The sequence below is a fragment of the Melanotaenia boesemani genome, chromosome 4, assembly GCF_017639745.1.
Source record: "Melanotaenia boesemani isolate fMelBoe1 chromosome 4, fMelBoe1.pri, whole genome shotgun sequence".
In the NCBI taxonomy this organism is placed as follows: Eukaryota; Metazoa; Chordata; class Actinopteri; order Atheriniformes; family Melanotaeniidae; genus Melanotaenia; species Melanotaenia boesemani.
Window position 1 is genome coordinate 22,854,727 of NC_055685.1, and position 141,433 is coordinate 22,996,159.

Sequence of the window (141,433 nt, forward strand, 5' to 3'; positions counted from 1 at the left end):
AATAACAGTCTTGACGCATCGCTGTCAGTGATATTTTGTTATACATATACAGTTAAATATTTTGGGAGTGTTGAGCCATTTCATGACAGCGACACAATGTCGCCAAGTTAGGTAAAATAGCCTACAAAACCATTTTCAATCCCTAACGGAAATCACGATACATAAAATACATAACTACATAATAAATATAGAATGGTGATAACCCAAGTGGCCTAGTTTTCCTTAACATAGTCCTCAGTTTAAACAAAGTTTTTTTTTCTTTGTCAATTAAAAAACTGCAGCATTTAACAAAGTGGAATCCGGCAAAACACAAGAAAGGAACATTTTAAGAGACGCAATTGATAATCTTGGTGTCATCCAGGGAATAGCAGAAAAATAAAGAGAATATGCATGGGTAGCACAATGAAATAATGCATTAACAAGGACTTCTAACATTTATTACAAAAGACGTGCCTGAAATTATTCATGAATAAAGGTAGGAATTGTAAGTCATCGTGAAAATTTGACACGGGATTATACAAATATACAATATAGACTGACTTATATTGGGCTATTACGAATCCCATATAGAAATTCATCAGATTAAAACAAACCATCATTTTAACAATTACTACACAACTTTTTCCACGTATATTATATCATTACTTTACATCGAGGTCCGATCGTGTGCCGTAGAAAATCATCATCTGAGTTTGTACAGATTAATGTCGTGACAGCGTGTCGCTGGATCAGGTCACTGGGCTGCGCATTGCTCGTTCACAGTGACGTGAAGCATGATGGGAGGTGACACTACTGCGCATGCTCTATGGGCCCAATATGCGGAAGTAACCCGGAAGCCTGAGAACTTTTTCGGCGTATGCGCTGGGTGAGCAACTTCCATAGAAATGAATGGGCCGCCATTTTCAGTCCGTTATCCAGTTCTATAATACATCCATGGAGTCGACGCACAACGTGAGGTCAAAGTTGAATTATGACGTACGCACACTAAACCAGCTGCAGTGGAAGTAGTAATGATAGTAACATTTTGTGAAGTTTTCTTTGTTTTTTTTCTTCTAAATTTCGTTTCTAAGTACTACAGATATCTAAACTGAAAGGACTCTAATACGACTGCTAGCCGTTCCCACTAAACGTTAGTAAGGTAGCATGTGAGCTAGCTAGCAGCGTTAGCGCACTCAGTAGCAAGCCATGGATCCCCTGAGCATAGTGGAGGATGAAGTGGCATTGGAAGGATTGGACGGAATAACTATCCCTACTCTATGGATACGACTAGAGGATAGACAGTCCAAGTTTCCTCTCAAACTTGACGACTCTACCAAAGGGTTTATCTGGAGATCACTTGTTAACAGCAGCGACCTGAGATTCTATGAGATGCCACGTGAGAGGGAAGACGTGGAGTTGTTTGACAGGTGACTACATTATTCTGGCAGTCATTGTGGAAAAACTCAATTGAAATCGCATACCTCCCATTTGCTATTGGTACATTGTTCGGTTCATTTCAAGATAGTCCAGGGACCACCCTGTCAGTACTTTAAATGTGAAGAAAGCCTGCAGTAAAACCTTCCTTCCCGAAATTCAAAATGTTTTGTTTTAACTGTTTTTATGAAAACAGTTTTGTAGGTGTAGTGATTTAATCTTCATTTCACTCAGAGGCCGTAGTTTGATGTGCTCTTTATTGATGGAACTCGTATATATGTGTGTATGGATGGATGGATGGATGCATGCGATGTTTATTTTTCAATAATCAAGTTTTACCCATCCCTTTTAGAGTAGCATAAAAAATACAAGCTTTATCTTCAAAAGCGCTCTTTGTAATTCTGTTTGTAATTATTTCAAGCTAAAAAAAACTCATGTCACTAGATCTTGGCTGGGTTCTTACATTGAGGAAACACAAAACTCTAGGAACGTATGAACAAAGTGTTTTTCATTAATTGTGAGGTCTGTTTTAAAGTTTAAGATAATCATTTAATCATCTTAACCTGTGGTCTTTTGTGTGGTGTATTTACAGGTTTAGGGACATTGACCCAGAGACGGCCATTGAAGTTAAAGAGAGGTGTTTGGACGAACACAGAGACGTCTATCCTGTTCATGTCATTCCGGAGAACAAGGATGGGATACAGGGCTCATGTGCAGTCTTCAAAGAGAGGAAGGATGTCACAAAGCAGATCCGCTCCAAGTCCCTTACCCCGTTGGTTAACGTGGAGGAGGCTATGGAAAAGTTGGTAGTGATCGTTTAAAACAGCAGACAATGTATCTAGATAAGAGTGTTTTTAAAACACCCACTAGCTATAAATAAAACTAGACTGGATCTTTTAACCATTACTGTTCTTTTTTAGATACAAGTTTTATATTTGCATACCATACCATACCATTTTATTTCTAAAGCACTTTAAAAACAACATACCAGCTGTACAATAAATTAAAAAGAAAAAAAACATCAAAACAGCACAAATAATAAACAAGGATAAAAAAAGCAAATAATGTTTAATAGAACATTTAAACAACTATAAATGACCACATAGGAGCTATAAGAAATTTAAAATAACACAAGTACATACATTAAAAAATGTATAATGTTTGTATTTATAATAGTGTTTATGTAAAGCAGTGTTATGATCATTATAAAGGGCTCTTTATTGAGATATTACAAAAAGTAGGTTGTGTGAACTGTAAAAATACATCAGTTAAATGTATATGCTGTCATTTTCTTGATTAATAATAACAGTCAGTGGGTTTGACTTGAGTTTTGATTGATTGTTACTGAACAAAAAGTATAATTTTAGTTTAATACATGTCGTTTTCTTCTTGTTTGATCTTTTTTTTTTTTTTTTTTTTTAACCCACATTCTCCTAGATATGGGCGGAAACTTGTTGTTGTGGCATCCCAGGCTCAGCGATTTCGGGCTCTGATTGGCATTGAGAGTGACCCTGATTTAAAGCTCAGCAGTGACTCTTACTGCGTGTTGGAAAGGGTGGGCCGTGCACGATGGCAAGGAGAGCTACAGAGGGATCTGCACGGAGGCCCTTTCAAGTAGGAGACTAGTTCAGTGTCATTTTGCACAGTTATGTAGCTTTATGTGTTTACCATGAGTTACATGCAGTGTTGGGATGCTCACAGTTAACAGGTGGTCTTGTGTTTGAGCAGGGCAGATGCTCGAAAATTTCACTACTTGAGGAAGTCTCTTGTCAAACATGAACTAGTCACCATGCAGCCTTGTGTCAAACCATCAAGAAACGGACAGCAGCAGCACTCCATTCTTCTTCTGCTGAAACGCTTCCATGTAAACAGGTCTGTAGGATTTTTGTCATTGTCAACACTGTTTTTACCCCTACTGTTGTTTGTTGTGAACATACTGACATCAGATCATTTATATCAAACGTGTAATTTCCAACTGACCCCTTGAGATAATGAAACACTGTTTAAGGATTACTCCAAATTATTTCCACCAGGCATTTTCCCGCCAAATTGGTGGTTTTAGCTTTGTGCAGCAGGCCGCTTTTTAGACTCTAAGTAAAATTAATTTTACTTAGAGTCTAAAGTGCTATATAAATAAAGGAGTTGGAGCACTTCACGCCCCTTTTTTGCATAAAAACTTACAGATAAGTCCCAGTACAGTGTTTTTAGGGGTTTGTTGGGTGAACTGAAATATAATATCCAATAATGTTAATGAAAGATGGTAAAAGAAAAAACAAGTTGGCAATTGTGTTTTAATGAGATTTTGGTAATGTCTTAGTTTACTCCTACTTGCTTGCAAGGAAAAGGTGAGATGAGGAGTTTTCAGATGATTACAATCTACAACTTAGCTGCTATGTGTCACTAAGTCCTACAGACTTCAATGAACCCTCTAATAATCTGTTTCAATTTTAGATGACAGTTTTTATTAAATCAGGTGTTCTTAAATAGTTCATTATTATTTGCCAGACATTTTCCTTAAGGGGACTTTGCAATCTATAGAATATAATAAAATCTTGAGTTAAGAAAAGTCCCAGTTTCTTTGTATGTGGATGATTTATTTAAATATGCAGGGCTTAAAGTATTTGGCACCATGCTGGATCTCTGGCGTGCAGTTTTTCCATCAAAAAACAAAGAAAAAAAGAAGATAATTTAATAACTTGATGTGTGTGTTAATTTGGATTATTGTCAAGTTGAGTCCATCTACCACTGGTATGAGAGGAACGCTGCTGTGCTCTCAAACGCATTACTAACCAATCAAAAGTTGAGCAGATCCTTGGAAAAGGTAAAGTTTAGATCCAGCTGCAGTTTAGATCTTTGCTATCGGCTCTTTAGATGCGATGGAGCAGAGATGCTGGTGAGTACTGTAGCTGTAAACATCAGTACCTCAGTTTTGTTGGTGGGGTGGAGGGTAAGCTTGTCAAGCCTGATTAACTGGTATTTATAACGCATATTTTTGGATAGGTGCTCTGTCCGCTGGTGGTTGTGTGTGCACCTGCGTGAGCGTGCACACCAGTCTTTGCACATCAGGGCGGAGGAGAATTGTGAGCGCAGGACCATGTATTCAGTCTGAAACGACATGCCGCCATTTAAATAAGATAAATAACATCAGGTTGTTTAGTTTTTCCAGCTCTGTGAGCGTGGATGGAAGAAATGTTATGACGTTGATGAAGTTAGCTTCTGATCTGTGATATACAGAAAGGGCGAATCCACTGCTTTTTGGGGACCCAAACCACATTAGACCAGGTCCTGCTGAAGAACTACTGTTCTAATCTGGACTGAATCATTCAACAGAGCATGAACATCCATTAACACACAGTTCACTTTATAAATGTGAAACCTTTTAATTCTCTTGATAAAAATGCAAATTAAGGGTAGTTGTATGTTATTTTTGGTTTGGTTTTTTTGGTTTTTTTTGGCATGCATTAGACTAGGTCCTGCTGAAAAAAAGACTTTGGATGTTTATATCTTGACTGAATTTTTGAGGCTTACTCTGGATACAAATTGAAATTCAGTATAAGTGAACGTTATCCTGTTAATGACCTGGCTTTTCACATCCAAAATGACAATCTGTCGTTTCAGACGTCTAAAAATGGCTTTAAAAGCTTCATCATTAATAAGACAAGATACATGCAGCAACTTTACCAAGAAAACTTCTGTCTGATATCTGAAAAACTAAATGAGGCTAAATTAGACCTGAATAAAATGGAAACTACTCACCTACTCTTAGTAGGGGAAGGAAAATCTATCAAAATGAAAGTGCTCCCCAAATTTCTTTACCTGTTTCAGTGTATCCCACTTTACCTCCCTAGTTCTTTCTTTACATCTCAAGTCATTTGGAAAGAGGCCTAGAAATGGATCAGAATTGTTACAGATGTCTAAAAATCAAGGTGCCTTAGCTTTTCCAAATTATTATTATTATTATTATTATTATAATTATTATTATTATTATTATTATTATTATTATTATTATTATTATTATTATTATTATTATTATTATTATTGGGACCTCTCTTAGAGCCCTGGTCACCTCCAGCCTGCCACTCTCTATCTTGAGATACATTAACAATCCAGTAGTTATCGATACCCTCAAAATATGGTTTCAGCTTAGATTAAACTTTAGATTAGAAAATCTTTGTTTCCCACTGACCAGGTAGTGATTTGTGGGGGTTCCCTGGTGCAGGTGAGGGAATTGAGTGTCGTGGTGGTTGCTGGAGTTGGTCATTGGGCTGTAATCCAAAGTGTGTGCAGCAGGTGGCATTCAAACACACACTTTCTGAGGTGCCATAATAAATCATAATAAATATACACCTGTATGCGTATCTATTGTTCTTCATAATCACTTGCTGAGACTATTTTAAAGTTATAAGAAACATTTGAAGTTATTCAGCTCAATCATAATTCTTTAAAGTAAGTTCTCTAAGAAAAGCGAGAACTAATCTGTTTCCACCTCACCTCTCTTTCTCTGTGTGTGTGTGTGTGTGTGCGCGAGCATGAATTATGGGGAGAAAGAGTGCTATGAATGAACAGAAAGATTTTTTTTAGAGCTGTCAAATTATTTAAAATTTTAATCAAACTAATCATAGCGTACAAAGCAATTATTCACGATTAATCACCATTTGTGACTATGACTGAAATTTGCCTGTTTTTACTGTATTGTATAAACCAAAAGAGCCAGTGCTTACAAATATTTAGTGTTAACGGACCTTCCCTTAGGTAAACATCAGATGTCCAAGGGTCAGTAAATGCAGCATGTAATATACTTCTATATGTTGTTCTGCATCATCTCTACCATGTTTTGGAATATAATGCAGAATTCATACAGCATCATCTCACCAACCGTGGTGATAATCTGTCATAAAACAACCAGATGTGACAACTGAAGTTCTGATGAAGAACCTCTGATAAAACCGATGATCTGGCTAAAAAGGCTGAAAACATATTTTTCTTTTTATCATTGAAGTGTAAGTCTTTGTGCAGCAATGATAAAAGTTAAACAACGCATCATCACCCAAAGTAAATAACTGTTGATAAAAACCACAGATTGAAGACACTCTACAGCAAGGAAGGAGAATTATAAAAGCATAGTGCTTGCACATAAAAGGATATTATTACCCTGGAAGTGAAATAATCCACCCACAGTGTTGCTATGTTTTAGTGACCTAATGCAATTCAAACCAGTTAGAGAACATAAAGTGCAAATGCAGTTGTGATTTAGTTGTCCATGTGAACCATATGACCTGTGTTGTGCACAGCCTTAGTGGTGGCAAGCCTGCGTATATACTTCTTTTCTTACGTTTTCTTGATTTATGCAGATTTAATTTGTTTTTGTTTTGTTCTTTTAATTCTGGATGGATGTCCCACATGTTCCCGGTGGCTTGGAGGTGGGAGGATGTTATTGTTAGAAAATACTGATATGAGAATTGTTGCAAGGATGCTTTTACTTTGCATTTGTGTATATGTCCATGCCCTCTACTACTGGTGTTCAATAAAAATACATAAAAAAAAACAAAAGAGAAAGAAAAAGAAAAGTCCCAGTTTGAGTTGTCAGCTACTGACATGCTGCTCAAGTTTCTGCATAAAAGTTTTCTGGTCTGTGGGGGTCTTCCTCCCTCTTTCTGTTATTGCCTGTAATCTTGACAAAGTGCGCTTTCCTGTTCTGCCCTCTCAGACGGCCCCTTTATGACATGATGACGGAGTACGTGTCCAATTTTCTTCAGCAGCAACCTCGTCAGCTCACCACTCTGGCGACAATCAAAGACCATCTTGTGAGTATTTCGTATAGTGTGATGGTATTTTTATTATGAATATTTGTCTTTGTTTGCGGTGATTAATTTTTTAATTATTTTTTTTTTCTTAGAACTTGAATGGTGTTCTTTTTAGACGTTTATTTAAATACATCCGAGTAGCCGGGCTTACAGAGTTTTGCCACTACCCTTTGGAGGACTTGGATCCCTCTGCTGAACCCTGCACCACTAAAAATGGTAAGTGCAACACATTCACAGATAAACATTAAATGCGGAACATATATGAACTAATTTGTAAAATATTTTGAATTCCATCATCACAATTAGAAGTTATAACTGGAGCCAAACCATTCATGGTAACTTTATACACCTTATACATTTTAGTGGTCATTTTTGAAGTTGTGATGTTTTGCAAGATTTACTTAGTTTAGCTTTTTTATATATTGAATCAGTATTAATGGTGAGTATATTTTTAATCATCTTATACAGTGGTCCCTCTCTATAATGCAGTTCACCTTTCACGGCCTCGCAGTTTTGCAGATTTTTTTTTGTTTTTTTTTGGTGCAATTTTGCATGCTTTATTCTTTTTTTTAAGCGCATGTGTGTTCTGTGTCCTGATTGGCTGTAGATCATTGTCAGTCAATCTCCGTGCAATGTCTCCTGTACAGTACAAAATGTGTTCAGCATGAAAAATTTACATAAATCTGACTCTGAAGTGCTTTAAGGGTGTTTAAACATGAGAGAAAAGTGTGAGATTGTTACGCCTGTCTGAGAAAAGTGTATAAAGTGTGTAGTGAGGGGTTTAACAGCCTTAAAACATATATGATAATTGTAAAAAATAAAGCTGACTACTTCGCGGATTTCGCCTATAGCGGTTACTTTTAGAACGTAACTCCTGCGATTAACGAGGGACCACTGTAATTGTCAAATTATTATAATATTTTGAAAACTGCATTATTTTAAAATCACGGTTTCAGAACATCTCAAAAAAATTTATTAAAAAAAAAAAACATTCCCCAACCAGTCTCATCAGTTTATTCATTCATTTTTCAGTAAGTCATGAGAACAATAAAGTAAGAAAATTTGTTGTCTACATTACGGTTCACAGATTCATAAAACCTAATGTGGTATATTTAGATTGTTAATAGCCATTTTCAGAAAAAGAAAATAATAAGGGCAAATTTGTTTGGTGGTTAAGTGGCTGTTTGACAACAAGAAAGAAAATACATTTTTTTATTTTGATTATTAAATGTTGTTTGCAGTTTAGGGCAAAACTGAACAAATAAGGATTAAAGTAAGTCCAGTAGATATGCCTGTCTTCACCAGAGCAGCGTGAGATCTAACAAACAAGACTGAAAGGGAGCTCAGCTTTGTTTAAAGCCACACAGAGTAGGTTGGAAATCAGTGCCAATGTCTACTATAAGATATGATCTGGCAAAAAACCTGAGTTACTGAATAGAGAAAAATATCTTAAGAGAGTAGAAGACTTTAAAAGGTTTATATATCTATATATAAAGATATATCTAATGTCTAACAAGTAATTTCTGTTATTTTACTTGTGCTCTAGGCAATAAAGTGCGTGTGCGCTGTTTGAAACTAATAAAGCCATATGTAAAGAAGGGCGTGATGGATGATGATGACGACGACGAAGATGAAGACAATAATTCTGGAGCAATCGGTCTTCTTCCTTCAGATGGACGAATCATGGAGAAAGATCTAATTTCACAGGCCTATCACATCAGTAAGTTTGACCACTTTCTGTATCACAGAAAACTGAACTAAATCCAACCAATTCATTTGTCGAGGAATCGTCTTATCAGGTGGTCGAAACGTCTCCGTAAACAGACCAGAACAACATTTAAAAATCACTCTGAACCAGGGCTGGGCGATATGAACCAAAATTCATATTTCATTATGTTTTACCTGAATCACGATAAACAAAAGCAATGTTGAAATAATTTGTTCAGTCAGGTAACCAAATAATCTGTTATTCCCTTATTCTGTATTGCATTTGATAAAGTTTCTATATATTTGAAAATCCTCATATACTGCCTAGCCCTACTCTAAGCTATAAATCACTGCACTGTGTCCTAACCTTTCGCCCCTAAGGATGTTGGAGGAGAAAAAGGTTAGAGAGTCCGTGAACAAGAAAGCAGTTGTTCCCATCCTCTAAGCATCTTATAGTTAAATGTTTTGATTTTTTCCCCCTCATAGTGTAGCTCAGAGGAAGCGAAAGAGCAAAGACTGAGAGTCACAGTTCAAAGTTATCTTTGCAGCTGAACTCTAAGATGCTGAGAATCAGATCTAATAATGTGAAGGAGAATCATGTTGTTTTTTTTAGGCTTCGGTGTTTTCAGTTTAAAATCTATCACTTATGAAGTCTGTGAGGAAACTAAACATATTTATCATTATCAGTTTCTTTTCTCAATTTTCTTCTGTTCTCCATCAAATTTAGTCACCTGTTGTCCCTTAAGTCCAAATATTTTGTGTCCTGTCTGTCAGAGATCTGTGTCGCTTAATTATGTTTTTGTTTACATGGTGCAAAGTGAGCTTCCCTCAAAACTGCACTTTAAATCCTTTAAAGATAAGACAGTAACATCCAAACAGTTGACATTGACTGTTATCTTTTAATCAGAGTTAATCGTTGCTTAAGTACGTTTTTTTTTCTTTATTCAGTACTATCCTCTGGTACGAAGGGAATCCCACAGAGATCTGTCGCATTAAAAATGAACATCAGTAAACTGGAGTCTCGTACGATCTTGCGAAAGCTAGAGAGGGATGGTTTTATTAAGGTAAGCATCTATCTCTATATTTCTTTTCCTATTTTGCCACAAAAATCATGTCCCTCCCAAAAAATCTTTTTTGTGTTCTTTTCTTGCTTCAAACCCCACTTGCAAAGTTATTTTATCATAAAACAAAGTATTAAGACTTGAATTTCCATACTTCACACTGTAGCAGTATCTGTAAAGTGTCACTGACATCTGCGGCTTCGTTCTCTGCATTATTGCCACATACTTGACTGCTGTGGAACAGTCCTTTGTATAATTGTACTGATAAATGTGTTTATTCAGCTTATATGTTTTTATATTATTGTGTTCAGTTGTATCAAAAATAATGGAATGAGGTGGACAGCAATTTTAAAAAGTATTTGAAATTTGTATTTTGCTTGATTTTGTAATAACACACTGTGTAAGTTATTCTGTTTTTCATTTTATCATCATTCATCCTGCAGGGATTTATGGAGGACGAGGGTCGGCAGAGGACTACAAAATATATCAGCCACAAGTTCGTATCTACAAATGAGCATCAATTCTAAATCGTTATGTAGCGCCTCATAAAATCATAAGATATAGAAACAATTTTTCTGCTCCTATATCTTTAACAGGTGTGTTGGTGTCAGCGATCAACTCCAGCTGTTTGCTAAAGAGCAGGAACGGAACAAGCTACTTTACCCTTCACCACAAGTGTCAGGCGCTGACCCTTCCACCTCTAAAACACCTGCATCCTCAAAGCTGCCAGCAAATAAAAACAGCAAAACTTCTGCTGCCAAGAAGCAAAAGAGAAAGAAAGATGCAGAGGTGGAACAAAAGATGTGTGATGATGGAGGCGAGGATGTTGAGGATGAAGGGTTGGGTGGAAAGAAAGGTAAAGGAAGAGGAAAGATGGGAAGAAGACACAAGATGTCAGCGAATGAAGACGACGAGACAACAAATCAAATACAGACGGACATTCCTATCATACAACCTACACCAGCTGAAAGTGAGCATTCAGAGCTTTTCGCATAACTTAGACAAGTTGTAAAGTACTGGTTCAGCTCTTTATGTTGTGCAGCTTTTTGAATTTCTGTCTTCTCTCAGGTGAAACTCCAGCCTGCAGCGGATCAGTGACCAGTTTAACTCCTGACTCTGTGTCCATACCTGCAGCAGGTAGTTCCCCGAAAATAACCTCAACAAAAACACTTTAGCAGCGCCTGTTAAATGATGAAAGGAAGTAATATTTTCCATTTGATGTCATTCAGCAGAAGGAAGATGAGATTGAGATTATTCAATTGACTCTTTGAAAAATATATAGTTTATTTACACATCTATGAAATGTGAAGCAACGTGATTATTCATTAGAAGATATTTCATGTCTAACTAATGAATGCACGTTCAATTTTTACTCTTCTATCAACGTTTTTTTTTTTTTTTTTTTAACATAAGTATTTTATCATACTCTTAAATTCAGCATCAGCAGCTAATAAGAAACTGTTTGGAAATGGGCCATAACATGACAGAGTTGAGCACTGATATTTAACCAAAGGAGTATTAATTTGGGTTACAATTAGTGACTTTCTGCCCCATCTCTTTTCTGTTATTGTCATGACAAAATCATGTTATTGAGCTCACATTTAGTGATGTGAAATGTATTAAATAAAAAGCCAAGTCATTTTGAATACATTTTCCCATTTTAAGGTCTGTTTTGTAATCTTGACTAATTTTAATTATTTCTATTAGACCAAGCTTCAGTTAAAGAAGGAGAACAGTCTAACTCAGCCAGTGACAGCACATTGCCTCAAAGCGAGGTTTTAAGCACAGCTGATAACCCAGCAAACAACGTTGTGGTTGTTGATAGTGCTTTAAAGCCACAGGTGAGTCTGAAGGGCTGATGTCTGGGGTTTGGTTTTTCCTCTGACTGGAATAATTCCAAACTGACCTCTTCTTCCTTTACATGCAGCAGAGGATTCATGAGACGTACCGCCTGTTGAAGAGGAAGAATCTGATTGTCGAGGCCGTCCAAAAAATGCAAATTATAGAGGGTCTCTTCCCGTCAGTTCTTTTTTTTTTTTTTTTTAATTTGTTTATTGTTGTAAAGCTTTTATTTCTGCATTAAAATAAGGGAAAATCTCTCTTTCTAGGCTGCTGAAGATAATCAGTGATGAAGAAAAGCAGGATGGTTTCAGTTCGAAGTGCTGCAAGAAGACTGTTTTACGTCTCGTCCAAAGTCTGTCAAGAGAAGGCTTGCTTAAGCTTTACACAACCACTGTTATACAGGATGGGCTCACCAAGAAGGTATGTGTGAAAATGCAAGGGAAGGTTGGAGAGCTCTGCTATTTCTCATGTCTGTATTTACCCAGAAATGAAGAACCACTTCTGCAAATTGATGTACAAAGTGAATGAAACAAAATAACTAAATGCAACCAGTGAAGCAGAAATGATATTATGCAGATATCTTTTTGGACATTAGTTGACTTAGATTGGTGTAATGAGTATTAAAAGCGAGTAAGAAATTACTTTTTTAAATTAACCTCAAGTTTTTCACAAACCTTTTAATTTCCAAACACTCTTAAGGTTTTTTCTCTTTTGTTTGATTTGCCTACCTGATTTTGTTCCACATGTAGATTGACATGGTTGTCCATCCATCCATTCAACCCAATGATGAAAGAGTTAGCCAACTCATTGAGCAGGTCCGGTTCAGAATCTCCAGTTCTTACTCAGCTGTACGGTGAGCAGAAACAAAAGAACTATCGTTAATCTGGCAACAAAATAACATGGACTACGCTCGTTCACAAAGTTCAATCTGACATGCAGAGCTTACAAAGCCAGAGGTTAGAAAGGAGTTTGATCCAAGTGTAAATATGTTCTCCAGATATTTAACTTGTTCATACGTTCTTAAAAAATTACAACTGCTTTTTTTTAAGGTTAAATGAATTGATCATGTAATATCATGTAATGCAAACCCAAATCAAGTAACAACACTGTTGTAACCATACTAAAATGTACTGCGCAGTCAAGGAGCACAGTTCTTGAGCACGTCTTCTTTAATGTTTCTTTACTAATCCTCTCTTCCACTCTCTGCTGTGCTCTGGTTTTCCTTATCTGTCTTTCAGGCAGCACAATGCTGAAGAGAAAGCCAAAGAAAAACAGAAAAGATCCAAGAGTCTGAACACTTTAATGACTGAAGGTGGTGAAGATGACGCAGACTTCAAGCCCTCAAAAGGTTTTTAATGATTATTTTTGTCATTTTTTTTAATAATATTTTAATATTCTTGCCGTATGTTTATTTTAAGTTGCAAAGATAAAGCAGACTTTGACTCTTCATACCAATATGTCTGTCATAGCAACAATGATGTCTATTGGTCTGTAGCAGAGTTAAAACCTATTAAAAACCTATATTTCCTCTTGATCTAAATTTTTTTTTTTTTGTAAAATGTTAATAATATTTAAATGTTTACTATTATACTAATTTCCCAGAATCCAAATGTATGTACAGGAAAGTCAATTAAAAAGATGATGATTGCCATCATATATGACAAAGATTAGAACAGTTAAGTACATTTCCTGAGATTAAACCAGGTCCTAAATGTTTGTCCTCTGTGATCTATTACTTTTCTCTGTCTATTTTTACAGTACGAGGGCTGGGTAAGACTTTTGGCTTTCAACCAAAGATGCTTCGTCTGAGTGTTATACATAACTTCCTCTGGTATCTTATTTATGGGCACTCACTCCGAGGCAACTCTGCTGTCACTGGCTCACCCAGTGAAACACCAACAGACCGAGACAGCTCGAATCCTGATGCCAAACAGCCAGACAACCAGGCACAGCAGCATCTGAAAGAAAAAGAAAGCCCTGGTGTATCGAACTTGGATGTGGCATCAGGTGATGAAGAGGAGCTGTCGAATGATAAATCAAAACCTAATCACTCTGAATCTAACTTGAAAGGTGAGAGAACATGAAAATGAGAAAATGAAAGAACAGCTTTAATTTTCATTTCTGTATGTGTGTGAAATTCATGACTTATCACTGCATGTTGGGAATCATTGCTCCCCACTCAAAATTTTGACATGCAGAAATGATAATTTTTCTATAATATTCTGTCTTTCTCTGATAGTATATGCCGATGAAGACTCATGGAGGAGATTTGTCCCTCCTGTCCGTCAACATAAGGATTTTACCAGCGGCTGGGCGATGGTTGGCGACCTGCTCCTCTGCTTGCCTCTCTCCACTTTCATGCAGGTCATACAGATCTCTTATAAGGTGAGAATAAAGTTGTTTTTGTTTTTGTTTTTTTTTGTTTTTTGTTTTTTTTTAAAGAGTGTAGTCGATTTCGCCAACCAGAAATGGAAAACAAAAAGGAAATTCTTCTTGTGGTTGTATAATACTCAGGTTCCCTGTATGGTTTCATTTGGTATCATGTCTATATGGGAACTTGTTTGTTTTAGTCAAGTAAAACTGTGCAATTTTCATTTCAACTGTAAGTGTAAATATGAAATTAAGACACTGATCTGTATTATTTTCTTTTTACATAAAAAAATAATATGGCTGTTACCATAGCAACCCATGATACGTCACACGGTTATTCATATAACAACTAACAAACTTAGCCAAAATGCAAAAATAAGGTGAGAAAATGCTGCTAATCAAGTTCATTAATGGATCACCTGCAGGTGTGAGCATTTCTATGAAAGCAGTGGTCGGATCTTATAAGAGCTGTGCATAAACAAATACCCATAAACCTCCCTTACTTTAGGACTTGATAAGGACCAAAGGATTTTTTTCTGATACATCCAATGAAGGACATGTACAAAACATCAATGAAATAAGTCAACTTAATAAGTGGGAACTGAATGTAAATCATTGTATTCTTTTTTAAATAATAACATTATTTATACCTTTTCTTTATTCAATAAATAATGAAATATTAATGTAGCATATTGTAATTCATGAGAAAGAGCGGAGCCCCAAAGAGCACATAACAATAACTAACTTGTGTTGGCAGGTGGATGGACTGGAGGAATACCTCAATGACCCGGTGAAGCAGCACTATCTGGTCAGAGCTCTGCCTGCAAAAATAAAGAGACAGCTTCTTTATAAACGGTGACTTTCTTTCTCTCCTGCTCACTTTTACATTTACATTTTATTCTCAGCAGCACATCATTTCTGTAATTGGAATATGAGAATTTGTGTTTTCTTTGTAGGAAATACATCCACTCATTTCATGAGAACCTTCAGAGGTTGACCTACATGGGTTTGCTGCAGTTTGGTGTTGCAGAGCGGTTCAAGGACAAAGACCAGGTATCGAGCAACATCTTCATATTAAGTCTGTTAGTGCAAATGCAAACAGAATCACTACAGAAAATGTGCTTATCATTCAGCTGCTGCTTTTATCTCCTCACCAAGTACAGAAAATGTTTAAGTGAGAAAGACACAAAGAAAAACACACCAGCAGTTTCATCAGGGATAACAACAATAAAAAGAGCATCATCATCATCACTGACCAGTATAAATTGTTAGTGAAAATTCAAGCCAAACTTGTATTATTCTTTATCTCCTTTCAGGTTTGCGTGTACCTGAAACGCAATGCCACTATTGTTGACACCACCAACACTGAACCTCACTATTGGCTGGTCACAGAGTCACCTGACAACCCATTCGAAAGGCGCCGGTACACATTTAACACTGCGGAGGATGTGGAAAGCTACTGGTTTGACCTGATGTGTGTCTGCCTCAATACACCACTGGGTACATACACAGCCATGACGGCATTCTTCAACCCTCGTAAAATAATACTTTTAACTATTTGTATATGTGACTGCTGTTTCTTGGCTCTTAATATTTTTAAAGGGATAATTCGCAGCAAGAAAAATGCCACAGAGGATGAAGCTCCTTCATTTGTGCCAGAGCGCTATGTGTTCGTAGGATTGTCGTACCTGTTAAAGTAAGTGCAGTTTTGGTTATTTAAGGTTTTGAGGGAAAAACACTGTCGTATGAAAACCATAAAAGAAGCTTAGATTTATATTACTTTGTGTAAATGCCTATTTATAGTTTATTTACATGCAACTTCAAAGGTTTAATATATGAATTTTCCAGCTGCGTGTGAGTCACGTGATTGTATTTGCATCACTTTAGATGAAACTTGCTTTATAATGCAGAATCAGCTGTTATCATGAAAGCATTTAACTTGCTCTTCGTGTTCCTAAAAATACTCTAAAATTGAGGGTTAAGCATTACAGATACATTTAGTTACACAGTCATACTGATGAATATGACTCTCTATACACACAAACCCTCAGGGGCAGTCATGAGGTGTGTGATGATGGGTCAATACCAGGAGACGGTAAAGGAGCAGGAGGTCTGGACTCTGAATTCTTTGGTCATCTTAAACGCAACTGGCTGTGGACCAATCACCTTCTTGCTTGTAAAAAGGTATTCACTCAGAACTCAAGCACGTAACTATCCATATGCACATCTGATAAACAGACTTAAAGTACGTTTTTGTTTGTATGATTATTTTAAGCGTCCCAGTGGTTCAGAGACACCTCAGGGCCAGGTCAGACTGAGGAGCCTCCTGGGTAAAAATGCTTCCAGAATTGCTCTTCAAGCTGGTGAGTTACCTGGAACGTGAGGAGTTTCGTTTCAGCCGTTTTCTGTATTTAAACCCTGCATAGCTCTTTGTGGAGATCAGTTTGCGTTTAACATTGTGACTTATTTAACAACGATGTTCTGTGTAACAGCAGGAACAACTTCACCTCGTTATTTGACCATGAAGCAACCTCGTGTGGCAAAAAATGTGGAGGTAGGAAGTTTTATTTTTTCTCTTTTTTTTTTTATATTGTTGCCTTCAGTGTCTTTTGTAAAGTTGAGATAAATTTGACAGGCATGATTTGATAAGCTGCTGAACTTTATTCTGCTATTCTAAGAGGTACATCTCTTACTTACAGATACAGCACTGGTATTAATTGTACAGACAAATGAATAGAGATGCTTGTCCTTATCATAAAGTGCAGTCAAATAATTCAGACCACATCTATCATACTGGTAGAGTACAGAACAGCTAAAACAGTTTGGCAAAAACTGAGCATTATAATCTTCAGAAACGGGGGTTTTACTTTAGAACCTTTGGATGAAGCTCTATTATTTATATTTCAGTTTTCCTTAAAAAGAAAACAAAAAAAAACTTTTTCTTGCAACCATTTGTTTGCAAGAAAATACTCTGTTGGCCTCAGCAGGTATTTTCTATTTAGATCTGTCTGATATTAATGATGCTTAAATTGTTGGAGGCTGTCACCAACTTCTCAAATGCTTCACTGAAAGTTGAACAACAGACTCAAATTCAGACAATAAATAGTCATGACCACTCAGTAGCGTCAGCATTGTAAGATTTTTCTTGAATGCCTCGTAACCTTTCATGCACGATATTTTTTGTGGGGTCTTTGTATCCAGGTGGGCACAGAGCCGGCTTCCAGAAACCGGCAGGTGGTCGGAGGTAAGGGGCAGAGGAGGAAGAGAAGCAAAAAGGAAGTTGTCAAGGTCCCACGCAGGAAGAGGAAAGGTACAGTGTATAAAGTTTACCTTAAAATGGGCATATTTACCTTAAAATGTGCATGTGTTTGATAGAGTCGAGATGGAAAGCTGTGTGTTTATATGTGTGTCTTAAAGAACCAAAGAAACGCACCGCAGCCCATGATGAGGCAGACCACAGAGCTTTGAAAATGATGACCAAACAGAGGGTTTACTGGTCGGTACAGGAGGACTCGCTGATTATGCTCTGCTCTGTGGCCTCTTACCTGCTCAACACCAAGGTACACACACACAGATACATGTCTGTGGAGTCCACACAGTTCTGTTTGAGAAATTTTATGTGGCTTTATTACATATACGGTATAGAGCAAACCAGACCGGACAGGAGTCTCTGTTTGCTCTTAAATGCCATCTATCCATTCCATCCATTACCTGTACCGCTTCATCCATTAAGGGTCGCGGGAAAGCTGGAGCCTAACCCAGCATTTAGCAGGTGAGAGGCAGGTACACCTGGACAGGTCACCAGCTCTATAGTGCATACTTTGTAATTTAAGCAAAACAATGTTTTAGAAATATGTCTTAAATGTCTTATTTTAAAGGACTTCAAAGACAGTGTCCCCATTTTGCTTTTTGTTCCCTTATTTACACTTTAATCAAATATATTTGCATAAAATACAACACTGTTTTTTTAATATGTTGCAGTTAAAAAGGCCATTCATACCTTACTGTGTGGTGAGAGATCTGCTGCACGCAGAGTTTGAGATCTCAGTGGATAAAACATCCATCGCTGTGAGTCGTCGCACAAGATACATCCTCAAAAATCCTCATTCACTTCTTAATTACAGGTGGGTGCAGACAGTGAACTTAAACTTGTTTTTAGTTATTGGTGAAGTTTTAGTCACCCGATCTCTGCTGCAGGATCTGTGTGGTTGAGGTTTACCAAGATAAAACACTGATGAGACTTCTGGAGGAGGCGAAACCTGCTGACCCTAATAAACCAGAGGTATGTTTTTTTTGTTGCTGTTACTTTTTTGTCTGATTTTGAAGTTTAAAAGCGAACCTTCTGGCTTGGGAGTTAAATCTTGCCGTTTGTTTTGTTTTAGGATTGCGCCAAAGCATTCTCAGAGTACGTCAGGCTTCTCAGGCAGAAGTTCAGCTGTGTCATGAACGCTCATGATGTGGTCATCCCTGACTCTAAACAGCATCTCTTCTCAAAGTAAGAACAGAAAAATGTTTGATGTGCCGATTAAAAACTGTAGCTGAGACTGAAGTAACTCTGTGTTTTGCAGATTTAAGGTTTCAGCAATAGATGATGGAAAACAGTTCCCATGCAAAGACATCATCAACAGGTAAATAGTTATTTTTTTTCCACCCCATTGAATGATATTTTCATTTCTGGTTTCAGTTAACTTTCTGTTTGTGTTTCCACCACAGCAAAGGTGACATTCATGTCATTGTGTTGCATAATTTGATCCAGAGCACTCTGGCCATGACCAACAGTCAGATGAAGTCTTCCAGATCTTTTCAGGTACCATTTGTAGTTTTACAACTCTTGTCACAAAAGCTCACATGAAATAATGTGTTTCAAGAGGTCAATCTCAAAATATTTTAGTTAATATAATATCTTTATAATTGTTAAAGTTTCAGTATATTTCAGCCACGGCTAGTCAAGAGTGTAAAAGATAACAAAAAGTTAAAATAGTTTTCTTTTCTTCTTTTTACATCTGATATAAACTTAAAATATTACAAAACATCTGTAAAACTTTTCTAGCAGCTAAAAGTCTTGCAGTCTTTGTATTGTCCAGTTTTCTAATTTGTTCCTGCTTCTGTGAAACCTTCGGACAGCCTCACCTATTATATCTCATCGTTCTACCTTAAAAAGCTCTCATGTAGTTCGACACTTGCAGAGAGAAAAAAAAAACTTGTCTGATTAATGTCTTTTTTTCTCCTCTCAAAGACCTTCCACATGTACAGTAAGTTTGACCAGGAGCTGCTGTGCGAGGTGTTCATCCAATGCAGGAAGAGACGTCTGGTCAACCGCCGTCGTGTCAGTAATTCGTTTGGGCCAAAGAAAAACCGAGCACTGCCCATTTTACCCATGTCCTACCAGCTGTCGCAGTCTTACTACAGGTATACAATCATTTGGAAAAGCTGATGTTAATCATTACTGCTTTTCATTTTAAGAGTTTATTGTCCCTGTCTGACAATAAATTATTACTCTATTTCATTTCCTTAATGTTTTTAATGGAAGGTTTTTATATATATATATATATATATATATATATATATATATTTTAACCTTGGGGTTGACCTTTTGTTATCAATATGTTTTTAGAATTATTTGGCATGCCATAAAATGTTGAAGAAAAACTTGCATCTTATCACACTTGTGAGGTAGAAGCAGATCTATGTTGCATCAGCTCTGAAAGGGTTATGTTGTAAATGCTTATCCTGTTTTTGCTCCATGATCAACAGTCCATTTCCATAAGCAAAACTTATTTTTATGATTTTTTTTAACATATTCCATATGATTATTAGATTTATTACCTGTCTCATTGCAAAAACTCTGATCGCCTCTTCCCCTGTTTTCCTGACAGATGTTTTTCGTGGCGTTTTCCTCCGTCCTTGTGCACCGACTCCTTCTGCTTTTTAAGGAACTTAATCACCAGTGGGACCGGAGATGAAAGACCTGTCACTACTTTCTACCATGAAAGTGAGATCAGATCACAGAACGGCAAGGAGGTGTTGGAAAGGAAAGCAGATTCAGCAAGAAAAGAAAAGCAGAGTGGAGGAAAAGAAGACTGCAGACAACCGGAGGTTGTAGACATCGACTCAACCAAAGACAGCAGCCACCGTACGATGGAGGGAGAAGACAAGTTGATGGAGTCAGATGTGAACAATGAGAAAACTGAGGGGATGAGCAAACTAGAACAACATAAAAAGCCAGAATCTTCCCTCATTTCTGGATCTGTTGATGCTTCAGCAAGCAAAGAGCAGCCAGACAAACACCCACCAGACGTTTCAGAGAGTTCTCCAGATGTGTCGGACATGCTGCAGTTCTCCCTGAACTCTCCTGGTGGAGCCTGTGTAGTCTGTCTAGGCCTGATGACTCTGGGACTGCTGAATGTCCACTTGTCCATCCCTAAACAGATAGTGGTGGTGGACAGCAACCTGGTGGACAACGATGTCACTAAGAGGTGAGTTACTTTTCCTGTAAGTATGTCACAGGTACAATTACATTTTCTTTTTGTTACCTTTTTATATGTAGTACCAAAATATCAACAAAGAAGGTCACTCATGATGTTTAAATGATCACCATTTAACAAAATATAGGTTAAAATCCAATATAATCCAAATAGGTTTCCTTTAGAACAGTCGTTGACAACCTGGGGTCCTAAAGAGTACAGGGGGTCCCCAAGGCTTTGAGCTTTTGAGCATTGTCCCCATTTTAAGAGAATAAAAATGAAATGAGAAAAGAAAAGAAAAGAAAATAAGGCTATATGTTGTTATTATATTTAACTTTGGCTTTATGGAAGGAGATGGCTGAGCCAGAATACATTATTTATGGTGAGAATCTCACTTTTGAAAGCATAAATCCAAGCATGGTTTCAGTCCCGGGTGGGGCAGGGGTCCATGGCTTTTTAGTATTTGCGTGAAGGGGGTTCCCAAGGAAAATTGGTTGGGAACCACTGCACTAGAGTAACTGTCCTCATTCAGCAGCACAAATGACTTCTAAACATCTTGTTGTTTTAGTTGAGAAAAAAACATTTACAGAGTCAGAGGAGTTTTGTTATAGTTCAAAACTACATTGCACTTTTAAATGAGAGGTAGTGCTAATTGGTTAAAAATTAATAATTAAACAGCAGACTGTTATAATCGTTGTTCATAAAGACGGAGCAGAAGTGTCTGAAATAACAAGGGAGCAAAAAATGCCTTTAAAAGCTGCTTAATGACCTTCATTGTTTTTGTCACTGGTGTCAAATTCAGAAGCATTTATTCATTAAGTTTCTATGTTTTTATTATTTTATCATCAAGTGACCAAAAAAACTCTTAAGCCAGACTACTTCTAAAGAAAGAATCGTGATGAAAACAACTTTTGTTTTGTTTCCTCTCTTCAGTATGGCTGTACTGGAGGAAGATGATGATGAAGATGATGGTGAGGAGTGTGAGGGAAGAAAAAGGCCACGTGTGACATCACATCAAGCGTCACATACTAACTACCTGATGATGCGAGGGTACTGCTTACCTGGCATAGGTAACTCTGTAGTTTTTCTCAGATTAATGCTTTCTGCTTGTGTAAAGTGGGACATTTCACTTTTGTCAGGGAAGAGCTAAAATAAAAATGCTGACTCACATTAAAAACATTTAAATCTCCTTATACTGAGTTATTATACTGAGTTATTTATCATTTGACTTCATAGACTTTAAAAGTGCACATGGTTTTGTTTTATATGTAGATACCATTAGATAATGAAATAATTAAATATGCATGTAATCCATTTATATTTTTTAATACAATATGTTCACAAATAGCTCATTTACTGGAGCAAAACAAAGTAAGTTGAATGTAAAGTGAAGGCAGAAAAATCAAAACAGGATTCCGAGTAAGATAAGATAATACTGTATTGTCCACTTGCACAGAAAATTGTACTGCAGCACCAAGCCAACAATCATCACAGACAAGACTGCAGTCATACAAAAACCAAGTCTTTAAATATCCATTAAAAACAAAGCAAAAAAAAAGTGTTTTTTTTTTTTCATTGTGTATTTGAATATAGTCCTTAGATTTATTTTCAGTGCAACTCTTTGTAATGCAGTTATAAGATAAGACCAGTCTTCATGTCGTTGTTTTAAAAAATAAATAAATAAATTGAAGATGCAGGCAACTCTGTGTCAGGCATAAAAGATAAAAGGCAAGAAATAGAAGCATTGTGAGTAATGAAAATATGATAAATAGAAAAAAGACGTAAATAGTAAAAATACAAAAGTTGTGGCCTCAGGACGTGTTGCACATGGAAAAATGTTTAGGAGCTCTATTTTGAGTTCACTGCCATTGTTGCTTGTGTATAAACGCTGTTTTTTAACATGTTTGGCTCTCAGGTTTTTGTTTTCATTGCTCTGTAACTCCTGCCTGGTGGCTGAAGCTGGAGAAGACAATGTCCTGGGTTTGAGTCCTGTCTAATGTGTTGCTTTTTTTGCAAGAGGCACAGTGACAAACGAGGTTCATGTTGCTTCAAAGGAAACTAATTGCAGAAAATAATACCCAAGCTGAATGTGGAGCTATAATACAGCTGTAGGGGCCGTCCTCACGAAGCCGAATTGCAGTAAAACAGCATAAGTATTTTAGAAATCCACCCTTTCATCCCCACAAAACCAGGGATTAGCCTCCATGGTACAGATGATGTCTGAAACCAGGTACCAAGGTGGATAGGTTTGAAACCTCCACTGTCTGTGTTAAGTTAGGACAGTGTAGCCACACAACTGGAGGATATGACGTCAATGTAATGAACACGCATCCCCAATCCACGTCTTCCTCTTCTTTTTTTGTTTTGCTTTGTAGTCCATCGTTACTCGAAGTAGAAGCTCGACTTCTTCATTAGTCCAAACAAATGTTTCTCTTTTGCCTCGCAGTGAATCCTCAGCCATCTTCCCTTCATCCAATGTGAACTTCCTGCAACATGCAGTGAGCCTTTATCTGCGCATGCGCCACATCTTGTTCTAGCTTCGGAGTGTTACTCTTTAGCACCCCTCGCAGCCTTGTAGTATGTACTACAGCAGTTTCGTGGGGATGGTGAAACCTTTCTCCTAGTTTTTCCACCGGTTTCACACCTGAAGTTTCAGGTTATACAGGTCATAATGTCCGACTTAAATATTTGGACGACTCTTCAAATAACTATTATTTGTTTCCTAACAGGAAATTAAATCATAAGTTTATTTGTAAGGACCTTTTTTTTTTTGTTTGCAACCTAGCTCAGATTTGTATAATGTTTTAATCTTTGTTTTCCAGTCAAACTGCGAAACATTAACACCGGTGAAAACATCGTGGTGGAGTCGTGTATTATGAGCTTGCAGCTGCGCAACACGCCTGCTCACTGTTTGTTCAGCGAGGAAAGTAAGTATCAGTGCTGTCAAACTTGTACTGCCAAGTTTAATCTGCAGAAAGAACAAAAAAAGAGATTCTGTTATGTTTTTTCCCCTCATTCATATAAAGACTCTCCACCATTGGACTTGACTAAATGCGGCCCATCCCTGCTGCCCCCCATGCTTACCAGCTACATCCGTTCACCTTTGTCCTCTCCACCGAGTGTGGAGGAGTGTGACAGGCTCTTTCTTCAGCAGAGGGGATACACCACTCAGGACGTAGAAGCGTGTGCTCAGCTCAGAAGGAGCTTGGATGAAGCAGGGGAAAATGGTTTGGATGAAAGGGACTTCTTCAGGGCTCATGTACACCTGCAGGTACCGGAGTCTGGACGCACCCGAAGCCTGCTGCAGTATTTGAAGGTAAACACACACACTTTCCTCCCTTGGATATATCTGTAGATTCTTTAAGCCCCTAAATTCCCATAGTTACTCTCTTAAGAATGAAAACTGGAGAAAGTACAGTGCCTGGCTAAGACAGAAAGTTACCAAGATTGACAATAAATTCTTATTTTGGCTAAAAACAGTTATTCTAAAATGAACATTTTACACCATTTTTCTGCTTCAGGATTTGCAAGAAGAAGTCCAGGTTGTTAAAGTGGGGAGTTTGGGTGTTCGTTGGGTGCTTATGCAGCATGCTGAGCCATGGCTACTGACTATAAACTCCAAGCAATTATCTTGGCCACCCTTAACATCTGAGAGACGACCTTCTCTGAAGAGTCAGCACAGCATCCCTTTCTTACGCAAGAGATGCAGCCGAGAAGTGCATCTGGAGACAGAGGGACCACCTGCAAAGAAACCGGCTTTGGATGGAGGAAAAGGTCCTGACAGAGAAAGTGTGGATGGATCATCTTGTAGCTCAACAGACAAACCCAATGAGGAAGAACAGCAGAAAGAGAGGGCAGATGAAGGAAGTGGAGACAAATTGTTGAATGTGGAAGAGGAGGGGAGAGTCGAGACACTGTCTAAAGAGGAAGGAGAGGAAGTGGACGGACAGGTGGAAACTGTGAAAAGACATGATAAAAAGAGGGAGCTGAGGACCAGAAGGAGCAGTCTAAAGGATGAAAGACATGAGGATGAACACTCGCCACCTCTTGCATCAGCAGATGATGAGTAAGTATCACTTCTGAGCGATCGGCTTTAATCATCTTTTGGCAGAGGATTGTTCTTTTCCCTGAGTATTGCCTCTTCTTTCTGTATCCCACCAATTTCTACTCTACACACAGAGAAAACTCCAGCTTCATCAGCCGGCCGTGGCGCTTAGTTGATGGCAAGCTGAACCGGCCAGTGTGTAAAGGCATGCTGGAGGCCGTTCTTTTCCACATTATGTCTCAGCCAGGGCTCACACAGGAGTCGCTGGTGAAACATTACAAAGATGTTCTGCAGCCACTAGCAGTGATAGAGCTGGTGCAGGTGAGCAGAAATACTCTGGCATACAGCTGCATGTCTGTTACTGCCGTTCCTGTCTGTGATAATAATGTGCATATTAGTACGCTAAATGCTTTGTTTCTTTAGTACAATGTAATAACATCTTGTTAGCACATAAAAAAGGTTTTATTCTGTTTTAAACATTGCTTTTATTTGGCCAAAAATCTGAAAATTTCCAGTTCTTTTTTATTTAATGATATGAGGAATCAAACATGATAAAAAAAAAAAATGGACCAAATTAGGCTGCTAAAAGTTGTCTTTTGATATTTGATGCCACTTCCCTGTTTCTTTCACAGGCCCTTATAGACTTGGGATGTATAACTAAGAAAACTTTGGTTAAAGATCCTAAACCATCGTTGTTTGCTCGCTCTGTGCATCAGAGAAGAAGTGAAACAACGGTGAACGTTGAAGAACCAGACACAGTGTTTTATGAGCCCACCATCAGCTGCTGCCTGCGACTCTGTCGGGTGTTGCCCAACGAGCGACACTGGAACGATTGGGGGCCCTGAACATCTTCCTCATGCTCACCGTTCTCCACCTGGTGTTACTGTTTTTAAGTTTAAGCACCAAACAGTGAAAAGAAAAGATGTGGCAACAATCAGACCCATGAAGCATGAACAAGGCAACCTTACAAACATGTCATAAGGTTCTTTGTGTTTTTTTTTAACAGATTTTCTTTTTTTTTAGTTGAAAATGTTTGTGTTTTTCTTTTTTCCTTTTTTACTTTCTAACATCAAATTTTAAACAAAGTACATTCTTGACTTTTGCATTAAACTGATGTGGACAATTTTGATAAAATTGTGGCAAAGTAACAATCAGCATTTCTGTATTGTTGCGTGATATAACTGTATCAGTGTGTATCACTGTATCATATGTATCATTGTTCTCAAAACAACACAAGCCTCCTTCAAAAGTCTTAATACTTGATACAAGACTATTATCCAAGGTAAGGAAAGCTATCTGAACGTCTGAATTTGCAGTTATTTCAGAAGTTTCAAAATGACGAGGGGGATGTGGTGTCTTGCTTTTCGCTAATCAAGCTAAAGTGTGGAGCCTTAAAAGCATTACATTTAACCTCATAAAAGTATTTAGCTGTTATATTCCCTGACTTTTTTCTCAGTCTTTTGACTTATTTTCTCTTCTCCTGGTAAGCTCCAGTATGTACTGCATTATGTTATACATCATTGTTCATGGAAAAAAAGTATCTTTACGGTGTAACACAGAAAGCGTGGTCACATCTGTGTCCACAGTGCCCTTCTTTTTGTCTCAGGTGGGAGTTGTGACCACATCTACCAGAGGAAAACCATTCATGATGCACATCAGCTGTGTTCATGGAGCTTTCGATTTTACAAAAATCTGTCCAAGAAAGCCGAGAGTGTTAAGAGTGAAACCAAACCTTGAACACTGAGTAATTATGAGAATAATGTCAGGAAATGGATGAAGATCCTCTGGAAGTCAAGTAACACCCTGTGTTGCGATTTCTTCTTTGTCTATGAGCGGAGGGGGTGTGCAGGTTGTACTGCCAATATTGTTCTACTTGGGGGGGAAAAAAAAATATAAAGGAAAAACATGGACAGCTTCCTTCAAATTTCTTGATATAAAGGACATCACATGAGCAGGACGAGCTTTTATGCTTGTCGAACTTATCTACCACTGGTTTTAGAGATGGGATTTATGGCTCTTTGAAGGGAGCCGGATCTTGAGGAGCCATTCCTTTCAAAGAGCCATTAGAAAGACTGGCTCGTTCGTACAATATCTTACAAAATTTCACAATATATAAGAATGACAAACAATCAAAATATGTACTTATATAAAATCTACTACACATGATAAAAAAAATTATAGGAAAAACATAGATTAAAAAAAAGGTTAAACCTGTGCAGTCAGTGTAAATTCTAGTAAATGTTTTGGATAGAACTCACAGTATTTGTTTCCAAACAATACTCTCTGCCCATAGATGCTTCACATGAACGTAACGTGTTGGACATCTGACTCCTATGATGTCACAAATGTGATTAAGGTAGTGTGGGAAATTTGTATTTAAAAACAATGGCTCACAAAGAAACGGCTCACAACTGTGACTCGGTTTCCATCATTCATTCATAAGAGCCGTTCAAAAGAATCAATTCGCTCATGAACGTCACATTTCTATCTGGTTTATGTGGCGTACACGTTAAAGACTAATATTTATTTTATCCATTCTGTAAAGGCAGACGTGTGATATGTTGTTATTAAAACATTTAATTGTTTCTAGTTTTCACGGTGTTCCATGAGTTTTCAGAGAAGAAATAAACAGATTGTGGACATCAAATACAGGGAGCACACAACATATTTTAGGATGCATAAAAAACGATAGAAACAATAGACAGCTTTTTGTTTTCTTTAAATCCACAGCAATAGTTTCTACACATGGAGTGTACAATGTGCCACACTTCAATTAGCGGATGTGTGTTGTGCGTGGGGGGTGTTGCAGGTTGTACTGCCAACATTGTTCTACTTGGAAAAAAAAAAGATAAAGGAAAAACATGTACAGCTACCTTCAAATTTCTTGTCACTGCTGAGATTGATTTTTGGTGTTCAAAGAAGTTTGGTTTGTTGTTACTTTTGTGAGTTTTGTTTGCATCTACACGTCTATTTAAACTGTATTAATTAGCACATTAACTGCTTGTGTGGTCTCGGGTGCAGTTTTATTGAGCTAAATACAATAAACCATGTGGACCACACAGTGACGCCTCCAATATATTCAACCAACAGATTCACAATTTCATAATGCGTTTCATGCTTCTGTTCTCGTTTATCCAGACAGAACGTAGAAGAGTTTTTTTTTTTTTATTAGTCCATAACGTGTAATCAAAGAATGTGTTAAGATGGTGTGTAAAGTCTTTTTTTAATGAACATCTTACATTCTAAGTTAGTACAATTCATTTTCTAAATACACTTAAAATGCTTCTTTCTCAAACTGATCTGATCCTTTAGTTGTGAAATGTTGAAATGTTCTTTTTTTCCTTCTTTTTTCTGTGTAACATGAACACACTGCAACAACCGTTAATGTCAATAGACATGCCAGACATATCGATGTCCTGCTCCATTTTCCCTTTACTTGTGAACAAGACTACAACACACGTCCACTTGGTGAAGGGTTTCATACCTGACCTAGAAAGGACATTCTACCCTTGTCAGGCTGAAGACCACGACCTTGGATTTGGAAGTGCATGTGCTTATCCTCATCCCACTTGCTCCTCACCCAGTTGGGCCCTGTTCCATTAAGTGTTGATCAGTGATGAAGCAAACAGAACCACAGGTTGCCACTCACAGAGGGACACATGCCAAGGTAATACAAAACAAATTTATGTGGAGTTTATTTTCAAAACCTACCTGAACTGACCTCACTGCAGTTTGCAGCAGATACTTTTTAGGCACAATCTGACTGAGAGTCATGTGTTGATCCGGCTCTGTTTGGTACAACACCTCTATGTATAGGAAAGCTGCAGCTTAGTACTCTGTTTAAAATCATGTAGTAATTCCTCCATCTCTCCATACTGGCTCCATAAACCCTGAGTTTCACTGTTTGTTCACTCCTTTGTGTTTGTGTTGTGTTTAGCTGCTAATGTTACGAGCTGCTACTAACATGGAATATTTTTACCAAAGCTTGTGTTTCTGAAGATGTAGTGTAAGTGTAGTCTAAACCAAAAGCTTTTGACTGGAGAAAAATAGTAAACAGATGTAAACAGATTTAGGATTTTGAAATCAGGCTCCATGGAGATGAAGCATGTGCCTATTATGCAGGTTTAGAGGATGTTTTTTTTTGTCTGTGATATGCAGCTCCCTTTATGGTTTAGTTTAATTGACAGACCTCATATTGTAGCTCTGGATTCAGGCTCTGCCTTCTTATTACTCATACCTACTATTATTAAAATATCTGTTAGGGAGTTATGTGTCTAGAGCGTACCAGTTGGAGTCAGGAGGCCTGGAATAAACACATTATAAATAACTGGGCAGCAGCAAAGAATGCATGAATGTGACTGTAGAACATTTATGGAATATGGTGGAATGAAAGAAAGAAATACAAGGAACCAGCTAATAGTTCCTCAGTCTTAAGACATGATAACTGATCCTGTGCATAACAAAAGGGCTGCAGGAAGCAGATAAGGAAAATATGCCTCTGAAGCTTGTGATTACATTCTGTTCTGTTGCAGATGAGTGGTACATGGAAATGGGCTACACTTACTCAAGCACTGTATAAATTCAGTTTGTGATTTGTACTTTTTGCTTAAGTGTATCTGACAGATATTAACTTTGATTTAACTTAAAAAATATATACAACTTACTTATAATGGATGAAAGTTTGCCAAGCTGATCTTTTGTTATTTAGTCGTCACTGTGTGCAGTCATGATTACTTTTCATTTAGCACAAGATAAAAATATGAAAATTCTTCTGTTATACTTTCTTGAAAATATTTTACTTTAAAAGAAAATGAATAGCAAAACAGAATGGTTAATTTTATTTTAACTTAAAAGGATTTCTTACTTGATGTATAGGCTACTGATTCTTCAGTGGGAGAATAACTAGTAGATGTTTTCAGATGTGAGGTCTATGACTGGGTTCAGTGAGATCAAATTGCTACATCTGGCTAAATTGTCCCCCGTAGACATGGGTCATGAAGGCATCACTCATAATCTGTTTAGTTTTCCCACATTGGTGGGAGACTATATGAAATGTGTGCTGCACCTTCCTCTGCTCTGACTCTCTGAGACAACCAAAAAGGGTGTGGTGCATTTAAACTGTTTCTACTTTCATTTCCAGCCACTCTCTGTCCAGCATTGTGTGTGAGGATTTTAACCACCACCACTGCTAATTTTCCTGCAAAGCTAACAAGAGAAAAATGGATTTCCGTAACATGTTTTTGGTCATGATTTTTCTGAGTTTTCTCTCCGACCTGCAGGTGTCTGGCTGTAGTAAGTTTTCTGCTGTCTGATTGCTTGTTGGTCCAAGATATCATTTTTCTGTGTGCTGAAGATTAAGGTTACTGGTAACTTTTTCATAAGAGTCAATCAGCTTTTTCAGGGTTAATGAAGTTTTTAGTCTGAATATTGTAACATTGAAACCATGTATGTCTTAAAAATATTGACTTGTTATTGTAAGCCTTACACATCCTGCTCTGACAGCTGTGTACTGAAGTTACACAAATTCAAATTTGGAGCAAATTATAAAAGTATTTAAGATGTAGGATGATGGTACCTTAATGATATTTAAGCCAAAACTAGGAGGTAACTGTCTGATTTAAAATTTCACAGCATTTAGTAAACCAGTGGAAATCATACATAACTGTAGATCTTTACACAATTTACAAAGTTATTCAGTGGTTGCTTAGATTGAAAACAGATCTATTTTTAGAGAGAAAAATCATAAATTATTTTTCACATGAAAACTTTTTTAGACATTTTTACTGTACATGTACAAAAACTGTGTATTATATTGTTTATTACAAGTAGTATGAAAATTGTGTGAAAATATTCCTCTACCTCATCATGATATTTATTGTGTTTCTTACAGATTATACCTGTCAAGAACAACCCATATTCACTCCTTCCAAAGTGGTAGTGAAGTACGGTGATCCCATCTATGCCACATGTACAATGTGTAGGAGCTGCTCTTCTCCCACATTAGATTTGGAGTACAATGTGGGAAAGAAAGAACGAAATGGATTTGAGATTTCATGGATAGTTGATAAAATAACTGAATGGCGCCCATCTCCTACTTGTTATTACAGCACTATTAACGGTGTCCAGTGTTGTAAAGATCTGGATGTCATTGTCTACAGTAAGTAAAGAGACTCCTAAAACTTTAGTTAGTAAAGAATTTATTAATAATATTTAGAAAACACGTCATTTAATTTGTTCTGAATTAGAGTTACAAAGTTTATACTCAGCTCTGTGCTGTTGTTGTCAGCCTATCTTGCTTTGCTTAGCTCATCAATTTTTATTAATTTATTTATTTATTTTATATATTTATTTGCATCTTTGCTTTTTTCCTCTTCTTTACAGAGCTTCCTCATAATGTGTCCATCGGCTTTGTAAATCACACTGGACCAATAAAAAAGAATGACCTGCACACACTGCGGTGTGATGTACTGGATGTTGCCCCTGTTAACAACCTCATTGTGACCTTCTACAAAGGACAGACAGCATTGGTTCAGCTGAAATCCACTGATAACAAACCAGAACCAACAAATGCCGACTTCACTCTGAAGTTTAACTTTACTAAAGCAGATAATGGAGCAGAGTTCTGGTGTGAGGCCAAACTGGAAATGGGACCTGAAGGACCACAGCCTCCTCCAGTGGTGAAGTCAGGAAAACTCACTGCTACGGTCCACTGTGAGTCTAGATTGGTTTACAGTTTTTATTTATTTTTAAACAAAATGAATCCAGGACAAAAAAAGTAGCAAAAAGTAAAAGACTGGAATAAAAACAACAAAACAAACAAAAAAAAAATTAATATTAAATAAATGAATAACGATAAATAAATAAAGATGATTAGTAAATAATATAGAAAAAATATATAAATAAGGCTTAATAAAAACAAATACATAAATAAAATAGAATAACTAGGTATAAATAAAGCAAAAAATAAATAAATAAATAAATTGCCAGAAGTGGCAAATTAGTGACACCAAGCATTACAGGGTTAAACTAAAGTGCAAACTGGTCTTGTATTAAAGTGAGGGGGAAAATACTTAAATAAAACTGGACTCACACTTTGACTGAATGATTAATATTTTGTAAACACAAATCTTTGCACACAGTTAACTTAACGAAGTATGAAAACATTAACAGTAGCAGCAACAGCTAATCTAGTTCAGACCAAAAGTAACTACATCAACCTCCTAGCTCCTCATGTGAATAAAAATGCACATGATATAAAACAGGTAAATATGCCACCAGAATATTAAACTAACAGGTTTTTAGGTTCATAATGTGACTCACTCTTGTATTAATTCACAGCGGTCTGTGTTCTCAGGTCCAGAGTTACATTCCTCTACATGCAGTGGAGCAGATGAACCACACAATGATGCCACCAGCATCTTTAACCAACAGGTTCACAAGTTCATAATGTGTTTCATGCTTCTGGTGTCAGAGAAGTTTATCATGTCTGATGTTTTATTACAGAACCATGTCCTGTGATCACAAATGATGACAGAAAATGTTTGTACATGTTTTTTCCTAAACTGCTTACATGTAAAGTCAGTATGATTAATGTAATAGAAAATTACACTTAGTATAAGTTCATATAAGTCCATATCTTTATTTCAGAGTATATGTTGCTGTGCTTATGACATTTGGAAAAAGTTTGTGTTTGTGTAAAGAGTGATTTTGAAAGTTGTTTTTGTCACTGCAAGCTGAAAATTGCAGAAGTATGAAACATCTTTTAATAGACCTGTTTTTGCACGTCTCTTATGTGGGTTATTTTCACCGTATGCAAATGGCTGGGTGGACCAGTTTGAACCAAACTGCCAATAGTGTCCTCACTCAACTTTACTTGCGCAGAAGTGATAAAGGTCAACTTTATCCTGTCTTGCTTAACCACACCCTGTCTGCCTGCATGCAACCAGGGCTTTAACTATCTGTGTCTTAGAGTGTGACTTCAGACTCGCCCAGCCAAAGCTGTTAATTATACATCCTTGCTATATTCTCATCCAGTGTGTGATCCTTTGAAATTTCCACGACATTAACTTGCTAAATATTTTTAAAATGCTTCATTTTCAATTTGATATTTAACTACTAAATCGCATCAGTCCTGAAAGTGAGAAAAACTATTTATTTCTTCTCTGTAACATGAACATACTGTAACAACTGTCAACGTCTCCAAACCAGAGGTAGTTCAGCATGTTGACTTTCACAGTGTTCACTCATTTAATTTAGTTTGTTAATATTTTCAACACAAAGTCTCCTTAAGGCTGATGAGAATGACATTTATTACACAAGTGTCACTAAGAGTTGTAGACAGCTTGTTAAGTTGCTGTCTGAAGTCTTGTTCAACTCACACTTTTGAACTTTTCATTGGCTGCATCAAAGTAGATGCATGTCCTTTGCAATATGTGCATATATATCAAGACCTTCATGCAGTAACTTTTCCATTTATGGCTATGTACATTACAGTTAACTGAAACAAAATTCGACTGTAAATTAATTTAGCTTTCTTTAAACAAAATCACACAGTATTCAATGTGCATCAAAATTTCCTGGAACTGCTTGTAGAGCAAACTGAAGCTTCCACTTCATGAGACCTGCAAGTTTTGAAGAAGGAATTTGAAGAACCTGAAATACCCCACAAAAACACAGAAGCCATGATTTTGTTCCTGTGGATCTTTCTTCTAGTAGATCATTAATATAAAAATAGTACAAAACAGCAACATCCAGTTTACCATGGGTTAAATATGGAGCTGGATCCACCTGATTTACATTATTGTGGTTTCTCAAAAAATTAAAGTTGTTTAAACATGAACTCCACTGACCTTTTTAGGATTGTGGCTAATGGTTGCTTTCTTTTGACCTTGCTTGTACTTTGGTAGCTAAAGGAGAGAGACAGAGAGTGAGAGAGAGAGACTTGGGATGTATAACTAAGAAAACTTGGGTTAAAGATCCTAAACCATCATTGTTTGCTCGCTCTGTGCATCAGAGAAGAAGTGAAACAACGGTGAACATTGAAGAACCAGACACAGTGTTTTATGAGCCCACCATCAGCTGCTGCCTGCGACTCTGTCGGGTGTTGCCCAACGAGCGACACTGGAACGATTGGGTGCCCTGAACATCTTCCTCATGCTCACTGTTCTCCACCTGGTGTTATTGTTTTTAAGTTTAAGCACCAAACAGTGAAAAGAAAAGATGTGGCAACAATCAGACCCATGAAGCATGAACAAGGCAACCTTACAAACATGTCATAAGATTGTTTCTATGTTATTTTTTTCTTAAGTTTTCCTTTTTTTGGTTGAAAATGTTTTGTGTTTTACTTTTACAAAAGAGTATTAGGGCCACTAAAAAAAGAATTCTGACTTTTTTCCACAGAATTTTGACTTTAATCTCATAATTCTGAGATTAAAGTCAGAATTTTGACTTTTTCTCAGAATTCACATTGTTCCCTCAGTGGTCCTAATACTCTTCCATATATTTTTTTACTTTCTAACATCAAATTTTAAATAAAGTACATTCTTGACTTTTGCATTAAACTGATGTGGACAATTTTGATAAAATTGTGGCAAACACTGAGTAATTATGAGAATAATGTCAGGAAATGGATGAAGATCCTCTGGAAGTCAAGTAACACCCTGTGTTGCAATTTCTTCTTTGTCTATGAGCGGGAGGGTGTGCAGGTTGTACTGCCAACATTGTTCTACTTGGGGAAAAAAAGATAAAGGAAAAACATGTACGGCTTCCTTCACATTTCTTGATATAAAGGACATCACATGAGCAGGACAAACTTTTATGCTTATCGAACTTATCTACCATAGAACTTATCTAAAAAAATTATAGGAAAAACATAGATTAAAAAAAAGGTTAAACCTGAGCAGTCAGTGTAAATTCTAGTAAATGTTTTGGATAGAACTCACAGTATTTGTTTCCAAACAATACTCTCTGCCCATAGATGCTTCACATGAACGTAGCGTGTTGGACATCTGACTCCTATGATGTCACAAATGTGATGAAGGTAGTGTGGGAAATTTGTATTTAAAAACAATGGCTCACAAAGAAACGGCTCACAACTGTGACTCGGTTTCCATCGTTCATTCATAAGAGCCGTTCAAAAGAATCAATTCGCTCATGAACGTCACATTTCTAACTGGTTTATGTGGCGTACATGTTAAAGACTAATATTTATTTTATTCATTCTGTAAAGGCAGACGTGTGATATGTTGTTATTAAAACATTTAATTGTTTCTAGTTTTCACGGTGTTCCATGAGTTTTCAGAGAAGAAATAAACAGATTGTGGACATCAAATACAGGGAGCACACAACATATTTTAGGATGTGTGGCAAGATAGGTTGTCACCTCTCTCACTCACTGGAGTGTTTACCTTCCCTCCTCCGTTTTGCTGCGACAGGTGTGGCCTGTTGTGGTGATTGCTGGGTTGAGCACGCAGCCCTCTTATATGAGAGTAGGTTTCTGCTCTTCAGCATGCCTTCACTCATTCGGCTGTGTGTCAGCGGTTGGTTTGGCTGGTGTTGCCTTGGACCCTACTCTGGATCTGTTGTGGTCTGTTGGCTGTGGCCGGGTTGGTCTGTGTCTCATGTTCAGCTTAAGTGAGCTGATTTTGGTCTGAGCCCTGGACGTTATCATCTGGCTGTGTCTCCTTCCTCCCTGCGTGAGGGGGGGCTTGTCACCTGGACTAGAGGTTGACTGTGCGCTGCAGCGTGTTGTCTCCCCCTGCAGTGCTCCTGGCTGCGCTGCTGTCTTGTCTGGATTTGGGTTTCACTCACCATGAGTTTTATTCATCTTAATGACTGTTTTTAGGAACCGCCAGTTCCGTGCCTTCTCTCCCGGAAACCCAGCAATACGTCTGGTTCGCCAGCCGTGGGTCCAGGGGGGTGCACGTTCGGACCCCATCTACCTCTGGTGACTAAGGGCGAGATTGAGCTCGTTGGTCCCGCGGTACAGCCGGCTTGATGGACTTTTGTGTGACTTTATTTTGTTGGTTTGCTGTGGTTTAGTTTGAATTGTGTTAGATTAATTTTTGTCCATTTGTCAGGTTGTTCGCTGTTTACCTCATAGTTCTCCATCCCTTGGTACCAAGTGGTCGAACTCTTTTAACTGTTTTATTAGTTATTGTTAATAAACTTATTGCAAAGGTAAATCACATTTTGTTGTCTTGGTGCATCGGACCTGCGTGTCCTATTATTGGAGTGAAATTCTCCAGTTGGCGTTGTCAGGTTTAGAATAGTTTTAATTTCTTCTTATTCTGCTTTCCCCCCCCCCACAATGCCACACTTGGCGTTGTCGGCAGGATTGCACCTTTTGACAGATGTGATTTATTTATTTTTATTTTTTTCTGTGGATAACCATTGTATATTGTCATTGTAGGTTGAGTTAAGACAAGACAGCAGTAGTGGCCTGTTATAATTCCCCCCCCCTTTGGTTTCTGGGTCTTACTGAGGTTGGTGTAACTCATTCATCCCCCCCCCCCCCCCCTTGTTGCAGTTATGGAGGAGGAGATGCAACAGCTGAGAGATTTGGTAGCCCAGTTAAGGGCTGAAAATAAAAGACTGCTTGAGGGTGCTCCCCAGGCAGGTTCTAGTGAGACTGTTCAGGTTCCCCCGGCCGCAGCTGGTGGTGCCACGGCTGCGGGAGCTGCTCCCACTGAGCGTTTGGTGATTGTGCCTAGAGATCGTCGCTGCCCCATGTTTGATGGTAAGACTGGTATTGGTATCAGCGACTGGGTGGAGGAAGTCCAGGCATGCATGCGTGCCCGCCATCTGTCAACGGCTGATCAAGCTTTGTTTCCTTTTGATCACCTTGAAGGGGAGGCAAGGGAGGAAATAAAGTATCGCACCAGTGCGGAGAGGAGTGACCCAACCAGGGTTGTAGCCATCCTTAAAGAGCTGTACAGTTGCTCTAAGTCTTATGTAACCTTGCAGCAAGCCTTCTTCTCTAGGAAGCAGGAAGAGGGGGAAACGCTAATGGCATTTTCCCTGGCTTTAATGGCTCTTATGGAACGGGTTAAACTGACTGCACCAGATGGCTTGCTTAACGCAGATATTCTCCTGCGTGATCAATTTGTGGAACATGTGTTAGATAACACCCTCCGCCGGCATCTTAAGCAGTTTGTTCATTCTAAGTCTACTGCTACCCTTCTAGAGGTGCGTGGGGAGGCCATCCGGTGGGAGAGGGAAGGATTTTCGGGTGGTGCTAGGGAACGTAGCTATTCCTTGCCCTCTGTGCATGGTTTGCAATATGGGGTGCACGGTAGTCCTCGGTTAGCCCCATCTGCCTCCTCAGGCTCTGATCTTGATGAGCTGAAAGAGCTTTTGAAGCAGCAGCAAGAACAGCTTAGTCAGCTCACTAGGACCGTCACCACTTTGCAGATTTCTTTTCCACGGGCACATTCATCTGGCTCTGTGATTTGTCATCGTTGCCGAAAACCTGGTCATATTTCCAAGGATTGTGAGGGGGAGCGTGTTCGCCCTCGTGGTCCCCGGGTGGCTGGTCAGTCTTCTACGGTGGCCAGGCCTGTTGACATGGCTCAGTCGGAAAACTAGCACCCACTGAGCTGCGGAGCCAAAGCTCAGAGGGGGGAAAGGTGGGCTCTCACGTGGCAGATGCTGCTCGACTTATGGCATCGTGTCCAACCATAGATGTTACGGTGGGTGGTGTTCCTGTTACCTGTTTAGTGGACACCGGGTCTATGGTGTCCACTGTCACGGAAAGTTTCTTTCAGGAACATTTTGCCCCTTGGGGACACGATCGCCTGCAGTCATGTCATTGGTTACAGCTTCGGGCTGCCAATGGTCTTTTCATTCCATATATTGGATATATGGAGTTGGACATCAGTCTTTGTGATGAGGTAATTCCACGTTGTGGGATTCTGGTGGTAAAGGATCCAATAGGCCCGGAATCTTCTGTCCCCGGAATTCTCGGGATGAACGTCATTCGGCGTTGTTACCATCTGCTGTTTGGGGCCCATGGCTGTTCTCTTTTTAACTTACCTGCTGTGGCACAGTCTCCGGGTCCAGTCATTAGGGCCTTGCAGCAATGCCACCAGGCTGTTTCCAGGCAGCATGGCCCATCAGCTGGTACTGTTCGGGTTCAAGGCTCTCGAGGGGTGCAAATCCCTGGGGGCGTTATGAAACTGGTGGCTGCAACCTGCCCAGAACAATTTTCTGGTCAGGCTCCACTTTTTGAGCCCCCGGAGACTGGTCTCCCAGCTGAACTGCTGGCGTCACCCTGTTTGGTCGTGGTTGAAGGAGGTACCACCTACATTCCTGTCATTAATGTAGGTACCACAGATGTCGTCCTCTACCCACGAACCTGTCTTGGTGCATTAAGTTTGGCGGATGTGGTCAGTCTTCCCCCTGGGGTTACAAAGGTTAGATCCCCTGTCACAGTTTTTTCCCAGACAGCCTCTAATTCAGAGCCCAATGTGGCTAAGGCAGTCGATTTGTCCGCTCTGACGGAGTCTGAGCAGACACAGGCTGAGTCACTGTTGCAGAGGTTCGGCTCAGTTTTCTCAGTTCAAGAGGGCGATTTGGGGTGTACAAACCTGGTCTCCCACGACATTCCACTATTGGATGAGGTTCCGGTCCGGCAGAGGTACAGACGTATTCCACCGTCAGAGTATGAGGCCGTTAAGGCGCATATTAACCAGCTTCTGGAGACTCAAATCATACGGGAAAGTAGCAGTCCTTATGCTTCCCCGATAGTGCTTGTTAGGAAGAAGGATGGCAGCCTTCGTATGTGTGTCGATTACCGTCTTCTTAATAGTAAGACGAGGAAGGATGCCTTCCCTCTGCCTCGCATTGAGGAAAGCCTTGATGCTTTGGCAGGAGCTCGGTGGTTTTCCACTTTGGACTTGGCCAGTGGTTACAACCAGGTGCCGGTCTCAGAACATGACAAGCCAAAAACGGCATTCTGTACACCATTTGGTCTTTTTGAGTGGAACCGCATGCCATTTGGCCTGTGTAACGCGCCAAGTACTTTTCAGCGGTTGATGCAGAAGATGTTTGGGGCTCAACAGGGCCAATCTCTCCTTTTGTACCTGGATGACATCATTGTTTTCTCTTCTTCCGTCTCCCAGCAAATTCAGCGGCTGGAGGTGGTCCTAGACAGATTGCAGAAGGAGGGTTTGAAAGTGAAGCTAGAGAAATGCTCTTTCTTTCAGCGGGAGGTCAGCTATCTGGGCCACATTATCTCCGATAAAGGGGTGGCCACAGACCCTGCTAAGATCGATGCTGTGGCTAAATGGCCCCGCCCCTCTCATGTCTCGGAACTTCGTTCCTTTCTTGGCTTTGCCAGTTACTACAGGCGCTTCGTGGAGGCCTTTGCCAAGTTGGCTAGCCCTCTCCATAAGCTGGTGGCACAGTTGGTGGGTACAAAGTCTAAAAGGGGGTCTGGCCAGGCACTTCAAGACGCATGGACACCGGCCTGTGAAGAGAGCTTTGAGGCGCTGAAGTCAAAGTTGACCTCAGCTCCAGTGCTGGCTTATGCAGATTTTTCACGCCCCTTTATTCTCGAGACTGATGCTAGTCATGCGGGACTTGGTGCGGTGCTGTCGCAGGAAACGGAGGATGGGGTTAGGCCTGTTGCTTACGCCAGCCGAGGCCTTAGACCAACGGAGCGTAACATGGACAACTACAGCTCTATGAAGCTGGAGTTTTTGGCATTAAAGTGGGCCATGACTGAGAAATTTAGAGAATATCTCTTGGGGCATCAGTGTGTTGTCTATACAGATAATAACCCATTAAGCTATCTGGACACAGCCAAGCTAGGAGCAACTGAGCATCGGTGGGCAGCTCAACTCGCTGCATTTAACTTTACCATCAAATACCGATCTGGTCGTAGCAATACAAATGCTGATGAGCTGTCTCGTCAGCATTCATCAAGCGCCAGCCTGGCAGAGCGGATGTTGCTTGGCACCCCGGTACCTAATGCCCTTCAGTCAGCTCCCGGTCCAGCATCTGCAAGCCAGTCAGTGGTGACTGTTTGGCCATCCCACTCTTCCTTGGACCTGTGCGCCTTGCAAAAAGATGACCCCGTCCTGAAGGATGTGTTGGGGTATTGGAGGAGGCAGGTTCGCCCTACTCCAGAGGAAAGGCGGCAGCTTTCAAAACCTTCCTTGATTCTATTAAAACAACTGAGTCGTCTGGTGGACAAAAATGGGGTCGTGTATCGGCGAGTCCATCGTTCAGATGGGGGGGAGGAGATTCTGCAGCTCCTTTTGCCATCTGTCCTTAAGCAGGAAGTATTGACACAGCTGCATCAGGAACATGGACACCAAGGTGTTGAGCGCACCATGGAGTTGGTGCGCCGGCGCTGTTATTGGCCTGGGATGTCCACTGACGTTAAGGACTGGATTCAAACATGTCAGCGCTGCCAGGTTGCAAAAGACACAGGGTCTGTGCCTGCCAGCTTTATGGGTCATTTGTTGGCTTCGAGGCCAAATGAAATCATTGCTATGGATTTCACATTATTGGAGCCTTCAAAAAATGGCTGGGAGAATGTTCTGGTGATAACTGATGTATTTAGTAAATACACAGTTGCTGTCCCTACTCGGGACCAGCGGGCATATACAGTTGCCCAAGTCCTGCTGACAGAGTGGTTTTTTAGGTTTGGAGTTCCGAGCAGAATTCATTCAGACCAAGGTCGGAGTTTTGAAAGCACCCTGATTCAGCAGCTTTGTCAGTTAAATGGGGTGGTAAAATCCCGCACCACCCCATACCACCCAGCAGGGAATGGGCAATGTGAGAGATTCAATCGTACTCTCCATAACCTCCTGCGCACTTTACCAGTGTCACGGAAGCATGACTGGGCTTCTTGTCTCCCACAACTGCTGTTTAGCTATAATACCACCCCTCACCAAGGTACTGGTGAATCACCATTCTTGCTCATGTTTGGCAGGGAATCCCAACTTCCTGTGGATTTCTTGTTGGGTCGTGTCTCGGACCCTCTGCCAGGAAGGGTTGATGACTGGCTGGCTGAACATCAGGTCAGACTTAATGTGGCTTTTCGCCATGCTAGAGAGCGTTTGCTGGCAGCGGCAGAGCGCCGAAAGGAGCACCACGATCGGGGTGTTCGAGAAGTTCCGCTGCACGTGGGTCAGTTGGTGTACCTTCGTGACCATAGTGCAAGGGGGCGCCACAAAATCCAGGACCTTTGGAGCCCAGTGGTCCATCAGGTCCTGAGGGCCCCTTTGGGTGGAGGTGCAGTTTATACCATTGCCCCAAAGGATAATTTGCTAAACACCAGGAATGTGCATCGGGACATGTTGAAGGCTCAGGTGGGATCGGAGGTGGTGGCTTTACCTCTTCCACCTCCACTTTTACCACCTCCAGAAGCTGAGGATTCTCTAGAGGAGGAGGTGTGGTTGTTGGGTCCTGACACCTCTGCACCATCTACTTCTGGTGCTAGAAGACCCCTGGCTTCGGCCATGGCGGATACGCAGCCAGTCCCCCAAGCATCGGTGGTTATTCCTTCAGGGACGGATCCATCAACTGCTGGGGGAGTGGTTTTGCGCTGCACCACCCGCTCAAAAGCAGGTCAACATTCAAATTTGCATCATCTCCCCCAATCAGTGGGTTAGTTTTTTTAAGATCCTTGCAACCAGGTTGCCCTCCTTTGATTCGGGCATTAGTAGGGAACGTTCATTAGTCATCGTCGGGGCGCCGATGTAAAATCGGGGGGGTAGAATGTGGCAAGATAGGTTGTCACCTCTCTCACTCACTGGAGTGTTTACCTTCCCTCCTCCGTTTTGCTGCGACAGGTGTGGCCTGTTGTGGTGATTGCTGGGTTGAGCACGCAGCCCTCTTATATGAGAGTAGGTTTCTGCTCTTCAGCATGCCTTCACTCATTCGGCTGTGTGTCAGCGGTTGGTTTGGCTGGTGTTGCCTTGGACCCTACTCTGGATCTGTTGTGGTCTGTTGGCTGTGGCCGGGTTGGTCTGTGTCTCATGTTCAGCTTAAGTGAGCTGATTTTGGTCTGAGCCCTGGACGTTATCATCTGGCTGTGTCTCCTTCCTCCCTGCGTGAGGGGGGGCTTGTCACCTGGACTAGAGGTTGACTGTGCGCTGCAGCGTGTTGTCTCCCCCTGCAGTGCTCCTGGCTGCGCTGCTGTCTTGTCTGGATTTGGGTTTCACTCACCATGAGTTTTATTCATCTTAATGACTGTTTTTAGGAACCGCCAGTTCCGTGCCTTCTCTCCCGGAAACCCAGCAATACGTCTGGTTCGCCAGCCGTGGGTCCAGGGGGGTGCACGTTCGGACCCCATCTACCTCTGGTGACTAAGGGCGAGATTGAGCTCGTTGGTCCCGCGGTACAGCCGGCTTGATGGACTTTTGTGTGACTTTATTTTGTTGGTTTGCTGTGGTTTAGTTTGAATTGTGTTAGATTAATTTTTGTCCATTTGTCAGGTTGTTCGCTGTTTACCTCATAGTTCTCCATCCCTTGGTACCAAGTGGTCGAACTCTTTTAACTGTTTTATTAGTTATTGTTAATAAACTTATTGCAAAGGTAAATCACATTTTGTTGTCTTGGTGCATCGGACCTGCGTGTCCTATTATTGGAGTGAAATTCTCCAGTTGGCGTTGTCAGGTTTAGAATAGTTTTAATTTCTTCTTATTCTGCTTTCCCCCCCCCACAACGCCACAGATGCATAATAAACGATAGAAACAATAGACAGCTTTTTGTTTTCTTTAAATCCACAGCAATAGTTTCTACACATGGAGTGTACAATGTGCCACACTTCAATTAGCGGATGTGTGTTGTGCGTGGGGGGTGTTGCAGGTTGTACTGCCAACATTGTTCTACTTGGAAAAAAAAAAGATAAAGGAAAAACATGTACAGCTACCTTCAAATTTCTTGTCACTGCTGAGATTGATTTTTGGTGTTCAAAGAAGTTTGGTCTGTTGTTACTTTTGTGAGTTTTGTTTGCATCTACACGTCTATTTTAACTGTATTATTTAGCACATTAACTGCTTGTGTGGTCTCGGGTGCAGTTTTATTGAGCTAAATACAATAAACCATGTGGACCACACAGTGACGCCTCCAATATATTCAACCAACAGATTCACAATTTCATAATGCGTTTCATGCTTCTGTTCTCGTTTATCCAGACAGAACGTAGAAGAGTTTTTTTTTTTATTAGTCCATAACGTGTAATCAAAGAATGTGTTAAGATGGTGTGTAAAGTCTTTTTTTAATTAACATCTTACATTCTAAGTTAGTACAATTCATTTTCTAAATACACTTAAAATGCTTCTTTCTCAAACTGATCTGATCCTTTAGTTGTGAAATGTTGAAATGTTCTTTTTTTCCTTCTTTTTTCTGTGTAACATGAACACACTGCAACAACCGTTAATGTCAATAGACATGCCAGACATATCGATGTCCTGCTCCATTTTCCCTTTACTTGTGAACAAGACTACGACACACGTCCACTTGGTGAAGGGTTTCATACCTGACCTAGAAAGGACATTCTACCCTTGTCAGGCTGAAGACCACGACCTTGGATTTGGAAGTGCATGTGCTTATCCTCATCCCAGTTGCTCCTCACCCAGTTGGGCCATGTTCCATTAAGTGTTGATCAGTGATGAAGCAAACAGAACCACAGGTTGCCACTCACAGAGGGACACATGCCAAGGTAACACAAAACAAATTTATGTGGAGTTTATTTTCAAAACCTACCTGAACTGACCTCACTTCAGTTTGCAGCAGATACTTTTTAGGCACAATCTGACTGAGAGTCATGTGTTGATCCGGCTCTGTTTGGTACAACACCTCTATGTATAGGAAAGCTGCAGCTTAGTACTCTGTTTAAAATCATGTAGTAATTCCTCCATCTCTCCATACTGGCTCCATAAACCCTGAGTTTCACTGTTTGTTCACTCCTTTGTGTTTGTGTTGTGTTTAGCTGCTAATGTTACGAGCTGCTACTAACATGGAATATTTTTACCAAAGCTTGTGTTTCTGAAGATGTAGTGTAAGTGTAGTCTAAACCGTAAGCTTTTGACTGGAGAAAAATAGTAAACAGATGTAAACAGATTTAGGATTTTGAAATCAGGCTCCATGGAGATGAAGCATGTGCCTATTATGCAGGTTTAGAGGATGATCTTTTTTGTCTGTGACATGCAGCTCCCTTTATGGTTTAGTTTAATTGACAGACCTCATATTGTAGCTCTGGATTCAGGCTCTGCCTTCTTATTACTCATACCTACTATTATTAAAATATCTGTTAGGGAGTTATGTGTCTAGAGCGTACCAGTTGGAGTCAGGAGGCCTGGAATAAACACATTATAAATAACTGGGCAGCAGCAAAGAATGCATGAATGTGACTGTAGAACATTTATGGAATATGGTGGAATGAAAGAAAGAAATACAAGGAACCAGCTAATAGTTCCTCAGTCTTAAGACATGATAACTGATCCTGTGCATAACAAAAGGGCTGCAGGAAGCAGATAAGGAAAATATGCCTCTGAAGCTTGTGATTACATTCTGCTCTGTTGCAGATGAGTGGTACATGGAAATGGGCTACACTTACTCAAGCACTGTATAAATTCAGTTTGTGATTTGTACTTTTTGCTTAAGTGTATCTGACAGATATTAACTTTGATTTAACTTAAAAATATATACAACTTACTTATAATGGATGAAAGTTTGCCAAGCTGATCTTTTGTTATTTAGTCGTCACTGTGTGCAGTCATGATTACTTTTCATTTAGCACAAGATAAAACTATGAAAATTCTTCTGTTATACTTTCTTGAAAATATTTTACTTTAAAAGAAAATGAATAGCAAAACAGAATGGTTAATTTTATTTTAACTTAAAAGGATTTCTTACTTGATGTATAGGCTACTGGTTCTTCAGTGGGAGAATAACTACCAGGTGTTTTCAGATGTGAGGTCTATGACTGGGTTCAGTGAGATCAAATTGCTACATCTGGCTAAATTGTCCCCGTAGACATGGGTCATGAAGGCATCACTCATAATCTGTTTAGTTTTCCCACATTGGTGGGAGACTATATGAAATGTGTGCTGCACCTTCCTCTGCTCTGACTCTCTGAGACAACCAAAAAGGGTGTGGTGCATTTAAACTGTTTCTACTTTCATTTTCAGCCACTCTCTGTCCAGCATTGTGTGTGAGGATTTTAACCACCACCACTGCTAATTTTCCTGCAAAGCTAACAAGAGAAAAATGGATTTCCATAACATGTTTTTGGTCATGATTTTTCTGAGTTTTCTCTCCGACCTGCAGGTGTCTGGCTGTAGTAAGTTTTCTGCTGTCTGATTGCTTGTTGGTCCAAGAAATCATTTTTCTGTGTGCTGAAGATTAAGGTTACTGGTAACTTTTTCATAAGAGTCAATCAGCTTTTTCAGGGTTAATGAAGTTTTTAGTCTGAATATTGTAACATTGAAACCATGTATGTCTTAAAAATATTGACTTGTTATTGTAAGCCTTACACATCCTGCTCTGACAGCTGTGTACTGAAGTTACACAAATTCAAATTTGGAGCAAATTATAAAAGTATTTAAGATGTAGGATGATGGTACCTTAATGATATTTAAGCCAACACTAGGAGGTAACTGTCTGATTTAAAATTTCACAGCATTTAGTAAACCAGTGGAAATCATACATAACTGTAGATCTTTACACAATTTACAAAGTTATTCAGTGGTTGCTTAGATTGAAAACAGATCTATTTTTAGAGAGAAAAATCATAAATTATTTTTCACATGAAAACTTTTTTAGACATTTTTACTGTACATGTACAAAAACTGTGTATTATATTGTTTATTACAAGTAGTATGAAAATTGTGTGAAAATATTGTTATACCTCATCATGATATTTATTGTGTTTCTTACAGATTATACCTGTCAAGAACAACCCATATTCACTCCTTCCAAAGTGGTAGTGAAGTACGGTGATCCCATCTATGCCACATGTACAATGTGTAGGAGCTGCTCTTCTCCCACATTAGATTTGGAGTACAATGTGGGAAAGAAAGAACGAAATGGATTTGAGATTTCATGGATAGTTGATAAAATAACTGAATGGCGCCCATCTCCTACTTGTTATTACAGCACTATTAACGGTGTCCAGTGTTGTAAAGATCTGGATGTCATCGTCTACAGTAAGTAAAGAGACTCCTAAAACTTTAGTTAGTAAAGAATTTATTAATAATATTTAGAAAACACGTCATTTAATTTGTTCTGAATTAGATTAAGTTTATACTCAGCTGTGTGCTGTTGTTGTCAGAGTCTATCTTGTTTTGCTTAGCTCATCAATTTTTATTATTTATTTATTCATTTATTTCATATATTTATTTATTTTATATATTTATTTGCATCTTTGCTTTTTTCCTCTTCTTTACAGAGCCTCCTCATAATGTGTCCATCGGCTTTGTAAATCACACTGGACCAATAAAAAAGAATGACCTGCACACACTGCGGTGTGATGTACTGGATGTTGCCCCTGTTAACAACCTCATTGTGACCTTCTACAAAGGACAGACAGCATTGGTTCAGCTGAAATCCACTGATAACAAACCAGAACCAACGAATGCCGACTTCACTCTGAAGTTCAACTTTACTAAAGCAGATAATGGAGCAGAGTTCTGGTGTGAGGCCAAACTGGAAATGGGACCTGAAGGACCACAGCCTCCTCCAGTGGTGAAGTCAGGAAAAGTCACTGCTACGGTCCACTGTGAGTCTGACCCCATACCTATTTTACAAACTTTGGTTTTGGGCAAAATTGACATACATTCAGCAAGGCTTCATTTTTATCCCACTGTTGCTGGCTTTTGCTTGCTCAGTAAAAATCATTGATCATCATCAGTGTGTTTTCAAAGGGCATGTTGGCTATAAGAAATTATACTTAACTCTACAAGCTTTGCTGCTGTTAAGAAACAACTTTGTACACATCGTTCCATCTTTCTTCCAATGAAAAGATGTCCTCTGAAACATGAAGAGTGGAAGTAAATGTTTGTAGAAACTAAAAAGGCTCTCAAGAGCAGCACTGTGTGGTAACAGTTGGCTGCTCTTCTTTTTATACAACATAACAGCACAAGTAACCAAGTGAGAATGATTCATTTATCATTACTTGGTTACTTATAGCAGAACCAAGAGATGATGAGTTAATTGTCATCACTAACACACATCTTTAAGAATTTTAAAATATTTTCCATCTTGGTAAAATAACATGTTTTACTTCTACCTCTGAATCAACACACAGACGGGCCTGAGCTGGAGGGATCATCAGAGGTAAAAAAATATCTATATCAAAAGAGGTGAAACTTTACACCTGAACTGTTCGGCTGACGGAAACCCTCCTCCCTCCTACACCTGGATGATCCCACTTGATACCCTCCCCCACAATGACCGTGTTTTCACTGTAGAATCAGTAGATTTTCGGCATGGAGGGGAGTATATCTGTAATATCAGCAACAGCGTGGGTTTCACCGTTGTGAAATTTCACGTCACAGTGACATTTAAAGGTAAGTTCTGAAAAGCTCAGCCTTTAAAGTTCAAATGTTTTCAAGGAAGTAAGTCAGAGTATTTGTTCCAATATTTCAGCAGCAGCAGTTTTAGTTTAACTCATGACATCGTGAAGAAAAAATATTGGGGCTGTTTTGATGTTTTGTTTTCTCTGACTTATGATATTCTCTTTTTCTATTTTCTCTCCTCTTCTGCAGACATCATATTCATTATTCTTGGAGTAATAGTAGGGCTAGTTCTGATCTGCAGCGTGGCACTGATAGTATACAAGTCTTATAAACGCAACCGAATGGGACACTAGAGCCTGCTGGATGTTTTCCATTTGAGAAAACAACACACTCAAATGTGTTAAATAGAAATTTAACATAAAATTTGATGGGAACTAGAATGGAGCCAGAATGTTTTGCTTTATCTGCAGTGTTTGACTCACAAGGCCCCTTAAATACATTGAGAATCAAGGTTCAAGAAATTATTAATATTATTATCCCGTGAGGGTAATTTGCTGTATAGCCAGCAGTAAAAACAGTCAGTCAATCAGTCAGTCATTTACAAACACACAAATAACAATAAATATTTAAAAGGACTATGATAAAAACAAAGAGTATTTGTGTCTGTTAGTCCTGCATTTTAGTAGGATGTACCTGCGCCCCGATGGAAGCAGCAAAAATTCATGAGCCAGTGGGTGGCTTTGGGCTGCAAGGATTAAACGAGCCTTGTTTTGCACTCTGGTTTGATGCAGGACTGAAAGGTCATTCAGGGAGATCCCTGCAATTTTTCCACACAGTCTAACAATCCCCTGCAATCTGTTCTTGTTCTTGAGAGAAAGGGAGTCGTACCAACATTGAAGGTTAAAGGTGATTCAATAACACAAGAATTAAACATTTGCAAAAAAGTCCTGTCAACATTAAAACTACAAAGCTTAAAAATACATGCGCTGGCGAGCCTTCCTGCACACAGAGTGCACATAAAGGTCAAAGGTCAGCCTGTCATTCAAGTGGGTGCCCAGATATTTGTAAGTGTTAACCAGCTCTACTGCTCCTCCTGACAGGAGAGATGTTCGGAGGATTCTTCCGAAAGTCAATGCACACATTTTGTTTAACTGATGTTGATATTTAATGACCTGCACCAGTCGGTGAATTCCTTCAATACAGGTCCATGATCAGGGTCATCACTACTCAGCACAGACACAATAACTCATCTGCGTGTTGGCTGGGACACTCATTTGTGTGAGACCTGTTGGTGTGGGAATCAGCTGCAATGTCTCTAATCTGGATCTGGCTTGGGTCACAAGATTTTCTCCTTCATCCCTGTCATCTCTTTACTAATGCTATCAAAGAAGTTAGATAAATTTTATTTAAAAAAAAAAAACAGTGGCGAGGTGACCTCTGTACTAAATGGACCGGATCACTTACTTTTAGACTAACATATTTTAACTTTTGTAAAGAACTCACCAGAAGTCTGCATCTAAGCTTGAGGCTCAGATAAAAGATGCCTGCTGCTCAGACTGTTTTATTTTTTTCGTATTGAAGGTATGTCACAGAGTATTTAGTTAAAGGGGTAAATGCTCTATGTCAGTATTAAGCAAATGTGAAGATTGAAATCAACTATGACTATAGTCTATTGCTGTTGCAGCTGGATGCTAGTTTTTTAGGAATACCATGCTAACAATAGTCCTGTTTTCAGCTAGTGGCAGCAGAACTGTGGCCGCGAGACTCATTTGTCACAAAAGTATGAGGTCACAGTTGAACATGCATCACAGGGTTTTTTACAGTTAGCACAACAAATTTAAAAGTCAGGATCTCAGTATAACAAAGAAACCACCAGCAGTCTTTTAATTGTGTCTTTGTGGTGTGTTTTACTGACACATTATTCTGACTGGTGGTTTATGGTCCAGCTACATGTTCAAGTGGACTTGGTAACTTATTTCGCTTGGAATGAAATCTGCACATTTTATATAAGCGGAGCAAAAAAAAAGGTCAAATATTACCAGCTGTTTTATTGTGTTTGGCACAGTTATGTTGTCAGTAACATCAAAAAGAGTTTTTGCCTTTATTAACATTTCACAATCCCACTGTCCTGTTTGTATTTATCACATTGTATTTAAAACATTATTTTATTGAACATTTAAAAAGCTTGGTTGATAATCAGACATTGATTTTCAGTGTTTGAATTCAGACCTAATGTAAATTTATATGTGAGGCTAGAGGATGTTATCTATCAGCTAAAAGGTATGAGTAAGCAACTTTTACCAAGTATTGAAAACTGTTTTGTTTGAATGGCCTGCAAACTGAAATTAAAATAAATGAAAAATAAAAATGTAAATATTCAATAGAAGTTCTATTGTGTGTGTGTGTGTGTTTTTTTTTTTTTTTTTAACATGGAAAGAACTGACACTTTGCAAATATAATCAGATGCATCTCTTCCATTTAATCTTTTTATTCCCTTTAAAAATCTGGTTTGGCCCCACAATAAAACATGAAAATAATCAGAAATGCTCACAAGGTTGTTGCAGTAAAGGAAGTACCGTTCAGGGGCTGTAAACCAAAAAGGGTCCTGATAGAGCTAGGATCAATTAATGACACAATTCTTTGACCCCAGATTCCTTCTTAAGGTCTTTTGAGGCTCTTTGATTTGTAAAACTTTAACAGGAAACTCCATTGCTGAGCTTGTGTGTTGGGTGGGGTGAGTCAGTACATTTCTAGAAATCTTTTGCTCTTCTTACTCCCTTTACTCCCTTTCAGAAAGAAATGTACAGCAGATGAAGTATGAGGAGGGGGAAGTAGTGGCAGTTTAATTCATCACTAAATGTTTCCACGAATTCTGAATCATCCTCTGTTTAAATCAGGCTTCTTTAGACATCAAACCTCTTACTTGCAGTCTACCATACTAATCTCTGATCCCTGTACAAAACTATCTGAATCATGCTGGTTTATTACTGCTGGTTATTTGAGGCCTCTTCAGTGGAGGTTTTGTTGGTGTAGAGGACCGGCTTACTTTTCGCACTGACTATGCTGGCAGCAGACTGTCCACCTTATTTAGATGAATGTGTGTAAGTTTTGTTTCACAATGACAGAACATGCAGTGGGAAGCAGCGCATAGAGAAAACTCAAACAAGACTACAAATAAATTAAGGACCACAACAACTGGAGTGGAACAAACCAAAAAACCAGTAAATTATTTGATACCTTGGGCCACCGACCTTCCTTCTCAGGAAACACCACAGCAATGGACTCCTGCGTGGCTTCTGGAGGCATCCGCAGTGAAAACACTGCAACCTCAGAGGCGTTTGAAGGTTAGTAAATAGGACAAGAAGCATTAAAGCGTCTGTCTAGACCTAAGAGTTGTTGTCAAATACCACCCAAATAGCTGAGCTGATCTACTTCACCAGTTTCGCCACTTTATTTTATATAATATGGTTCTGATCCATGTTCATCAGAGACGGAGCCGAACAGCATCCTGGATGCTCCTGCTGCCACCAGCACACCTTGCTGCATCGATCAGGTAAATAAAACAGCTTTATTGCACATAAAAATCTCTGCTATTGATTTAATGGAGACTGGAAATTGTAGAAAGAAAGGGGAGAGCCAGTTTCTCACTATTCAGTGTTTTTAGTCATTTATCCACATGCACCATACACTCTTGCATGCCCCAACAGGCCCGGCTGGAGAAAATGGCTAGGTTTCAGCAAAGAGGTGAAGATCTGGAAAATAATTATTCGGAATGCCAGAGGCTACTAGAGGAAGCCCAAGGACGACTGAAAGACCTGGAGAAAAGGGTAAAGGATGGAGAAGAGGATGTCCAGGTTGAGGTGAAGAAACTAAAGAAGGATGAAAAGTCATTTAGGAAATTGTTAGAGGAACACAGACGAGAAGAAAAGAAACTACCCTGGAATGTTGATACAATCAGCAAAGAAGGTTTCAGCAAGGTAATGGCAGGTAGGAAAGTTACAAGATTTGATGGGAGTTATTAGCATACTCATGCATCTCTTATCTTTTCCTGTTGTCCAGAGTGTTGTCAATATCAAGCCTGTGACAAAGGAGGAAACACAGAAATAAAAGGTGGAGAAGCACAAGACCTTTGTGGAGAAGTACAAACAAGAGATTAAACACTTTGGTATGATATGTTTTTGTTTTGTTTGCCCCAATACTTCCCAAGTCATCGCATTTGGTCCTGCTCAGTTTTGTGTGTGTGTGTGTGTGTGTGTGTGTGTGTGTGTGTGTGTGTGTGTGTGTGTGTGTGTGTGTGTGTTCTAAATCACCTTGTTTTTATATTATATACAAACAGAAATTGTGAGTTCCTTTGAATTCTTCTTAGTTCACCCTTACACAGAAATGACTTTCAGTAGGGGTTCTTTGTTATTACCCACTAGTCTCTGACTCCTGCCTTGCAAAATTCATTCACACACAAGGGTTTTGTGTAAGTGCTGCTTGCTTCATATTGCTTGCAACAGATGTTTGCTGTTGTCTGAAAATGATGTTAGAACTCTGAAGTGAACACTGAACTCTGCACTCCCCTCTAGTGGATGTATTGTCTAACTACCATGTCAACATAAAGCATGAATGGCAGAATGTAGGTGGGGACATTTCAAACATGCATACATATGCATGCAAATGAGGTGTTTGCCATCTTTTTAGTTATGCTTCTATATGGATTTCCAAGTAGTATATAGGCTCAGGCTGCCTGGAGACATCCCATAATTCCATGACTGATTTCCTCTATTTCCTTCTCTCTTTTCTCTTTTCTCTATATAACTGTAATTAACTTGTGTTTCTCTTTTCTTTCTCAGTAAGTATCCCTGGCTTAGAGTTATGGTGCTGTTGTCCCCTCTTTCCTGTCGTTTCCATGCTTAAACAATTGTAACGGAAACTTTTCTTAGCTTAGTTTAGCTGGCAGTTTTCCTTCCTGGTAAAAAGGAAGTCTGTTTCATTTCGCAATAAGCTGCTGCCTTGTAGTGACCCGCAGTCACTACAGTGAATTATATTGAATTGGATTGTGTCTGTAACATGCCAAGATTTAACAAAGCAAAATGGGGACTTACTCATGACAACCCAGTTTAATAGTCCTAAAAAACATAGAAAGCATGGCTGCATCTACCAGAGGCAAACCACTCATTAACCACCGCTGTTGGCCATTGGGCTAATGGCCAACAGTGACCCTATCAGTCCAGCCAATCTCTTATGGGTGTATGGAAGCATCTGTTTCTGTTATTTCCTTAAGTTCAAGAGAAACAACTACAAGTACTCTCCAATCTAAATGCTGTTTGATTTGAATTACAAAGGTTGAGACAATGTTGTTGGTGTCATTGCTGAGTTAATTAAGAAGGTTAGCAAATTAAACTAGAATGCAGTAATCAATATAAACACCTGTAGGAGTGGAGGTATGTATGGCCAGTACACACTGCCATACTGGCCAATGTTTCTGCAGTGTAAAACTCGACTGTGGCACTCCACAGAGGACAGACGGCATTGGGCCTCCTGACATCTGTCTCATTCCAAACAGGAAAATGAATAAATATTTGCTGCTGAGTTTTTTTTTTTTTTTTGCAACACTCCTCCTCCTTCTGCTAATTGGTGGCCTCTTCCAGCCAATCAATGCTCAAGAGGGGTCACATTAAGGACTGAGGAGCCGCATTTTTATGAGCTTTTCTACAACTTTCCCAGTACACCATGGGCATCTGACAGGCTCATCCACACACCCCTCTCCATTTGGTTCTGTTTATTATTTAGGCTTTTGTATGTGAATCCTTAGTTAAACTACTGTTTTTGTTATTTGTTTGTCCCTTTGTTAACCTGGGGGTTAAAAAAGGAGGGCATTGATTCTCTTAGTTAAGAGTCATTCATTAACTTGCTAAATACTTCCTTTAAAAAACCATTCTGCAAAATCCTCTCGTGGTGTGAAGTGATTTGTGCCTCTGTCTTAACTTCAGAAGGACAAAGATCACCAAAGTTTTCTCAAATAATCCCAGCAAAATCATGTGTGAAGTTCAAGTTTATTTGTAAAGCACATTTACTACAACCCCAGCTGCCCAAAGTGCTGAACAATAAAATCAGTTAAAAAAAAGACATAATTACATCTTCTTTACATGGAAGAATATTTTGGACATAGAGACGAACTATAGAAAATGTTCTGCTTGAAATCAAGAAACAAAAAGAAACAAAGCAGGGAATTTAGGTTCTTTGTGTCAGATAAAACACTCATTTGTTTCCACTTTAAATTAAATCCTAAAGGAACAGTTTCTCAGTGACCCTAATTATCTGCTTTGCATTCTCATTCTCTCTTTATGTTGTAGAACTCAGACAGTTGCTGGAAATACAGGGTGTCAGATTATTTCTAACGCTGCAGAGTCATAGCATGGCATAAAGGGGAAGATAAAGCACATGCTTGACATGTGAGTGAAATTTAAGCAGGCCCATATTAGGGAGCCATGAATGAATTAGTTGGATGTGTGTGTGTGTGGGGGTGTTTTTAACTTTGCACTTTTATCTCTGTGATTTATTTACTTGTTTTTATTAGATTTGATTTTTTTATTTATTTAGTTCATTTATTTATTCATTTACACATGCACCGAGGAGGACTGCACTCAGTTTCGTTGTATAATGTACAAGGACAATAAAGTTATTCTATTCTATTCTATTCTATTCTATTCTATTCTATTCTATTCTATTCATCTACACACCCCTCTCCATTTGGTTCCTTCTAACAACCACAGGCATTAACACAATGTCTTTTCTCACTTTGTTTACATGAACCATATTTTTAACTTTGGTTTGAGGTCTTTCTTACTAACCTCACATCATGAGAGCAGTAAGACTATAGTCTATATGTATGTATGACAGTATTTTTTAAGTTTTCATTTTTTCAGTTCATACAGAAATTAATCTGAGAATTCTGGCAAAAACAACAAACTAAGCTGATTTAAAACAAAAATGATCTCACTGACACAGGTTGGTTTGGGCCTGCAAGGTGAGAACTGGCCTTCTTCACATGAGTGGTGGGGTTGGTTGAGGTTTGGTTTTATTTTCATAATGTGAGAAAGTCTCAAACTGTTGCTTCTACTCTGGGTTTGAGCTTGAAAAACTAAACCTGTTTTGAAACAGTGATTGGTGTTTTGAGCCATGCTTAACCAACAGAATTACCATTTTGTTGTTGTTTTATTGAAAAAATGTCCATTTTAACAACAGCACATGTGGTTTCCATAACAATAAAGGCATATAATGTTATTTAAAAAACATTCTAGGTGCACTACTACTTAAATAAATACAAATAAATAAATAAAAAACATAAATGTTCACTGAGACCTGTTTGTCCTAATCTTTAAAGAAATAGCTTTGGTTATAAATGAATGATGGGATTCAAATGAAAACAGCTTTATTTTCAAACAGGAAATTAATAACTTGGCCAGCAGGCCTGCATTGTGGTACCTCATCAATACAGACCTGTTGAATCGGAGTGGAAGGAGCTTCTCCTGAAGAGAGTTAACTCTTCCGCCACAAGAAGACTGCAGCTGCAGACCTGAAATGAGGAGGGAGAGTCATGAATTATATCTTCTCCAGTTTGTAAAGAATCTTGCCACCTGCTATGTCCAAGCCCCTCCAGCATTCTTTTTAGGTGCCTCTGGTACCCTCTAAGGTTTAGTCAGTGAATATATGCTTCTTAAATAAAACCTCAAACCTCCTGGTGAGTCTGAGAGTTGGTCAGTGGGGTTAGTAAGAAGAAGACATAACCTCATATAACAAAGGTTTTTTTTTATGAAAAGAAACTACTGGAATTTGATTATTGTATTTTAATAAAACTGCACAACTGAAAACAACACAAATGCTTATTTTGCCAGCATGTCAGCACTCAAAGGTGCGTTAGCATGACCCTGAGTGTTTGTAGGATTTGCTTTTAACTGAACAAATCCTGGAAATGCATAAAAGAATCACTAGAAATTTTTCTCTTTGAAATAAAAAACATGCTTTAAAAAGAAAAAAGAGAAAGAGCAGGGACTGATTTGTGGTGCTTTACAAGTTACTGGACTGTGAGTCCAGTTGGACCGAGGTGCTGCCATGTAGTGCTAGAGGCAGTGTTTTTTATTATTATTATTTTATTTCATTTATATTGTAATTTACTTATTTATTTTTTCAATTCCCTCTCTATTATAGTCCTTTGTTTAAATACAAGATCACGATTTCATCACACATCATCATCTTTGGCGTAAGTGCACGCAGCTTATTCAGAGCTGAGTTGAGCCAAAGAGCCGGACAAATCCTTCTAACTCATTCCGATGAGTTGAAGAGTTCAGCTAAGTGCAGAAATGCTCCTTAAACAGGTGAGTCTTTAGCTTGCTCTTAAAAGTGGATAAGGACTCTGCAGATAGGACAGAGTTTGGTAGATCGTTCCACCACCAGGGAACAACAGAAGGAAGTTTTTAACTGAACAAATCCTGGACATGTCACAATCTCCATAAAAGAATCTCAGATATTCTTTGTCTACTATAACTCTGTTTCTCTTGTCCTCATATCACCTGTTATTAAAATATCTGGGCATCAGATAGAGAGTTATGTGTCTACAGAGTATGCTACCAGTTGGAGTCAGAGCGGCTAGAATAAACACATTATAAATAGCTTGGTAGCTGTAAATGCATGACTGAAGAGCATTTATGGAATATGAATCAATGAAAGATACCAGACCAGTAAAAGTAGCTAACAGTTCCTTTGTCTTCAGACATGAAAGTTGATCCTGTGGATAACTTCTCCTTTCACAAAATGGAGAAAGGGCTGCAGGAAGTAGATAAGGGAAGCTATGCCTGAACTTTTAATGCTGCTGGGTGAAAACATTCTGCTCTGTTGTTGATAAGTGGTGCATAAAAATAGGCCAGATTCACTTACGCACAGTAAAATGTGGCGTATGTTGTGATTTTTGTCTTACAGCTTTTAAGGCGTCACCGTGGGTTATGTTTCCTTTCGTACAAGATAAAATGTTGGATAAAACTATGAACAAATGATTCATTTTATATCGTCTTAATAAAAAGATTTTTAAAGGAATTACGAGGACATGATTCATACTGGGATTTTCCGAAAAACCACAGACTTTCCGCTACAAAAACACTTCCACTTTCAATTTCAGAATCTCGTTTCCTCTGTAGTGGTGACATCAGTTTGGGAAACTACGGGACATTTTTTTGCTGCACATTCTTCCCCTCTGACTGTGCGAGACAACCAAAGAGGGTGTGGAGCATTTAGACGCTTCTTACGTTCAGTTCCAGCCATTTTCTGTCCAACCGTGTGTACGAGGATTTTCAATGCCGGACAGCTCGTTTTCCTGCGAAACTAACGGGATAAAAATGTCTTTCCGTTACATTATAGTCGTTTCTTTGCTGAGTTTTCTGCCCGACCTGCAGGTGACCGGATGTAGTAAGTTTTCTGCTTCAGTTCAAGAATTAATTTTTCTGTCGGCTGAAGAGATAACTTACTGTTATTCAGCTTTATGTTGTAACAGATACAGGCGTCTTAAATTACATAATTTAAACAGATCTCGATTGATCATATTTATTTATTTTTTTTATCTTTAAATGTTTATTAGACCTACGTGTGTTTTGCGGTCACTCTACCTATTGCGGTTATTGTAGTACTAAAGTTGATAAAGCAAATTAGAATTTGGAGCAAATTAATAAAATATTAGCAGTGTAGGATGATTAAATATAGCCAAAAGTAGGAGGTTACGTCCCGATCTAGAATTTAACAGCAATCACAGTAAACTAGTGGAAATCATACATAACTGTAGATCTTTACACAATTTACAAAGCTATTGAATTAGTGGTTGCATAGATTTAAAACAGGGCCATTTAGAGAGAAAAATTATAAATGACTTTTTCCATGAAAACTTTTTTAGACTTATTTACTCTACATGTACAAAAACTGTGTATTATATTGTTTATTACAAGTAGTATAAAAATTGTGTGAAAATATTCTTATACCTCATCATGATATTTATTGTGTTTCTTACAGATTATACCTGTCAAGAACAACCCATATTCACTCCTTCCAAAGTGGTAGTGAAGTACGGTGATCCAGTCAATGCCACATGTACAATGTGTAGGAGCTGCTCTTCTCACACATTAGATTTGGAGCACAATGTGGGAAAGAAAGCACGAAATGGAACCGAGATTTCATGGATAGTTGATAAAATAACTGAATGGCGCCCATCTCCTACTTGTTATTACAGCACTATTAACGGTGTCCAGTGTTGTAAAGATCTGGATGTCATTGTCTACAGTAAGTACAGAGACTCTTAAAACGTTAGCTAGTGATGGATTTATTAATAATGGTTAGAAAACACGTCATTTAATTTGTTCTGAATTAGAGTTACAAAGTTTATGCTCAGCTGTGTGCTGTTGTTGTCAGTCTATCTTGCTTTGCTTAGCTCATCAATTTTTATTAATTTATATATATATATATATATATATATATATATATATATATATATATATATATATATATATATATATATATATATATTTATTTGCATCTTTGCTTTTTTCCTCTTCTTTACAGAGCCTCCTCATAATGTGTCCATCGGCTTTGTAAATCACACTGGACCAATAAAAAAGAATGGTCTGCACACACTGCGGTGTGATGTACTGGATGTTGCCCCTGTTAACAACCTCATTGTGACCTTCTACAAAGGACAGACAGCATTGGTTCAGCTGAAATCCACTGATAACAAACCAGAACCAACGAATGCCGACTTCACTCTGAAGTTCAACTTTACTAAAGCAGATAATGGAGCAGAGTTCTGGTGTGAGGCCAAACTGGAAATGGGACCTGAAGGACCACAGCCCCCTCCAGTGGTGAAGTCAGGAAAACTCACTGCTACGGTCCACTGTGAGTCTGACCCCATACCTATTTTACAAACTTTGGTTTTGGGCAAAATTGACATACATTCAGCAAGGCTTCATTTTTATCCCACTGTTGCTGGCTTTTGCTTGCTCAGTAAAAATCATTGATCATCATCAGTGTGTTTTCAAAGGGCATGTTGGCTATAAGAAATTATACTTAACTCTACAAGCTTTGCTGCTGTTAAGAAACAACTTTGTACACATCGTTCCATCTTTCTTCCAATGAAAAGATGTCCTCTGAAACATGAAGAGTGGAAGTAAGTGTTTGTAGAAACTAAAAAGGCTCTCAAGAGCAGCACTGTGTGGTAACAGTTGGCTGCTCTTCTTTTTATACAACATAACAGCACAAGTAACCAAGTGAAAATGATTCAGTTATCATTACTTGGTTACTTATAGCAGAACCAAGAGATGATGAGTTAATCGTCATCACTAACACACATCTTTAAGAATTTTAAAATATTTTCCATCTTGGTAAAATAACATGTTTTATTTCTACCTCTGAATCAACACACAGACGGGCCTGAGCTGGAGGGATCATCAGAGGTAAAAAATATCTATATCAAAAGAGGTGAAACTTTACACCTGAACTGTTCGGCTGACGGAAACCCTCCTCCCTCCTACACCTGGATGATCCCACTTGATACCCTCCCCCACAATGGCCGTGTTTTCACTGTAGAATCAGTAGATTTTTGGCATGGAGGGGAGTATATCTGTAATATCAGCAACAGCGTGGGTTTCACTGTTGTGAAATTTAACGTCACAGTGACATTTAAAGGTAAGTTCTGAAAAGCTCAGCCTTTAAAGTTCAAATGTTTTCAAGGAAGTAAGTCAGAGTATTTGTTCCAATATTTCAGCAGCAGCAGTTTTAGTTTAACTCATGACATCGTGAAGAAAAAATATTGGGGCTGTTTTGATGTTTTGTTTTCTCTGACTTATGATATTCTCTTTTTCTATTTTTCTCTCCTTTTCTGCAGACATCATATTCATTATTCTTGGAGTAATAGTAGGGCTAGTTCTGATCTGCAGCGTGGTACTGATAGTATACAAGTCTTATAAACGCAACCGAATGGGACACTACAGCCTGATGGATGTTTTCCATTTGAAAAAACGACACACTCAAATTCCTGTCAAATAGAAATTTTACGTAAATGTCGATGGGAACTGGAAGGGAGCTAGAATGTTTTGCTTTATCTGCAGTGTTTGACTCACAAGGCCCCTTAAATACATTGAGAATCAGCTGCAATGTCTCTAATCTGGATCTGGCTTGGGTCACAAGACTTTTTCCTTCATTCCTGTCATCTCTTTACTAATGCTAGCTAAGAAATTAGATCATTTTTATATAAAAAAAAAAAAAAAACAGTGGTGAGGTGACCTCTGTACTAAATGGAGCGGATCACTTCCTTTTAGACTAACATATTTTAACTTTTGTAAAGAACTCACCAGAAGTCTGCATCTAAGCTTGAGGCTCAGATAAAAGATGCCTGCTGCTCAGACTGTTTTATTTTTTTCTTATTGAAGGTATGTCACAGAGTATTTAGTTAAAGGGGTAAATGCTCTATGTCAGTATTAAGCAAATGTGAAGATTGAAATCAACTATGACTATAGTCTATTGCTGTTGCAGCTGGATGCTAGTTTTTTAGGAATACCATGCTAACAATAGTCCTGTTTTCAGCTAGTGGCAGCAGAACTGTGGTCATGAGACTCATTTGTCACAAAAGTATGAGGTCACAGTTGAACATGCATCACAGGGTTTTTTTTTACAGTTAGCACAACAAATTTAATAGTCAGGATCTCAGTATAACAAAGAAACCACCAGCAGTCTTTTAATTGTGTCTTTGTGGTGTGTTTTACTGACACATTATTCTGACTGGTGGTTTATGGTCCAGCTACATGTTCAAGTGGACTTGGTAACTTATTTCGCTTGGAATGAAATCTGCACATTTTATATAAGCGGAGTAGAAAATGTAAAACATTTAAAAAGCTTGGTTGATAATCAGACTTTGATTTTCAGTGTTTGAATTCAGACCTAATGTAAATTTATATATGAGGCTAGAGAATGTTATCTATCAGCTTAAAGGTATTTATACAATAAAGCTTTTTTCACCTTTTCTCAGTAATTTGCTGTAAATATTTAAGCTGAAAAACTGTGACATTTACTCAAGGAAATGCGAAACATAAGACAAATAAATTATGTTTTATGTTGGTTGGAGCTGCTGTATATATTAACACGTATTTTATGTGTTCATGTTGTTTACTTTCAAATATGTTTCTGCAAAGAACTTTGTATCTTCATTTAAACATTTGCTGTTATAACTATATACAGTTTTATGATGTGAAAATCCTCGTGCAGAAACTCACTGCTGAATGTTGAACCAACAAAACCTTCAGAAGGTTTCACTCTCACACAACAGAGTGAGCAACTTTTACCAAGTACTGAAAATTGTTTTGTATATGTGTGAATGGCGTGCAAAGTGAAATTTAAATAAATGAAAAATAAAAATATAAATTTTTAATAGAAGTTCTATTGTGTGTTTTTTTTTAACATGGAAAGAACTGACACTTTGCAAATATAATCAGATGCATCTCTTCCATTTTATCTTTTTATTTCCTTTAAAAATCTGGTTTGGCCCCACAATAAACATGAAAATAATCAGAAATGCTCACAAGGTTGTTGCAGTAAAGGAAGTATTGTTCAGGGGCTGTAAACCAAAAAGGGTCCTGATAGAGCTAGGATCAATTAATGACACAATTCTTTGACCCCAGATTCCTTCTTAAGGTCTTTTGAGGCTCTTTGATTTGTAAAACTTTAACAGGAAACTCCATCGCAGAGCTTGTATGTTGGGTGGGGTGAGTCAGTACATTTCTAGAAATGTTTTGCTCTTCTTACTCCCTTTACTCCCTTTCAGAAAGATGAAGAGATGAAGTAAGAGGAGGAAGAAGGCGTGGCAGTTTAATTCATCACTAAATGTTTCCACAAATTCTGCATCATCCTCTGTTTAAATCAGGCTTCTTTAGACATCAAACCTCTTACTTTCAATCTACTATACTTATCTCTGATCCCAGTAGAAAACAATCTGAATCATGCTTGTTTATAACTGCTGCTTGTGCTGTTGCAATTCACTCAACTTGGGAGCATCAAAGTTAAGTTGAGTCTCAGTCTATTTAGGATAATTGTCCCTGTTTAGAAGTTGTTATCACATTTTCATGACCTACATTGTTTCTTTAACTATTTGAAGTCTGGAAGACTAGCGCCATGGTTTAATGTCAATAATGCCATCTTAAAAATTACAGATATTTTTATCTGGAACAGTTTCGTGCTCACAGCTCATGTTTGTTTCACTGAGAAGTGTACACTTTGTCACTTAGCTCTTTTGGTGTACTGAAATAAGGGTTCATATTTTTACTAATCTTTTTGACTGTTACCTTGGCTGTTCCTTTGAATGCAACTATTTATTGTGCAACAATTTTGTGAAACTAATGATTGCATGAATGTATTTTACCATGGGAAGCTGGGAAAATGTACTCATCATATTTAACATCTGATTATAGCTCATCAGTTTAAAAACATTTTTAGTGAAGACTGTTCTGAAAAATAAATGCAATAAATACAGTAATAAAACAAACTAGAATAACTTGAGAGACTGATGCACAGTAAAGCAAACAAGCAAAGTAAAGTGCAGTGTACATCTAAGTTAAGCCACATTAGCAAAGTTAAAACACGACCAAAAGGTCATGATCATCATTCCTAAGAATTGCTTCATTGATTTCTGGTAAGGTATCTCTTTAACTATAAATAAATAAATGCACACGGAAGACATTCTTTACAAATGGAAGTAATATTAAGTTACAGCATAATACAACCTATCTTGTAATTTAAAGACTTGACTTGTATTTTTACGGCGTCGGAAACGTACGTCATGACGTCAGTAGTTTGCCCTCAGGACGTTTGTAAAAATAGGTTCTCATGAGCGTCCTGTGCAGCTAAGAGGATTTAAAGATCCGATTATGTCTTCTTTGCTCATTTGTGTGATACCATGTTGGTGTAACGTTTCTACAGAAAAACCTCGCAGCCTCCTTTTACAGGCCGTAAATTTGGAGGAAATAAAGCGAGAAAGTCGGAAAACATGAGCAGCGGAGCGGGCATCGACTACAGCGCCTGGGACCACATCTACGTATCTGACGATGAAGATACCACCAGTCCCTTCGTTGACACGCCGAGCTTGTTCAGAATGAGACACCGGGTCAGCAGTGAAACTTGTTGTAGCCGTGAAGTTTGGAGTCTCATGCCTGGTTAGTTTTGCCAGTAGAAATTAGATTTGGTGCCAACGTAAATCCAGATTAAACACAACACAAACAGAGAGGCTAACAGGTGTGACTCATAAATCTGTAAACTGTCTAATTTTGAGTTTGTGTAATAACCTGAGATATAGCCAGGGTCCATAACTTTAGTAAAGATGCAAGTACCATAAATTGTAAGATATATTAGGTAAAAATCTTGCTATAAAATTATTGGATTGTTAATAGGACTTAGGTTTCTCCAGAGCTTTGGCAAAATGAACCTTACAAATGGTTCAGCTTTTCCCAGAGCTCCCTGCCATATTGTATAGTGTCCTTGTCATCCTTTTCCAGAGATTTCTTCTCTTTATAGTCCTTACTCACATTTCTCCATCCACTGATAATAGATTATGAGGGCAGCTGAACGTCATGGACTTAAGAGTTAAGGTTATTGTCTTCAGGTTATTTTATAGACAGTGTCTCCCACTATTGCAGTTAATACATTGGGTGCCACTGAGAAGTATTAACTTCCTATCTAATAAAATTGGTCACAAGTAAGTATATTTAGCAAATGTATTGATATTTGATTATCCAGTTTTTATTAAAACCTTCAACTCAGAACTGTTACAACTTACAGGGAATCATTTGGCAAAAACAACAATGAAATAAAGATAAATTGAATAAAGTATAGATCCCACAGTAATGGTTAGTCTGTGTGTGTTGGCTCTGGATCTGTGTAATAAGCTTATCCTGTTGATGCCTTGCTGTCACGTGACTTGATAAGTGAAAGGTAGTGTGTCTGATAGTCTCTAGTATACCCCTTGTTTCCTTTGTATTTTTATTTCTCGTGTTTGCTGCATTTGTAATTTGTAGACATAAAACTTGCCTAGATGTGTGTCTAGAAGTTTAGACATCACCACTTGTTGAAATGTTATCAAGTTAGGAATGTTAGCAGATTTCCCCTGGTTTCCATAGTCCATTTTATCTCCCATGTTTGGGATTTTTGATATCAGTAGACTCTTATAAACCTGCCTAGACGTGGGAAAGGGTGTATATGATGCCACATGTTGAAAAGTTATCAGGTGGTGCAGCTGTGGCACAGAAGGTCATGTTCATTTGTTTTGCATCTGTGAATGTATACATTTGGCCACTTGTGGGTACTGTAGACAGTCAAAACAATTAAAAAGTTTTTTAAATTTCTTTTTCTTCCTTTGTTTTTAAAACTAACCCTAGCCCATCTTTTTTTGTCCACATATTCCCCATCCACTCTTGCATGCCCCAACAGGCCCGGCTGGAGAAAATGGCTGGGTTTCAGCAAAGAGGTGAAGATCTGGAAAATAATTACTCAGAATGCCAGAGGCTACTAGAGGAAGCCCAGGGACGACTGAAAGACCTGGAGAAAAGGGTAAAGGATGGAGAGGAGGATGAGGACAGAGAAAGTGAGCTAAAGAAAGTCCAGGCTGAGGTGAAGAAACTAAAGAAGGATGAAAAGTCATTTAGGAAATTGTTAGAGAAACACAGACGAGAAGAAAAGAAACTACCCTGGAATGTTGATACAATCAGCAAAGAAGGTTTCAGCAAGGTAATGGCAGGTAGGAAAGTTACAAGATTTGATGGGAGTTATTAGCATACTCATGCATCTCTTATCTTTTCCTGTTGTCCAGAGTGTTGTCAACATCAAGCCTGTGACAAAGGAGGAAACACAGAAAGAAAAGGTGGAGAAGCACAAGACCTTTGTGGAGAAGTACAAACAAGAGATTAAACACTTTGGTATGATATGTTTTTGTTTTGTTTGCCCCAATACTTCCCAAGTCATCACATTTGGTCCTGCTCAGTTTTTTGTGTTCTTAACCACCTCGGTTTTCATTATATGCCAACAGAGATCTTCATAGTTCACCCTTACACAGAGATGGCTTTCAGTAGGTGTTTTATGTTATTACCCACTAGTCTCTGACTCCTGCCTTGCAAAATAATGCACTCACAAGAGTTTTTGTGTAAGTGCTGCTTATTTCAGATTTCCCTTGAGATTTTTTCACAATTCAAATCTGTTGTTGACTGCAAATTTATTACAAACTATTTCCTTTTTTATTAGGCAGTACTTGGTGGATTTGTTCATCAGCCTGTTGAAATGTCTGTTTCTATCTTCAAGCACGGACTGTTATTGAATTAATGACTGAAAACTGAATGATTGTAAATTAATGATTAAAATGTAATGGATGTAGCTGCCAAAACTGCCACCATGCTTCTCAGGGTCTCATTCACACGTCTACATGTCGGTGTGTTGTACTACTACTGGAGGCCACTATCAGAAATGTAGAGCAGACTCAACCAACACACAGCATCATCTTTGAGAGACATTTGTTGTTTGGTTTTTGAAGGAATGTTTTTCTGTCTACATTGTAAAAATGGCAGTCTGCAGGGGCTGATGGTGATGTAGACAGATATCTCCATGAAGGTATTAAAGCAGTTTCAGCTGGTATGAGGTAGCTTTTCAGACATACCTTAGAACTGCCCCAAACATGTCTAGACTTTCTGTGGCCAGATAACTCTTTGATTAATCTTTGATTCAGCATTTTTCCAGAAGGTTTTGTCTTTGCCTGTGTCCACTGGCCACACATCCTATGCATACATGTCCACTTAACAACAACAGCTGTAAGTTTTCTGCAGGTCCCGTATGTGAAGCACTTCTTTTTAGACTGAACTGACTTCTTGTGGAATGAATTTGCCAGGCTAGCCAACCTAATAAAACTGACATTCACTTTATGTTTAGTGATATCATTTTTTATAATTCAGGCATTATACTGGTCTGTATATTTTTTTTTCTAAATCCCTCTTCAGACCAGCTCGAAGCTCTTTAAGATCTTTGCAGAATGACAGCCCACCATACACTTGAAATAGCAAAGAGAAAACAAAGCACAAGATATCACAGATTTGAATTAGGCAGGCTTCACTTTAACACAAGATCCAAAGGTTATTTGAATAAGATGTAGCTTTCACCTTGGATAGCATAGTTTTGTGGAGGAACAGAGGTGAAGCAAAAAAAAAAATTACTGGTAATAGGGTCAGTATACAGTAAAAAAAAGTCATACATTTGGACACACTTACCTAGTAATTTTAATGGGTAAGTGTGTCCAGACATTTGACTGGTTGTCTAAGCAGTCAGTATTTCTTAAATAGGTATCCAGCCTTCTCTAGGTAGCTGGATTTCAGATAGTCCCACATTTTTAAATGTTGGATGTTAGATGCAAGTCTGCACAAAGCAAATGGTGGTAGGTTTAATTTTTCACACATAGAAGCGGATTCAGCTTTTCTTGTCTGTCTATAATGATAAACTAAGTTAAAACCTAGAATAGTTGACTTCTGTCAGTGATGTTGGATTTGTGTGGTTTACCAGGCATGTTGAGGCGTTGGGATGACAGTCAGAAGTATCTCTCAGACAATCCACATCTGGTGTGTGAGGAGACGGCTAATTGCCTCATTGTCATCTGTATCGACTTTGAGATAGATGAGGTAAGTGCTTATTTATGTGTATTTTTAGATTTAAAAAAAACCAAAAGAGTAACTCATATAGCCAGGAGGAACCACTAACCTCTAAATGTCTTTGTAGAAACACGCCCTCATGGAACAAGTTGCCCATCAAGCCATCGTCATGCAATTCATCTTGGATTTGGGTCAGACTCTAAGTGTTGACCCAAGAGGCTGCTTTAGACAATTCTTCTCAAAGATCAAGGTTTGTTTATAATTATGCCTGTTTTTCTTTGTAGGAACTTGTAGAATTTATAGGTTGAGGAGAATTCGGCTTGTTTCAATGTTTTTTGTCCATGTCAGACTGCAGATAAGCCATACAGAGATGCATTTGACCATGAACTGGAGACGCTGAAGGATCGGGTCCGTAAATGTGCACAGATCCAAATGGAGAGCGCTATGAAGGAGCTGGAGGAGGAAGAGAAGCAGAAGAGACTGGGCCCAGGTGGTTTAGATCCTGTGGAGGTCTATAAATCACTGCCAAAGGTAAAAACTAATCACATCAGTAATGAGTTAAATGGACTCGGTCAGATGGCAGCAAAATAAAGATTGATGTTAACTAGCTGCAGACAGAGTGAATAACGATTAACAAGCTGTCTTGTGGAACTGAAAATGGTTTGTAGACATTATTTCACAAAGTCTAAGATGTGTCTGAGCAAGCCAGACTTAAAGATGCATTCTTTATCCCCAACACCCTGGGATTAAGAAAAATTCTTTCTAATGCTTTATTTGAATCGTAAGTAACAGAATCAGTGAAATCAGCAATTAAATTGTCTTCAGTCCCTAGCTATTTAGCTTAATCTCTCCAGCTCTCCCTGTCATCCAGGATGATTGTTGTACTGGCTGAAATCCCAAGCTGGAAAAGTCCAAAAAGTGGGTCAACAAGTCATTATAATAATTTCCTCCTAAGTATTTAAAGCAACAGTATTTTGGCTTTGTTTACAATGTTGAGGGTGTGCCCAGTTGAAAGGAGTATCACTCATGCTAATCTGATTTTAGCTGTAGAGGAAGTTGAGATCAACGCTCATCCAGCTGCTGTGTTGTACAGTTGATCTGTGTTTTATTTATTTTATATTACATGTTTAATAAAATATTGATATATTAACGAAATATATGTTATAAAGGTCTGAATTTTTTTTCAGCTACTGAGTAGTGATCAAGTTTGAGGTTAGTGTTTGAAACATTTATTGATGTGAACTGTGTTATTTGAATGATAAAGGAAGGGAGTATACAGAATGGACTCCACCAGTCTGATATGAGCTCTGTCCCAGATAAATAACAGCATCTACTGAGTTTACACACATGCTTCAAAAATCTTACAACTTAATGTGTTTTCAGTCATTACTGAAACTGTGTTTAATACCAAACTGATTAGAAATTAAGAAACGTGTGGTGCTTGTTCAGAATATCAGAGTATGAGATATGTTCCACGCAAGACTAATATTCAGTAGGAGTGTTGCTTCATGCTGTTGCTATAACAGATCGCATCTTGCAGGAAATACAGAGAAGCTTTGATGAGAAGAACATGCAGATGTTGCAGGAAGCTATGGACAAGCTGGACCCTGAGGTGAGTGTGTATTTCACCCTCATTTTTTAATGTTAAGAGAAACTGAGCGGTTTCTAGGAAAAATTCAGTTAATTTAATATGTTGAAAATGTTTCACTGTGTCTCTGCAGGAAGGAAGATACCACCTAAAGAGGTGTATTGACTCTGGATTGTGGGTCCCTGATTCAGGAGAGGGTGATGATGAAGAAGAGGAAGATTAAAAATGATCCTCTGCCCAATCATTTAAAGATGAATTTTTATGTTGTGTAATTTGCTTGTGGCTTTGTTAGTTTGTGGGTATTTGACAACTCTTCTTATGTTTCATGTCCCACAGTTTATAAGTGACGCATCATTCATGAACACAATATGCCGCTATAAATAATGTTTGTCAAACTATCAATCTACTTAAATAATGTTTAACCTATTCAGTTAAAAGTGTAGATGTATAGCATATTTTTCTGTAAATGTTAATATTAGCGCATGAATTAGACAGAGATCAGAAAGTTCTCTCATTTTTTCTGCAACCAAGTAAACAAAATGAGATATTTGTCTGTATTAATATTGTAGATGATTACTTGCATATTTATGGTTATTAATAACCTTTACAAAAGCCGCAATTGGTAATGTTTTACACAGGGTATATTTCCACCACGTCCTGCCTCAGCTCATGAATAAAGTGGATGAGCAATGGTCTTAGATTTTTTTTTTACAGCCCTTATTAATTAAACATGGAGAAAAGTAATCATACAAATGCCACTGAAATGCAAAATGTTCAGATTGCCATTGAAATATCACTGGCCAGTAGTTGTGTTCAGTTAAATCTGGCGTTCAAATGGGATAAATGGCGCCACCTTGAGGCTGTGCAGAGGTAGACAGTTCAATCTGAAGCCTGTGAAGTCAAAGGGTCTGAGTTCTTCTACTTTATTTTGCAGTCATTGTTGGACTGCCAAATAATATTAATATACGTCATTGCACCTGTCCACATATACGTGTTTTTGTTTGTTTTTTGGTATTTTGTTTTGTATTTTTGGTATAAATTTCGAGAGTGCTCTGTAGGGACTGTCCATTGGACAACATGACAAAACAAATATACAAGAATGTGGGCTATTATAATGTATTAATTACAGGATCTTTTTAGAAAAATATATTTTTATTGATTTAGAAAAAATTCACAGAAGAGTAAAGGCACCTGCAGAAACATAACAAACTCGTGAAAAAACTAACAAATAATACATATACCATACGTCCACACATACATATACACTCAATGAAACTATGGGAACAATGTGCAGAAACTACAGATGTTTAAGAAAACACCTCCTTCACTTTCACTGAAACCTCAGGCCTCACATAATTTAGGTAAGGTTTCCAGATTTTAAAAAAGAAGTCTGTCTTTTAGAACAGGACAGTGTAGTTTCTTATATTGAGATGCTATGGCTCTTCTTGGAAGTCCCAAAATAAAAAAAAATTGAGGGTCCATTTCCAACTTGACTCTAAACATGGTCCCCGTTTCCAGTAAGACATCAGACCAATCTTTTGCAACTTGTAGCATGACCAAAACAGTATGTAAGAGTACCTACTTCCATTTATTACAGGATTTTAACATGTTTTTATAATGACAAAAAAGTTTATGTGAGATCTATTATGTTTGGAGAGAGAGGCCTTTCCATGATAGAAACAACAGCCATAAACAAGTAATAATTTTCTTTTTTAATAGTTCAGTTTTCCCACTTTCTCAGCTTGCTTCAGCATTTTTTTTTTAAAGAAAGAAACGTGAGATTGTTTAGACGGAGTGACTATAAACAGATTAAAATCTGTGCAAATATTCTCGTTAGGTTTTTGTTACCCTTGTGGATCCGCCTTAATGAACCATCATATTTGAGTTTTTTATGAGGACTACAAACATCTGTATTTGTGGTATATATTACATTACCACAGCTTTGTGATTAAGTCATATTGATTAATTTGCATTTTCTTTTTCTTTTTTTTCATTTTGGCTGTTTAAAATGTTAGTGAGTAAAGTTTTAAAAAATTTGACTATTTTTAAGTATTTTTTTACTGCTTTTTTCACAAATTAAGATAATCAGCAAATCAGCCGTTAAAGGTGAAGGTACAGAAGCATGAAACTTGTGTCATTAATATTTAATATTTTCAAAATGACAATTTACACTCGTAATAGAATATCAAAATATTGTGTGATTAAATTTGTGTCAATGGAGTAATTTTTGCAATGTATACATATACTTGCATACACACACACACACACACATATATATGTATATATGGATGGATGGATGGATGGATGGATGGATGGATGGATGGATAGATAGATAGATAGATAGATAGATAGATAGATAGATAGATAGATAGATAGATAGATAGATAGATAGATAGATAGATAGATAGATAGATAGATATAGACACGACCTATTTATTTCTTCTCTTCTTGCCTTTAAAAACTAATGTGCATGAGTCATGACCGTGACAACAACAAATATGAACAGACTGTGAAGTGTTCATTGCATTAAAAAAAAAGAAAAGAAGAAAAAACAAAACAAAAGGGAAAGAGAAGTAAGAGTTACTAGTTTCCAGCTCTGGGAGTCTCCACATATTTATTACAAACAGTCTTTCTGATTCATTTTAGTTTGTCTGTATGTGGGTGAAATGGACTGCGTGTCCTTGAATGACAGTAAAAGGACATAGCAAAAAAAAAAAAAAGCAAAAAAAAAAAAAAAAAAGTGAGAAACAGGAGACGTGCATGCTAATGGTGTTTTTTCAGTATGAGTGCTAAACATCTACTGTATAAAAATTAGCTCAGTAGTGGGTGTGTGTGATGGAGAGCCTTGATGCCTGACTACAGAAACAGCACGAGCGTATGGCTGCTAATAAAAGGAAAAAGCCACTTCCAGACGAAAAAAAAAAAAAAAAAAGAAACGATAGTGGTACCAGTGGAGAGAGGAGGAGTGGAGACTGTTGTATGGGGTTAATGGACGCACTGTGTGGGTGGAGGGAGGGGAGATGGGCTTCTCCGTGGAGGATGTGGTGGTGGTGGAGATGGTGGGAGGGAGTAGCTGGGGGAGACCACTGTGGCAGGGGAGAGGAGAGAGACAGAGAGGGAGGGAAGCTGGTGAAGCCGCGGATATTCATGAGAACGGCAAGTGTTTTTCTTTTTTTTTTTTTTCGCCGTTGTGACACACCGCAATGTCCACAAACAGACAGCGAGAGTGGGGAAGACAGAGAGGGAAGGAGGAGAGTGAAAGCAAGACGAGGCTCAGCCCATCTTGCCATTGATCTTCAAGCGACCAAGGTGAGTGTGTTTTTATTCTTGCATCTTTCAGGCTGTGCATGTACGTGTGAATGTGTGTACATGTGTGATGGTCTAACACACACCCCTTGCAGAGATGATAGCAGGGTAATCCTCATGTATGCACGTTTTGTTTGGGTTTTTGTACATTAACATGTGGGTATTTTGTAGGAGAACAGCAGGTTGGTATTTAAGCTTCTGGTTGATGCATTGCTGCTTGGTTTTATAAGCTGCTTTATCTAGAGTGAAGGCTGTACTGGTGGCTGCCATGGTGTGTGTATGTGCTCAATTTGCTCGTTGTCTGTGCATATATATGTCACTGTGTCACTATGCATTTGTTGATTTCTCAGTACAGACCTGTTATTACTCTGATTCTGTGGTGGGTCTGCCATGAAAAGTCCTTTCACTGAGAGGGTGTGTTCTCAATGACCCTGGTAAAAGTCGTTATCACAGCTCTCTGTCTGCATTCAAGCTCAATCAGAAACACTCTGATATGCTGAATCTGTCCCATCCAATGGAATAAGGTCAACTCAGACTGCTCAGAGTACTTATATAACATTGAAAACATTGGTGTTGCAGTATCAGCTTGGAATTAGCTTTACTGTAGGTGAAGTTCCTGCAAGGCTACAGTAGACCAAAACATTTTGTTTGGTCTGCCTTCTTTCTGATTTGTTAGTTGGCAAAACATTCTGTGGGAATTTGGTCCAAAAATGACAATGCTCATTATTACTGTTTCACTTGATGATTTTGTTATGCATGAGATTATTAGTCTGAATAACAAACAGTCTACACAACAAGTACTGACTATGAGGGAAAAAGGTTTTCTAGGTTTATGTTTTGTCAAATTATTCACAACATGGATGCAGAACAGCAAATTGTAAATACTAGAGAGCAAAGATATGTCAAAGGTAAAAGTGATTACTCTCAACTTCTTGGCCATTCTGATTCTTCATTTCTTCCCACAGGGAGCAGATTCCAGCATGGATATCACAGGAAACCCAAGCAGGATTTTGGACATTTAAATTTCCCAGATGAGGCATTCAAATCCAGAAAGACTTGCCAAGCAAAGTTTGGATCTAAGTGACCAATCAGGTTGTGGAAAACCTTTCCCAAGACTAGGGAGACTCAATCCAAAGTCATCAATAATAGCTTTGGAGTCTTAATTGTTGCAGATTTTAATTTTTGATGGGATTAATTTACCACTTGCTTGCATCATGCGAACTGTCCTCCAATTTGGGTAACTATTTTAGAGAAATGTGAAAGGTTTTCTTTAGCAGCATCATCATGAACTCTAACCAGGATGTCCTATTGGCTTGTCAGGCCAAAGGAAAACAACACATGGTGACTATTGTTTTTTGAGTCAAATTTCCATTTTTGGCATTTTGGAAGTGCAGCACATCTAAACTTGGAGCTGCTGAGGGGCAAATAAATGCTCCTTTACCGTGTTGCAGCAGTGGGACACTTGATTTTGGCCATTTGAAAACTGAGGTGTGGGCGGAGCACAGGTGCAGCAATTGGCTAGCTGAGTCAGCTCCAATGGGGGCCGGTTGTGACCCGGTCTAACCCCAGTTTGAGCTTGCAGTGACCTTTGACCTCTCCGGTCCTGGCTCTCCACCTGCTCTGCTGCCTGGGTTCCGGAACGCTCCGCCCTGGGGCCCAGAACGAGCCAATCAGGATGAAGAAGAGCCGCAGCGTGCTGTCGGTGACTGGAGAAGAGGTAAGACGGAGATGATAAACAATGAGGAAAGAGCAGTTAAAACTTTATTGCAGCTACAGTAAGAGTAAATACCAGACTGTGGACAGTGTGTGTGTGTTTGAGATATACAAGACATGTGACTTTCACACATCGAGGCTTTCTTTGTTTCTGCCATCAAGATCTGTGCACGCTCTCAGAAGTAGGAGTGGTACAAGCCTGAGTATATGCTGGAGTTAGTGTCCTCCAGCATACAGTCATACAGCATGAACCACTGTCACAGTCCTCTATGTAAATGATCTCCTTCTAAATGAGTGCTCTATGCAAATGAGCTATTTTCTTTTTAAAGGTGACATCTTGGCAGAAGTATGTGACACTATGCATTATTCAAACACCCATTGATTATGCTAAGCAAAGTGCTCATATGCTTCAGTGTGTGTACTGTATGTGCGTGTGAATGCGAGCATCTATCCACATCTGGGTCTGGACAACATCAAACGCAGCATGGAAGCAACACGGCACTGTTGCCTAGCAACTGCTACCATTCCCCCAGTGTTTTGTTGCTACGGTACTGCAGTGCAGATCAGCCTCTAAGAGCTCAGTCTGTAGAGGCCCTATCTCAGACACACATAGACTGACACACTCACACATAGCCTAACTTACACATGCACTGTCTCACATGCATGTACACACACATACATAAACAGTTTATGGTGTGTGTTTCTGTGGAAGTTTCCTCACTTTTAAAATGGGAATATGGCAAACCAGCTCCTACTGATATGTGTGCGATCACCAGTTTCCTTTATTTTTATGACTAAAACTGATTTTCATTTAATTGTTAGAAAAACAGAGCAGTATTTTTCTGCTCTGTCTGACTCTATTCTTCAGTTACCATCATCGGCTTTCCCTCCCATCTCACAGGGGAATGACACAGAAGTAACGGTTGCTGAGGAGAAGGCGGAGTCATCTCGCTACAGCCGATCATACACGTCTGGGGCCACGCTAGGGGCTGAGCTACGCAGGGGGAGAAGCAGAAGACTCTCACCGAGTCTCCAGGTTCCAAGCATTGACACATTTGCATGCTTAGTGGTAGTGAAGAAAAAAACAACTATGGGCCCCAGCTGGCAGCCACCCTTCTTGTCTGTGCCTTGCAGCCTGTCACCTCTAATTTATTTAGAGGCCATGTCATAATAACATGATCTTGTAGGACAATTCAGCCATTTTACTACAAATTATTTTAATTTTATACTACAAGCAAACATTTATTTAAGCAGCTTTTCATATGTAGAAGACATAATTCAGAAAAGGTGAATGACTCCCACACTCCCAAAAATGTAAAGAAAATCTCAAAGTTTCAACTTGTTTAAGGTGACTGTATTGAGGAGAATATGAAGCACAGTGAAAGGCAATGTTTCTGACCTGGCTAAGATTGAAATGATAACTCACCAGCTGTTTCCAGTCTGAGACAACAAACAAACTAGAGTAAGTGATCGGGTTCTCCACAGATATGAGATAATATCCCAGATATTTCCAGAGATCAAAATCATTTCTAAAGAGGAGCTCTTTCCATTAATCTGATGTGGATGTCCACCAAAATTGTTGGTTTCCCTTTCTTAGGTTTTTTCCTTTCAGCTACTTATTCTACTGAATTACAAACAACACCACCATCCACTGGCAATAAAACACAGGCTGATTTACTGTATTCACTTCAAACTAGTCAATAGAAACATGTCCAATTCACAAAATGGTCTCTTGCTTAAAATCCTTTGTATATCAATACAACAGTCATACACTAATGCAATTTCATACACCTTTAAATATTAAGGGATCATTTTTAACTGAAAAAGAAAATTACCAAAAAAGTAAAGGAACTAGTTTTATGAACAAGGCAGTGTAATGTGAGAAGGTGCTGATACAGAATAGATCACAATTGGTTGTAGTATATAGTACTACTATATATACTCTAGTATTGTAGAGTAGAGGATATGGTGGAATATGTATACATATGTTGTCATTCACTGACCATAGTGAGGTCCGTGTAAAAGTACAGTAATGTAAAACCCCTCATGACCACACTGCTTTTTTAAGGTTTTCTTATTACCATTGGTCAGCTAGTGTCTTCCATGTTTCTTCTCTAAATGTAGAAACACCTGTTCAGTCATGTGAACGAAGTTTTTTACAGTTTTGTTGAGAAATTTATCCCCTGGTGCACGCTCCCTTTCCTAAGAACTGCTCATCAACCTTGATGTTAAATGTAATTATGTTCATTACAGATGGGACAAAAACAACAACAACAAAAACAAAAAAATGCTTGCATCCTAGAGATTCTGACCATCACTAAGCTGTGATGTGGGTCTGCAGAGGAGTAACTTCAGCTGTTACAAAGATGGACAAGAAAATCCCATCTTGTGCAATCTTATTAAGTTCTTTTATGCTGCCACTGCAAAAAGAGCAACACTGTAAAAATATGACTATGTCTGTGCTTTGTTGGAGGCAGTTGTAGTCATCCTCCATGTCTTGGAGCCATTCAAGAATATTGATTTCACTCCTCCCGTAGGCTCACCACCTGCAGGAGGGGCCATAGGGGTTGGGTGCATTGTGAGCTGGGCGGCTGCCAAAGGCGGGGACCCTGGCGGTCTGATCCTCGGCTGCAAAAGCTAGCTCTATGGATGTGGAATGTCACCTCTCTGGCGGGGAAGGAGCCTGAGCTGGTGCGCGAGGTTGAACGGTTCCGGCTAGATATAATTGGACTCACCTTGACGCACCACTGTCCTTGAGAGGGACTGGACCCTCTTCCATTCTGGAGTTGCTCCCGGTTAGAGGCGCCGAGCAGGTGTGGGCATGCTCCGACTTGGTGCCTGTACGTTGGGTAGCCTCCCTCCGCCTTCGGGTGGGGGAACGGGTCCTGATTGTTGTTTGTGCTTATGCACCAAATAGCAGTTCAAAGTACCCGCCCTTTTTGGAGCCCTGGGGTAGCTGGTGCTGGCGCTCTTCTCTCTGGGGCTGAGGTCGCTGAGTTGGTTAAAAAACTCCTTGGTGGCAAGGCCCCGGGGTGGATGAGGTCCGCCCAGAGTTCCTTAAGGCTCTGGATGCTGTAGGGCTGTCTTGGTTGACACGCCTCTGCAGCATCGCGTGGACATTGGGGACAGTTCTCCTGGACTGGCAGACTGGGGTGGTGGTCCCCCTCTTCAAAAAGGGGTGTGCTCCAACTACAGGGGGATCACATTCCTCAGCCTCCCCGGTAAGGTATATTCAGGGGTGCTTGAGAGGAGGGTCCGTCAGATAGTCGAACCTCGGATTGAGGAGGAGCAGTGTGGTTTTCGTCCCGGCCGTGGAACAGTGGACCAGCTCTACACCCTCTTTGGGGTCTTTGAGGGGGCATGGGAGTTTGCCCAGTCAATCTACATGTGTTTTGTGGACTTGGAGAAGGCATTCGACCGTGTTCCCCGGGGGTACTCCGGGAGTATGGGGTGCTGGACTCACTTGTAAGACCTGTCCGGTCCCTGTACGACCGGTGTCAGAGCTTGGTCCTCATGCCCCAAGTGGAGGAGTTCACGTATCTCGGGGTCTTGTTCACGAGTGAGGGAAGGATGGAGCGGGTGATCGACAGGCGGATCGGTGCGGCGTCTGCAGTGATGCAGACTCTGCATCGGTCTGTCGTGGTGAAGAAGGAACTGAGCCAAAAGGCAAAGTTCTCGATTTACCAGTCGATCTACGTTCCTACCCTCACCTATGGTCATGAGCTGTGGGTAGTGACCAAAATCACAAATTTCCCTGAGGAATTTCCAAAGGGATTAATAAAGTATTTCTGATCTGATTTCTGAAAAGAACGAGATCGCGAGTACAAGCGGCCAGAATGAGTTTTCGGCGCAGGACGGCCGGGCTCTCCCTAAGAGATAGGGTGAGAAGCTGGGTGATCCGGGAGGGGCTCAGCTGCTCCTCCACATCGAGAGGAGCCAGATGAGGTGGCTCGGGCATCTGGTTAGGATCCTCCTGGACGCCTCCCTGGTGAGGTGTTCCGGGCACGTCTCACCGGAAAGAGGCCCTGGGGAAGACCTAGGACATGCTGGACGGACTACATCTCTCGGCTGGCCTGGGAACGCCTCGGGATCCCTCCGGATGAGCTGGTGAATGTGGCCAGGGAGAGAGAAGTCTGGGTTTCCCTGCTTAGGCAGCTGCCCCCGCGACCCGACTCCGGATAAGGGGCTGAAAATGGATGGATGGATTTCACTTCTGAGATGAAGATCTGCATTTTAATTTATTTAGATAAGACCTTAGAGCTCCAAATATTCTCTAATTTATATTTGCTACTTTGGCTTTGCCAATCCTTGCTTTGATGTCTGTAGCAAGGCAAGGACTGGGAATAACTTTGCACCGTTAAAAACCGCACACTGTTGGGGTCCTTAATACAAGAAGAGTATTAAGAGTAATTTTTACTGAATAATAGTCTGATTTCTGTGTATTTTACTAAATGATTTCCTTAAATCAAAAAGCAGTAAACATGGTGCCTGGAGGAAGGTGTCATCTTGGCCAATTACAAGCTTTTTTTGAACTGGACAAAGTGTGTTTGCACCAAAAATATACATATATCAATCCTCCTTCCTCTATAAAATCTTCTTTTGTCTCATCAGGTACCCTGCTGGCTCCGTCCTCGAGATCGCACCCGTTCGCCAGAGGTTCTGAGCGATATGTCGCGCCCCACAACTCTTCCACTTCGTATCCCACCTCGCATCTCCATCACACAAGCAGACACTGACAGGTTCACACACAGTTACACCTTTTTTCAAAGTTTTTCCTTTACAAAGCTTTATAGGAAACTTATTCTCTTTCTTCTTTAATTATCTTTACTACATTCCAGTTATGAAGCAGAAAATGGCGTATCCCCTGGTCATACTCCTCTGGGTTCCCAGAGTCCAAGCCTCACCTTGCATACCTCCTTCCCTCAGGGCCAGAGAAGAGAGTCCTTCCTGTACCGCTCTGACTCTGACTATGACATGTCACCTAAGACTGTCTCTCGTAACTCTTCCCTTGCTTGTGAAGGGTGAGACATTAATAATACTTAAAAAAAAACTCTGTTTTCAGAAGTCTATCCATCTCATATGCTCCTTCAATCTCTCTTTCCAACTTCTACAACTGTCCCTCCCTCTCTTAGGCACACAGCAGAGGACTTTATTGTCACACCTTTTGCTCAAGTAAGACTAACAAGTTTCTTTTAGCTTAATGAAAAGTCTTTCATACTGCTTCTAATGTAACCATTTCCAGTCTATTTTTTGCTTTAGTAATATTTAGGCATTTGCTTCTTATCTGGACATCCACATTTGTCTGGTGTTGTTTTATATACATATGCAGTTATGCTCTGATGTGTTGTGGTGATCCAGGTTCTGGCCAGTCTGCGATCAGTGCGGAGTAACTTCACCATCCTTGCCAATGTCTCTACACCTACAGTCAAGTCAGTACCATCAAATTGTCTTCTAAAGCCTCATTTGCACAAATGGGTGTGTGTCAGTGATGTAAGGCCGTGGTTCCCAGCCTGGGGTCCGGGTCCCCCAAAGAGCACAATGTCCCTGAGGCTTTGAACATTAAGAGTCATTGTGATTTCTATTTATTTATTTTTTATTTAAAAAAAAGAGCCGTTGTTATTAATTTTCACACATTGTCCCTATTTTAAGAAAAAGAAATAAGGCTATATGTTAATTTAATTAACTTAATTTAACTTTGGCTTTATCGAAGGACAGGACTACATAATTTATGGTGAGAATCTCACTTTTGAAAGCATAAAACCAAGTATGGTTTCATCATGGGGTGGGGCAGGAGGTTCATAGCTTTTTAGTATATGCATGAAGGGGGTCCCCGAAAAAAAGAGGCTGGGGACCACTGATGTAAGGAACGGTTAGGGTGAGGATATGGTTTGTAAACTGTAACCTCACTGCATTCCCACAGCCAACCGTAACCTTACCTGAGAGGCAGAGTATCAGCCGGATAGCTATAGATGCCTCAGCTACGTAATAGCATGACCCCATCACAGCACAGCTCCTTCCTTAAAGTATAACCAAAAACATCCATCTGTCATCCAACAGTTTGTGTTCCTTCTTCTTAGCGGTGTAACACCATTTTAAACATAGATTTAATCAACAAAAAGACAATTTCTTGCTGTTAACAAGGAGCCATTATTACTTTGTTTTTATGCCAAGTCACATAGGAAATTACTTTCTTTCTTTTTTTTTTTAAACCAATCAATGGGTTGCAGTGTGTCAAGCTCCAACCTTTTGGGTCAGTTCGGTTGGGTCGGTACCCCAATGGAAGGGTTCCAAATAAGTAGAAGAGGTCGAGTATTTAGGTACCCTTCCTAGTTTTCATGTGTGGAAATTAAAAAAAAAAAAAAAAAAAAAAGCGCCCCGACCCAGCTCTCACTCATGGGTGGAAACAGAGCTAAATATACTTAAGACTTACGAAAATTATGCTCATCTCTACAATACTCTAGATGTAAAATAAAGTTTTAAGACTCATAATGCACAGTTTTATAGAGGTATTTTGATATCTTTGATCAAATGTATTTTATCAATATGAGAGTAATTTCTTGTTTTCAGCGTCATGTAACTGTGTTTTTCCTCTCAAATACACCGTTGCATGCACAAATGTCCTGCACAGTTCATGTGAACTTTTTCTTTTCTGATTGTCTCTGTTTGCTCTCATATAGTTGTAAAATGAGCAGCACAATATCTGAGTTTAAAAACAATGAATCTTGCTTTCAGATAAAACATTTATATTTTGTTAAAGATAACAATATACTGTTATATGTGTGTATATATACTATATACACATCAGTGGTTAGTTCTCTGGTGCAACTCAAACAGAACATTTTTAAATTCTTAATGTAGACCTTGTTGTGTTCCATATTGGTGAAGCAAAAAAAAAAAAAAAGAAAAAAAAAAAAAAGTAATATAAGCTATTGCTATATTTAAAGTAATAAAGACACACTTTTAAATTCTTAAAACAAACTTATTACAACTAAGTCAGAAAAAACTAAATTTAATTGTGAAAAGAAATGTGAAACAACATACATACAAGAGTAAGAACCTGGAGAGAAGTTGTTACTCACCTCGTCCAATCTGAAATCTTGTTGCTGATCACAATTCTGTGTTTTTAGGAGGTCTCCTCTTGGTGGACTGTGTGTCAGTCCCAGGGCGACACTATCAGACCAGCAGTACCAGCAGCTCGCCCTTGACACACTGGAGGAGCTGGACTGGTGCTTGGACCAGCTGGAGACCATTCAGACGCATCGCTCTGTCAGTGAAATGGCTTCCAACAAGGTATTCAGTTATCTGTAAACCATCCAGTCCAACCAACATCAGCAGATGCAGTTTGTAACAAATACATCACTATCATTGTGCATTTTGACATTTGTTATGACTTAAAAAAATTTTATATCTATTCATTGCATATTTGTAAATGCTCAAACAGCTATACATATAGTCATGTATTTGGCAAGATGGTCCTTTATATTATTTAATCAGTAGTTTCTATACAACTTTAAACTGCTGGGCTTAAGCTGTAGCTTTCTTTTGTATATTATTCCACTGAAGATGAGAAATAAAGTAGCAAGAAAACAATGTCAGACTAATTCAGACTGCACATCTGTTCTTTTTCTTCTCATTCTGCCATAGTTTAAGAGGATGCTGAACAGAGAGCTTTCCCATCTGTCAGAGATGAGTCGCTCTGGGAACCAGGTGTCCGAATACATCTCCAGCACCTTTCTGGGTGAGTGAGACCAAAATCTGATTTCTGGTAACATCACATTTATGACTTCTTGGCACATAAAAACAGCAAATTTTTCCACGTGTGTTTGCCCATCAATCTGTAGATAAGCAGAACGAGGTGGAAATCCCATCTCCGACGCTCAAAGATAAATCTATGAGTCACATCAGTGGAGTAAGGAAACTGTCTCACAGCTCCAGCCTCTCCAGCGCTTCGATGCCTCGCTTCGGTGTCAACACAGATCAGGAGGACGAGCTTGCCAAGGTGTTGTTTTCTGTCTGGGTCATTGTGACTCACAAAGAACAAGTTGCACAAATCAACAGATTTCTGGTTTGACAGCAAGATATTTTAGACAACTTGGTGACTTGGTAGAAATTCCTCTTTTCTTCAACACTGTTTTATTTCCATATTAGTTTATTGTTCTGTCTGTATGAAAGTACAGATACATTTGCAACAAAATGACTCATAAAGTAGTAATTTAGTAAATTAAAGCCATAGAATATTGTATAAAAGTTAAAAGTAACCATTTGAAGGCCAATTTATCCAGTTGTTTCAATATAAACTATCTGAACCTTTTATTTTCATATAATTAGAATAATATCACACTAGTCTGATTTAAGATATGATAAAGAACAGTGTACTGAAAATTTTAAGTAGTACTGACAAAGGATTTGCCAGGAATCGCTCCTGCAGCCAACATCTTCAAACAGTAAACTTTGTTAAAGCTATGGATGAGAAAAAGCTTGCTGCTCTGAATCTGCTCCATCTGCAGTGATGTCAGCTTTACTTTCATCCATGTTGTTAATTAGCAGCTCTTCTAGTCACAGACATCATATCTGAGTTGCCCTCGAGCCCGTTTAGTTACATCCTGTTATGTATGTTGTGTGCTGATAAATACATAAAGAGATTCTGTTCACATTGTTTAACTCCAATTCAATTCAGAGCTAAACAGATCAGGTTGTATGGCTCACAATGGTAAATATGCTTTTCAAACAGCCTACATGTGAATTAGAGACATTTCTGTGTTCCGTTTGCATAGACAACAACAGAAAACAGTACATTTGTGAGACCACTCAGGAAGCAATACAGGAAGAGATTTAAAAGGGGTGAAGGAATGAGATGGCTAGCTTTTGCGGTTCAAGCGGCTATTTTTAGCAGTACTGTTGTGCTTCAAATTGCACAGAATCCAATATATCTTCTTTTAGCGCATGTAGAAGTGTCACAGTTCAGATTTGATGTTGGAATCTCATGATCAGACTTCTGTGTCCTTGACTCCTCTCAGCCCTGAAAAAAATTAAATGAGTCACTTAAGAGAAAAAAGTCTTATTGAGCCATTTAATGTCCTGAGCAACCATTTGATGAAATTTGTGGAAGTAAACCTAACTGAGCCATCTCCACCTCTACCTGTGTAGGTATGTCGGCTGAATGCAAAAAGTGAGTATATCTTATGCCATTAGTTTGTCACATTTTTTAAGCATAAGTTAAATAAGTGACACCTAAATATGTTGTTTTAAAACCTGTGTTATTATTGTTATTACCTCAAGTGAATTAAGAAAATATAAAGAAAGAAATTTACTCAGGTATTTTTCTCAGTGAAGGTTAAATCATTTCAGCCTGGTGATGAGTAAGTGCCTACATATCAGTGCCCCAACCATGTAGACTGAAATCAGTAGTAATGTTGTGCAGCCATTCAGCAATGCAAAAAAAAAAAAAAAAAAAAAAAAAAACGTCAAAAAACTTAAACTTTTGTGTTACTTCCATATAATTACTTCCAACTTTAAGCTTTGTATTTGACATAGACATTATCAACCCTGTAATATACCAGAATATTACATTTCAAAGCAACCAAAAGGTAACAGTGGTATGATGTTGTTCACATTCTACATGTGAAATTTACTCAGTCTGTTGCATCAAATGTTCAGAAAGCAAAAAAGATGGATGGTAGCTACTGTTGGTTCGTTAGTCTCAAGCTGAAGTATATAAGTAAAAAAAAAGTACTTCACAACAGTAAATGCACACAGTTCATTAAGAACCTGAGCTGTGAGTCAGTCAGAGCAGTCACTTATATTCTCAATCCATCTGTGGACACCCTGTCACAGAGACTGAACAGTCAGTTATTTTGAGAGACTTGAAAGGGACGTCTGCCCTGTGATCATTGTTCAAAAAGACACCAGGAGCCTAAACCATGCCTAACAGTGATGCTTTAGAAGCTGGATAATAGCATCGCTGGAAAATATTACCTTTAATCCTCCAACTAGTTTAACATCCATGTTTCTTTTAGCTGTTATTTGACTTTTTTTTTCCGCTTGAACAATAATTTAATAGTTCATTTTAAGAGGTTTTTTGTAAGAGCAATTGAGAGTTATTAAATGAAGCAAGTTAACTGTTTTTTGGGGGGGTTTTCTTTCTTTTTAGGGTAAATAACTATTGTGTTATTTCTTTTATTAGAAAAATGTCAGTTTTTTTTATTTGTATGTAAATAAATTAAGCTAAGTAAGATGCTGACTATTTAATCATCTTGGTTTGTTTTTCTGCCTGATGTGAAATTCTGCAGCACACATAGATATTGCGTTGATACGCTGAACATATGAATAAACCATCTGTGCTTGACACTTTAAAATGCATCTGAAGAATCTGAAGACCTGCAAAAGCTTTTAAGGTCATTATTGTTTTGCTTTTGCTTGGTCTCTTACTTTAGGGATCCCCGACTCCGGTCCTTAAGCCACACTATCCTGCAGATTTTCCATGTTTCTCTGCTTCAACACACCTGACTCAAATGAATGGATCAAAAGCAGAATTGTGCAGAGCTTGTCAGAAATCCATTTAATTCAAATCAGGTGTGTTGCAGCAGAGAAACATCTAATCCCTGCTTGATAGTGGGACTTAAGGACCAGGGTTGGGGATTACTGTCTTACTTGACAATTCATGTTGCATATTTCTGTGTTTGTATGTGGTGTTTAACCAGGAGCTGGAGGATCTGGACAAATGGAGTTTTAACATATTCAGAGTAGCAGAATTCTCAAACAACAGACCACTTAGCTGCATCATGTACGCCATCTTCCAGGTAAAAAGAGGCTGAATCTGCAGGACTCTTCTCTCTTGAATAGTTTGTGACCCCGCTGGTGTGCACTGTTTCGCCTATTTGTGAAATTCTGGCTTCTCTTCTCCCTCCTCAGGAGCGGGAGCTGTTAAAGACATTTCGTATTCCTGTTGACACCTTTGTCACTTATGTGATGACCCTGGAGGACCATTACCATGGAAATGTAGCATACCACAACAGCCTCCATGCTGCAGATGTCACCCAGTCCACGCATGTCCTGCTCTCCACACCTGCTCTGGATGTAGGTTAACATACACACATATAAAGACACGGTGATGATGAAGGATTTGTGATAACACATGATTTAAAATTACTGATTCAAATTTTAATGAATACTGTAGCACATAAACTCAAAATGGACTAAAGTCATCAGCATTATTAAATATTTTGAGTACTTTGATTCAAGCTTGATGTAACAATGTTGTCATTCATTAATTAACACTAATACAGAACTTCTGGGGTCCCGGACACTGTTTCCATTTCACCCCTGTTTCAGGATCTGTACAGAAATGTTTACTAACACAAAATATACAAATAGTTTCTTCAGATTTACCAGAATTAATTAAAAAACAATTTAACAGTTTTCTCACCACATTCAATAGTTTCACTCAAAATATGAAAATTACAACTGAAAACCAATAACTACCATTTTTATAATTATATTTATTTATAAGTGTTTTGTAGTTTTATGTAACATTGTGAGCTGAAATTCAGTCATGGATTATTATATTATTTAATCAACAGGATTAAACAGTATTGTAATAATCAGTTTTCAAATATAATAACTTAAGAAATAAAATGGTTTAGTGGACAGTACATTTTACATATAACTCTTTATCTAATCTTAACTTAATGCATTATGACAAGAAGCAGCCAATACAATACTGAATTCTAAAGAAAAGGGGGGGACAAAAAACAAATTCAGCTTGAACTCCTTAGTCATCATCACCATTTAAAAAAATCCCTACTATTATTTTAAGTACATCATTTATGAGAAACAACATATTATTACAACTACAGCTATTTGTATTTAAGTTATGTGATGGTGTTAGATGGGAGTAGTTACTAAAAAGTTATTCGTCACAACAAGATATAAATATTTAATATTCAGTGGATGAATTGCTTCTGGTTCTTTCTCTAAAGTTTACCAAAATTATTAAAAGCATGTAGAGTTGTCTAGGACTTATAAAAAGTTATTGTTATGTTATTATACGGTAGTAACTTATTTTTTTCCAAAATAATCATTTCATCATTTGCTCATTTACCTGAGTTCCAGGTAGTTAATATGTGAGATAATACAAATAACATTAATAGTTTTATCTGACATATCAGTATAAACTTTTATTATTTCTTTCTCACAATTTCCTTTATTTGTATCTTGTTGTGAGAACAGCAACATAATATCAGCATTTAAAATGTTACTGCATGTCTGTTAAAAGCAAGGGTGGTGCCAAAGGGGTAGCATGGGGTGCCACGGCCCATCCCTTTCATCTAACTGCCTCCTCAAGTGCCAGCCAATGTCTAGACAATAAAAATCTAATAAATATTCAGTGTAAACTGACCTTTACATGGGTAAACTTCAGAATGCTCAAGTGTAAGTGGATGTGACATGTGATGTACTTCTATATGATGTTTTAAATCAACATTACCATCTTCTTGATTATAAAGCAGCCTTTATACAGCATCATCTTGCCAGCTGTCTGTGTGGGTGATAAAATTGGTCTGTGCAAACTGTTTACTTTTTATGGTGATTATGTAAAAGTCATAAAACAACATAGAATAATGCAAATGAGTTTGCATAGTTAAACAGCCAAGAATGGCAAAGAATCACTGATAAAACTTGTGATTTTTGTTCAAACCAAGATTTTCTCATTATCAGTGAAGTGTAAGTCTGTCCGCAGTAGTAATGCAGTGCAGAACAATCGTAAGAAAAATGTCTATGAATAAATATAATTGGCTATTTGGTTTACTAGTTACATTTGATGACAAATAATTACACACAAACACATATATTTGTGCCCCTGCATTGTTTCTTCTCCCCCCATCAAAGACTTTCTAAGGAGAAAACTCAATTGGACATCTGACTAAGCAACAACATCTGTAAAGACAACAAATACTCTGAAATGACAGATATAGCCATGCTATAGCCAATGGTATGTTTTAAAGACTAGATTTTCCACTTATCCACTTTAAATTATTTACTTTTACACCCCCTTCCTCCACTTTTCTTTTAAAACTGCAATAAGTTTGCTAACTTGCTTTGAAGCTCTCAAAGTCGTCATCTTTCTTCACAATCTGGTCTCATCCTTTCAGGCCGTCTTCACTGATCTTGAGATCCTGGCTGCTTTGTTTGCTGCAGCTATCCATGATGTAGACCACCCTGGAGTTTCCAATCAGTTCCTCATCAACACCAGTAAGTGTGCAAAAACTCTGAAACACAAGCCTTGAAATCTGTACAACGTGCGTTCACACCTCGTCTTCTATGCTCAGACTCTGAATTGGCCTTGATGTATAACGATGAGTCAGTACTGGAGAACCACCACCTCGCTGTGGGCTTCAAGCTCCTGCATCAGGAGAACTGCGACATTTTCCAGAACCTCACCAAGAGGCAGCGCCAGAGCCTTCGCAAGCTTGTCATCGATATGGTGAGGGCCTTTGCAGCTAAACTGTAACCAAACCATTTAATCATCAAACATATGTAGTATTTGTTTTCTTTGCCAGTTTTAGACTGTTCTTAAGAAGTATCTACCATTCTAGGATATTTATAGGATATGATCTTTAATGTGATTCATACTCATCGTTGTATAAACCTTGATCCCTTTTGATCTACAAGGCTGTCTGAAAGAATATGTGACAAAGGTTCAAAGAAAGAAGTAAGAAAAAGATGAGTTTTGGATGGGGTAGTTCAGATCCTACTGTCTGTCTGCAGGTGTTAGCTACAGACATGTCCAAACACATGACTCTGCTGGCTGATTTGAAGACCATGGTAGAGACAAAGAAAGTGACAAGTTCTGGTGTTTTGCTCCTGGACCACTATACAGAGCGGATACAGGTAACTTGTTATCAATATTTCCACCAAGGATCATCAAAATATTTCTGTATCATGGCAATACAAGTTTTAACACACAGAGAAATAATATGATATAAAATCAATGTACAATTATCTCATATGTGCATGCTGAAGGTGCTGAGGAACATGGTGCACTGTGCAGACCTGAGCAACCCCACCAAGCCGTTACCACTATACAGGCAGTGGACGGAGAGGATCATGGAGGAGTTCTTTCGACAGGGTGACAAAGAACGAGAAAGAGGGATGGAGATCAGCGCCATGTGTGACAAACACACTGCCTCTGTAGAGAAGAGTCAGGTATTGAACCTTTCTTTTATTGTTAATACAGTGGAGATGTCATTTTAGTTTAAATGCAGCAGACAGAATAGATTTAGACTCCTCAGTTCGGTCCCATGTGGGCCGCAGTCCTGCAGGATTTCAATGTTTCCCTGCTTCATCATATTTGACTCAAATTAAATGGATCCAACAGTCTATGAAGTTCTGCACAATGGCTCATTCATTTGCGTCAGGTGTGTTGGAGCAGTGATGCATTGAAAACCTGCAAGACTGCAGCCCTTGTAGGACTAAATTTAGTAGCCCTGGAATAGCTGATCCATGAAAAAGTAAGCCTGTGTGCCTGGTGGACAAAGTAATAGACACACTAACACTATCTCTGAAAATAAAAACTAAAAAGTCCACATGTAAGTTCACCAAAGAAAGCTTTTTTTTCTCTCTCTTACTCTGTTGCTGAACTGCCCATAAGTTTTGGTTTGTAGTTAGAGCTTTTCTTCACAGTGTACAGTGAAATTATTTTTAAAGTATTTTTCTCTTAAGACTGCTTAGCGGCTAGTTTGTCATACTCAAGGCAAGGCAAGTTTATTTGTATATCACATTTCATGTATAAGGCCATTCAAAGTACTTTACATAAAGTATTAAAAGCATTACAGCAGGGTGCAGGAAGCAATAAAAAGTACATTAAAAACAAACTTTAAAAAGAAATAAAAGGAATTAAATAAAACCAGAAAAAGGTTAAATAAAATATATAAAATGCAAGAAATAAAAGAATATATTTTGGCCCTAAACCATTTAATGTAGTGTACTCCAACTGAATCCTTTCTGAGAAATCAGAGGGCCAATCATAAGGAGCCTTTTGGAGATCGGCCCTTAAAGAAACAGGAACGAAAATAGATGAGCATTGACAATAAGAAACACACACGACTCACAAAAAGTTAGGGATATTTGGCATTTTGTATATCATTCTTACCTGGAGTATATGGTCATTTGAATGAAATCCACTGACAAATATGGGTCTACTCTTAAACCTGCTAAGAGTTTCTGACCTGAGCCAATTGCTGGGGATTTCTCAAATGTTGGTCCTTCAAGATTGTTCATAGATGTTCAAATAATAAAAAGAGTCTCTTACAATCTCCTCTAGCTCAGCTATTTTAAGGATTTTAGGTTTTATTTTAAGCTTGTATTTTTTTCCCCACATCACTGTTACAATCTCGCACACAAAATCTACCAATTGTCTTTTGGACATTGTTCCAAAAAAAAAAAAATGTTTGGGAGGCTGTGAGACAATCCTTTCTCTTATTGTAAATACTAGTCTTAAAATAGAACTGTCCCATCCTCTTTTAAACATGCAACTATATAAAGGCCCACTTGTCAATGTCACTAGGAACTCAACAAGGATAAATTTGGGATCAATTTTATACTGTCTATATGCTTCCCTTGAGCTACATTTCTCATTCCATTTCTACGCAGATGATACACCAATCTACCTGCACTAAATCATAAAGACTCCATACCACTTATATCTGTCCAAAACTGGTGGTTATTTTTGGGTTCCCTAGTTTCTCAGTAGATTTAGAAACCCTCCTAAGGCCCATTTATGCTAACTTACGTATGTAAATAGCGTTTTCTATTTTAAACGTTGCTATAAGTTGGCAACGTTGCTATAAGTTGACAGCAGGCTTGGAAAAATTTAACAGCTTAAAAAATTAGGGGCTGTCAAAATTAATGCGTTAATGCAAAGATATTAATTAGTGGGTTCTTGACCGTCTAACGTTGGACAATTTAATTCAGCATGTTTTCAGTATGTTGCAACTTTCATGATGGCACAAAGAGGAAGTCAGAGCAGAAAATTTTCCTAATTTAGGACATTAGATTTATGGATCATTTTATCCACACTGAACAAAAAAAGTTGAATCTGCATTTCCAAAAATGTTAAACTGTGTATTTAGCCCATCTATAAGCATCACTTCAGATAAATCAAAAGTATTTTCCATGTAATTCTTTCTTAGGTGGGTTTCATTGACTATATAGTCCATCCGCTGTGGGAGACATGGGCTGACCTGGTGCATCCAGACGCCCAGGAACTACTGGACACACTGGAAGAGAACAGGGAATGGTACCTGAACACCATGCCCCAGTCTCCTTCACCTCCTCCCGACAGGCACCTCCAGCATGATCGCTTCCAGTTTGAACTCACCCTTGAGGACCTGGAGCAGAACAACCACAACCACATACACCTAAGGAGCAGCAGTGGGAGGAGTGGCAGGAGCGACCGGAAAGCCATTTGTATTGACAATGCAGACAGAATGCAGGACGACCACACAGAAGCAAATGGGGAGGAGCAGAACCATGATGAAAATGAGAAATACGATGAGGAGATTCTCAACAGCAAACAGAATGGGGTTCAGGAAGAAGAGGAGAAAACTGGAGAAGGAGAGGGTGAAGAAACAGAGGAAGTGCAGGAAGATAGCCAAGTTCAAGAGGAGCAAACAGAGGAAACAGAGAAAGCAGAGGAAGTGAATGGTACAGCACAAGATGAGGACATAAAAGAAGAAGAGGACAAAAAAGAAGAAATGGAGGAGGAAACACAAAAAGAAAGAGAAAATGATAAAGTAGAAGGTGAGGACGGTGGAGAAAATGAGGACGAAGATGAGCAGGAAAATGTGGAAGAGATAAACATGGAAATAGATGAAGAAAACAAAGAGGAGGAAATTGAAATCGAAGAGGCAGAAGTGGAAGCAGAGACAGAGGAGAAGGTGGACGAAAAAGAGGGAGATGTAGAAGAAGAAGATGGTGGGGAGGAGAAGGTGGAAGAAGAGGAAACAGAAATGGAAGATAAAGTTGAGGAGGAGCAGGGAGAGACAGAGGAGAATGTGGAAGAGGAAACACCTCATGAGGTCGAAGAAGATGAAGTTCAAGAAGAAGAGGCAAGTTAGTTGACATATTAACAGGGTCAGCATGGAAAAATGTTAAGGAGAGATAAAAAGGGCCAGAGAGACTCGAGCAGACAGCAGTATAGCTGTAGATGAGGACAAAGATCTAAGGATGGCCTTCTTTTGATAATATGTGGCATCCACTTTATCAGTGACTTGCTCATCTGAAGGCCAGTGGTCAACTTCAGATGTCTTAAAAAACTCAGTGACATTTAAGACTACAGCACTGCTGATATGGAAACAAACCCTTTCTGGACATTTCTGAACAGCCAAATTATTGGAGCAAGCTTATCAGGCAGCAGCGACAGACTAGAGTCTTCTTCACCTGGTGTCTGTGCATCTTTCACTGCCGTTGGGGACAAACTGGGGAATAACAATAATAAAAGTGGGGGTGGGGTCAATCAACCTTTTGTAGCTCCTAGGAAAAAAAAAATTTAAAAGTGCTGAAATACATACATGCAAATAAGTGTGTGCCTGTTCTCCCGTTCTTATAGACTATCACCCATTGTCTCTTGGTCACCGTCTCCGTCTTATTGATGAGGAAAATGATGGAAAAACAGCAACCCTAAACTCAAAGAGTAGCTGTTAATAGAATGACAGAAAACTAGAGAAAAAAAATAAGCAAATAACTCTGGAAGGTTGGATTTGTCTTGTTATATTTACAAAAAAAACCTTCCACCTGTGAACAGGACGAACACCTTTGAGCTATGGCCAGGGAGCAATGTAACCTCCTCACATACTAACCCTAAAGCAACAATGCCGGATTTCTGACACCATTTCTAAATATGTGGACTACCGTTTTTGCAAAGTGGAAACATTTGCAGCTTAAAAGGCTGATCTATTGTATGTGTCAATGTTGATTCATGTGAAAAGAAAAAATAAGTGTTTATCCCCTTGTGACATTGTCACCTGAATTGTGCCAAACTGTCCCACAACCAGCACTGAGCAATCCAGCTTCCAACCAGAGGGGCTACTCATCACAAAGCAATGAATATGTGGGACCAGGCCAGCGGGTGTGACGGTCTTCCACAAATTTTTCTTTTTTTTGTTTTGTAAAATTGTATTTGGCACTTTATCTTACACTTCTGTTACATATATGTACATAATAAACATGTATTTTAATCTGCTGATGTCATATAATAAATATGATCAATTCATTTACTGGTCTTTTTCCTTTGCAGAAATACTTTGGTTTGAAATCAGAGTGAATACAGGTATCTGTAACAATTTTGTCAAGTTGTTAACTGTACATGTCAGTTCTATGAAAATGTCTACTTTACCTTTCCTCCTGTCAAATGTGGGTCCTAGACTGCCAAGAAGTTCAATGTAATGATTTGCAATTCATTTAAAACAAAAGTAAAACTGGAAACAGCACAAACACAATTTATGCAATATTATAGCTGAAAAATCTTTATTAAAGTTATGACCATTTAAAATTTTTTATACATTTTACAAAAGTTAGAGAAATGAAAAGACCCATTGTTGTAGTTTTGAACTTTGAATCTAACTTTTAACATTCTTGTACATTTTTGCCAGGGCTCGAACTGGGGCTTTCGGGGAGCCTTATTTTGGCACGTGCACCGCAGCTTCACACGTCATGTGCACTCGCATTTCTATTAGTGCACGTAGTGCAGTCAAAAATATGGTTACTATTAAAAAAACTACTGTATGCAGCTTGTTTAAACAGAAACATTGATGGAGTGTTCTTTAACCACAGAACCACAACGGACAAACAATGCTGGCTGTCCACGGTGCTGAAGGAAACAGAACGGATCATCAGCGTTGCTTGGAAGATTTTTAGGGTTCCCCCAAACGAATCAGCTTAATCTCTTTAGGGGAGCTCCTCTGCCTTTCAGGGGAGCCAAGCTCCCCTTAGCTCTCCTGTAATTCGAACCCTGATTGTTGCCACAGGATAAATGATTGTTTCTTTATGAAAAAAAGAACAAAGGGTAGCTCAAACTGATATACAGCTGAAATCCTACTGTAGGATGTTTAGTCATTATTTAATTAAACTAACAAACACTTTTCCTGGAATTGTTTGAAATGAACTGAAATTTAATTATAATACAACAGTCATCAAGTCGATGACTTAAAGAAAAACAACTTTCACTCTTTAAGGAAACCTCATTTGTAAAATAAATACACGATAAAATAATCTTTAACATTTTATCTCAAGGCACTTTGTGAGTTTTGAATGTTAAAAATACACAAAGCAAATAAAAGATTCTTCTTTTCACACATGTAACCAGTATAGTGTCAGCATATACAGATGCAGTTATTTGTAAACACTGTATATGCACTGTGCTGACAACAACCTGAGGATTCCAAGGCCCATAACCATTATCGACAACAAATATGTCTTTAGACTTTGAGAGCTTAAAGAGCTTTCACAGTATATACTAAACTTGATCATCACCAACGTCTACTTTTCAGAAAAATGATGGGAAACATACACAGGCTTCAGAAACCACTGTAAGAACGACTGTGCTGTAATACACAACCCTGCAGCGAACTGACTGCAGTCACAGCTTTAACAGTTTTGTTCTCCTGGTTCAGTTTGTTTCTTAAAATAGGATAAAAACAAGTTAACTGGTTTATAATTTGCATTGACTGGTTTTGCATTGCATGAAGTTCTATTAGAACAATCTGACATTTTATTTGCAAAATGCAGTTGACACTTAACTGCTTTCACTGAAACAAACAAAAGTGGCTGTTTGATGTTATTTTATGAAGACCTTCTGCTTTCAGTGGAGTGTTTCCATTTTCCCTGTGTTTACATTACTCTACCTCAACCAGATTTCAGGTCCAGTACAGAGTTTGACTCTGAGCTTAAATATGTGGCTTTTTTATTGGCCAGTCAAAGAACTCCAGTCAGGGAAGCTGTCAATCTCTCCGGTCTCATTTACCAGCTGGTTTCCATGTTTCAGAGTCAGTTTGTAGCGTAGACGAACCATCCGCTAAAGTAAAAACAGATATATTAGAGAAACATCTGAAATAGTTTGAAGATAAACAAGACAGGTGTGTTGAAGGGAATCCCAACAGAGAGGACCCTGATAAATAGGACTTAATGTGTTCTAATTAACCTCTCATGCTGAAATATGTTATGAAGACACATGAAATGTGTTCATTTAATATGTCATTGTACAGAAGGGATGGGAGTGTATATCAGTTATGTTCTCCAGGATGGATGTCAGGATGTCAGCATTTCTATTTATTTTTATTATTACCTCGCCAAGGCAAAGGTCGTGTATTCAGCAGCGTTGGTTTGTCTGTCTGTTAGCAACATAACTCAAAATGTTAAGGCCAGATTTTGATTACATTTTCAGAAAATCTCCCAAATGGAATAAGGAACAAGTGATAAGATTTTCTGGGGGGTTCTGATAAGCTTCTAACTCAAAAATAATGTTGGTTTAAGATTATCAAATGGTATCACCCTAAATGTGTCCAGAATCATCCTACATTATAAATGCTAAATTTGCTGGATGCTTTGAAATTTTGCACAACACCTGCAATGCATCTCTACTCACATTCTGAGGATTAGCTAACAGGATGACCTGTGAAACTGCAGGTGGAGACAAGAGCGGGTTGTAAGGAGGAAGGTTTGTCCTGGAGGCAGGCTGAAGTTTCACTTGCATGGTCTGCAAGACAGATATTGAAGTAAGAATAACCAGCGTGTTCAGTTTCAATATCAAGACACACAAATATGAAACAATGCAAGAGACAAGATTACAGTAAAAACTATTTAGAAGCAGTGGTTCTTCAAATTATTCCAACCAACAAATCCAAGACCAATATTTACATTTACAAAAATATAATTTGAGAAAGAAATAAACAAAGCTCCGCATTTAAGGGGCTATAATTCATGGCAGATAGGGGCGTAAAGATTAAATATACAAATCACAACCTAGTTTAAGAGTTTTAACATTAAAAATATACTTGGATTAATATTCAGGCCCATGGATCAATTCAAATGTGCCATAAATTGACAACCTGATTTTAATTAAAACTCCACAGACTATAGATGGTGCATATCAATGTGCATCGATGAGAAGGTGAAACATAGGAGTGGGTCTGCACCATTTCAACACAGACACATACTGGCTATGCACTGAATGCAGTCACTGAATGGCCCATTCAGATCCACCTGAAAAACGCATGTACGCCCTTCATTGTTGTTCGAAGAGTAAAGATGAACTTATGTTAGAAAACTAATGTTGACAGTTTTCAATGCATCATCAAATAAAGTTTGAAAAATATTTGAATTTTATAAAAAGGAAATAACATTGACCAAAAGTCTCTAGAGCTTTGATTAAACGTCTCAGTAGCACAGCAGATCTGGTAAACATCACAAAATAAAGATGTGAATATTGAAGACATCTTCCAACCATTATGTAGCCACAACACTGGAAAGTTAAAGGTATTACAACATATAATCATATAATACCCAGTAGAAATGTAGCAAATAGTCTTATAAGGGACTTACACACATCCTTTGATGGATCATCTCTACATAGCTAATGAAAATGAGAATTTAAGGAGAAAAATTTCGTTTGGCCACATGTCAACCTGGGTAGGATAGGATTTTTGTTACCCTGCATGTTTTGGTGGTTGAAGAGACTTTGAAAAAAAATGTATATGTTCCGCTCATTCAAAACATTCAGCCTGTCTTGTGAGGATGATACAACGATAACTCATTTTGAAAACAGCGTTGTGACCAGTTTGTTACCTTTGGAACGGCGACTTGAAACATGAAATCTTTCACATCAAGGGCAGATGTGTTAACTGTGGATATGACAATCACAGCCACACCTGGATGACCAGGTGGACAGTCCCTGGCAAAATGAAGTGACACATGGATTCCGGCCCGATTGTACACTGTGACTGGCTCCAGCAGACCTACCACATCAAGAAACAAAAGTTAGAGAAGACTTCTATTGGCTTCTATTGAGCAACAAACTGACAGATGATCCAAGTTGTGTGTAAATTGCTGTGGATACTAAAAAATGAAAGTGAAGTTTCCTACAGCTGCAAAGTGCTTAAAGAGGTCTTCCAGCCTTAGGGGACATACTGGATTTGATGGTTTCCAATGGTACGAAGACATTCTTCAGTGACTGAGAGAGAGAAGAGTTCTCCTCCACTTTCAGTGGAAATCCAGAGACTTCATTTGGTTGTTTCAGTGACGCTGACTCTGTGAACTGCTGAATGTGAGGCAATGACCTGAGGGGATAAAAGAAAATGATAATCTTAGTCTCACTATATGGTTCTCGCTCTAGGTTTCTTACAGTGACATAAGAGCAGGTTCATAAGTTTTCAGTGAATGGCATGGAGTGAATAAACCAGGCTGTGCAGTGCTGTCAGCAGGTGGCAGTATAGGCTACAAATACAGAACTGTAACAAACAAAAATGGTCTCTAAATTTGATACAAACTTTTGATTAATTCCCTCACACAAAACCTGAGACTTTGGCCCTGCAAGAGGGGGAAAAGGGATTTTTTTAAAAATGTGATTATTTCCTCATATTGGCAAATATTCATCAAAAACACAACATGAAAGCACTTGACAGCAACATGGCACTGCCACTGGTTCTGCAAGAGTAGAAAACACAAAAAACATTGCCGTTGAGGTGGGTGTTTGGCATTGCACAATGTAACAAAATGGATAAGCAGGTTCAGTAAATTTCTGTTTACAACCTGAAAAACAAATGGTGTAGAGACTGTCAGCAATGTAATCTATGTGAGGTATTGAAGGTTTTTATTCTTCACTCCTGCCCTTTCCCCCTTTTAAATGATCAGACATCCTCACCAAGTGTTTGTTCCATTTGATGAAGCACTGCTTCCCATACATCCACGGGCTCTCAGCAAAACCCCGTTGCCACCATTCTGCTCAGCATTCGTTATCTGGGTGTCTTTGTTAATCTAAATAACATGAGATGTTTTGTTACAACAGTCTCCAAACTAAACACACTCTCAAATCTAACCTTCAGACTTAAATCCAAGTCTTTAGTTTAAGCTTTAAGTCTCACCTGCATAAGTTCCTCAAAATAGGATTTTGAATTCTCTTCAGTCTGATTTGAGACCATATTATCAAATTCTGTAATAACAAAACACATTATTACATGATGAAAAAAATTTATCAGACTTCCAAATAATAAACAAGAGGATACAAAAGCTAGCCTACCTAATTCATTTAGGTTCTGCTCAGCCTCTGAGAAGACAGGGTTTTCCAAATGAGAGTAGAAGATTGGTGAAGAGGATTCAAATGTAGGTGGTGAACCAGCTTTTCTGTGGGACTGCGGAGAATCCAGTGCTGACAGATCGATTAGGTGGTAGCTCTTAATTTCTCTATGGCTTGTAGAAGCTAAACAAAGAGAAAACAAGATCAAACACAACACAGCCAAACAAAAATTTTCCAAAGAGGCTAAAGACATCAGGAAAAACAAAATGAAGCCTACAGATATTTCTACTTGTGATTTCTTCACTTCTACTTCTTGTTTTTCCTCCGTTACACTCTCCTCTCCCAGTCAGGTCTTTGTAAGCATTCACTACAAGCGTTAGCTCGTCATTTGCTGCCAGGATCTGTGCCAGAGCTGCATCATCGTCCATCGTGTTGCTGGCCAGCCGAAACAAGCTCGGCCTCAGCCGGTCACATTTCTCATACAGAGCCTATAGTTGTAAGAGAGGGAAACAAATTTGGATGCCTTCATCTTTTTAAATCACACTTTTACATGCTGAGGATTTATTTACTGGCAACATATTCTGTTGGTTTGAATGTCCAAAATGTACTTATATTACCAAATAAGTTTTACACATACTCTGGCTTTGCAAACCCATTTTTAATGTTAACATGTATTTTAAATAGTAAATGCTCTGTATTTATATAGAGCGTGACTGTACCTGGAATGATACCCAAAGCGCTTTTACATCATACATCACATTCACACACATATTCACACACTGATGGTTTGGGTGAGGATCGAACCAGCAACCCTCAGGCTACAAGCTGACCGCTCTACCTTGCTGAGCAACGCCGCCCCAGTTATGCACATTTTGTGATGTCATCAAATTATTTGAGGATCAAAATTTTTTGATCTTTAAATGTTTTTAAACAGCTCTACTTATTTAAATGATGAACATTTGAAACAATCAGCAATGTCTCCTCTTAATCCCACAAACTGATCAGCATTTTGCAAACATAACAAGGTAGAGTCAGAACACCTTTTATTTACACATGCAAATAATTTGAGTTTCATGTTCCAAACATTTAAAACTCTTAAAGATTCAAAATGAAATATTTCAGATCCCACACCTTTTCTTGTAAGAAATTGGAAGCAGACTGGAAAATCTTTCCTTTTTTTTCTGTCAAATAACAGCCAGACTGAAGATTAATAATGAAATAGCAGAAACACTAAGCAGAACAAAGAAAATTTTTGCCAACTTTAGTTTGGGGTGAGAAACTCATGTGGAGCAACTGACTGACAAGAATGATCAAACATAAGACAGCTGGTTAGCAGCTACTGAACAAAAATAAAATACCGTGTCTGCTGGCTACACATAAATCAGTGTGTGGAGAAATGCTACAAAGTCCCTTTTACACTTGTCAAATAACACTCTAAGATCCACAAAAATCTGGCTCTTGAGTTCAGTGGGAAAGTACTTTACATCAAATGGGAACACAAGACCAGAGTGTACATGCTAATTTTTACTGAGAATGCTGCTATCAGGACAAAAAGAACTGGGCAAATTATTTTTATTTAATCTGTACTGAAGGCAACGTCTTACATGGAAGCTCTGAAACTGACTGCCACAGAAATGAGACTGATGAATGTATTTGTTTTGTTGTTTTCTTTTTTATGGTCGAGGCAACTGAATGTTTATGACTGATGAAATAAAAAGAGCCAAGTGGACTTTGTGCCTGAGAAACTCTCAGCTGCCCGCTGACAGATAGAAAAGCATTTTCATCAGAGAGAATTTCCTAAATACAAAACTCAAGACTCCAGTCAACTTAGTAAAGGAAGGCTATTTAGTGTTGTTGAAAGACAAGGAGTGGCTGTAAACCACTTTTCCGAATGGTAAACAAAACCAGTGATTTGAGGTTGGCTAAGATATATTAGCATTGTGCTGGAGTTTCCTGGCAGGAAAGAAACCAGTAGGAGGGAGAATAATAGCACACTGTATCAAACCTAAAACAAAAAACAGGAATATTCATACTTTGGAGGTTCAATGACACCGTACAACCTCTCTTTAACTTCTTTAGAGAAGGAAATATACTGTGGTAGGACACTGAGCCTCAAAACATGTAAAAACGTTGCAGGAGCACTGAACAGATACAAACTAAGTCCAAAGAAGACAAAAATAACATGTTATGGACTTTCCTGCACAGTCACATGACCTTACACACTTGAAGATTGAGATCGTAAAACATTCCCAGCATCACAAGATGCTTTGGAGCATTGTAAATTAATACTGGGACTATAACAAATCATTGTTCTCCAATTATATGCATCAGCTGAAAAACTGGAAGATGAGTGACGTCTAAAGCAGTTAGTAATTAGATTAAATTAAAGCAATCACAGTATTTCTAGACTTGGCCTCTCTCCATTTTCTAGTGAGTTGTTTGTCCTTATAACATCCAACATACCTTCACATCATCACTGGGTTGCAGCGAAGCTCCAGTAGCTGTGTTCTGGTTCAGTAGCTCTTTGAACTGCTTAGTGCTGCTCTCCACCTCCTTCAGAGTTGACTCCCGCTTCAACACTTTCTCAGTCTTTTCCTGCTCCTTTGCAGAGAAAGGACAATTCACACAATGATGACTGCATTCGTGGAAGGATGACCAGCACCACTACAGCTCTCCTCACCTCTTTAATGGTGCTTTTAATGAGCCTGTTAGCAGTTTCCAGGTCCTCTGGACGGCCACTCTTAAGTAATCTTGCTAACAGCTAATAAGACACAGAGATGTTAGCAAGATGAAATTTGGTTGATATGCTGTTAGATACCACCACAAGAACTCACCTTGGCCTTGTCCTCCTGGTCGAACACAGACTCTGTGGTTCTTTGTGGAGGAGGAGCCATAATAACAGTATCTGGCAGTTTGGGGTCTTTCTTTACAATTCCTAAAATAATAAGAGAAAAAAATTACTTAACTTTTGAAAAGAGGTCATAATACCAAGGAATTGGTTAATTCATATCAGGGTTTGATGTACCTGTAAATAATACACTGATTCCCAGTTATAAATTAAGCATTTCTCAGAATAGTGGTCTTCTGAGCATGGACTTACAAGAAGATTTCAGTTTTTATCTGTGTTATTCTGTACCTTGTTTCTTCAGCATACTGTAGGCTTCCTGAATCTTGGGTTCCTCTTTAAGCCAGAGCGTCCAGCCATAGAGGACCTCCGTCACCCTGTCTTTAACTTTCTGTGGAGTCCATGCACCAAAGTACTGCTCAAAGAAATGATACTTGAATTAGAGCCAACGTAGACAAGATTTTACTTAGCTAAATCACTGAACTTGATATAAAAATACATATAATATCTCATAAAGGATTTTAACTTCAATTTTCTTTTGCATCTTAAGTTATTTAGTAATTTTTTTATGTATTTACCTGATCTAGATTAAAGTGTTTAATTATATCCATGATACACTGGGGACTTATCGTCTTTTCTTCAGTTTATATATATTTTTGTCCATTTAAAAGTACAAAAAGGTCCAAAGTGAATTATTTTCTACCTGAGAAGATGCTGTTTATTACCTACCTGAACCACTTTGCTCTTAGTCCAGAATCTTTTCTGTTTAATTTATCTAAATTGGTATTAAAAATTTGGACACTGTGTGTCTAGTGGTTCATGTGGCATGTAATAAAAAAGTAACATCTGCCTTGCACTCTATGATATTTTCCAGAGCAAACCATTTCTAAAGGACCCCCATAATAACATTGTGAACCTGTAAATGAGCACTATCAATCAATCAATCAAACTTTATTTATAAAGCACTTTTCATGCTGGGGCAACACAAAGTGCTTTACATGAAAAATAAATTTATGCATATTAAAACAACAACAAACTACATAACAGAAAAAAAGTTAAAGTTGCACGCACGAACATGCATATATACACACAAAGCAGATACAACCCCCCTCCCCCTCCCCCATTCGGCACATGACTCCTTGATTTCTTTCTCTGTACTAAAAGTAGTATAAAACACTAAAAGTGATAACCATCTGGCTTGATGTTGCTGTGAGGAACTACACTATAAGCACTATTATGCAATTTTCAAAAGTCCAGTTTGGCGATGTCTTGTGTCTCTTTTTTTTTCGTACTGATTTAACATTTTTCTGACAACTTGAAACAAAACAATAAAAGAGTGATTTATATTTGTAAGACTGCACTGCAACACTTTGGCTGTTTGGCAACACTTTTATAGTTTGAAAACATCGAGCTATCCCCGGGGCTTTGGTAAGAAGTACCTTTGGTGTTAAGACTTTGATGAGTTCATTGAGAAAACGAAACTTTGCAGCCTCAGTGTGGAACCTCTTTCCACAGTTGTTCATACAAGCCTCAAGAACCTGGAAAGCACCAGAAAAACAGAAAGTAACTGATACAAGAAACTGAACAATAAAAAATGAAAGAATTTTTTTTGTTATGAAGAACAAGATAGATGGAGGCTGGTTTCAGTCACTTAATGTTTGTCTAACCACCCTGAAATATCAGATGATATGAGGCACATGACCCTTTAAAAGTTACATTTCATGGCAAAATCCTGATTGAAGCTTTCTGTCAAGACATCAAATTGTGCAGTGTCACAGCAGATTTAATCCTCATGCCCTCTTAGTCATGTGGTTGAAATTAAGCCAAGCATTAGACTCACAGGACGGCCTCCCCCAGGGTTAAAACAAAGACATGCTTTTTTCTTTATTAAATTGATTGTATATTGGAAGTTACTATGATAAATCCAAAGTATGACATTTAACACAGTACATGTAATAAACAATTAGATAATGTATGTTTACACAGAGAATGAATGGATGAATGAATGAATGAATGAATGAATGAATGAATGAATGAATGAATGAATGAATGAATGATGTTAACATGCATAATCTATATTTTTATGCAAGTAGTCTGGTTACTAACAGTGAGGGCCTGCAGAGCCTCTTTCTCCTGTGGGGACTGAATCTTATGGGCAAGAAGACGAATGGCAACCTGTGGCCTGAGGACAGAAAATATTAAATTACATGAAAATGCCAAAGCTGACTCCAAACACCTACACTGTGCTACAGTCTTAAAAAAAACAGGACTTTTGAATTCATCCATACTGACAAGGACAAAGATACAACAGACTTCCTCCTCATTCTTGTCAGTTATGTCTTCTCAAAATGGTGCAATTTACAATGGTTGCAACTTGTGCTGCAGCTTGCATGATGGATCATAATAAGAAAAGAAACTATGCTCGATTTACCCGTCAGTCTCTTGGTTGACAAGCTGGTAGAAGTGCTGAATAGAATCCCATTGGTCCTCTTGATTATTTGGGTCGGTGGCCTTATCTGATATAATTAGACAATAGAAGCAGGTTCAAGCACAAAGACCAAATATCTAAAAAGAAATAATTAAAAGTATTCAAAGTACTAGAGAAATTAAAGTATGTAATCACAATCAGTAAGTTATATTTCTAGTAAATGTAACACAATGCAAAAAGAATGCATATAAAAGCTAAAAATAATTATTTCAGTGAGGCACAGTGTTTCAAAAGGTCTCTTAAGTCATTAAGGCTTTCAACCTTCCATTTAGTAATAATAATGTAGCTGTAGCTGGTATTATCTGGAGGTATATCTAGCAAGTCATGGTCTGCAAGAAGACCTAGACTCAGTTGAAAGGAAATTGGTTTATGTGGTCAGAAACAACACAGGGAACACTTCATACACACTTGATTGGTTTGAATTTTAGTCGTATCGTGCCTCAGGGACTGTTTTTGTTGTCAATAGAACTGGTAGATCGTGAGATTATAAAGGACTTAGAAATCGCAGTCAAACCAACAGCTAAACAGCTGATACCTGAACACGGCTGTGTGTTCAAACAGGACGTTGACCCCAAACAATGATCAAATTTAGTTAATATTAAGCTTTTGGAGTTGGGTTTTCTGTAATAAGTTCTAATCTTAGCTGATTAATATGTGGACTGTGATTAGAGTCAGAAAAGCTGCAAGTCTTTAAAAAAAAATGGAAAACTTTCAAATATTAGTTGTGTTTTTCTGTGAGTCTATAAATAGAAAAACTTTTGGAAGAAAATAATTCATTAGTCTGACAGCACTAAAATCTTAATTTGTAATTTAATTTTCAGCTTCCCCGGGTGCTTTGTGGCAATCCCTTTTTAGTTATGCATTATCTGTGGACATTTGTATAGTAACTGCTTAGAAATTAATCAATTTAAAGCTGTAAAGCAGATGCATCTGTTGGGGTTAAAATTCTGAAGAGGGAGAGAGAGAGGGGGGTATAGCATTTATTTGTGTAGCTAAATTTAAAAACTCACTCACTCACTCAACTGCTAGTAGACATAGGAAATTATATTAGTACGGAATGCGCGCACACCTAACAAAACTCTGACAAAACCGCTCACCGCTTCTCAAGCACGCGCCAAGCTAAGCAACTTCCTGTTTCAGAAATACTTCTTGCTTAATGCTAAAACTTATTTTCTGTGTAAGCAAAAACGTTTTGGTTAGCACTGCTTCGCAAATGAAAAATATATCCTCGTAGCAATACGTTTATATACTCGCCTTACGTGACGGGTAACGCTTAGTTAAAGGAGACCATTAGTGGAATAAAGTGAAGAGTTTCAAACTAGCATTTCGTCGCACCTAAAATAAGCTGTTATAAATTACAAATAAACTTATTTTTGTTTTTAAATCGGAGTTCACTTACTGAGCCACGAATCAAAAGCTGCCTGACTGTCACCGCTCGCCATTGCCGTTCGTCTGCTGCTGGACCAGAGATCGCTGCTGACCAGCGCGAGCCGCTGCGCGACAGGGAAGGTGTCAAACTGCAGCTTGTTTATGGTGACATGTGACACTCACGCCCCGTCAGTCACACTTCTGACTGTCACGCCCTAAATTCTACACGCCTGAGCTGCGCTGACACCATAGACTGTATGGCTGACACTGCATTATACAGCTTTTTTTTTTTAAAAATCCAGCTTTTTTTTAAAACATATTTTCAGTAAACTAAATTTGCATGCTTTTCATATTAATAATAATTTCGCTAAAACCAGCCCTGAAACAGTAGAATGATTTCATTCAGGGAGTCCTGGTTGGACCACAGAACTGAAATGCTTCTTATAAATTATTACAAGACAAATTATAATGTGATATATGTCATATCTGTGTTTCAGCTTTAGACCACATTTGTGTGGAATTTTTATTACGTATTCTCAGTATTTTATGCTGACAAGTTTTATTGAACTATTCTTATTGTACGTGTCTTACTTGTACAAGACTTCTATTAGGGTTTGATCTCCCCACTTTCTTATGAAATACCTAATTTGTAACCAATGAAAGATCAATGAGAGGTGAAGTACAGGCTAAGTAAAAATGAAAAACCTCAAAATGTACTGTGATACCTCCAAAGTTGGTATTCCAGTAGAACACAGGAATAGTCCAAACATGGCACATATTATAACACATAGCCACACAAGTACTATGGTCAGCCTACCTACTGTGGTACATATATCCTGAACTATTACCATATAGTCTGCTGACTCGCCCTTGCACCTATAGACAGTGAAGTTCACGAACACATGGTTATGCTGTTACATACATGTGTTGTTACATTATATGTACCATAGCAACATCTCTTAAGGGGCAACAAAAGCGAGGCTAAACTATTCCCCACAACCCTCTTAAGAATCATTTGCACTTGTAGTACTCAAATACATTTACATTCACTTGCCAGCACATGGCAAGTACTAATTCCTAAGTCACTGCACATTTCAGGGATAAAGACTTCAAAAATGTATTAATGAGCATCACTTGAGTTGTTACTCACCCTAAAGTCCATGCTCAATTGAAGTTCATCAGTAAAGAAAAGTAAAAAAAAAAAGGTTGAGATCTAATTTATTACACTGAAACTCTTTGCAGCATTACTTTACTTATTATTTTGACAAAGTATGTTAATTGTTAGCATTAAAACTATTTTCAATGTTGAATTCAACAAATAAGCTTTCAATGGTCTATGATCAGATAAGTAGATGTTAAATATTAATAACTCAATATGTGTAGCATGAAAAAGAAATGGATAATAAAATAAATTAACAGAAGTACTTTTGTGTTCATTTTCTGTGTTAATCTTTCATATTTAAACTTTTTTTCCCTCATGACTGCATCAATACATCTGTAATCTAGAGTTCGTTAAAACTGATTTTTCTCAACTAAGGCGCTTTGCATAAAAAAATACCCAGGTACTTCCCATCAGTCGGTGCAAGCAGTCAGGTGGTTCTGTAAAGTTTCGGACTACTGAACAAAACCAGATCATGAAGAATTAGTTCTGAACTCTTTTATAAAATATTTGCAACAATATGAGTAGTATTCAACATATAAGTTCATTTTGGCTGTGGCAGAATAACCACGTGTCATGTATGTAGTTCTCATCATACAGGCAAAAGTCCAACAACAGTGGATCTCTTCTGGCTCCAGTCAGTGAGGTGGATAAAAGGAGATCTCCTTCAACTAGCATCTGAAAGCTGCAGAAACTTTAGGAATCGATGTCTGATCTCTGCAGGACCCAGAGACACCATCATCTCAGCAACACTGGGACCTTGCTACACGACAGAGGGGAACAGAGGATCCACGGGTCAGTGAAGTAACAAGACAACCAAACAGACGCAATCAGAAACAACTTCCTTAAACTGTGCTGCTTCCTTAAATATGTGCATTTGTACTAAGTCACACAGTAGTCATAACTATCATTTATAAAACCCTATTTAAGAGTTTACATTAGTCATGGACAAGGACAGAAATAAAAGCATGCACATGCAACTGAATGTCACCTGAATGCTGCTGCAAACATTGAAAACTGCTGATGATCGGGTTAAAAAATACTATTTTAGAAATAAATTGAAGAAATGGAAGTAACCTGAAAATAGGACTCAAGGATGATCCAGGTTACTCATGGTCCAAGAGATCTTAAAATACACTGCCTGGCCAAAAAGGTGGGAAAAAGCAAATAGGTACGAGCATCCTACTGGATAATTACTGCTTGGGTGATTATCTCTCAGCTGGCAACAAGTTATTTACCCCCAGCTGATGCAATGAGTAGCTTCTCATTTGTTAACATCTAAGGAGGTTGCAGAAACTACTAAAATTGGGTTAAGAACTGTCCAACAATTATTAAAAACTTGGAGGAATGTGGAGAACCATCACCTTCTAGGAAGAAATGTGGTTGGAAAAAATTCCTGAATAATCTTGATCTGCACTCACTTAAATGTTTGGTAAAATTATATAAAAGAAAAACACCAGTAGAATTCAGGGCTATATGTGATAGTGAAAGAAAGAGAATTTCCACATGAACAATGTGAAGGGAACTCAAGGGATTGGGACTGAACAGATGTCTAACCACAAGAAAACCACTAATCAGCGAGGCTAACAGAGACAAAGGCCTCAATGTACAAGGGAAAATAAAGATTGAACTCTGTTGCAATGGAAGAAGGTCATGTGGTCTAATGAGTCCAGATTTACCCTGTTCCAGAGTGATAGGTGCTTCAGGGTAAGACAAGAGGCAGATGAGGTGATGCAGCCATCGTGCCCAGTGCCTATTGTATAAACCCGTGGAGGAAGAGTGTGACCTTGTTGTTTTTCTTTTTGGCCAGGCAGTGTTTAATGCAAACCTACATAATACCAGTGTGGTCAGTCTCAGAGATTCAGATTGAAGCCTTTCAGTTGTTTGGACATTATCCATTAGCAGGAACAACTGACTCAGATTGGCAGCGTTTTGCTTTTTTCGTTTTTGACCTTATAAATCGCATTTTTAACTCTGAGTTGATTAAGTAGGAGCTTTTGGATATTTACAAAAAATAAATAAATAAATAAATAAAATGTCTAGTAAAATAGTGAACCACTGCCACCAGAAACACCGCTGAGGTAAGCTCTGTTAAGTCTCAGAGATGTATCCCATAACAGACTTTGTTTTTTTGGATTGTGGCAGATTTTGTTTCAAATAACTCACTACCAAATGAACAAAAGCAAAAGATTTGACAGCGGGTTATAAATTAACTTAAATCAACACCTCAGTTGCATACCTCCACTAAAGTTGCAGTTAATATAAATATGTGTGCCCACTTGACTGCAGACCAAGTGAATCTAAAATATTGTCAATTCATTATTTTATCTGTTCATACACTTGTTTAAAAAAATTGGCAAAACATGTATCGATAATCCTACGATACGTTCCTGGATACGTTTGAAATGTGTAAATTAAATTAAAGTGCCCCTGCTGGAAGGCCTTTAACACGTATATGACACGGACCATAAGTAATACATTTTTTTGGAGTCTGACTCTGCCATCATCAACACGAGATCTTGGCTAAACATTGATGCAGCTATCACCAGAAACAAGTGTTGTGACATAACAGAAGCTTAATGAAGCAATGTTCCATGGAATTAAAGCTAAAAGTGGAACAAGAATTTAGAGAATGAGCCTCTTTTTTCTGGCTAGTCTGTGTAGAATCTTTAACACACAGCTTAACAACTCTGAAGTGTAAAATCTGTTTAGATCAAAATAAACTAATTTTTTGTTTTGTTTATTTAAATACTAATGACACAAATGGTTAGTAAGTATGTGAAATATTACCAAGAGAAAACAAGCTTCCAACTTTTATAACTCTTTGCTCATCAGGCTAAGGACTTATGTATTAATGTGTTAATATGTGACTCATGAATAACAGAGCTGCTCACCAAGTCTTTGGTTAAAGTAACACAAGGTTTTCAAGTTTAACTCCATGAAAAAGAAATGCAGTTGGAGCTGCTATAAGACACACAAAATGTTTGTACCTGCAGCCCACTGAGAGCCAGACGTAAGAGCTTCATCACTTCTCCGTACTTGGTGACTTTAGTCTGCTTTGCCAGAGTCTTCAGGTCTTTACTGAGTCCGCCCACCGTCAGCTCCTCATCTCGTTCTTTGATTAACCTAAATGTAGACATAAATGTTCATAATCCTACTGAAACACTATAGATGTAAGGCAAATTAAAATGTCCAGTTGGAGACTTCAAACTATACAGACTTCAGCACTAGTGAAGCAATGAGATGGGCCTCTGGAGTGAGTGTTGCCACCTGCTGGCTGGAGAAGGAAGGACGCACCCACAAGTAAGCATAAGCTGGGCTCACAAGCTCCTTCAGGGAGGATACATGACCCTGTTAAAGAGAAGAGAAGATTCTCAAAGTCATTTGTGCAGGACAGTTTCTTTACATATAAAAGACACCATTATCAAGGGACAAAAAATTTAAAATACCTATATGCCACCAAACCAAAATCTAGATAATTTCTACAGATATTCTGTTAACAGACAGAATCACAGGTATAACCCCTGTGATGCAGAGTAACAATGGTTCAGGGTTTCTCTTGCCTGGACACGGATCACCAGGGCCCCTCTCTGGAGCCAGGTCTGGTAGTGGGGCACAGAGGCTAGCGCCTGGTGGCTGGGACTTTGCCCATGTGGCCTGGTTGGGCTCAGTCCGAAAGGGTACAAAGTATGATTGGTGTCAGAGCTTGGTCCACATTGCTGGCAGTGTCGGATTTGTTTCCGGTGAGGTTTAAACTCAGCTAAGGTTGACCTTTGTCATCAATTCTGTTCATAACTTCTAAAGACAGAATTTCTAGGTGCAGCCAAGGTGTCAAGGCAAACCAATTTAGTGGCCTAAGGATAGGGTTGCTGCTTTTCTCAGATGATGTGGGTCTGTTGGGTTGATTGTGCTATAATCTCCAACTATTTGCAGCCGAGAGTGAAGCGGCTGGGATGAGAATCAACCCCTCCAAATCCAAGACCATGGTCAAGACCATGGGGTCTTGCTCACAAGTGAGGGAAGGATGGAGCGGGAGGTCAATAGGCGGGTTGGTGCGACGTCTGCAGCAAAGTAGACTGTGCATCAGTCTGTCGTAGTGAAGAAGAGTGAGACTGCGAATACAAGTGGCCGAAATAAGTTTCCTCTCCAGGGTGGCCGGGCTTTGCCTTAGAGATGGAATGAGAAGCTCTGTGATCTGGGAGGGGCTCAGAGTAGAACCGCTGCTCCCCCACATGGAGAGGAGCCAGATGAGGTGGCTTGGGCATCTGGCCAGGATGCTTCCTGGATACCTCCCTGGTGAGGTGTTCCAGGCTTTCCAGCTGGCCTGGAAATGCCTCGAGATCCCACCGGATGACCTGGCAAATGTAGCTGGGGAGAGAGAAGTCTAGGCTTCCCTGCTTAGGCTGCTGCACAACCTGACCCAGGAGAAGCAGCAAAAAGAAGGATGGAGGGACTCCGTCAACAAGTCCAGACCAAAAACAGTTCAACTAGTTTCATGACCTCTGTATACGAGAATACTAAAAGCAATTTAACAGCCTTATAACAGACTTATATTTTAATACGGCTACCGCTTCAAAACTAAAATAAAACTACAAATACATTCACTATATAGAGATGCACATTCTGTACCAGCCTTCACAAGGAGAAATGAAAGATGCTACTGTTCCTAAAAATAAATAAAAGTTGATCCTCTCTTTGATTGCTGTGCTTGGTTGCCTGTTGTTCATTTTGTAAACCTCAGCTATGTAACACACCAAAGCAACTTTCTACGTAAGCTCTCCTTATATTAAAATTTGCTGTGTAAAGCTTTTATTACGTGTGAGCACAATGAATATACAAACACACATTTATAAACATTATGCTGTGATTACCTTGCGGAGATGCAGAACCCGCTTGATATAATCCTCATGTAGCACTTCTTTGTCCTGGATCTCTCCTGTGTAGGCCTGCTGGATTTGCTCCTGCAGGTCTTTTATCAAGAAATGACACCGCTCCTCATCTTCGATTTGCTGCTGCAGGTGGATTCTGCCGAATTCACAAACAGATCAGTCAGTTCTGATCCCATAAATGATGCTCAGGAAGAAAGAATAAAAAATATTTCTAAAATAATCTTTTAACTTTTACACTTTACTTTTGTTCTACAATGATTTGTTCATATTGTGACAGGCCAGGGTCTGAGATATTTGTTCCACTGGTTATTAATTTTCATTTCATGAATCAGTTCAACTCAACTTGCAACTTGTTAAACAATATAGTGGCTTTTTTGGACTTTTTGTATATTTTTTCAAAAGCAGGCCCACCTCCTCCAACGTAAACTAGGAAGCTAGAAAGTACCGGATAAAGGCTTCTGGTTAATGTAGGATTTTTCCATCTTGAGCAACTCCATGTTTTTTGTGAGCAGACTACTAATCCTTTAATAATTCCTCTGGTTTAAAATGTGGAACTCAAACCTAACAAAAACTAGTTTCAGAATTACTTGGGCGACCAAACCCTCACACTTAAACAAGGGAACCAAAACTGAAACTTATGATGAGGCCATTTTGAACCCCATAGCAGCTTTTTGGAGTCTCCATTTCAGGGAAGCCATCCCAGTGCTAATTCTAGTTTTATGTCTCTCTTTATAAAAAGACTTCTATCCCACATATGTGATATATTTGATGGAAGAAAATCTGAAAATTGTAGAGCATGAGAGGTAAAATTAGATGCACACATTGGTTCTGCTAACATAAAACAAAAAACGATTAATTTCATCACACAGACACTAAACAATGACTTTAAAAGTAAAGTTAATGGAACATTTTGGCCTGAAGGAGGCACCAGAAGAAAAAAAATACACTGTTAACCAGCACAGTTGATGTCTAAAGAGTGGAACAGCTGGTTCAGCTCAGAACACTCACAAAAATTTTAATAGGTCAATTTGAGTAGAAGTCAATGCAAAGTGTGCACGGTGGAGGATATCATCTTCATTTAAAAAGTAAGCTGTGTCTAATGGTTTTCAAATCTCACTGCAGCAGTTATCGATCACCTAGAACACATTGTGTTCCTCAACCTTGTGCAAACTGGTGAAAGCAGTTGGTGTATGATTCATTTAATCAGTTTCTCATAGCACATGCACAAAGCCTGGTCAAAAAGGTTATCAGGACTGGTTCTTCTATTATTTTTCATTGATTGCTGTTTTTCTCATATGTCTAGAAACACAATAAAAATACCTGACAGTAAAAAAAATGTTATATTTGTCTTCACTATCCTGGAGAGAGGCATTTAAAAATGTACAAATAGAACCAAAGCTTTGAAAATGTGTAGATTCCCTATATTTTTTTATTTATTTATTTATTTTTTAATGCCTAAACAGACTGAGACAAAACATAAAGTCCATGTTTGACTTACCTGTTGAACTCTGGTAGTTTTTCCAGGTCTAACAAAGCAGAATGAGTTGTGATCTTTGAAGGATTAAACTCAGAAATCAGTTCATGTATCCTCCGCCCCATTCGATTGGCTATAGATAATCATGAAGACATCACAATTAGTGTTATTTATTTCTACTTTGTAAACGTTTTTGGAGCTGACCTCAACCAGCTGTTTCAGGCTTTATCCTATTTCATATAAAACTTTCTGTCATCACTCACTGTTGAATCCAGACCCGCAGTTGGTTGTGATATCCAGCAGAGCCTCTGGTAGGACCCCATCTCTCTGGAAGCTCTGAATGAAAATGTCCCCCTGTCGCTTCGACAACTTACTCCCATCTTTATTCATCAGAAGTGGCAGATGTCCAAAAGTGGGCGGCTGCCATCCAAGAGCCCGATACATGAGGAGATGTTTAGAGGTGGAGATGAGCCACTCAGATCCCCGCAGTACATGGCTGATCTTCATGTAATGATCATCTACTATATTGGCGAGGTGGTAGGTGGGAAAACCATCAGCTTTCATCACAACAGGGTCACCTTCCACCTAAGATAAGAGGACAGAGTATAAAACAATTCAATTTAATGGAAAGGCTGAAAATTAAACAAACAGCAGATGACTTGCGTCAGAGAGCGAGCTCTGAGGTAATTATAGGACTTTAGGTAAAACTGTTTAGCTGGAAATGCAGAGACTATATCAAAACTACACAAAAAAACAAGCTCTGACTTTTCTGTTTGACTCTCTGATTAGTGGTAGTTTGATGCTCTTTACACCCAACTTGATGTGCAACTTTTCTAAGCAATACTTTTTAGTACTGACCCCTTATAAAGAGAAAAACCACAACAACCCTGACCTGTGCCACCTCATGACGATTCCATCCAAAGATCAAATCCTGAAAAGGCTCAACGCCAGCTTCCAGACGAAACCTGATCACATGCGAGAGTCCCTGAGCCAGCTTTTCCTGGACCTGGTCAGGTCGCAGGTGGCGACACCGATTGTCATACCTGTGAAAACAAGAAAATAGTCAGCAACTTGACTGTGACAAAAATCATGCATATTTTTGCGTGTTTTCTTCAGATGCTAAGGATTAGTGTGGGAAAAAGTGAGTGCATTCATGTTTTTGTTACCTTGGAGTCTGCCCAGCTCTTAAAGCCTCTTTTTTTAGTAGTTCCAGCCTCTGAGGGCTGCAGAAACAATAGTAGGCATGTCCACTTTCAACAAGCTGCTGGGCTATTTGATTGTAGAGCTCTAATCTCTGAGACTGCAGGTATGGACCCAGTGCCCCCCCTCGACGAGGGCTCTCATCTGGAGGTATACCTTCAGGAAAAGATAAGCTTAAGTAGTACACAACATAGCTTAGCATCAAGGATGTTTTAAAGATTCTATTAATTATGATCTTTGTGCACTGATATTGTTGAACCATGATCCAGTAATGATTCTCCATTTAATAACAAGCATATTTAACCAAAAAACAAAAAAAAGGAGTGTTTTTGACTTTACAAATTTATAGTGTGAAATTTAAAAAAATCATTATAATTGTGATTATCGTAAAATCATAATTATTTCTTTGAAAATAATCGTGCCAAGTAAATCTATAATTGTGACGTCTCTAGTGGTTGTTTATGGTGACTGTAGAGAAAGACCCAGCTTACCAGCCCACTCCAGCATGTCCTCTATGGATTCTGCAGCTCCTGGTACCAGTCTGCTTTGATCAGTGTCTTCCAGTCGGAGGACAAAAACACCTTCATACTTTTTTGCAAAGATATAATTGTAGAGAGCAGTTCGGAGACCTCCAAGGTGTAAGAAGCCTGCAAGATAAACCAAACGTTACAATATCAGGCTGCAGAGTAACTGAAGGTGTTGTTGGTTTCACATCACATAAAGGTTTAAAAACAGCTCATTTTAGGTATCAAAACAACAAATGACACTGTGACAATTGACAGAACACTGAGAATCAAGAGTAAAGTAGCAGAAAGCATGTCAAGTATTACATTTCCTGCTGCAACTTGTAAAAATTATCCCCTAGAAAAGAAACATTAAAAGTTTCTCCTTTACCTTACTTCAGATAAAATTAGCAGCTGTGCCTGAACTTGTGCTGACTAACAAACATTAATCAGATCTGAATGGCTTATAAAGTTGACTCCCCCTAAAAAATGTACCCAACCAAACTGTAAAAAGAAAAAAAAAGATTCATTTTTATTGTTTATATATTAACACCTGAGATTTTCAGTATAACGTTTACTTCTGTCCAACATCAACACAGAACACATGCTCATCGAAAACTATTCCAGACCACAATTAAGCATCGAAAATATATTTAAGGGATTTTAAAAGAGGTTCAGGAATTGTCTTGATCAAAATGTAAGTTAATGCTGCGTATCAATAGCAGCTTCCTTCAACCTATTTTGCTTCAAACATAATTGACAAGAATATAAATAACATGTCACACACATCTTACACGTTATTTCTATCAAGAACGTGCGACAAATTATTAGAAAATAAACCACGAAAACAGGATGAATCACACAACCCATCCAGCCATGGAGGAGCTTACCTGTGGGACTGGGAGCAAACCTAACCCTCACTTCGCCCTGAACCGTCGAGCAACATCTGTTGATAGCGGCATGCTGCCGGAGTCCAACCGGTCTGTCTCTGACTGCTGTTAGACACTGAAATCCTCTGTGAGACACCAGAGTGCGCAGACAGCACCATGTGTAAGATTTGTGGCAAAGTGACATGGTGCTAAAGCTTGTTAAAACGAATGAATCACGGGTGACACGAGCTTTCTCTGTAGTGTTTTCATTCTACTAGCTTGCTAGTCAGGTAGCAGACAATAATTACTGCAACTGCACTTCCACACACGACAGCGAACCCACAATAAACTCAACAGAACTACATCATTTTTCTTCTCGTGCATCGATGTTTGGGTCAAACATGAGTACATTTCTTTTTCGTCGACACCGGAAAGCAAAACGAGTGGCTGAAAATGGCACACACGCGACACTGCCACCTAGCGGATGGTCTTCCCTTACGGAAGAAAAATATATTTCTCCGTGTATGTGGAATCAATATTAACTTTTTTCTGATTTGATGGATATTTGATATAATTTCATAAAATTTTCATCTATTCGGGCTTCATCAACTAATAATAATTAACAATTAACTGCAAAAGTTAGTCAATTTTGTAATGGTAAATATATATTGGAATATATTGAAAAATATATTGAGCTAATATATTAAATATATTGTAAAATATATAAGGAATTGCTGCTTTTCATATATTAGAAAATATGTGGAGAAATATATTTACTTGTATTATGCAAAATGTTAATGAATGAATGAAATTAATGTAAATGACATAACCATTTTTAAGTTGTACTTCTATAATATTTGAGGTTACATTTAAAAATTATGTTTTGCACCTGATTTTCATTCTTGTATTTAAAGTTAGTCTTTTCATTTCATTGTCTCGTAAAAATAGACAAAGGGAAAAAATTAGGTCTGAACAATATGGGGAAAAATCTAATTGCAATTTTTCTGACCAATATTGTGATTTGATTTGTGATTTAATCTTTTAACTTCCAGCTTCTGTTCAGTGTTCATACAGAAATTTATTTCAACCATGAGATAGAGGATTATCACATGAACTACTACCGCGCTACGTTCTTTTGGTACGTTGCTTTTGTTTTTCTCTTTTCATTTTGTTTTGCTGAAAAAGCATCCACCATAAGTGAAACTCTGACAACTTTTATAGTTGTAAAGTTTGTAGCTTTTCAGTTAGCTAGTGTCTCCTATGTACTTCCTCAAGTTTTTGGTTTTACTTTAGAACCTTAAAATCACTGCAAGTGTTGAGGTTGTCCAAATTTAAAACTAATGCTGACTGAATAGTTTTTCTCCAGCAACAACTGCAGGTATGTTAACAAAAATTTTAATTCAAGCCTGCAGAATGTTGGTCAGATGTAGCTCACAAAACATACACATGGCAACATAAACACTTACAGGTAAGCAAATGGTGACTCTGAAGCGTTAGATGGTCATGTAATGTTTGTGACTTTGCTACAAGACCTCATAAAACGCAGTCAATTGCATTGCCCATAATGTTTAAGGTTTGATAAAGAAAGACTTTTTGCAGTATTGCATTTCTCTAATACTTCGGCACAAATATTTTTTACATTTTGGTTTAACTATTATGAAAATGCAAAAAAAGGAATCTGTAATCTCTGTTGTAATTGAGTGCTTCAAATTGCTTGCATGTACTGTGACTTCTTTGTGAAATGACTACATTTATCCATTAAAATATTTCTATGGTCTCTGTAGTTTTAGTTAATTACATTATACTTTGGTTAAAATTAGTAAACTGGAACAAAGTCTTAAATGGTTTCAGGCATTTTTTTCAGCAGGGGTTGTCACGAAAATGGTGGTCTGTTCTGAGCCACGACTACATCGATGGTCCAGACCAAGGACCATTTAAAAGACCACTGTGTAATGAGCGGTCCGTGCCACTGGGAGGCATCTAAATCAGTGTTACCTACCAAGGACTACAGCAGGCCACAGTGTATTGAGTGGTTTGTACCACTAGGGGGCGACCAAAGTGATCCCTGATGTGGTGCTTGGACCCATCCCCACAGAGCTGAAAGCCCATCTCTATAGTTTTTAATTCTGCTCCAACCACCACCACTCATGTAAGATTGGACTTGCCAATGCCTTTGACACTGAAGAATATGGAGTATTTTAAATGAACATTCTTCATATGATGCTTAGTTGCCATTGGTGTGGTTTTGCAGTAGGGGCAGCTCTCTGTCCTCTTTGTATTACAAGCTTTCAATCTTTGGAAAACTGTATCTATATAAATACCCTGGTGTCAGCCTCCTATCCTGCCTGCTTACCTTTTGCCATGGTTTTCCTATAGTGTGTTGACTAGGTGGTTGGTGTGAAGAAATTTTAAAAGTGCCACAGAATGCTTGCACCACCAGAATTCCAAGTAGGTCTACAACCACATGGACCAGTACATGCTGGTCTTTTTGCATCACTTACTGGCAGGGACCGTCTATTTAGTCTCCTCTTAGTATCCCAGGCCACTCATGCGTCCCAGTGGCACGGACTACTCATTACACATCATGGTTTTGTAGTGGTTCTTGGTCTGGACCACTGATGTAGTCGTGGCTCAGATCAGACGACCATTTTTGTGACAACCCCCTCTTCAAAAACAACTAGCTTTGTCTGTGGGTGGATGCCAGTACCAGGCCGACCAATTACCCGAATCAGTGTAGAGCGCTGGGAATTGTCCCCCTGGTCTTGTGGTCCATTCTGAGACTGCACGAGAAGGAGGCCATCCTGCTTGTTTAAATCCAGCGTCAATTCAATACAAGTTACAAACACCTCCATCCACAATGTAATTATTCTACAACTGATTTATCACCATGTGTTCTTTGTCATGTATATATGACATTAGAGAGAGAGAGAGAGAGAGAGAGAGAGCGAGAGAAAGAGAGAGAGAGAGAGCAAGATAAAGGACCCAGAAAAAAACACCTCCATCCACTGTCACAGCAGAGGGTCATGGAGTTTGCGCAGGCTTGTTTGAAATGATATATATACTTAGATGCCACCTCTGACGCTGCTGTCCATTGGAACCATAGATATAATAAAGACCTACTTTATTATCTTTTTTAAAAAAATCTTTTTTAATCTTTATTATGTCTATGGTCGTAAAACGCTGCAACATGCTTTTGTGCGGCTGCCAAACTTAAAGTCACATTTAAATAAGAGGAGTGTGAATTGGTTACAACGCTTCATACTGACTGAAAATGTAATTACATTTATTCAGTTATGAACAGGAATATCTATGACATGCTAATATAACTCATGTTATTACATTATAATAAAACATTCACTAACTGGTTTAGAGAGGTTCATGTTCTGACATTCAGAGGTAACGATGGTCAGATATATATATATATATGTATCACAACTGACATTTAGAGTGTTTACAGGAGCACCGCTGACATTATAACTTTGATCATAACTCTAAACAAACTGAAACTCTGTAGTTATTCTGGTCAGATCGAACATGTGTTGTTTTGCTGGGGATCCCAACTTCTGTTCCGAATGTGGAAACGCTCTTCCGCTGCCAGGAAATTCTGACGCAGTACACTACAGCAAATGATCTACATAAAATAGAGGGAGGGGACCAGGAATGTGAGTTAAATGAATTCTGAGGGAATCCAGGTGTTCTTGTTTAATTACCACTATTTTTTGTTAAGATCAGAGTTATCAACCTGCATCCTAATGTAACATCTCTAACTGCAATACAAATATCAAGTATATTACCTTGACACTGCACAGTGGTTTGCATACAAAGTGGGTTTGGTTCCAAATTGAGATGGAAATTTTACATCACAGGGGGTACTCCATCTATGCTACATGGAGTTTGGTGCTAAAAACCTGCTGTAGCGATTTGCTTTTAATGATCTGGCCACCCACGAGGTGTAGGTGAGCTGAACATGTTTGCAAGGCTTTTGTTTCATTCTTAGCTTTGGAAACCCAATATTGGATGCGGTATGTAGTGGAATTTATTTATCAAAGATCACACACTGAGTGAGAATCAAACAAAGTATTTTTAATAAGAGCTGTACAGCAATGAGAGTCACGTAGTCAGAAAGATCTGCTAAGTGAGTCTGAAGGGGTACATGTGTGCTTGATAACATCGAGGTCGAAGGTCATTGTAGTAAACCCCTCATGGCCTGGTACAAGGAAGAAAAGAAAAGGGGGAAGGGGAGCTCACTAAATCCTTATCCGGGTACACAGTCATTCTTCTCCCTGAGTAAAACATAAGCCAAAGCTTTAACAATGCAAAGTGTAGTCTACAGAATATAAGGGTTATGTATAAATTTTCCTTAACAGGTACTTGTGTTGTGAACAGTGTTGGGAAAGTTACTTCCCAAGTGTAATATATTTCACATTACCAGTTACTTTCAATTTTAAGTAATACATTTCTTTACAATATTACTCTCTGTATAAAGTAATAAGTAACATATTACTTTTCAGTTACTTTTCACCAAAATAAGCATTTAGGACAAGGCATTACGCAATGAAGGTGCGCAATATTTTGTCATGGTGAATAGTTCTCATTTAAATGTAGTTCCTCATTATTATAGTATGTGTGTGGCAACAAAGTCTAATGAGGTTGCATCAGAAAGTAGTTGTTAATATGAACTGCTGAATTACAATAATGTAATGATATGGAAGAATTAAACGACATGATGTGATACAAACTCTTGTTCTACACCTCATTGTTCTTTTCGATTTCTCTGATGTATTCAAAATAGTGAGAGTAAACCCACTTAGAAAATGTCGAGTCGGTTGCCATCATTCCTCGTCCTTTTCTTCTTCTTCTTCTGTTAATTTAAAGCCGCCGCCCTCGTCTTCTTCTTCTTCCTCTTCTTCTTCTTCTTCTACTTCATATTTATTTTCGGCTGTTGCGCGATGGTTGTTTTATTATTTATTTGTCTGATGTTTATACTGACAGTTGGGATTGTAACGCATTACCGGACTCATTTACTGTAATAATATTACCAAAATATAGTTAGTAATGCGTTGTATTACTTCGTTACTGCCAAACGTAGTATATTAGAGTAACGAGTTACCTTTGTAACGCGTTACCCCCAACACTGGTTGTGAAAGGCTTATTTGAAAATGCATCTCCTTTACAGTAAGTGAGGTTAATTAAACATGCAGACTGTAAATCCATGAGGAAGGTGCCTACGTTTTTTGTTATTTGAACTCCTGCTAAATAAAGGGCAAATTTGTTGAACATTTCTCTTTGGGTCTGTCAACCCTGTCCTTTATCAGTTTTCCAGTGTTATTATATGCGTTGATAGGGTCTGAAGACTATTTAAACTGTAGTGTAAACTTATAAATACCGTATAAATAAAATAGCAGTAAAATAGGTAACTAAAACAGTAAGGTGCATGTCTGTGGTTTTTCAAATTACATTGTTCAAAGTCATGACAGCTTGTGGAAAAAAAACTTTTAGTATTTCGAGATGTAGTGCATTTAATAGTGTAATATTGTTTCCCTGAGGGCAGCAGATTGAACATTTCTGTAGCAGGGTGGCCAGAGGGATCATTGATGATGTGTAGAGCTCTTGTTACAAGTCTAGATTTGTAAATGTCCTCCAGGACTGGTAGGTCTCAGCCTATTGTCCTGTGACCAGAGCGAACCACTCTGTTTAAGAGAGAGTGGTAAGTTTCTACATGACATTGATAAAGAGAAATAACTTTTGATCAAATAAAACCACCTTGCACATTAAAGCCAATGATCTACATAAAATGGAGGGAGGGGACCAGCAATGTGAGTTAAATGAATTCTGAGGGAATCCAGGTGTTCTTGTTTAATTACCAGTGTTTTTTGTTAAGATCAGAGTTATCAACCTGCGTCCTAATGTAACATCTCTAACTGCAATACAAATATCAAGTATATTACCTTGACACTGCACAGTGGTTTGCATACAAAGTGGGTTTGGTTCCAAATTGAGAAGGAAATTTTACATCACAGGGGGTACTCCATCTATGCTACATGGAGTTTGGTGCTAAAAAGCCCTTGATTTTCCCAATAGAGTAAATCAGACAGCTTTTCTAGAAACAAAGGGAAGCAGGGAATGAAGTCTAAAAACTGCTAAACTAAATTATCCTTCCCAGCCATTTTTTAAAATGGAAAAAATAAAATGTTCTACATGAGGTTGTTTGACATCCCTCTCATGACTGAAATGTCATGATTTTCAAAGTTCCAGCTGAATATGAACGTAGTCTTGAATTCTGTCTATTTGATGAGACAAAAAAGAGCAGTTCTTGGAAACAAAATCCATCTTACTGAAGACTTTTTCTCAATTGCAGCAGTTTTTCCTATTATTGAAAAGTTTAAGTCATTGTGAACTTAACTGCTTTTAGTGCCTCCTGTTTAATAATCAAATTTTAACCAGTAGTTTTTATTAAATATGTGCTTGTAGAAAATGAGAGCACTCAAATTGGATCTGGTTTTTGCATAATTTAGTGTTTCAATGTTCAGTTTATACTGATGTACAATGGCAGACATTTCAAGTCATGAAATTAAATTAAAAGTAATTATCCCATGGACATTAAAATATAGTTTGTAGTTGTTTTTGTTAGAGCTAACCTGAAGAAGCCTCTTAGTGAATGCTTCATTGTTTCATCGTTGCATTGTGCAGAAGGTTTAAAGGATTATTTATTATGTTAAGACAAAATGTTTTTAGCCCACCCTTAACAGACAAACTCAAAAACAGTAGCTGTAATATTTTCTGAAGCTTATTTTTTCTTGTCACATCACAATACATTAAGAGTTAAGAGGAAGACGTAACGACTGAAATTATGGACCCGCAATTGTTTTGCCCTTTCTTAGTTGTATCATTAATCAGAGAGGGGGTTGTCACAAAAATGCTGGTCTGATCTGAGCCACGACTACATCAGTGGTCCAGACCAAGGACCACTACAAAGACCACTGTGTAATGAGTGGTCCGTGCCACTGGGAGACATGAATGGTCTGTGCTACTAGGGAGAGACTAAATCAGTTATCCCTGCCAGTATATATGTGTGTATGATGTATGTTTTAACAGAGTCAGTCATAATTAAAGATGCGACCAGTATGACAGGCCATTGTTATATTTATTCAAAACACAACCCCCTCTGTACTTCCTTTGTAAAATAGCTGTTATATTTTATTCCTATATTTAAAATTATATTTTTACTTGTCAATATTGTAATTAAAGGTATCCTCAATCATATTCTTGGTTAGAGAAACTAAATTTTAAGATACACAAAATGTACATTGTTCTACTAAGAATTAAGCTTCACATATGAGCTTTAAAAACCTTGAGTGTTCCAGTTAATATATATTAGCTTGATAGGAAAGTTAATTAGGATAATTCAGTTCTTCGTGGTCAGAACATTCCCAGCATCTAAAGTTACATTATTCCGATCTTAAAGACTGTAAACATCATCCTTACTAAAACAAGCTAAGTCACTTTTAAGTTTTGGCTTTCCACTTCCAGAGATTGAAGAATGTGATTGTGTTGATACCAGAAAGACATTTGGACAAGAAAAAACTCAGAAAATCTAGAATATTTCTAAACGTATAAACAGATGGATTAATAAAAACATGACAAACATATGAAAAAGAGAATCAAACACATTTCATTTTATGTAGTTTAAATTTTTTATTTTAAAAATTTAAGGAAACATGAAAAAATAAGCATTTCATTCTAAATATAAAATATACTTTAACAAAACTCATTAAAGCAAAAAAAAAAAGAAACAAAAAAAAAAAAAAAAACAAATTAATTAATGTTATGACCCACTACAGGGGTATGAGAAGGCGTAAAAAAAGAACAGAACTGTGGACAGATGTTAATAACAGAAGCAAGTAGTTTGTTTTGAGGAGAAAATAGAGTACAAACAAAAGGGTGGCAATAACCAGTGCTGGGGTTAGCGAAGCTGCTCAAAGAAAAAACAAAATAAAACGGCTAAGGTCTAACTCAAAAACAGCCAGTTGAAACAAAATCAATAATGAAATTGGTGAAACACTGGCCTGCTAATCTATGGTTAACAAAAGTGAAGCAGCTCCAACAATCTAAGAAAGCTTTATGTACAATTATGATCACACTAAACTAGCCCAGCACATTGTAACTTTTACCTAATTTAAATGAACTAAACAAAATTACTGTAACTGTCCACAAAATAAGTTAGAGAAAAATTTAAGACAAATCACCTTAAAGATAGTCTTGTGAAGATTCTCCAACCTTGATAAGAGTTTGTAAGCTAAATAAAGTAATTAATTAAAGTTACGACCCACTACAGGGGTATGAGAAGGCGTAAAAATAGAAAAGAAATGCAGACAGATGTTAATAACGGAAACAAATAGTTTGTTTTGAGGGGAAAATAGAGACGAAACAAAAAGGTGGCGATAACAAGTGCTGGGGTTAGCGAAGCTGCTCAAAGAAAAAACAAAATAAAACGGCTAAGGTCTAACTCAAAAACAGCCAGTTGAAACAAAACCAATAATCAAAGTTATGAACAAAACACTGGCCTGCTAATCTATGGTTAACAAAAGTGAAGCAGCTCCAATAATCTAAGAAAGCTTTATGTACAATTATGATCACACTAAACTAGCCCAGCACATTCTAACTTTTACCAAATTTAAATGAACTAAACAAAATTACTGTAACTGTCCACAAAATAAGTTAGAGAAAAATTTCAGACAAATCTTCTTAAAGATAGTCTTGTGAAAATTTTCAAACCTTGATAAGGGCTGATAAGCCAAATAAAGTAATTAATTAATGTTATGACCCAATACAGGGGTATGAGAAGGTGTAACAAAAGAACGGAAATGTGGACAGATGTTAATAATGGAAGCAAATAGTTTGTTTTGAGGTGAAAATAGAGTACAAACAAAAGGGTGGCGATAACGAGTGCTGGGGTTAGCGAAGCTGCTCAAAGAAAAAACAAAATAAAACGGCTAAGGTCTAACTCAAAAACAGCCAGTTGAAACAAAATCAATAATGAAATTGGTGAACAAAACACTGGCCTGCTAATCTATGGTTAACAAAAGTGAAGCAGCTCCAATAATCTAAGAAAGCTTTATGTACAATTATGATCACACTAAACTAGCCCAGCACATTCTAACTTTCACCAAATTTAAATGAACTAAACAGTCAAGACAAGTGGTCCTAAATATTAAAATGGACTTTTGATGATAGAAGGTCGCCCAGTGATTTCAGTAGTCTGGATTTGAAGGAGCAGACCAACCGGGCCTTCTCCACTATGCTGCCTGAAAAGACCAGAAGCAAGGCCTAATCCCTGGCAGTCATGTTGCTCTTGCACAGCTGAAGGAACACGTGCTTGGGGAGTGGATCCATGCTCTCTGGGATCTTAAAGTTATATCCCTCCACTTCAGCCCAGATGGTCTGACACTGCTCCCTGACCTGGCTTTTCAGATGCTGAGGATCTACTGAAAGATAATCAGCTTCATGGATCAGGATTTTAGTCAGTCTGTAAACAAACCACTGAACCATTTTTGATGTCTTTCTTTCTCTGCTGGAGCAAAATCCTGGTCCTTGAGAAATAATGAGCTGACCTGTCTGGGCATCTAAAAAGTCAGCAGCTGGTTCCTCTCCTGATGCTTACTTGGACCAAAGTTCAGCTCTTCCAGCTGAGGTCAGGGTTTATATGTTTGTTTTCATCTACTCTGTTTCTACACAGGGCTAGATATTAGATTTGCCACCAAATGAGGAAAACCTGGTGATGGCAGATGCCTTTGAGGTTTTCATCAAGGCCTTCTTAAAGCAGGAGACAATGTATCTGTCACCGTCTGGGAGCTTTGAATTCAGTAAAATGAGGACTAATTTACTCTGAGCCATAGTTTTCCTGCAGAAAGCCTTGAAAATGGTCTTGTGAAGCATAGCAAGACTTTACAGAGAGAGATCAAAATGGTGGCCTTCAACCTCGGTCCAGATTTTGTGGAAAAGCCACGTGAAGGTTTTCTGAAGCTGTTTAGGGGTTGATCCTGTCTCTGATGTAGAAACAGCCTGGTTAATGAGGTTTTTCAGGACGAACCCAACAGCAATTTCATTACCAGCTGGTATGAGAAGGAATAACAATAGAAAAGAAGTGTGGACAGATGTTAATGACAGAAGCAAATAGTTTGTTTTGAGGGGAAAATAGAGAAGAAACAAAAGGGTGGCGATAACGAGTGCTGGGGTTAGCGAAGCTGCTCAAAGAAAAAACAAAATAAAACGGCTAAGGTCTAACTCAAAAACAGCCAGTTGAAACAAAATCAATAATGAAATCGGTAAAGAAAACACTGGCCTGCTAATCTATGGTTAACAAAAGTGAAGCAGCTCCAATAATCTAAGAAAGCTTTATGTACAATTATGATCACACTAAACTAGCCCAGCACATTCTAACTTTTACCTAATTTAAATTAACTAAACAAAATTACTGTAACGCTGTAACTGTCCACAAAATAACTTAGAGAGCAGCCAACGGGGTCTTAATGTTCTACCATCAACTTTAGACAGCAGTTTAAGACAAATCTTCTTAAAGATAGTCTTTTGAAGATGCTCAAACCTTGATGAGGGCTGATAAACCAAATAAAGTAATTAATTAATGTTATGACCCAATACAGGGGTATGAGAAGGTGTAACAAAAGAACAGAACTGTGGACAGATGTTAATAATGGAAGCAAATAGTTTGTTTTGAGGGGAAAATAGAGAAGAAACAAAAGGGTGGCGATAACGAGTGCTGGGGTTAGCGAAGCTGCTCAAAGAAAAAACAAAATAAAAAGGCTAAGGTCTAACTCAAAAACAGCCAGTTGAAACAAAACCAAGACTAATCAAAGTTATGAACAAAACACTGGCCTGCTATTCTATGGTTAATAAAAGTGAAGCAGCTCCAATAATCTAAGAAAGCTTTATGTACAATTATGATCACACTAAACTAGCCCAGCACATTCTAACTTTTACCTAATTTAAATGAACTAAACAAAATTACTGTAACTGTCCACAAAATAACGTAGAGAAAAATTTCAGACAAATCTTCTTAAAGATAGTCTTGTGAAAATTCTCAAACCTTGATAAGGGCTGATAAGCCAAATAAAATAATTAATTAATGTTATGACCCAATACAGGGGTATGAGAAGGTGTAACAAAAGAACAGAAATGTGGACAGATGTTAATAACGGAAGCAAATAGTTTGTTTTGAGGGGAAAATAGAGTACAAACAAAAGGGTGGCGATAACGAGTGCTGGGGTTAGCGAAGCTGCTCAAAGAAAAAACAAAATAAACGGCTAAGGTCTAACTCAAAAACAGCCAGTTGAAACAAAATCAATAATAAAATTGGTGATCAAAACACTGGCCTGCTAATCTATAGCTATTAAAAGTGAAGCAGCTCCAATAATCTAAGAAAGCTTTATGTACAATTATGATCGCACTAAACTAGCCCAGCACATTCTAACTTTTACCAAATTTAAATTAACTAAACAAAATTACTGTAACTGTCCACAAAATAACTTAGAGAGCAGCCAAAGGGGCCTTAATGTTTTACCAACAACTTAGACAGCAGTTTAAGACAAATCTTCTTAAAGATGGTTTTGTAAGATTGTCCAACCTTTCTGGTGAGAGATTAAACTCCTGTCCTCGAACCTCTGTCCAGATTTTTTCAAAAAGCCGTGAATTGGTGTCTTTCAGTTCATGCGCAGACAATTCGATCCATAGTTTGGAAATGGCTTTTGAGATCAGGTTATCTAGGACATTACAGCTGTTTTGTGGCATTTTTTCTTATCTGCTGACTTCAGACCACTTTGGGAAACTAATCAAATCGACTTTGTCCTCGACTCCTGTGACCTCCTCCATTTGATGGCAAGTTGTGTAGGTCTCTGTGAGCTCAAACTTCATCGGGATCACCCTAATGTTGTCTTTTGTCCAAAGAAAGTTTTAAGTTTCTTCATCATGGTCACACATTTTGGTTTTGCATTGGGATGCAGTGAAGAACATTCAGGCTTTGTGCTGATGTCTGGAGCGACTGCCTCACTATTCCAACAGACTGTGGATGACATATCTGTTGTTAAAGGGGTTCAGATGAATTAGTTCTGAGGGAAATGGACTATTTCCCAAAAACCAGAAACTAATAACAATCTGAGGACCAATGAATTCTGTCTTTCGGTTGTCTAAGACGATGGTGTCTCGATAAGGAAGGGGTTAATCAAAATCACAATCAAGTGTCTGCTCTGAAAATTTCTACCAAACTGAAGTGAGGTTGGAAGGGAATTTAGATAAAGGGGCTTTTGGAAGGCAGCCTTTGATACATCATCTTTGACTCAGAGGAACAGTGTTCGATAAGCCACGCCCACAAGTCGGGGTCTCCCCTGGCAGCAGCAGCGAAGGTTGTGGTGACATCACCGACTTTACAAACAAGCCTGCGCAAACTCCGTGGCCCTTTGCTGTGACAGTGGATGGTTTTTTTCATCTGTTCCTAAATCTCTCTCTCTCTCTCTCTCTCTCTCTCGTCCTTCAGCAAGCAGGATGGTCTCCTCATGCAGTCTAGGAATGGGCCACAAGAGTAGGCGGTCAATTCCCAGCTCTCTACGCTGATTCGGGTATTTGGCCGAAGGTTATTTAAGTAAAAACCACTAAATGTTTAAATTACATTCAAAATGTTTTTTTTTTTTTTTTTTTTTTGCACATGGGGTAAAACTGACAATTTGAATTCATTTCACTGTGGCTTTAGAAAAAAGTGAGCAAAAGAATAGACTTGCTTGTTTTTTGTTATTTATTTAAGTTAAATAAGTTCGTAGTACTAAAGAAAATTGAGGTAACAATTTGCATGGACCTTTCTGAGTAGAACTGAATCAAACAACAACTCTCTCTCCCTTCAACAAGCCGGATGGCCTCCTCGTGCAGTCTCGGAATGGACCACAAGAGCAGGGAGACAATTCCCAGCGCTCCACACTGATTCGGGTAAGTGGCCGGCCTGGCATTCACCCACGGACAAAGCTAGTTGTTATTTTTCACTTGTCACCAAATGGGTTTAATGCTTTTTTAAATTTTAAAATAATCAACATAATCAAAGCGCGTGGGGGCAGAAGTAGTGGAAATGGTGAACACAATAAATTGAGCAGTTGGGTAGACCAGGGCTTGTTGTCATGTTGTCACATTGCAATTATTTTCTCCACCAGGAGGCCCAACAAAAATTGGAATACTAGTTTTCTTCCTTTACATGGGCAGATGTCATGTGCTGTCTGAGAAGAGAATTGCACATTGTGAGCTGAGGTAAGCACCAATTAACCATTTTCCACAATCCAAAGTAAAAAAATATTAACTCAAAATATTTCAAAATAAAATTCTTTCAGGTAAGAATTCTAACAATGATAAATGCAGACTTGTTAGAGGATACATTGAGGCATCCTGTCATACCTCAGTCATTGTTCTGTTTTATACTAACTTTAAGCTGGAGCTAGCTTTACCAAACATGGACGTTTGGGGCAACTTGTCTCAATCATTTTGGGGTAAGTTGTCACATGTGGCCACAGCCTTTGGACAGAAGTGTTTAAGGGCCACTTAAAAAGCATGTTTACTTTGTCTCTGAGGAAAAAGAGAAAAACTGCTATTCTCACCAACACACCTGTGAAGGAGGCACTTGAAGCGGAAAAGCAGGTACAAGGGGAAAAAAGTCACTTCAAAAAGAAATGCAAGGCAACCAAATCCAAAATACCAAACAAGCAAAGCACAGGGGGAAAAAGAGGATGGGTACAAAAAGAAGAGATGGCTCCTTGTCAGAAGAAGATGAGTCCCTGTGTCTGGTCTGTGTAGAGCCATTTGGAAACAGCCACCCAGGAGAAATCTGGGTGCAGTGCATAAAATTGCAAAGGATGGGCCCATGAAAAATGCACCCCTGTCAAATCAGTTTACATTTGCCAGAACTGTGATTCGGATGAGTCTGACTAGTGAATAGTGTAAGAAAAGTTAAACAGGCATTCTGCCTGCAGTCTGGACTTTAATCCAGTGCATGTTGCATTTTATTTTGTGTTAATGTTTGTTTATTGGCTATGTTAAATAACTTCTTCACAGTCAATGATAAACACTGTTTGTGCCTGACTTCAATGTTCAGTTTCAATTAAAAAAGAAAAAAAATAATAATGATAATTGTGTCCTGGTTTTATTAGTTCCAAAATCCAGTGTGACATCTTACCCCATGGTGAGGCAATATGTCACATATTCACACTCTCCATTTGATTGCCTATAACTCTGCACTGACAAAAGATATGAAAATAACATGAATACAAAATCTATACCTGAGACATTGGTCTTTCATCTGGTACACATTTTTATTTTAGATGATGTATTGATTCCAAGAAATATACAAGAATGTAAAAAGTGTGACAACAAGCCCCGGTCTCCCCTAACTTGTAATGTGTATAGCTATTATGATCCTGTTGACGGTTAAGGTAAATTTATTAAGAACCCCCCTCATTCTTTCATTGGTCTCAACATGTTTTCATCTGTAGAAACAGCCACAGCTGAAACAGTAAACTCTGTTGGTGTTTATATTTAGTTTGACTCCATTTACTTTATATCTTTAAAAAGGATTTTTTTAGTTCTTCACTATTTAACTTGGCTGACAGCTAGTTCAATGTGGGTTTTCTGATAATTTAACTATTACTTGTCAAAATAAATATTCCAGATGTCGAAATTTACATCATTCCAATTTAAAACACCTCATACACCATATGAACGTCCCATACAGTGGTACTGTAGGGAGTGCATGAAACTGTCCAGGATTTACTCTGTGTTTTATTGCTGCTGGTCCAACAACTCTCCCTGGCTGTCCAGCACAGATTTCATGGAGGCCTGACGACTGCTCACCTTTATTACCCTTATTTACAAAAAAAGAGGTTCAACATAAGGTATATATTCCACAGGTATGGCAGCACAACACACGTGAAGAAGGGTGTACCTTTGGAAATACAAACAGACAGGATCTTCTATTATATTAAGCAAAATAAAGATGTACAGACTCCTGCAGTTTGTATTTGCTCATGGAAGATTGGAGCTTGCTTCCACCTGTCATTCTAAGGGGGCCAAAGTGGTCAAATTTCAGGAAGTCTGCTGCATGGCTGCAGAATACATTCAGCGTGTGAAGGTTGGTAAGCAACTCCATGTTTCTGAGTGGTTGGATACTCTGTTGCCCAATGAACAAATACATCAGTAAGAACTGTTAAGCCTTATTTATGTTTCCTCTGTGTCCGTAAATGTGTACATCTGTGTCAAATGTTGTCAAACATCACTGTCCACATACTCCAATGTGGGCAGTGATAATTAGGTAATACATACACATGATTGTTAGGTAATACATCCACTAGAGGGGAGTGCAGAGTTCAGAGTTCATCTCCGAGTTCTGAATACTGACAACAGTAAACATGGCGACGGTGGAAAAGAACATGATACATTCTGAGAAAGAGACGTACAAAGAGGCAGCGTGGTAGACGGCGGTGGTTTGCTGCATCTGGGTAGCATCTGCTATCTCTCTGAAAACAGACTGAAATATGTACGTAAAGGATGCAGAAGCAGACAAAAGGCTGTTTGTGTATTTAGCGTAAAGCATGAACAGCTACATTTTCACTCTGTCACATCAGAAACAGTTTTACTTGCTGTTTGCGGTTCAGACTCATGACCTTAAATTGTTGGAACTGCTTCCACTTTTAGTTTCTGCCTCCCCACAAACCCGGCATCATACTGGGCTTTGTGGAGAATTTGACCAGTTGGCTGAAACAAACTGCTATGTTCTGAGAAGCCGCTGTGGATTGATCAGTTTAAAACGGTCACTGTGGGTCATGTGCACAGTTGGAGTGTATTACCTGGATAATTTGACCAGTTGTCTAAATAACAAACTCTTGTGAGAGAGAGTTTGAGCCTACTGGATAAACAGAGTTCATTCTGCATAAAAATGTTAAAACATGCATTTACCTCTGCTTTTTATCAAACCCCAATTATCAACCAAGGTAATGCACGCCATATAGAATTATTGATTGTATAAATAAAGTGTTGGCTTCTCCCACTCCTTTTAAACAAGGACATTTTGATTATTATTTATTATTTTTTGGTTAAATTTTTGGTTCTATTTTATTTCCCTTTTTTCTTGCTTATGTTCAAATAAATTATCTTATAAATTCTCAAATCACAATAAAACCAGCATTATTTTAATTGCATATAAGCCAGAACACAGGGATAAATGCCATGGGCCTTTCACTAAAGATCCCATTATAAATTTTAACTTTGAGGCATCCCAACATCAGTTCAGTTCAGTTTATTTGCCATTTGCATTTTAAAAAAACACACTGAAAAACAGTTGCAAAAAGATCAAAATGCACTGTCAACATTTAAACAGACAAAACATACGAAACACAAGCCTAAAATATACAACACATGGACACATCCTAAAACGCACAAATACTAAGAAAGAATAAAAACACTGTATAAATAAAATAGCAGTAAAAGAGGTAACTAAAACAGTAAGGTGCATGTCTGTGGTTTTTCAAATTACATTGTTCAAAGTCATGACAGCTTGTGGAAAAAAAACTTTTAGTATTTCGAGATGTAGTGCATTTAATAGTGCAATATTGTTTCCCTGAGGGCAGCAGATCGAACATTTCTGTAGCAGGGTGGCCAGAGGGATCATTGATGATGTGTAGAGCTCTTGTTACAAGTCTAGATTTGTAAATGTCCTCCAGGACTGGTAGGTCTCAGCCTATTGTCCTGTGACCAGAGCGAACCACTCTGTTTAAGAGAGAGTGGTAAGTTTCTACATGACATTGATAAAGAGAAATAACTTTTGATCAAATAAAACCACCTTGCACATTAAAGCCAATGATCTACATAAAATGGAGGGAGGGGACCAGCAATGTGAGTTAAATGAATTCTGAGGGAATCCAGGTGTTCTTGTTTAATTACCAGTGTTTTTTGTTAAGATCAGAGTTATCAACCTGCGTCCTAATGTAACATCTCTAACTGCAATACAAATATCAAGTATATTACCTTGACACTGCACAGTGGTTTGCATACAAAGTGGGTTTGGTTCCAAATTGAGAAGGAAATTTTACATCACAGGGGGTACTCCATCTATGCTACATGGAGTTTGGTGCTAAAAACCTGCTGTAGTGATTTGCTTTTAATGATCTGTCCACCCACGAGGTGTAGGTGAGCTGAACATGCTTGCAAGGCTTTTGTTTCATTCTTAGCTTTGGAAACCCAATATTGGATGCAGTACTTGTGTTGTGAAACTCTTATTTGAAAATGCATCTCCTTTATTTTAATTTACGGTTTTTGTAATTTGAACTTCTGCTAAATAAAGGACAAATTTGTTGAACATTTCTCTTTTGGGTCTGTCAACCCTGTCCTTTATCAGTTTTCCAGTGTTATTGTTTTATGTATACGCGCTGATAGGGTCTGAAGACTATTTAAACTGTAGCGTAAACTTGGGTGTTGATTTTCCAAATAGAGTAAATCAGACAGCTTCTCTAGAAACAAAGGGAAGCAGGGAATGAAGTCTAAAAACTGCTAAACTAAATTATCCTTCCCAGCCATTTTTTAAAATGGAAAAAATAAAATGTTCTACATGAGGTTGTTTGACATCCCTCTCATGACTGAAATGTCATGATTTTCAAAGTTCCAGCTGAATATGAACGTAGTCTTGAATTCTGTCTATTTGATGAGACATGTCTGATAAACCAAAAGAATATACCAAAAAAGAGCAGTTCTTGGAAACAAAATCCATCTTACTGAAGACTTTTTCTCAATTGCAGCAGTTTTTCCTATTATTAAAAAGTTTAAGTCATTGTGAACTTAACTGCTTTTAGTGCCTCCTGTTTAATAATCAAATTTTAACCAGTAGTTTTTTATTAAATATGTGCTTGTAGAAAATGAGAGCACTCAAATTGGATCTGGTTTTTGCATAATTTAGTGTTTCAATGTTCAGTTTATACTGATGTACAATGGCAGACATTTCAAGTCATGAAATTAAATTAAAAGTAATTATCCCATGGACATTAAAATATAGTTTGTAGTTGTTTTTGTTAGAGCTAACCTGAAGAAGCCTCTTAGTGAATGCTTCATTGTTTCATCGTTGCATTGTGCAGAAGGTTTGAAGGATTATTTATTATGTTGGGACAAAATGTTTTAGCTCACCCTTAAGAGACAAACTCAAAAACAGTAGCTGTAATATTTTCTGAGGCTTATTTTTTCTTGTCACATCACAATACATTAAGAGTTAAGAGGAAGACGTAATGACTGAAATTATGGACCCGCAATTGTTTTGACCTTTCTTAGTTGTATCATTAATCAGAGAGGGGGTTGTCACAAAAATGGTCCAGACCAAGGACCACTACAAAGACCACCACTGTGTAATGAGTGGTCCGTGCCACTGGGAGGCATGAGTGGTCTGTGCTACTAGGGAGAGACTAAATCAGTTATCCCTGCCAGTGTATATGTGTGTATGATGTATGTTTTAACAGAGTCAGTCATAATTAAAGATGCGACCAGTATGACAGGCCATTGTTATATTTATTCAAAACACAACCCCCTCTGTACTTCCTTTGTAAGACAGCTGTTATATTTTATTCCTATATTTAAAATTATATTTTTACTTGTCAATATTGTAATTAAATGTATCCTCAATCATATTCTTGGTTAGAGAAACTAAATTTTAAGATACACAAAATGTACATTGTTCTACTAAGAATTAAGCTTCACGTATGAGCTTTAAAAACCTTGAGTGTTCCCGTTAATATATATTAGCTTGATATAAAAGGTAATCGAGATAATTCAGTTCTTCGTGGTCAGAACATTCCCAACATCTAAAGTTACATTATTCCGATCTTAAAGACTGTAAACATCAACCTTACTAAAACAAGCTAAGTCACTTTTATGTTTTGGCTTTCCACTTCCAGAGATTGAAGAATGTGATTGTGTTGATACCAGAAAGACATTTTGACAAGAAAAAACTCAGAAAATCTCAATTATTTTTGAAGGTATAAACAGATGGATTAATGAAAACATGACAAACATATAAAAAAGAGAATCAAACACATTTCATTTTATGTAGTTTAAATTTTTTATTTAAAAAAATTATTTAAGGAAACATGAAAAAATAAGCAATTCATTCTAAATATAAAATATACTTTAACAAAACTCATTAAAGCAAGAAAAAAAAAAAAAGAAATTAATTAATGTTATGACCCACTATAGAGGTATGAGAAGTCGTAACAAAACAAATTAACTGTGGACAGATGTTAATAACAGAAACAAATAGTTTGTTTTGAGGGGAAAATAGAGAACAAACAAAAGGGTGGCAATAACGAGTGCTGGGGTTAGCGAAGCTGCTCAAAGAAAAAACAAAATAAAACGGCTAAGGTCTAACTCAAAACCAGCCAGTTGAAACAAAATCAATGATCAAAGTGGTGAAAAAAACACTGGCCTGCTAATCTATGGTTAACAAAAGTGAAGCAGCTCCAATAATCTAAGAAAGCTTTATGTACAATTATGATCACACTAAACTAGCCCAGCACATTCTAACTTTTACCTAATTAAAATTAACTAAACAAATTAAATGTAACTGTCCACAAAATAACGTAGAGAAAAATTTAAGACACATTTTCTTAAAGATAGTCTTGTGAAGATTCTCAAACCTTGATAAGGGCTGATAAGCCAAATAAAGTAATTAATTAATGTTACGACCCACTATGGGCATGAGAAGGCGTAACAAAAGAACAGAACTGAGGACAGATGTTAATAATGGAAGCAAATAGTTTGTTTTGAGGGGAAAATAGAGACCAAACAAAAGGGTGGCGATAACGAGTGCTGGGGTTAGCGAAGCTGCTCAAAGAAAAAACAAAATAAAACGGCTAAGGTCTAACTCAAAAACAGCCAGTTGAAACAAAAATAATCAAAATGGTGAACAAAACACTGGCCTGCTAAGCTATGGTTAACAAAAGTGAAGCAGCTCCAATAATCTAAGAAAGCTTTATGTACAATTATGATCACACTAAACTAGCCCAGCACATTCTAACTTTTAGCAAATTTAAATTAACTAAACAGTCAAGACAAGTAGTCCTAAATATTAAAATGGACTTTTGATGATAGAAGATCGCCCAGTGATTCCAGTAGTCTGGATTTGAAGGAGCAGACAAACCCGGCCTTCTCCACTATGCTGCCTGAAAAGACCAGAAGCAAGGCCTTATCCCTAGCAGTCATGTTGCTCTTGCACAGCTGAAGGAACACGTGCTTGGGGAGTGGATCCATGCTCTCTGGGATCTTAAAGTTATAACCCTCCACTTCAGCCCAGATGATCCGGCACGACTCCCTGACCTGGCTTTTCAGATGCTGAAGATCTATTGACAGATAATCAGCTTCATAGATCAGGATTTTAGTCAGTCTGTAAACAAACCAACGAGCCACTTTTTGATTTCTTTCTTTCTCTGCTGGAGCAAAATCCTGGTTCTTGAGAAAAAATGAGCTGACCTGTCTGGGCATCTACAAAGTTAGCAGCTGGTTCCTCTCCTGATGTTTACTTGGACCAAAGTTCAGCTCTTCCAGCTGAGGTCAGGGTTTATATGTTTGTTTTCATCTACTCTGTTTCTACACAGGGCTAGATCTTAGATTTGCCACCAAATGAGGAAAACCTGGTGATGGCAGGTGCCGTTGAGGTTTTTATCAAGGCCTTCTTAAAGCAGGAGACAATGTATCTGTCACCGTCTGGGAGCTTTGAATTCAGTAAAATGAGGACTAATTCACTCTGAGCCACAATTTTCCTGCAGAATGCCTTGAAAATGGTCTTGTGAAGCATAGCAAGACTTTCCAGAGAGAGATCAAAATGGTGGCCTTCAACCTCGGTCCAGATTTTGTGGAAAAGCCATGTGAAGGTTTTCTGAAGCTGTTTAGGGGTTGATCCTGTCTCTGATTTAGAAACAGCCTGGTTAATGAGGTTTTTCAGGACGAACCCAACAACAATTTCATTACCATCTGGTATGGGAAGGCATAACAATAGAACAGAACTGTGGACAGATGTTAATAACGGAAGCAAATAGTTTGTTTTGAGGGGAAAATAGAGTACAAACAAAAGGGTGGCAATAATGAGTGCTGGGGTTAGCGAAGCTGCTCAAAGAAAAAACAAAATAAAACGGCTAAGGTCTAACTCAAAAACAGCCAGTTGAAACAAAATCAATGATCAAAGTGGTGAAAAAAACACTGGCCTGCTAATCTATGGTTAACAAAAGTGAAGCAGCTCCAATAATCTAAGAAAGCTTTATGTACAATTATGATCACACTAAACTAGCCCAGCACATTCTAACTTTTACCTAATTTAAATTAACTAAACAAAATAATTGTAAATGTCCACAAAATAACTTAAAGAAAAATTTAAGACAAATCTCCTTAAAGAGAGTCTTGTAAAAATTCTCAAACCTTGATAAGGGCTGATAAGCCAAATAAACTAATTAATTAATGTTACGACTCACTACAGGGGTATGAGAAGGCGTAACAATAGAAAAAACTGTGGACAGATGTTAATAACAGAAGCAAGTAGTTTGTTTTGAGGAGAAAATAGAGTACAAACAAAAGGGTGGCAATAACCAGTGCTGGGGTTAGCGAAGCTGCTCAAAGAAAAAACAAAATAAAACGGCTAAGGTCTAACTCAAAAACAGCCAGTTGAAACAAAATCAATGATCAAAGTGGTGAAAAAAACACTGGCCTGCTAATCTATGGTTAACAAAAGTGAAGCAGCTCCAATAATCTAAGAAAGCTTTATGTACAATTATGATCACACTAAACTAGCCCAGCAGATTCTAACTTTTACCTAATTTAAATTAACTAAACAAAATAATTGTAAATGTCCACAAAATAAGTTAGAGAAAAATTTAAGACAAATCTCCTTAAAGAGAGTCTTGTAAAAATTCTCAAACCTTGATAAGGGCTGATAAGCCATATAAAGCAATTAATCAATGTTACGACTCACTACAGGGGTATGAGAAGGCGTAAAAATAGAAAAAACTGTGGACAGATGTTAATAACGGAAACAAATAGTTTGTTTTGAGGGGAAAATAGAGTACAAACAAAAGGGTGGCAATAATGAGTGCTGGGGTTAGCGAAGCTGCTCAAAGAAAAAAACAAAATAAAACGGCTAAGGTCTAACTCAAAAACAGCCAGTTGAAACAAAATCAATAATCAAAGTGGTGAAAAAAACACTGGCCTGCTAATCTATGGTTAACAAAAGTGAAGCAGCTCCAATAATCTAAGAAAGCTTTATGTACAATTATGATCACACTAAACTAGCCCAGCACATTGTAACTTTTACCAAATTTAAATTAACTAAACAAAATTACTGTAACTGTCCACAAAATAACTTAGAGAGCAGCCAAAAGGGTCTTAATGTTTTACCAACTTGAAAAGAAAACAAGAATACGAGTCAATACTCTAGAGTGACGGTGGTCCAGATTTTCTTTCCCGATGTCATTCTATGCTGATGATGGTTTCATCAGGACTTTAATAAAAGTGGAGAAAATCAGGTGGCCACTGGCTTTTTCACACATAACCATCAACACATCTTAACCATTTAGTTTAAGACAAATCTTCTTAAAGATAGTCTTGTGACGATGCTCAAACCTTGATAAGAGTTGGTAAGCTAAATAAAGTAATTAATTAATGTTACGACCCACTACAGGGGTATGAGAAGGCGTAAAAAAAGGAAAGAACTGTGGACAGATGTTAATAACGGAAGCAAATAGTTTGTTTTGAGGGGAAAATAGAGAAGAAACAAAAGGGTGGCAATAACGAGTGCTGGGGTTAGCGAAGCTGCTCAAAGAAAAAACAAAATAAAACGGCTAAGGTCTAACTCAAAAACAGCCAGTTGAAACAAAACAAAGACTAATCAAAAGTGGTGAACAAAACACTGGCCTGCTAATCTATGGTTAACAAAAGTGAAGCAGCTCCAATAATCTAAGAAAGCTTTATGTACAATTATGATCACACTAAACTAGCCCAGCACATTCTAACTTTTACCTAATTAAAATTAACTAAACAAATTAAATGTAACTGTCCACAAAATAACGTAGAGAAAAATTTAAGACACATTTTCTTAAAGATAGTCTTGTGAAGATTCTCAAACCTTGATAAGGGCTGATAAGCCAAATAAAGTAATTAATTAATGTTACGACCCACTATGGGCATGAGAAGGCGTAACAAAAGAACAGAACTGAGGACAGATGTTAATAATGGAAGCAAATAGTGTGTTTTGAGGGGAAAATAGAGACCAAACAAAAGGGTGGCAATAACGAGTGCTGGGGTTAGCGAAGCTGCTCAAAGAAAAAACAAAATAAAACGGCTAAGGTCTAACTCAAAAACAGCCAGTTGAAACAAAACCTAGAAAAATCAAATTGGTGAACAAAACACTGGCCTGCCAATCTATGGTTAAAAAAAGTGAAGCAGCTCCAATAATCTAAAAAAGGTTTATGTACAATTATGATCACACTAAACTAGCCCAGCACATTCTAACTTTTAGCAAATTTAAATGAACTAAACAGTCAAGACAAGTGGTCCTAAATATTAAAATGGACTTTTTATGTTAGAAGGTCGCCCAGTGACTCCAGTAGTCTGGATTTGAAGGAGCAGACCGCCCCGGCCTTCTCCACTATGATGCCTGAAAAGACCAGAAACAAGACCTTATCCCTGGCAATCATGTTGCTCTTGCACAGCTGAAGGAACACATGCTTGGGGAGTGGATCCATGCTCTCTGGGATCTTAAAGTTATATCCCTCCACTTCAGCCCAGATGATCCGACACGGCTCCCTGACCTGGCTTTTCAGATGCTGAGGATCTACTGAAAGATAATCAGCTTCATGGATCAGGATTTTAGTCAGTCTGTAAACAAACCAACGAGCCGCTTTTTGATGTCTTTCTTTCTCTGCTGGAGCAAAATCCTGGTTCTTGAGAAAAAATGAGCTGACCTGTCTGGGCATCCACAAAGTTAGCAGCTGGTTCCTCTCCTGATGTTTACGTGGACCAAAGTTCAGCTCTTCCAGCTGAGGTCAAGGTTTATATGTTTGTTTTCATCTACTCTGTTTCTACACAGGGCTAGATCTTAGATTTGCCACCAAATGAGGAAAACCTGGTGATGGCAGGTGCCGTTGAGGTTTTTATCAAGGCCTTCTTAAAGCAGGAGACAATGTATCTGTCACCGTCTGGGAGCTTTGAATTCAGTAAAATGAGGACTAATTCACTCTGAGCCACAATTTTCCTGCAGAATGCCTTGAAAATGGTCTTGTGAAGCATAGCAAGACTTTCCAGAGAGAGATCAAAATGGTGGCCTTCAACCTCGGTCCAGATTTTGTGGAAAAGCCACGTGAAGGTTTTCTGAAGCTGTTTAGGGGTTGATCCTGTCTCTGATTTAGAAACAGCCTGGTTATGAGGTTTTTCAGGACAAACCCAACAACAATTTCATTACCATCTGGTATGGGAAGGCATAACAATAGAAAAGAAGTGTGGACAGATGTTAATGATGGAAGCAAATAGTTTGTTTTGAGGAGAAAATAGAGTACAAACAAAAGGGTGGCAATAACGAGTGCTGGGGTTAGCGAAGCTGCTCAAAGAAAAAACAAAATAAAACGGCTAAGGTCTAACTCAAAAACAGCCAGTTGAAACAAAACCAAGACTAATCAAAAGTAGTGAAGAAAACACTGGCCTGCTAATCTATGGTTAACAAAAGTGAAGCAGCTCCAATAATCTAAGAAAGCTTTATGTACAATTATGATCACACTAAACTAGCCCAGCACATTCTAACTTTTACCAAATTTAAATTAACTAAACAAAATTACTGTAACTGTCCACAAAATAACTTAGAGAGCAGTTTAAGGCAAATCTTCTTAAAGATAGTCTTGTGAAGATTCTCCAACCTTGATAAGAGTTGAAGGGCTAAATAAACTAATAAATTAATCTTATGACCCAATACAGGGGTTTGAGAAGGTGTAACAAAAGAACAGAAATGTGGACAGATGTTAATAACGGAAGCAAATAGTTTGTTTTGAGGGGAAAATAGAGAACAAACAAAACGGTGGCAATAATAAGTGCTGGGGTTAGCGAAGCTGCTCAAAGAAAAAACAAAATAAACGGCTAAGGTCTAACTCAAAAACAGCCAGTTGAAACAAAATCAATAATGAAATTGGTTAACAAAACACTGGCCTGCTAATCTATAGCTATTAAAAGTGAAGCAGCTCCAATAATCTAAGAAAGCTTTATGTACAATTATGATCACACTAAACTAGCCCAGCACATTCTAACTTTTACCAAATTTAAATTAACTAAACAAAATTACTGTAACGCTGTAACTGTCCACAAAATAACTTAGAGAGCAGCCAAAGGGGCCTTAATGTTTTACCAACAACTTAGACAGCAGTTTAAGACAAATCTTATTAAAGATGGTTTTGTAAGATTGTCCAACCTTTCTGGTGAGAGATTAAATACCTGTCCTCGAACCTCTGTCCAGATTTTCTCAAAAAGCTGTGAATTGGTGTCTTTCAGTTCATGCGCAGACAATTTGATCCATAGTTTGGAAATGGCTTTTGAGATCAGGTTATCTAGGACATTACAGCTGTTTTGTGGCATTTTTTCTTATCTGCTGACTTCAGACCACCTTTACATTTTGGGAAACTAATCAAATCGACTTTGTCCTCGACTCCTGTGACCTCCTCCATTTGATGGCAAGTTGTGTAGGTCTCTGTGAGCTCAAACTTCATCGGGATCACCCTAATGTTGTCTTTTGTCCAAAGAAAGTTTTAAGTTTCTTCATCATCGTCACACATTTTGGTTTTGCGTTGGGATGCAGTGAAGAACATTCAGGCTTTGTGCTGATGTCTGGAGCGACTGCCTCACTATTCCAACAGACTGTGGATGACATATCTGTTGTTAAAGGGGTTCAGATGAATTAGTTCTGAGGGAAATGGACTATTTCCCAAAAACCAGAAACTAATAACAATCTGAGGACCAATGAATTCTGTCTTTCGGTTGTCTAAGATGATGGTGTCTCGATAAGGAAGGGGTTAATCAAAATCACAATCCAGTGTCTGCTCTGAAAATTTCTACCAAACTGAACTGAGGTTGGAAGGCAATTTAGATAAAGGGGCTTTTGGAAGGCAGCCTTTGATACATCATCTTTGACTCAGAGGAAGAGCGTTCGATAAGCCACGCCCACAAGTCGGGGTCTCCCCTGGCAGCAGCAGCAAAGGTTGTGGTGACATCACCGACGTTTGAAACAAGCCTGCGCAAACTCCGTGGGCCTCTGCTATGACAGTGGATGGAGGTGTTTTTTTTTTTTTGTTTGTTTGTTTTTTCGTCCGGTCCTTTAAACCTCTCTCTCTCTCTCTCTCTCTCTCTCTCTCTCTCTCTCTCTCTCTCTCTCTCGTCCTTCAGCAAGCAGGATGGTCTCCTCTTGCAGTCTAGGAATGGGCCACTAGAGTAGGCGGACAATTCCCAGCGCTCTACGCTGATTCGGGTATTTGGCCAAAGGTTATTTTAGTAAAAACCACTAAATGTTTAAATTACATTCAAAATTTTTTTTTTTTTTTTTTTTTTTTTTTTTGCACATGGGGTAAAACTGACAATTTGAATTCATTTCACTGTGGCTTTAGAAAAAAGTGAGCAAAAGAATAGACTTGCTTGTTTTTGTTATTTATTTAAGTTAAATAAGTTCATAGTACTAAAGAAAGTTGAGGTAATAATTTGCATGGACCTTTCTGAGTAGAACTGAATCAAACAACAAAGTGCCAGTAACTTAAATAAGTAATTTGACAACTTAAAATCACCTAAATTGTAGAAGGAAATTTAATTTGAATCAGCACAATTAGGCTTTTTGACACCAATCCAAAACATGTTGACCATACTAATTAAATTGCATGCAAATTGTTACCTCAATTTTTTAAAGTTAAACCAGTGTATTTTTTTTTTTTAGAGTGTAGTCTCTAGTTTTGGTTTTGGTTCTGACTTTGGGAACAACTAACAGGCTGGTACCAGAGGATCTCAGGGTCTGTGAGGGTTCATCATTTAAAAGAAGGTCAGATACATAAGAAGTCCCAAGACCATTAAGGCATTTATAAAATACTAAAAGAACCTTAAAATCACAGTTTTAACTCGGTCTGTGAATGAAATCCAACAACTGTATCATACTAGATAAGTTGTTGTTCAGTCAGTATACACACACATGGACAAAATTGCTGGTACCCTTCGGTTAATGAAAGAAAAACTCACAATGGTCACAGAAATAACTTGAATCTGACAAAAGTAATAATAAATAATAATTCTATGAAATTTAACCAATGAAAGTCAGACACTGCTTTTCAACCATACTTCAACAATTATTTAAAAAAATAAACTGAAAATAACCGAAGAAAACCAACAATTTTGTCCACGTGTGTATGTAATATTAAAATTCATCAGCTTGTTTAATGTAGCTTAATTCAGGCTTTAAATTGATGTGAATTTTCAATGCTTGAAGGTTACAAAGAATAGTCAAAAGGGAAGGCAGGAACAAAAACTGGAAATGGTGAAAAGCCACACCTTATTAAAAAGCTTAATATACATCAGGTGGTGAAGAATAATGTAAAAAAATATGTAAAAAAAAAAAAAAAAAAAAAGAATTTTATAAATTGGATATTATTACGAAGACGAGTCAAGATATGACTTTTTTGGCATCACTGAGCAAATCTGCTAAAGCTCTGTAGTTCATCTTTAAAATCAAAGTGAGAGCCTTCATGTTGGAAATAAATTAGGTAACTGGAGAGTCTGATGGTCAGTAAAATAAGACTAATAGCTGTAGTATGAATTTGGATAAGTCTGAAACATTTCGTAACAAACTGTGCTGCATGCAAAATATTTTAAAACAGAAAACTAAATTTTGCTTACTTGTGTCTAAAATGCATGCTACCATGAACATTTTGTTCCTGCTCCTTTTTTCAGGTTAAAGTAGTAGTGTGCACGCCCTTGTCCTAGGGAAAAACCAAACCACAGCATCTATAGAAGAAGATAATGCATGCAGAAGACATTGAAATGGAACACTAAAGCTGGAATGCTTGTTTTGGAAGGGTTTGTTTTACTGCACTGTGACCACATAAATGTAAATATCTGCATACAACATAAGCTTCACTGAAAGGGTTTAGCAGAGGCAACGCCAGCTCCCTGGTAAAACAGTTTTGTTTGCCAGCGGCATTTATGTTGTGAAAAAAGATCCTCAGTTGCAAAGTAAAAACAAAGTAAACAATCCAAGAAAAGAAAATGGATCCTGTTGCCGATGAAATGCAAAAGTTCTCTCCATCCCATTAATGCATTGCCTGTGTTTACGTGTGGTCCACTGTGTTTTCTGTGTGTCCACCATTGAGCGCTTCTTAGACCGATATATACTGCAGTATTTCTGAACATCTCCAGAAATACTCCAGAGGGCTTTCATGAGAGAATGCAGCTCACATAGAGAACATGCAAATGCAAAAATTGAGAATGAAGCACATTTTTCCAGCCATGACCTTTATGGCACAATAGCCATTCTGAAAGCATTACCTTTAAACAAAAAAGAGAAGAAAAAACATCTGGAAAGCAAATTGCTCAAGTTTTGTGATAAAAACTTCATTTCTATCAATCTCAACTTTATTGTTTAGATTAAACACAAAATATCAAGCATTAATCCCATTTGAAACAATGAAAAGGTAGACATTTTTTTTAATTACAGCTTATGCCAGGTTTAGACTATTATAAGGAATTTATGCTGGAAAAATTATTTCTACATCAACATTTTAAGACCGTTTTCCTACTTGCATACAGTA

The 141,433-nt window shown here is 38.2% G+C and overlaps 7 protein-coding genes across 12 annotated transcripts; 5 read left to right on the plus strand and 2 right to left on the minus strand.

Annotated features, from left to right (window-relative positions):
• The first annotated feature begins 973 nt into the window (after positions 1 to 973).
• On the plus strand, positions 974 to 26,142 carry LOC121637818 (general transcription factor 3C polypeptide 1-like). The gene is made up of 40 exons (XM_041982102.1): positions 974 to 1,406; positions 2,006 to 2,215; positions 2,851 to 3,027; positions 3,142 to 3,285; positions 7,121 to 7,217; positions 7,310 to 7,433; positions 8,764 to 8,937; positions 9,873 to 9,988; positions 10,429 to 10,481; positions 10,582 to 10,955; positions 11,054 to 11,122; positions 11,693 to 11,826; positions 11,913 to 12,004; positions 12,094 to 12,247; positions 12,577 to 12,680; positions 13,066 to 13,175; positions 13,586 to 13,897; positions 14,067 to 14,212; positions 14,955 to 15,052; positions 15,154 to 15,250; positions 15,514 to 15,697; positions 15,800 to 15,893; positions 16,249 to 16,381; positions 16,473 to 16,560; positions 16,690 to 16,751; positions 17,399 to 17,507; positions 17,615 to 17,757; positions 18,179 to 18,321; positions 18,395 to 18,479; positions 18,580 to 18,692; positions 18,766 to 18,825; positions 18,911 to 19,004; positions 19,434 to 19,606; positions 20,074 to 20,673; positions 21,595 to 21,731; positions 23,484 to 23,588; positions 23,688 to 23,977; positions 24,183 to 24,727; positions 24,841 to 25,027; positions 25,339 to 26,142. The coding sequence occupies exons 1-40, from the start codon at positions 1,186 to 1,188 to the stop codon at positions 25,549 to 25,551; spliced, it is 6,564 nt and encodes a 2,187-aa protein (XP_041838036.1). The 5' UTR covers positions 974 to 1,185; the 3' UTR covers positions 25,552 to 26,142.
• Positions 26,143 to 29,815: 3,673 nt separating this feature from the next.
• Positions 29,816 to 42,597, plus strand: LOC121637820 (intercellular adhesion molecule 1-like). The gene is made up of 5 exons (XM_041982106.1): positions 29,816 to 29,998; positions 30,597 to 30,863; positions 31,088 to 31,417; positions 32,061 to 34,410; positions 42,527 to 42,597. Exons 1-4 carry the CDS (start codon positions 29,926 to 29,928, stop codon positions 32,222 to 32,224), a joined length of 834 nt encoding a protein of 277 aa, XP_041838040.1. The 5' UTR covers positions 29,816 to 29,925; the 3' UTR covers positions 32,225 to 34,410; positions 42,527 to 42,597.
• A 2,270-nt stretch (positions 42,598 to 44,867) lies between these two features.
• Positions 44,868 to 60,068, plus strand: LOC121637819 (intercellular adhesion molecule 1-like). 3 transcript variants are annotated; one of them, XM_041982103.1, is made up of 6 exons: positions 46,306 to 46,442; positions 46,971 to 47,232; positions 57,223 to 57,489; positions 57,769 to 58,098; positions 58,627 to 58,887; positions 59,087 to 60,068. In XM_041982103.1, the coding sequence occupies exons 2-6, from the start codon at positions 47,085 to 47,087 to the stop codon at positions 59,245 to 59,247; spliced, it is 1,167 nt and encodes a 388-aa protein (XP_041838037.1). In that variant the 5' UTR covers positions 46,306 to 46,442; positions 46,971 to 47,084; the 3' UTR covers positions 59,248 to 60,068. The 3 variants fall into 3 exon arrangements, with proteins under 3 accessions (XP_041838039.1, XP_041838037.1, XP_041838038.1); XM_041982105.1 differs by lacking the exons at positions 46,971 to 47,232; positions 57,223 to 57,489; positions 57,769 to 58,098 and adding exons at positions 44,868 to 45,005; positions 45,604 to 45,870 and having other exon boundaries at positions 46,113 to 46,442; XM_041982104.1 differs by lacking the exons at positions 46,306 to 46,442; positions 46,971 to 47,232 and adding an exon at positions 56,269 to 56,628.
• A 1,998-nt stretch (positions 60,069 to 62,066) lies between these two features.
• cdc37 (cell division cycle 37 homolog (S. cerevisiae)) lies at positions 62,067 to 69,312 on the plus strand. 3 transcript variants are annotated; one of them, XM_041983269.1, is made up of 8 exons: positions 62,067 to 62,353; positions 63,673 to 63,969; positions 64,052 to 64,157; positions 65,782 to 65,897; positions 65,995 to 66,117; positions 66,216 to 66,398; positions 67,408 to 67,479; positions 67,589 to 69,312. In XM_041983269.1, exons 1-8 carry the CDS (start codon positions 62,237 to 62,239, stop codon positions 67,676 to 67,678), a joined length of 1,104 nt encoding a protein of 367 aa, XP_041839203.1. In that variant the 5' UTR covers positions 62,067 to 62,236; the 3' UTR covers positions 67,679 to 69,312. The 3 variants fall into 3 exon arrangements, with proteins under 3 accessions (XP_041839203.1, XP_041839204.1, XP_041839205.1); XM_041983270.1 differs by having other exon boundaries at positions 62,303 to 62,402; XM_041983271.1 differs by lacking the exon at positions 62,067 to 62,353 and adding an exon at positions 62,403 to 62,481.
• Positions 69,313 to 70,547: 1,235 nt separating this feature from the next.
• Positions 70,548 to 90,742, plus strand: LOC121638277 (cAMP-specific 3',5'-cyclic phosphodiesterase 4C-like). Its single transcript, XM_041982963.1, has 17 exons — positions 70,548 to 70,764; positions 71,727 to 72,478; positions 73,376 to 73,510; positions 77,086 to 77,213; positions 77,313 to 77,495; positions 77,607 to 77,646; positions 77,833 to 77,903; positions 79,602 to 79,764; positions 80,119 to 80,212; positions 80,316 to 80,473; positions 83,175 to 83,273; positions 83,386 to 83,550; positions 85,623 to 85,722; positions 85,800 to 85,954; positions 86,239 to 86,361; positions 86,494 to 86,676; positions 88,662 to 90,742. The coding sequence occupies exons 2-17, from the start codon at positions 72,437 to 72,439 to the stop codon at positions 89,586 to 89,588; spliced, it is 2,766 nt and encodes a 921-aa protein (XP_041838897.1). The 5' UTR covers positions 70,548 to 70,764; positions 71,727 to 72,436; the 3' UTR covers positions 89,589 to 90,742.
• Positions 90,743 to 90,974: 232 nt separating this feature from the next.
• LOC121638278 (ADP-ribosylation factor-binding protein GGA3-like) lies at positions 90,975 to 102,638 on the minus strand. Of its 2 annotated transcripts, XM_041982964.1 has the most exons (16): positions 102,491 to 102,637; positions 101,035 to 101,119; positions 100,710 to 100,785; positions 100,043 to 100,141; positions 98,895 to 99,018; positions 98,593 to 98,693; positions 98,439 to 98,519; positions 98,222 to 98,359; positions 96,036 to 96,246; positions 95,762 to 95,941; positions 95,607 to 95,674; positions 95,387 to 95,499; positions 94,654 to 94,802; positions 94,312 to 94,481; positions 93,113 to 93,223; positions 90,975 to 92,542 (listed from the first exon to the last, which is right to left on the minus strand). In XM_041982964.1, exons 1-16 carry the CDS (start codon positions 102,531 to 102,533, stop codon positions 92,432 to 92,434), a joined length of 1,860 nt encoding a protein of 619 aa, XP_041838898.1. In that variant the 5' UTR covers positions 102,534 to 102,637; the 3' UTR covers positions 90,975 to 92,431. The 2 variants fall into 2 exon arrangements, with proteins under 2 accessions (XP_041838898.1, XP_041838899.1); XM_041982965.1 differs by lacking the exons at positions 90,975 to 92,542; positions 93,113 to 93,223 and having other exon boundaries at positions 94,363 to 94,481; positions 94,609 to 94,802; positions 102,491 to 102,638.
• A 1,463-nt stretch (positions 102,639 to 104,101) lies between these two features.
• ears2 (glutamyl-tRNA synthetase 2, mitochondrial) lies at positions 104,102 to 112,997 on the minus strand. Its single transcript, XM_041983794.1, has 10 exons — positions 112,575 to 112,997; positions 111,673 to 111,828; positions 111,148 to 111,337; positions 110,874 to 111,024; positions 110,245 to 110,566; positions 110,006 to 110,114; positions 108,490 to 108,643; positions 106,839 to 106,969; positions 106,609 to 106,744; positions 104,102 to 104,381 (listed from the first exon to the last, which is right to left on the minus strand). The coding sequence occupies exons 1-10, from the start codon at positions 112,756 to 112,758 to the stop codon at positions 104,286 to 104,288; spliced, it is 1,629 nt and encodes a 542-aa protein (XP_041839728.1). The 5' UTR covers positions 112,759 to 112,997; the 3' UTR covers positions 104,102 to 104,285.
• Between the last annotated feature and the right edge of the window lie 28,436 nt (positions 112,998 to 141,433).

Coding starts and splice junctions, on each gene's coding strand:
- LOC121637818 (XM_041982102.1), top strand. CDS start 1,186: ATGGATCCCCTGAGCATAGTGGAGGATGAAGTGGCATTGGAAGGATTG. Junction 14,213..14,954: donor TCATACAGATCTCTTATAAG/GTGAGAATAAAG, acceptor TTGTGTTGGCAG/GTGGATGGACTGGAGGAATA. Junction 15,698..15,799: donor CTGCCTCAATACACCACTGG/GTACATACACAG, acceptor ATATTTTTAAAG/GGATAATTCGCAGCAAGAAA.
- LOC121637820 (XM_041982106.1), top strand. CDS start 29,926: ATGGATTTCCGTAACATGTTTTTGGTCATGATTTTTCTGAGTTTTCTC. Junction 29,999..30,596: donor CCTGCAGGTGTCTGGCTGTA/GTAAGTTTTCTG, acceptor TGTTTCTTACAG/ATTATACCTGTCAAGAACAA. Junction 31,418..32,060: donor ACTCACTGCTACGGTCCACT/GTGAGTCTAGAT, acceptor CTGTGTTCTCAG/GTCCAGAGTTACATTCCTCT.
- LOC121637819 (XM_041982103.1), top strand. CDS start 47,085: ATGATCCCACTTGATACCCTCCCCCACAATGACCGTGTTTTCACTGTA. Junction 47,233..57,222: donor CGTCACAGTGACATTTAAAG/GTAAGTTCTGAA, acceptor TGTTTCTTACAG/ATTATACCTGTCAAGAACAA. Junction 58,099..58,626: donor ACTCACTGCTACGGTCCACT/GTGAGTCTGACC, acceptor ATCAACACACAG/ACGGGCCTGAGCTGGAGGGA.
- cdc37 (XM_041983269.1), top strand. CDS start 62,237: ATGAGCAGCGGAGCGGGCATCGACTACAGCGCCTGGGACCACATCTAC. Junction 62,354..63,672: donor TGTTCAGAATGAGACACCGG/GTCAGCAGTGAA, acceptor ATGCCCCAACAG/GCCCGGCTGGAGAAAATGGC. Junction 64,158..65,781: donor ACAAGAGATTAAACACTTTG/GTATGATATGTT, acceptor GTGGTTTACCAG/GCATGTTGAGGCGTTGGGAT.
- LOC121638277 (XM_041982963.1), top strand. CDS start 72,437: ATGAAGAAGAGCCGCAGCGTGCTGTCGGTGACTGGAGAAGAG. Junction 85,723..85,799: donor TCAGTTCCTCATCAACACCA/GTAAGTGTGCAA, acceptor TTCTATGCTCAG/ACTCTGAATTGGCCTTGATG. Junction 85,955..86,238: donor GCAAGCTTGTCATCGATATG/GTGAGGGCCTTT, acceptor GTCTGTCTGCAG/GTGTTAGCTACAGACATGTC.
- LOC121638278 (XM_041982964.1), bottom strand. CDS start 102,533: ATGGCGAGCGGTGACAGTCAGGCAGCTTTTGATTCGTGGCTCA. Junction 101,120..102,490: donor AGCTTTTGATTCGTGGCTCA/GTAAGTGAACTC, acceptor TAATTATATCAG/ATAAGGCCACCGACCCAAAT. Junction 93,224..94,311: donor TTCAAGTCGCCGTTCCAAAG/GTAACAAACTGG, acceptor TCTGTCTTGCAG/ACCATGCAAGTGAAACTTCA.
- ears2 (XM_041983794.1), bottom strand. CDS start 112,758: ATGTCACTTTGCCACAAATCTTACACATGGTGCTGTCTGCGCACTCTG. Junction 110,567..110,873: donor ATCGTCATGAGGTGGCACAG/GTCAGGGTTGTT, acceptor CTCTTATCTTAG/GTGGAAGGTGACCCTGTTGT. Junction 110,115..110,244: donor CTGCGGGTCTGGATTCAACA/GTGAGTGATGAC, acceptor GATTATCTATAG/CCAATCGAATGGGGCGGAGG.